Source organism: Ochotona curzoniae, unplaced genomic scaffold (genome assembly GCF_017591425.1).
Source record: "Ochotona curzoniae isolate NIBS_2020 unplaced genomic scaffold, NIBS_Ocur_1.0 contig_4148, whole genome shotgun sequence".
Taxonomy (NCBI): domain Eukaryota; kingdom Metazoa; phylum Chordata; class Mammalia; order Lagomorpha; family Ochotonidae; genus Ochotona; species Ochotona curzoniae.
The window spans coordinates 466,318-610,496 of record NW_024466146.1 but is presented as its reverse complement, the minus strand read 5'-3'; the positions used below and the strand labels follow the sequence as shown (position 1 = coordinate 610,496).

Below are 144,179 nucleotides of genomic sequence, written 5' to 3'. Positions count from 1 at the left end.
TTATATACATCTACATATATATATCAATATTTATGTTGCTAAAAGAATAGATTTTGGGAAAAATTGTTTTTATTTTATTTGAAAGAAATAGAGTGAGGGAAACAGAGACACACACACATAGAAAAAGAGAGAGAGATCTTTCGTCTACTGATTTACTTCAAAATACCCACAACAGCTAGAGTTGGGCTGAACCAAACCAGAAGTCAGGGGCTAACCTGGCCTCCATACTAGAACAAAATATCGTTGTACTCCACAAATATCTACACTTATTATTTGTTAATTACGATGCATTTTTAAAAAAATTTCATTCAAAACATTTAAAAAGGTAACTGAGTTGATTTAAGATATATATATATATCTTAAATATATATATATATATATATACACACACAGGTTTATTCTTTCTTCAAAAAGTGTTTATTAGAGGGATAAGAAGAGCAGCAAAGAGAGTTCCCATCCTCTGTTTTTACTCTTCAAATGCCCACAACAGTCAAAATCCTGAAGCCTGGAGAAATGCAGTCCAGATCTCCCATGGCAGTTGCAGGAACCCAATTACTTGAACCTTCACTTGCTGCCTCACTGGGTCTGCCTTGGCAGGAAGCCTGGAATCAGGAACTAGAGTCAGGCACTGAATCCAGCGCTCTGATTCGGGCTATGGATGTCTTTCACAACTTAAAATTGAGTGTTATTTGTTTATTTTTATTGAAAAAAAAAAGAGAGATTTACAGAGTAAAGGAGAGACACAGAGAGAAAGATCTTCCATCAGCTGGGTTACTCCCCAAATGGCTGCAGCTACCAGCACTGAACCAATCCAAAGTCAGGAGCTTCTTCTAGTTCTCTCATGCAGGTACATAATCCCCATGTTTTTTTCCCCATCTTTCACTACTTTCTCAGGCCATACAGGGATTTGGGTAAGAAGTGGAGGAGCCAGAGATGAACTGGCATGTATGTGAGATTCTAGCACTTATAGGCAGAAAACTAGCCAGTTGAATCATTGCCATCAGCCCACATATTATTATTACTTAAATTTATTTTGGCGGGCTGGTGCAGTAGCTTAGTGGCTAAGGTTCTCACCTTGAATGTGCCAGAATCCCATGTGGGCACCGGTTCTAATCCCAGCAGCCCCACTTTCCATCCAGCTTCCTGCTGTGGCCTTAGGAAAGCAGTTGAGGATGACCCAAAGCCTTGGGACCCTGCACCCACGTGAGAGACCTGGAAGAGACTCCTGGCTTTGGATTGGCTCAGCTCTGGCCATTGTGGCCGCTTGGAGAATGAATCAATGGATGGATGATCTTCCTTTTTGTCTCTCCTCCTCTCTGTATATCTGACTTTCCAATAGAAAAATTTTAATTAATTAATTTTGGGGCTGGTGTGGTAACTTATATCCCAATCTTCCATCTTTGTCAGCATCCCATGTGGGTGCTAATCTGTGTCCTGGCTGCTCCGCTTCTCTTCCAGCTCCCTACTTGTGGCCTGGAAAAGCAATAAAGGATGGCTTAAGTCCTTGGGTTCCTGTACCCACCTGGGTGATACAAAATAAGCTCCTAGTTCCTGGCTTCAGATCAAATCGGCACTGGATTATATCCCTTTACAGAGTGAGCCAGCAGATAGAAGATTCTCTCTCTTTCAAATGATAATCAATGAAATCTCTAAAAATTTATTTTGATACAGGAAAAGCATCTGCCTACAATAGATAGGGCTGGGTTAGTTGCAAGCCAGGAAACTAGAATTTATTTTTGACCTGTCTCATGGCTGTCAGGGACCCAAGTACTTGAGTCATCATCTGCTGCTTCCTAAGGTGTCTGTTAGCAAGAAGCTGTGCTGGAAGAGGATACAAGGACTCCACTATGGTGTATGGGCATCCTAAGTCATGTCTTAACTGCTGAACCCAAAGGCCTGCCACTTAACCAGTTTAGTAACTGCTGGGCTAAATGATCATTGCATGTTTATGCCTTTTACCCACATTCCCATTTTTTTTTTCTGTTATATCTCATTTGGAACTTTCTTCATAGACAAATCAGATTTTTGTTACTTAAAAGATATATGTTTATTGAGTTCTTCCACTGTATGAGGTAGTAAACAGATCAGAATGAATCACAAGAAATTTTTAGGTGTAGAAATGCTGCCTTTAAGATCTTAGTCAAATAACACCTGTCGGATGTAACTAAGCTCTCACTTAGAGCTAGTTGCTGGCAACGAAGCATGGTACTATGGCTTGGAGTCCTGCCTCCAACTGTACATCCTGGGGCAAGTGATGGTCCTTCTCTGTGCTGTGGGTTTCTGTAAAACAGGAGTGATGACTGTACCACCTCAGGGGCTACTGTTGGGATCAAAGCAGAGAGCTGGCATGGAATATTTAGTAGTCTCTACCCTTGGGAAGTGCACAGTACATGTGAAATAGTTATCATCTTGATAGAGATGGTCATTCTCCAAGTGTTTCCTTCCTCAGGCTCAGTGGTGCTAACTGGAGTGAAGGAGGACGACCCAGAGAAGAAGGCCTGGTACAGCCCAGAGCCATGCATGTGTGTGTGTGTGTGTACTGGCAGTGTAGACCCACCCAAGGGAGATATTAGGCTGTATGAGTTATCCAGAAATAAGAGGACAACAAAGAGATGGTTTAGCAAGTGCAAGAAAGTGAGATGTTGGCAAGTTAGTCAGAGGCTGAAGAGAGCTGGCCCTCAGGCTCGAGGTCTTGGAGGGGAGGCAGAACCATGTAATGTAGTCCAGCTGTGGTAACTCCTGCAGAACAAAGGTCACCACCTCAGAGGACAGCACAAAAGAGGGCAGTCAGCATACTGGCCAGGTCACTGACATGAAGGTTGAGGTCACCGAGAATGACAGTGAAGGAAAGAGGGGAAAATATGAACCAGAAATAGGTGGGGGCCTGGAGAAGGAGGCGTGGTCAGATCACAAGGACTTGATTGGCATGACCATGTGGCACCAACTTGACACCCTCTTTCTTCTCCCTTTGTGGTGAGAGCCCTGGGAGATGGCACAGCTGGCTCATGTAGGGGAGAAAGTAGTGTGAGGCAAGATGCTGACAAGTGTAGGGTTAGGTTAAGACATTGGGAAAATACAGACCGAATGCACAGGGAGGGAGCCTACACATGGCATGCTGTGCAAAGGTTAGGGGTCAAGAGGCCCTTATCAAGACAGGATGAGAGTAGGAATTCAGACCCAGCTGGTTGGGATGGGGATTTGAGTGGGGCAGGGAGGGGGTCCCTACACAGGTTGCTTCAGGTGGTGGAACTGAGACCTAGGGAAGGAAATGGTGGTTTGACAAGTTCTGTCCTTGGAGAGTCTGTGGCGCTGCCATGGCAAGCAAGTCTTCTGGACTTTTCCCTCCAAAGGGCAGTGGAGCATGTTGTTCCCTTGGGGTCCAAACAGCTGCTGCAGTAGCCATGAGCCAGTGCTAGCTGATCCATCAGTGCTGGTTTGGGAGGGTATGAGGCTGTTGGGCCCTCCCTAGGCACACCAAGACACCCTGTGGTTTCTGCTGCTGCTGAAGTGGGCTGCATGACTAAGTCTATCCTGGCACCTGTGGGGATCAAGGGCTCCTGGTGACACTGAAGGAGAAAGAATATACAGAAACAGGAGAGCTGCCTAGGAGTTGGGCAAACCCTAGGCCCTTTAGGCCTCTCCCACAAAGGAGTCAGAACAGCATGCATTTCCTGGCTGCCAGGCTGGAAGCCTTTTCTTCTCCACAGCTCACCAGGACTCCAGAGAACACTTCAACCAGTCTTTTGTAGGAATTAGGGATGCCACCTGCATCTCTAAACCTGTGAGGGCATCTGAGGCCCTCTTACACAAGAGGAAATCTTCCTTCCTGGTCTTGGATGTACACGCTTCACCATGCCTGGTCATTTTTTTCTAGCTCAATGTAACCCTTGCTCTTTAAAGATCCAACTAAGAAAATCTGTCCTTGGGCACTGCTCTGCTTTCTCTGACCTCTGAGTCATTTACTGTCTTGGTCCTTCTGTTTGGAGTGGCACCTTCCTTCTCTGCAGGGATGGCCAAGAATACAGCATCATTGGTTGGAAGACCTGTGTCTTGCCCCTTTGTTTGAGTCCTTTGGCTGTGGTCTTTCTAGAGGTGCCCTCTCCTCACCTGTGCTTGTAGAACCTGGCAGTGTCTCAGTGTTTCTGGGTCCTGAGTTCTGTAACATGCCAGACTCAGGCAACTATCTTAGTGAGGCATTGTACTTAGTGTATGAATCTTATTGAAAGTTTATTCATTTATTTTTTTTTATTGGAAACTCAGATATACAGAGAGGAGGAGAGAAAGAGGAAGATCTAGCCATTGATTAATTCCCCAAGTGGCCGCAACAGCTGGAGCTGCACTGATCTGAAGCCAGGAGCCCACCTATTTTTATTTGCTTGAAAGGCAGAGTGACAGAGGGAGAGAGATAGAGAGAGACAGCATATGAGAGAGTATGTTCAACTACTGTGGTCTTGTAAGCATTCCCCAAATGCTCACAAGAGCCAGGGCTAGACTAGGCTAAAGTCAGGAGCCAGGGACCCCATTAGAATCACCCACATGGGGGACCTGAGCACAAGTACTTGATTAATTACCTGCTGTCTGTGAGGGTATGCATCAGCAGAAAGCTGGATTGGAAGTAGAGGCAGGATTTGAATCAAGCACTAATTATGGATGTAGGTATCTCAGATAGCAGCTTAACGTACTGTGCTGAATTCATCCTGCACGAATACTTACATCCTTGTGCCTTTACTTTACTTTTTTCTCCTAGCATTTTGTTCTGACATTATGTAATATGCAATGGAGGCCTTGGATAGCACATCCCACAGTAACTTGAGCCAAGAGAATGTTTGGTGGATGATTGTTTCCTATACTCTGTAGCAGGTTCACCCCTGGCACTTCATCAGTCTCATTACAATCTGAATTGCCCATGGTTGAGTTTTGGATCCTACCATAGCGTTATTTTCTTTAAAGATTTATTTATTTTGGGCCCGGCGCGGTGGCACAAGTGGTTAAAGGTCCTCGCCATGCACGCCCGGGATCCCATATGGGCGCCGGTTCTAATCCCGGCAGCCCCGCTTCCCTTCCAGCTCCCTGCCTGTGGCCTGGGAAAGCAGTCGAGGACGGCCCAAGGCTTTGGGACCCTGCACCCGCGTGGGAGACCCGGAAGAGGCTCCTGGCTTCGGATCGGCATAGTATCGGCCCGTTGCGCTCACTTGGGGAGTGAATCATCGGACGGAAGATCTTCCCCTCTGTCTCTCCTCTCTGTATATCCGCCTTTCCAATGAAAAAAATAATAAAAATAAATCTTAAAAAAAAGAGATTTATTTATTTTTATTGCAAAGTCAGATATATAGGAAGGAGAAGAGACAGAGAGGAAGATCTTCCATCTGATGATTCACTCCCCAAGTGAGCGCAACGGCCAGTGCTGTGCTGATCTGAAGCCAGGAGCCAGGGACTTCTTCAGGTCTCCCACATGGGTGCAGGGTTCCAAGGCTCTGGGCCGTCCTCGACTGCTTTCTCAGGCTACAAGCAGGGAGTTGGATGGGAAGTGGAGCTGCTGGGATTAGAACTGGCGCCCATATGGGATCCAGGTGCATTCAAGGTGAGGACTTTAGCCACTAGACTACTGCGCTGGGTCCTGAATCCTACTATAGCATTATATTAAGTTTATTCCACCACAATTTTGACTTGTTTCATTGTCTTGTCCTCTGTTGGAATGTTGCTTCTATGAGGACAAAGATTTTGTCTATTTGATTCACTATGGTGTTGTCAGTGTCAGTACAGCTCCAGGCTCTGCTGGCTTTTCAGTGTATATTGGATGAATGGATAGATGGATGGATGGACCTCCTATCTCCTTGGAAGGAGGGGCCCTCACTCCTGATTTTTATGTCTTTGTTTATATGGCCTCCTCTGGAGGACAATACAGTTGGTGGGTTTGACTAGCTGACTAGCTGGCCAATTTTGATGTAGGAAGGGGGCTTAGGCCCCACTGAGAAATGAGGACAATTGACCTGGCATTACTTTAGTGTCATAGCTGCTCTGAGAAGGAAGCTCTATGCTGCTAGGATGAGGGGGAAAAAAAAAAGGTTTATTCTTTGGAGGCATGCCAATAGCACAGTGGTTATATGAGAAAATGTCCTTGCTCATTGCTCATGTTTTTGAGGTGATTTATATTAAAGTATACGATGTTCAGTGACACATTTTGGATTTGCTTTGAATGAAACATTTCAGGGGACAGCATATGCTGCTTTGATAAAGATGTGGCTTGGGATGTCTCCATTCCATAGTGAGGTTGCTCAGCTCTGGTCCCAGCTCAACTCCTGATACCAGCTTCCTGCTATTCCACACCTTAAAGGAGACAGTACCTGGGCTCCTGCCACCCATGAGGGAAACCAGGTTGGAATTCTTGGCTCCCAGCATCAGCCTGACTCCATCTCGGTTGTCGTGAACCTTTGGAGAATGAACATGAACTAGCAGATGAAATCTGTCTGTGTGCTTGACTTCTCCATATCTCTGCCTTTCAAATAAATGAAAAAAAAATTAACTAAAAAATTTTAAATATAAAGCATTTCAATGAAGATAAAAATGAGAAAGGGATTGATAGAACAAACATGACAAAATCATAATCATGGTTCAGGCTGGATGGAATGTATATGAACCTCATTGTATTATTCCCTTTTTTGCATGTTGGACATTTTTGGGTTAGGTTAAAAGCATTGGGAGTTGTGAGAATTTGACGTGGTGGTCAAAATTCAAGTTCAGATGTCGACATCCCACATTAAAGTGCTTGGGCTCATGCTATGCCTATGGTTCCTGACTCGGGGTCCCCTCTCACAAAGACCTGGGGGGCAGCAGACGATACCTCAGTCTCTTGGGTCTCTGCCCTGAGTTCCTGCCTCCTGGCTTTGGCCTGACCCAACTCCACTGTTGTGGGCCTTTGTGGGGACAGAGCAGCAGAGGGGAGTTCTTTAGGTCTATCTATCTCTCTCTACTTCTCAAGCAAATAAATGATTTTTTAAAAAAATGACATACATATGTAAGCTGAGCAATGAACAAATGCTAAATGTCCAACTGGGTATGAGCTCCTTGTACACTTGGCCAGGGCTTTGGGATGCCCTAAGGAGGGGATCCTCTCCTGGGGTGCAGCGAGTGGCATGCCCCTTCAGCATCCTATGACCAGAATGGTGGTACCCTGCCCACTGCAAGGTCCCCAGCTGAAGCCTTCACAGGAGCCAGAGTAGCTCCAACTGGCACACACCTGTGGGAACCAGAAACCTCTGGCCTCTTCTCCCTCTGAGGGGAAGGGAAGTTCTGCATCATTAAATAATACGGGCTCCAGACAGGGGGTCAAATGTCAGCTCAAGAGGAAGGGGCACCTGCTCCCCCACCTCCCTTGGGCCATTCCCTCCATTCCCTCATTCCATATTCCTGTTCCACTGCTGCCTCTCCAGGGAACCCTGGTCTGGCTCAGTCTCCAGTTTCTGGGGGCTTTCTTTGTGCTTTGTGGGGGTGGGGTGCGGGAAAGGAATTTCATGGTGGCCACATGGTTTCTCTGTTTTGAGTCCTGTGCAGAACTTTAAAAGCAGCAGGCTATGCCGCTGTTTGCTGTCCAGGGTGGCCAAAGTCATTGGCCTCAATCTTGGACCTTTTGCTTGGGGCAGTTTTGGTAGGAATTCATTCTTGTGCCACCTGAAAGAGTCCATTTTCACAGCCTTCGCTGTCAGGGTTCGTTTTCCTTGGTCATTTGCTTGCTATAGAAGGTTTCTTGTCATCATTCTATTCATGGTGACATTGAATCCCTTCCTTCACAGAGGTCAGAGAACCTAGACAGTGACCTGGGCTGTTTGTGCCTTCTTTAAGTATTTGTGTCCTGTGGCTAATTGTCCATGATGTTTTGGTAAATAGCCCCTACTAATTTATAAGCTCCCAGAGGAACCCCCCCCCCCACCTTGTTCAGTCACATCCTCCTCCTGAAAGACATCTCCAGCTCCTTCCAAATGAAGAACAAATGTGTCTCCTAAGCCTCTTAAATACAGTAAGGATAGTGGATGGTTAATGAGTACTTACTGAGCACCAAGTGCTTTCCTAAGTACTTTTCATGTGCTTATTTGACCTGCTTCTCTCCTCTTTGGTTGAAGAGCTTAAATTCCCAGCAGACACTGAAACTTTCTGAGAAAGAGGGCCGATGAAGAAGTACCTGAGGAAAGTTAAAGGATCACCTGTGGGGGCCCCCCTCCACACCCAGAGGCAGGCTCCATTATTCCTTTCCTATCCATTTGAATGTGGGGTTAATGCTGGAAGGAATTTGGCCTCAGTCGCCACTAGGCCCCAGGCCGGTTCAGATAAGAGACTGTAATTGTTAGGGAGCCAGCCCAAGCCCCAAGATCCAAAGGGAGATAATGCTTGGCTGTTTAGCACGAAGCTGGAGTCCTTTGGAAACAAATTGGGAAAAAAGGAGGAGAAGCAGCAGGGGAGAAGGGAGAGCAGTTTTAAATCTCTTTATTTTCATGAAAACAATCATTTTAATGATTTGCCTTTTAATTTATAAAACAAACACAGCTGTGGCTTGATGTGCTCTATCTGATTTCAAAGGCGCTAACCTTCCAGCATTAGGCTCCAGTCACGTCCTGGGCATGGAACCTTTGCCACCAGCATAACAGGCAGTCTGGGTGATGACCTGCCAAGGTGGACCAGAGCTGGCACTCCTGTGTGCAAATGGCCTGAAACCTAAACACACATGTCTGTGTGGCACAGAAGGGACATGCTGCTTTGTCCACCTGATTCATAAGTTTCTGGACTGTGGCTTCTAGGGCTGCCCCCAATGCCTGGCATTTTGTAGACCTCAGACAAGTCCTTCCAGTCAATCAAAAGGCATTTTATGTGAAGGGCAGTGTGGGATCTTGGATTGGATTCTGGAGTATGGAAGGCTGGTAAGAAGGAAATGGTTAAATGTAAGCCTGTAGTTAATAGTAATGGCTAGTGTTTACTTTATCATTTTTGACAGATGTGCCCAGGTTGGAGGGATGTTCACATGAGTGGAAACTCAGAAAGTCTTGGTACTAACTTTGCAATGTTTCTGAACATTCCAAACTGAAACAGTTTGTCATTTAAAAAAAAATTGCGTGGTTAGAGAAAAGCCAGTTATGGAAGATATTTAGAAACAAAGCTTGACATCAAAGATAACACTGTCCCCAGGAGGCTTTGATAAAAACCATGTATGTCAAAGAGCTGGGAGAATTCAATATGGGACTGAGTGACCAATGCTGCTCAAACTTCTTGGAACACAAGGTTACTCCAAGGATACATTTTAGGTACTCAATGTGCTTAAAAACTCTAAAAAAGCATAGCTATTTCATATATATTCATATATATATATATGACTCTTTACCAAAGATTTATTTTACTTGAAAAGCAAAGCTACAAAGAGAAGGAGAGAAAAAGTGTATGTGTGCTTCCACTCATTGTCTTGTTCCTCAAATGGCTACAATGACCACATCTGGACCAGTCTGAAGCCAGGAGCCAGGAGTTTCTTCTGGATCTCCTAAGTGGGTGCTGGGGACCAAGCACTTCAGCCATTCTTGGCTGCTTTTCCAGTCCATTAGCAGGGAGCTGGATTGGAAGTGGAGCAACTGGGATTGAAACTTGCATCCATATGGGATGCTGCTGTCACAAGTGGCAGCTTTATTCACTATGCCAGTGTTGGTCATGGGAACAGAAAATGGACTATGACAACTTCTCCGCCCTTCAAACTTTCTTTTTTCAAAGATTATTCTTTATTTTGAAGGCACAGAAATATCCATATCTATCTATCTATCTATCTATCTATCTATCTATCTATCTATCTATCTATCAATTATCTATCTATCTATCGCCTTTGAGCATTCTTTCATATGCTGGCTCACGCCCTTAAATGCTTGTAACAGCTAGGTCTGAAAAGAAGAGTCCAGAACTCAGTCTGGGTCTTCTACACAGGGGACAGGACTTGACCACTTGAGTGCACATTAGTAGGAAAATGGAATTCGAAGAACTGGACTCTCAAATCTAGGTATTGTCATATGGGATGTAATTGTCCCAAGTAGTAATTTTATCATGGCACCAAGCCCTGGACCCTGCCCTTGAATTTCCTGAGTGAATTTTCTGAGTCATGTGAATACTTCCACATGACTCCTGAGAGACTTGGGATGGCTTCCTTGTGTGCCTGCCTCTAGGGAATCCTAGTTCCCTTCCTTCTCTTCGGGCCTGAGAAGGAGCCCAAGAAAGATTGGTAGGAGAAAAGCAAGCAAATATATTGAGCTCAAGTTTTCCATTTCATAAGGAAATGAAGACTCAAATAAACTGCCACTCACTTACATGTTAAATTGGACAAAGAATAGTTAAGTTGCGAAAAAAAAAAAAACCCAATCAAATTATAAAGTAAAAAACAAGTAAATTATCCAAGATAAGTGTTACCTGAACAAGATCTGAGAATTCTCTCAGTCTAAACTACCCATTCTTAATGACCAGAATTGTGTTTTCCTTATGGTGTAGGAGGAAAATCTTTCCCAGGGCACTGTTGTCACCTGCTCTGTAGAAACAGAAGGAAGTGGGGGTCATTTGGGGGTAGAGTTAAGATGTCACTTGGAATAGCTATATCTCTTATAAGAGTTTCTGGGTTTGAAACCAGGATCCTTCCCTCTCTGCCCAGCTCTGACCCGTAGGGCAGCCCAGCTATAGGACCCAGTAATTTCACTGGCCTGTGGCAATCCACCTAAGTAATGAATGTGTTTGTGTGTGTTTAAGAATCTCTTTCTCTTTTTAAAGATTTATTTATTCTTCTTATTATTTACTTATTTATTTGAAAGGCAGAGTTAGAGAGGCGAGAGACAGAGAAAACTTTCATCTGCTGGTTCACTCTCCAGATGACCACGATAGCTAGGGCTGGGCAGATCCAAAGCCAGAAACCAGAAGCTTCTTTTGGGTCTTCTACTTAGGTATAAGGGTTCAAGCACTTGGGCCATCCTCCACTGATTTCCCAGGTGCATTGAAAGTAGAGTAGTTGGGACATGAATCAGTGTCCAGGCCAAGGATTAACCTACTATGCCCACATATTTGTGTGTGTGTGTGTGTGTGTGTGTGTGTGTGTTAATAAATGCATTACCTTTTATTTAAAAGAGACAGAGAGACCAGGTAAACAGGCACTTTCCATCCACTGATTTACACCACCAAATGATTACAATAGCGAAGTTGGGCCAGGCCTGAAGCCAGGAACCAGGAACTTCATCTTGGTCTCCCATGAATACCTTTCCAGGCATAGCATCAGGAAGCTGGACAGAAGTAGAGGAAACAGGATTCAGACTGACACTGACATGAGATACCAGTATCCTTACTGGCAGCTTATCCCACTGAACCACAATACTTACTCCAGAAATGTATTTTCAATGTGTATGCAATCTAAATTCTCATCTTCTTCATGTAAGCTTAAAGGGCAGTATATCTGAAATTGTTCAAAAGAGACTTACAAGCAGATTCTTAATCTACATTTTCTATTATTGTCTCTGGCCCATGGGTAAGAAACAAAGTTGATCATTCTAGTGAGCAAGGCTTCTCAGGAGCTTGAGATGAACACTGTGTATTTTGTGGGACTCATGTGGACTGTACCCTATGGCTCCTCTGGGATGGGGCCATCTTGAAGATGTTGTTTCCTGGGGTAGTATAGTGGTAGTATAGTAGAGTGGTTGGAAATATAGGCTTTGGAATACAGTGGACACACATATCTGTCATTCACTGTGTAACCTTGAGCAAGTGACTTGCTCTCTGTAAGCCTTGTCCTTCTGTAAAATGGCAATCATATTAGTACATCTATCTGATGGACAGATATACAACTGTGTGTGCATGTTCATAGGCTTGTGATACATGGAATAGTACCTGGTCTCTGGTGCCAGCAGCTGTTGTTATTATAATGACCAGTATTGTACGTAGCAGAAGCAGAACAGTATGGCCCTAGGTCTGTTGGTTAAGTTCTTGGGTCTCCCTTAGAAACAGGCAGAATGGGCCCAGTATGATAGCCTAGTGGCCATAGTCCTCACCTTTCATGTGCTGAGATCCCATATGGGCACTGGTTCATATCCTGGCTACTCCACATCCCCATCCAGCTCCCTGCTTGTGGTCTGGGAAAGCAGTTTAGGATGGCAGTTTAGGATAGCAGCCTTGGGACTGCACCAATGTGGGAGACCTAGAAGAAGCTCCTGGCTCCTAGCTTCAGATTGGTTCAGCTCCAGCCATTGCAGCTACTTGGGGAGTGAACCAGCGGATTTAAAGATCTGTCTCTCCTTCTCTCTGGAAATCTGACTTTCCAACAAAAATAAATAAATCTTAAAGAAAGAAAGAAAAAGAAATAGGCAGAACATCTGGAGAGTACAGCAATGCTCTTTGGAACAGGCGCAGGCTGGGCTCCAGAACCATCCATCAGAGAAAGCAGCCTCCTTGCCAGGAAATATTTTATCTTTCCTAGGGAAGGGGCTTGCAGGTTCCTCCCAGACCTGCTGGGGCTTTATTCTTGCTCCTGCTCTGTGCCAGTCACCAGTTAAGAACACACACGACTAAAGGAGAGGACTCCCCGGAGAGGCCTCTGCCCTCTGGCTTTCTCTCCTTTCCCTGGCCAACACCTGCCTCCTTATGGTCAGGTTTTCTCCCTTGCTCTATTTTCAAAGTCAGCGTGGCAGGGGGGGAAGTGGTCCCCTGGACAGCATTCCCCATGGTTTCCATCAGCATCAGCATTTCCCAGAAGAAGTGAAACAAATGCCAGGTCTGGAGACGTAATCCAGAGCTGTTTCTGTTTTGATGACTCGTCTGCCTCCTGTGCACAGGCCATTTATAGTGGTGATGGGGGCTCAGCATGCACAGCCCCAGCATGTGGCACCTGTGCACTTGGGAAAGCAACCGAAACAGGAAGCCTTCTTCACCTTCCCTCTATCTTTCTCCCCTGCAGCAGGCCCTATGCCCAGACACCAAGGCACAGAGAAGAATCTGCACAAATAGACCCCTGGTTTATTACTGTTAGATAATACCTTCTTTGTCTAATCGTAAGGCTCCCTGACTATCTACCCCTTCTTCAAAGCTAAGAGTACAAACAGACACTTTACCATTCTCTGAAGGCTCCTGGGCCATATAAAACTCATGTTCATTGAATATATTTTTTCTTGTTAATCTGTCTTTTGTTATAAGCATCTCAGCCAGGAGATGCCTATAATATCCAAAAAAAAAAAAAAAAAGGTAATTTCTGTTCTCTTATGGATGAGGAAAGGTAGTTAACAAGCAGGAAAGAAAATGCCCAGAATTTGCACTTATAGGTGGAATGGGAAGATTAAGAGGATAGAATAATGTAAGTGTCCTGTAAGGAACTTTTTAATAATGAGGCACTCACTCTCTTTGCTTTAAACAATGATTTTAAGAGGTTTAATATAAAGATGCCTGTACAATAAAACCATAAGCAGGTACATATACATATAGACACAGGAAGATAAAAATGAAAGAAAAATGAAATGGAAATCATTATTACTTCTTATAAAGATTTAAGAAAATATATGCTAATATATCAGTTGGGCTTGAATAGAAAATTTAGCTCTGAACTTCCTGATAGCCATGTAAGATAGAAAATATAATGGAATATAGAATTTTCATCTGGTTAAAACAAAAATATCAGTATGAGATGCTGGGAATGCCAAGCTCCAGAAAGACAAATGTTAAGGAGACAAAGCTTTCTTCCATGTTTCCAGATAGTCAATTTCAAGTGTTCTGGGAGTGGGCATGTGGTAGTCATTAAGGTGCATTTGCCATTCTTACATTCCATATTGGAGTGCCTGGGTGTGAGTCCCGGATGCTGCTCCTACTCTGGTTTCCTGCCGCTGTGCACCCTGGGAGGCAACAGGTGCTGACTCAGGTTCTGGGCTCCCTTCCCCCGCATGGGAGTCCAGCCTCCGTGCTGGGGCTGTTGTAGGAGTGAACCAGCAAATTAAAGATTTCTCTGTCTCTCTGCTACCAAACAAAATGAGAATAAATGAAAAATTTCAAATGTATGTAGAATCCTCCCTCTCCTAGTTTATGCCTCCTTTCAGGCTAATTTTTAAGTTTACAGACAATAAAGTATCAGACCTGTTTTGGCTTAGAGTTAAAAGTAGGAAAAAACGGACTCCAAAAGGATAAAAATTAAAATTTCTCCCTTCTGGTTCCATTGACACAGACACATTAACACAGGTTCAAATGCATCTTTGCCCTAAGACACTCCAGAAGGCCAATGGGATGCACTGTTGGCTTTGCTGAGTAAGACTCAGAAGAATGACAAGATGTTTCATTCCATCTGAAAAACTGCGAATGAAATGACTAGAAATTCTTCCACTAAACAAGCTTAGCAAACGCGAGATCAGCCTGATTTAGCCAGCCCTAATTCTGTTGTTGATCTTTAGCCACCTCCTAGGTAGAGCTATATCCGGCCCTTATTCTGGGGAACCAGCTGATAATGTGGCTAAGTGACTGCTAATGGAAGTGATTTCCCCTCTGCACTGGGATTCCCAACCAGGGCTCCTGCTGCTGACAACCCAAGAAGAATGGCCAGGACAGTGCTTCAGAGAGGGCTCAGGCCTCACAACCCCTAAATACGGTTCCTTAGCATTTGAGAAAGCCATGGAAGCAGAAAGGTTTCCCTGGCTTCTTCCCTAGAATTCCCTGGCCTTCCTCTGAAGTAGAGTGCAGGACCTTTACTTATAAGATGCCTACTCAGTGCCAGGAGGGAAGGAGACCCCTCATCTCAGAAGACACAGGACACCGAAGAACCTTGTTGAAGGAGCCTTGCTCGACTCCTCAGCTCAGCACCATTAGATCACAGCCCTTTGACCACGCTTCTCTACTTTTTCTACCTTGACATCATATGCAAAATTACCCTTCCCTTCCCTTCCCTTCCCTTCCCTTCCCTTCCCTTCCCTTCCCTTCCCTTCCCTTCCCTTCCCTTCCCTTCCCTTCCCTTCCCTTCCCTTCCCTTCCCTTCCCTATCCTTTCTCTCCTCTTCGCTTTTCCTCCCCTCCTTTCCTTCCCTTGCCTTCTCTCAGGAAGGCAGAATTACACACACACACACACACACACACACACACACAGATTCTCCATTGCTGCTTCACTCCCTGGGTGGTCACATAATTGGGGATGGCCCAAGTCAAAGCCACGTGCCTGGAACTCCATCTGGCTCTCCCATGGGTGTGGCAGAAACCTAAGCCCATGGACCATCTTCTGCTAGCCTTTCCTGGCATGTTAACAGGGAGCTGGATTAGATATGGAGTGTACAGGACTGAGACTGGCACCCATATGAGAGTTCAGCCTCACAAAAAGGGCTAAGCTAGTATGCTTACAACAGCAAATTAGGTCTTCATTTCTGAATGCTGCTGTATCACATAATGCTTACATAAATGTGCATGCTGTTCCCTAGATAACCTGTGTCTTACTATAGGTGTCTTAGTCGGGAACCTTGTAATGGGCGAGGAAGAGATGTTACATTGCTCCTCCAACAATGTAAAGGAAATTATTATCAATTTTTAAAGGAGTCTATCAATATTAAATTTAATGAAGTTGATAGTATATATTAGTTTATTAGTCATATAAGAGTATCCTTATTAGTAAGCACCACTGATTTTTTTTTTACATTTATCTTTCATCTATTTATTTATTTATGTGAGAGGCAGAGAGATGGAGAGAGAGAGTTCTCAATTGCTGGTTGACTCCTCAAATGCCTGCAAAGGCCAGGACTGATGAGAGAAGGTTCGGAAAGCTCAGCTGGTTGGAGATGCAGTGGTGGCTTGATGGAGCTCACCTGGAGCTTTGCCCTGTATGTGATGGCCTGGCCCTGGCGCTCCCTAAGCATAGTCACTGGCTGGGGTTTCCCCGGGAGCAGCCTGGCCTCAGTCCTCAGGCTAGGTCCTGAGGGCTGGAACAGCTGGCAGCCCATGTCTCCTATGCAGCTGACTGGTACCTTGTTCCAGCACCCCTCTGGGACTGCCACGTGGGCAAAAGGGAGGCAGCCAGACTGTGTGTCCCAGCTACTGATGGAGACCTTGTTGTCTCCCTCTCCATCCTAGTGCCCATCCCTGACTTCTCCAGACCCGTGAGTTTCTTCTGAGCATGGTGCCCTGCTCCCCAGGTTACTAATGGACCAAGTGTGGAAGGGACCAAAGGACTCCATGCACTCTATCAACTCAATGGTATGAACAGAGAGGAAAGAGAAGTTCCCCAGTCGTAAGTGAGTTCTGTGTACAACGTAGCCTCAGCTCCTGCCTCTAGCACAGTCTCCTCCACCCTGGGTCTGGGGCTTCTACAGGTTTGGAAATCTCAATCCACTGACAAGACCTTGTCTCTGCCACGCATCCCTACTTAGGCTTCTACCTGCCTGCTGCCCCAGAGGAAAGACAGCCAAGTTTTCCCTCAACCTGAATCCTCCAAGCTGCTGCCTGCCCCTAGAGAGAAGTAGTAGTCCCACATCCCTACCCAGAGGAGCCTCCATTTCCATCCCTCCCCCTATCTTTTCCTCCCTCCCTCCCTCCCCAACCCAGGCCAATGAGAAACTGCTGAGAAACAACATCCACAATTATGGACCAGGTCACATTTAGTTCAGCACCATTGGCTGCTTAATTGGCGGATTCTATTGCTGCTCTCCTCATCTGCCAACACAGACTCTAACAAGCTGTTCGCAGGGCAATTAATCCTTAGGTTCCTGAGCTCTGGCTGATGAAAGGTCTACACCCGCCTGTCCAGGCATCAGCTTATCTGTGAACCTTTTGGGGTTGGGGGGGGGGTAGGAGTGGATTCTCATGCAGGGGTCCTAAGCCAAATTTAGGATGTGCACCCTTGGAAGGAGGCTGCTCCAGGACCCAGGGAAGATGATCTAGCCTCTCTATGGGGGTCTAGAAAAGCAGGCCCTGATGGTCCTTCAAGGGCCTTTCAGACCAAGGACATGGAGGGGCAGCAAACCTTAGTAGTTAGACACAAGCAGGTCCTGGCTGTATCTCTTATTAGCAGGATGACCTTGGGAACCCACTGTTACTCATCTTTGCCCAACTCTACTTGCGACAACAATTACTGTTCTCCATTATCAAGTACAAACTAGGATTACAGTATACTGAGCATGCTTAGCACAGGGCCTGCTGCCAATGGTTAGGGCAGCAGTGAGATGGGATAAGCAAATGGAATCCTACAGCCAAAGGCAGGTGTTTTCAGTCCCCAGTGGGAAGGAGTGACCATGGCCTTGGGGAGGTAGCCCTCCTTTCTGCACAGATGGGAAGCAGCTGTGCAGACAGCCAAGCCTGCACAGACTTGAAATTTGGGTTTTACGGAATCCGCTACCCTCTTGAGAGAAGCCACCTGCGAGTGTTCAGTGTGGCGCTGTAAAGCTTACTCCCTGCCCGTCTGTGGCAGCCACAGGAAGGCAGAAACCACCAACATCATCGTTAGCATGATCCAGATTGGGAGCTTGGCTTACAGACACATCACATCCCCAAGTGCATTTTGTGGTCAGAACAACCCCGTGAGGTGCGAACCTCAGCGGGAGAAAACTGAGGCTTTGAGAGGTTGTCACTTACCTCGGTCAGCCAGAGGGCTGGGTGCCAAGGTAGGAGTGTGGAGCCACATTTTTCTGTTTGTGAGTCCAGCACTTTGTGGGGTCGGCTGCAAGAGCGGTAATCTTGAACATTGCCAAAGTGATGCAAGTGGTGTGTTGCTGTTGACTGCCCGAAGCGTTGCTGGGGGGCAGACAGTCATGCTTCACTCAATGGCCTGTGAATATGTAGGCCACCTGGACCAGGCCACACTAGTAGTCACAGGAAGTACCCACTCCAAAACCCCTGTTCTCTGCTAATAGAATGTGGGCCTAGTGGTTTTAGTTTGAAAGCCTCTCCATTAGTATCGTTACTGAACCAGGGTTCCAGTGAATCCAGTTGATTGGGGGTGGAAACAGTGATCCAATGCTGGGTAAGGATGATGTCAGCACCTAGGCTCGCTGGGATGGATGCCCAGTCCTCCCACCTGCCACCCTGCCCCCTTGTTTTGCTTACCTGATTTCATATGAGCTCTTTTATTTATCTGACTCCTGTTCACTGGGAAACTGAATTATGGGGATCTCAGTTCTCTGTGTGGGCAGTAGTCTGAACTATGGTGCTTTTCAACTGGACTCCAAAAATACTTGCCTTGATTTTAAGGGAATGTTTGTTTTTTAAAAAAGTGATTGGAGAGACTGGGAAACATGAGGACAAGAATGGAGCCATTGGAAATGTCTGAGTTTCTAAGGGATGACTCTTTCTGGATTCTGCTGTTTTCATATTTGTAAGGAAGATGGGGCAGGGGGTAGGAGCAGTCAATAATGCCATCAGAAATCATGGAAATATACGGTAATCTCAAGCTATCATTTTCTTTCAACTTTTGCTTCAATTCTTTTTTTTTTAAATTGGGGTGGATAAGGAGCAAACCTGGCAAATTGGAGTAGCGCTTTATTTATTTGTTTTACTCCAGCCTTTCAAGCAGGCTAGCTAATGAGCAGGAGATGACTTAAAGGCAGGCAGGATGGGGGTTAGGAAAAGGAGTCGTGATAATCCTCAAACTAGATAATTGGCTAGTAGTTCATCCAGGGCCACACTGCAGCTCTGCTTCTAGTCAAGGCAGCATAGAGCAGGGACACAAGGAAGAGCTGGCATCTCACTCTCCAGCCACTCTAATGAAGGAATCTGTTCATTGGAGTGTTAAGGAGTATGTGATATCATAAGTACCCAATTAAGGAGACCTTTGCCAGTTTATTCATTCCCAGGAAGTTTCAAGAAGGGCAAGACATTTGTTCCTTTAGGCTCAAAATACCACCACCACCACTACCACCCTTACCCCATCAGTTTTGTAGATTTTTCGTGGTTGGCTCATATTTACACATACACATTCTCCTCTTCCTAATACTCTCACTTTCCTGTGGGAAATCATCCATCCTCACCTTCTCACATTCCAGGTGATTCCAACTTCAGGGCCACGTAGGGAGCATGGGAACTGCTCTAATTCATTAGCACACTGCATTTCCCTGATCTGATTAGTTCCCAGCTGGGTACAGCACCCTGGTCTGTCTATCAGCGCCAACAAGACTTAGTTCTGGGTCCTGCTGGCCATCTTGGGGTTGTGAGAAGAGCGCCTCATGAAGAAATGAAGATGGGAAATGGACTGAGACAATCCTGCTAGGGTGTGGAGTTTGAGCTACCAGGAGAGTCCTGTCTAGAAGCCTAGAAGCAGTCCTACTTTTAGACTCTTCTTTTTTTTTTTTTTTTTTGATTGATTGATTTTTATTGGAAAGACAGATTTATAGAGAGAAGGAGAGAGAAAGATTTTCTAGCTGCTAGTTCACTCCCCAAGTGGCCATAATGGCCAGAACTGAGCTGATCCAAAACTAGGAGCTAGGAGCCCTGTTGGGGTCTCCCATAAAAGTGCAGGGTGCTGAGACTTTGGGCCATCCTCCACTACTTTCCAAGGCCATAGGCAGGCATCTGGATGAGAAGTGGAGCAGCTGGAACATAAGCCAATGTCTACATATGGGGTGTTGCTGCTTGCAGGTAGAATAGCCTATTGAACTGGCCCTTTAGTTTCTTTTTGAAAAACAATTTTTAAAAAAGATTTATTTATTTATTGGAAAGTCAGATATACAGAGAGGAGAGACAGAGAGGAAGATGTTCCGTCCAATGATTCACTCCCCAAGTGAGCGCAATGGCCGATGCTATGCCAATCCGAAGCCAGGATCTAGGAACTTCCTTCTGGGTATCCCACACGGGTGCAGGGTCCCAAAGCTTTGGGCCATCCTCGACTGCTTTCCCAGGCCACAAGCAGGGAGCTGGATGGGAAGTGGAGCTGCTGGGATTAGAACCGGCACCCATATGGGATTCCGGGCACGTTCAAGGTGAGGAGAAACAAGTTTTTGTTGCAAAGTTACATATATAGAGAGGAGGAGAGATAGAGAGGAAGATCTTCTGTCTGTTGATTCATTCCCCAAGTGACCACACTGGCTGGAGCTGTACTGATCTGAAGCCAGGAGCCCGGAGCCTCTTCTGGGTGTCCCATGTGGGTGCAGGGTCCCAAGGCTTTACATCATCCTTGACCGCTTTCCCAGGCCACAAGCAGGGAGCTGGCTGGAAAGTGGGGCTGTTGGGATTAGAACCAGCACCCATATGGGATTCTGGCATGTGCTGGCGAGCACTTTAGCCACTAGGCTATTGAACTGGGCCTGAAAAACAAATTTTAACTTTATAGGTTTTTACAAATCTATTTTATTTATTAGAAAGGCAGAGAGAAGAAGCGAGAAGGAAAGAGGGAGGGTTCATCTGCTGGTTCACTCCGCACATGCCTGCAAAAGTCAGGATAAGGCCCAACTGATGCCGGGAAACAGAAACTGCATCTGGGTTTCCCATATGGATGAGAGGAACCCAATGTCCTGGGTACCACCGCCCACATACAAGTCCTTAGGGACCTTCCAAAACAAGAGTTTGGGTGAGGCCACAATTCCAGGCAATTCATGTGTTCATTCACTCTGTCACTTATTCGCTAGACCCTTAGCACTACCCAAGCGTGACATCATGAGCTATGGGAGAAGGACCATTTCCCTCCAGGTTACTTCCAAACCAGGGAAGCTCCAGTCTCCACCTCCTGTGATACCATGGTGAGGCTGCACCATTGTCTGTACAAACTTTGTCCCACTTCCAGTTGGAGCAGGTCCCTAGATTAGGGATTACATCCGGTGATTAGGGAGACATCCAGTGTCCTATATAACTCGGTTGTTGGTGGTACTGATCTTGCTGGAACCTGTTGGCCATTAGGTCTGGGGGCCACATGGACCTATTTTGACCCATACAATGCCAAAGTCAGTATTATTTTCTGTGCTGGATTAGTGCAATGTACTGAGCTCAGTGAGTTTTCTCCCAGCTCAGCACATACACAGTTCACTGTTGTCCCTGCAGTCTTAAAGCCTTTGCCACACTGTACAAAATGGTGCCTGATAGAATTCTTGATCGGCTGGCCATCAGGTCTTAGGGCTACCTGGACCTATTTTGAGTGGAACCTGTATGATGCTACGTTGTTGCAGTTCACAGAGCCAGAAATTAGTTCACTCCCAGCTCAGTGCATGTGCAGTACTGTCCCATAGCCTTTCTCTCACTAGACAAAATGGCACCTGATTTGGCTCTGGGGGCAGGCTGGGCTGTGAAATCCACCTTGCTCCTGCACTACCTGCCTGGTACCTGCTGCTCTGACTCTGCTCCTGGTCAAATCGAACAGACCAGCAGGATGGGCAATTCCTTCTCTGGGTTCACCTCCTGAGCTCCCAGTGAATGTCCTTTTCCACCTTGTTGTTGGTGGAGTTCTGGCTGCAGGTGCAATTCAGATCTCCACTGGCTGAATGCCACTGGGGTATGGGTCACTGCAACACCACACCGTTGTGTCTGCTGCTTTCCTGTGTCTGTCAGTCTCCAGGTACCCCTCTGCTATTGTTCTGTCCTCTCCTATTTCCTGGAATATACCCTCTCTGCTTCACATTAGCTAATGTTTCTCCGTCTGTTTAAACATGTTCTTACCCTATTCTGCCATCTTGATTCTCTGGCATCTGAGTTTTCAGTGCTTGACTTTATTCTTTGCTTTGTAGCCTTGTCCTTCATTTTCAAACTGGATCCCTCCAAGCCCTGCTGTGGGCCTCATCTCCCTGCTGTCTCTGCTGTAGGCAATCTCCCTCTGACAAGCACTTGAGTGGTTCCATTTAGGGCCCATCCAGGTAAATTCAAAACCCTTTTTCTGTGTTTTGCTGAATCACACCTGCTAAGTCCTTTTTGCCATGTGAAATGAAGTTCTTAGGTTCCAGGACTCGGGCTTGAGTATGTTTGGGGCATGGTTAATCCACCACACGAACTGAGAAGCTTGGCTGGCTGAAATAGGCCACCCTCATGGCATGCTTCTCTCTTTTGGTATTGTCTATGCCACCGGGGAAGACTAAATGTACCTTCCATTCAAGCACTCCCTGCCTGCCCTGTAAGTTAGCTATGTTTTCTTGGCTGGTGAACTCATTCTGGTAACCACTGCCATTTGTCAAAGGCAGCATGCCATGAAAGTCCTGGCCATATTTATCCTGCTCTCCCTTTCCTATTTGAGGTTGCAGGTCTGTGAACACTACTGTGAACACTGTTGCCAGCCCTGAGGCTCCCGTGGTCCCACACACGAAGCCTGTGGGGGCGCCCCATTGTTGGGGCTGACTGTGCTGTGGGCTGGCAGCTGGTCCTCTTCCAGGGGGCAGGTCAGAACTGTTTCCAAGTTTTCACAAATACCACCTTGCTTGTTTGGGTGGGAGGCTAGGTCCTTAAATGCTGTGGGCAATGTCCAAACCCTGAAGGAGTCCTTCTCAGGTAGGCGACAGAGTGAATTCACAGGACCCTGAGGAGTGGTGCTTGGACCCAGGCCAGTTGGTGTCCAGGAGGGGCAGGAGGTGAGGGTGGGGGAGAAAGGAGAGAAAATTCTCCTCCGATGGTGAAAGTGGGTGATGGAATTTCTTAGGATCTGGATTGAATGGAAGCGTTGCCCTGACTGGCCTAGAGGAGTGGCTATTGGGGTAAAGTATTCGTTCTTTTTTTAATAGTATTTTATTATTATTATTATTATTATTATTATTATTATTGGAAAGACAGATATACAGAGAGGAGAGACAGAGAGGAAGATCTTCCATCCAATGATTCACTCCCCAAGTGAGCGCAATGGCCGATGCTAAGCCAATCCGAAGCCAGGAGCCTCTTCCGGGTCTCCTGCGCGGGTGCAGGGTCCCAAAGCCTTGGGCCATCCTCGATTGCTTTCCCAGGCCACAGGCAGGGAGCTGGATGGGAAGTGGGGCCCATATGGGATAGAACCGGGGCCCATATGGGATCCTGGGCGTGCAAGGTGAGGACCTTAACCACTGCGCCATCGTGCCGGGCCAGGTAAAGTATTCATTCTTAATAGCAAGAAAGATGCTGATGGTGTAATCACCGCCAAGCAAAACTGAACTTGGGGAGGGACCTTTTAACATGTGTTTTGTAGGAATGAATCCAAGTCTGCATGTATTTTATCCAATGTCCTAATGTGAGCAGAAATGGCCATACTACTAATTCAGGCTAATTCCCTGGGGGTCTAAGTGAAATCCTGAATTATTCACTATTTTTAAAGAAGCAAATGGTTTCATTCTGCCCTCCCCCCAGACTTATTTATTTTTATTTGAAAGGCAGAGCTACAACATAGAGAGGAGAGACAGAGAGATCTTCCATCGGTTGGTTTACCTTCCTCACCATCCTCCCCCACATGGCAGCTGTGGCCAGGAACTGGCCCCGTCCAAAGGCATAAGCCAGGAGCTTCATCCATGTCTTCCATAAGGGTGCAGATGCCTAAACGCTAAGCCATCCTTTGCTGCTTTCCCAGGTTTTAGCAGGGAGCTGGATGAGACACACTGAGCCACTGAAACTCCAGTGCCCCTATGGGATGCCTGTGCCACTGGCAGAGGCTTAACCTGATATACTTTGACCCTAGCCCAAATTTCATTATTTGGAAGAGCTCTGTGTAGCAGTTTTCTTAAGATGTTATCTAGGAGACATATTACAGATTTATTCTTGAGAAAGAAAAAGCTCCAATTTAGAATTGAGCTGTTAGAGGTAGCAATGGGTCAAAGGTGTGGTCTTAATGCAGGTAGGCACATGTTTGGGGGTTCTGATTCATATGGAGCATGAGCTTGTTTTGTATTGATGATGTTGGACAGCAGGCTCCAACCACCAAGTGTGCATGTACTTACATACACCTCAGAGCATGCACTTTCACAGCATACCACACTTATAGTACACCAAAACAGAGGCCTTGCATCCATCTAGTCAACCTCTCTCAGACTAGAAGCAGCTGAGAGATAGAGAGGCAAGGTGACCTCCCAAGCAGGGAACACTGAGGCCAGGAACTGGAGCTGGGATGTGAAGTTTCTGCTGCCAGGTCAACTTTCTTCCTTCTCTTCCTGCTACTTTTTATGTATACACAGCCACATTTGGGAAGGGGAGAAAGGAAAGAGCAAGAGAGAGAGAGCGGAAGATGTCTAGATTTGGAGAAGACAGTATATCCTCTGGAATCTGGAGCAAAACACTCATTCCCCTTTTCTTTCCATGCTGGGGACAGAGCTGGGTCTCTGGAGTGAAGGCAGTGGCAAGAACAGTGGCACTTACCATTGATCCAGTGCCAGCTCTGTGCCAGCCACTCTTCCAAGACCTTGGTAGGGATTCCCTCAGTCACTGCTCAGAACAGCCACTGGAAGTAGGTCCTATCATTAGCCTTATTACATTGGTGAGGAAACTGAGGGAAGGGGAGATTAAGCAACCAATCCAAGGTTGTAACTGAGCCAAGACTCACATCCATGCCATCTACTTTCAGAGATCTCTCCCAACCACTGCTTCTCTACTACAGAGACATTTGATAGCTGCCACAAGGCACTGGCTTTTCAACCATTGAGTCTGCAAGACCTGGAGTGGCAGGGAGCACTTGGCTGACTGCAAACAACCTTCTGTTGTCTTAGAGTATCTGATATTCTAGTAGCATCCTTTCAGAATGCTCCTAGATGAGCAGCATAGGGAGGTCCTGCTCTGTTATGTCACATGGTCTTGCTGGGTGATTCAATTCATTTTTGTGTAGTGTCCCTGCTGTCTGGTGAGCTCAGGCTAACCCAGCCACGAGTTCTGCCCCATGAACTAGAGAGATTTAGCTTCCTAGACTCAACATGCTCTTTCAGGATTTCTTTTATAAACATAAAAGCAAGGGAGACCAAGAGTCGTGGAGCATGTGCCTTTTGGGGACATGGCACCTGCCTCTACATATTTGAAGGCCAAGACCTTCAGATTTAAGCAGAAATCATTTAAGTTCAAAGTCACAGGAAGAACTTTGCTTTTCTATTCCTAAAGGTCAAGAGCATTGCATTTTTTTTTCTGTTTCTGCCTATCATCCAGGGCACCTGAGCTGACTTTTATACTAGTATTATAGTGATATGTTCTTTGAAGAACTACCTGTTTGGGGGATGTTGGGGTTAGAGGAGTCAGCAATTATGAGCTTAAGAGATAATGACATGTGTGTTTAGTGTGATGGCAAATTATACCATAGAAAAAGTTTTTTAAGAGTCACAGTGCACTGTTTCCCATATAAACTTATTGCCTCAGGAAAACTGTGGTTAAAATGATAAATTACCAAGAAACTGGAAATTTCCCCCCACCCCCGCCCCCAGAGAGCCAAAATAGAAATATAAGAAGTAGCATTGTTGAAGTCCTCCCAAATTGAAAGCAATGATTATTCAATTAGAAGTAAGCATAGTCACTCTATTTATAATGGTATCTTCTAGCAGTTCTTAGCTACGGGACACAAAGGGAGAGTGAGTTAATCATAGACTGCCATCTCCTATCTCCAGGATGGGTTATGCTGTCCCACTCAGCAGCTGAGTTTTCCTTATGGATCTCCAAGGGAATAACATCTTCATTTCCCTGTGAATCTGTGTCAGCTTTCTGCTGGCTTCATGGATAGAAAGATCCTAACATCCACCCTGAATCTTCCTATGATCCTTAAACCCGTTGTCTTTCACCTTGTCCCTGGGAAAATGGTAGCCACTGTTAATTTTTCATGTTCTTATAGAATATAACTAGGTCAGCCCTGGCCTCTGCCTGACCCCCTGAATGAAGACAGTAAGGGCTTGCTTCTCCTAGTTGCCATTTGAGAAGGTTCTCACTTCTGGGTCTTCTCCAAACTCACATTATAGTGAAGTTCAAGAGTCCACATCCAAGTGCAGTATGGAGGTAGAGGGATTGGTCTCCTTGAGTTCTGCAGGTCTCCATGATTCACTGTTCTATCTGCAGTCACAATTGACCAGTGCTAACCCTTCTGCTGTAAGCCGTGGTTTCTTCATTTTCTACCCAGGAAGTGCAGGTCTACAGGAAGAAATAGAAGAGGAACCGCTTGAAAAGGATTGGACCAGTCCCCAGTACATGTTGGCCTGGGATTTTGGGCAGCTCAGCAAAGCCTTCTGAACCTCAATGCCCTTCTCTCTGGCAGGGAAGATGATACCCTTCTCCCTGCCCCTCAGGGCACAGTTCAAAGCAAAGGGTCTATGGATGCTATGGCAGAGTAGCCCAAAGGTAATCTTTGACATGGCCTTTAATGTGTCACTTGAGTTACCCGCATGTCACCTCTGGGTTCAAATCCTGGGTCTTCTCCTGATTCCAGCTTCCTGTTAATTTGCACCCTGGGAGGCTTCAGGTGATGGCTCACATGGTTGGGCTCCTATTACTCGTGTGGGAGATTCATTTGAGTTCCCAATTCCTGGCTTCAGCCTGACACAACCCTAGCTATGGCAGGCATTTTGGTAGTGAACCAGCAAATGGGATATCTATGTTTTTCTGTCTCCCTTCTATGCCTTCCAAATTAAAAAAAAAAAAAAAGAAAGAAAGAAAGAAAAAAAGAAAAAATAGAGGTTACATTGGCCTTTCCTATGGCCAAGAATTAATGATTAAGCCCAGCTGGGTGGAAAGATGGGAGCCAATTCAGCATATAGTGGTCCAGTCACTGGGCTACACCCTTCTGAGTTAAAGGTTGCTCATAACATTACAATTTTGTGATGTCTCCTCTTTCTTTCCTTAGTTGGCAGCCTCAGAAACATGTGACAAGTCTTAGACATGGAAACACAAGGCCTCACCCATTTGGTTGATGCAATTCTCCACATGGGATGTGAGAATATTTGTTATAGCAAATCCTTTGAATTGAAGTTGCCAAGCACAAATATTTTACCTGGATGAGGAACGCTTTAGGTGCAGAGAAGTCTGTTGATTCCCTAGCAGAGAACAGGGCCCTGCTGGAAGTAAATTCTGTTGGAAAGCTGTCAACCTGTCTGCAAAGTCAGGGTGCTTGACATCAGGGAATTTGGAGCTGGACAAAGAGTGTGGGAATCAGTTCCAGATTTTCCACTGGTGAATTGTGTGACTTTGGGTATCTCACTCGATATCTCTGATGTTTCCCCTTATGGAAAAAAAAAATGAAATGATCAAATCACATGGGCACACATATACCCCACAGGGTCTGAAGAAGGCAGCGTAGGGTAGAGTGGTGTTACAGAGCAGGTAAGGAAATGCAAATCAGGGTTTTTTGTCACTACATTGATCTGCACTGGAGTTTTCCAGGGCCCAATGCTAGTGGGGAGAAGAGTAAACCATCAGCTGGTTTTAGGAGCCCCCTTGACTGTGGGGCATCCCACCAAATCAGCAGAGGCCTGACAATGAGGATATACTGTTTTATATTACATGTGTACATCCATGATAAACTCTGATTTATAAATTAGGCGTTGCAAGAGAGTGATGCAATGCCTAACAAGATAGAGCAATTATATTGCAGTAACAATGTTGTGAATGTGGCATGCCTCTCTAAAAGCATCTTATTAGGCTATAGATCTTAGTAACCTCAGGATTGAATTTTTTCTTGTTAAGAACTTTGACCTCTTCATTTAGAGGACAATTTAAGGCTTCTCTTTGGCATATCTGAATTTCCAGCATCACTACTCTTGAGCTGTTTGGGGCCATTAAGTAAAATAAGGGTTATTTGCATATAATAATTAAGACACTGTGATGGTTGATTAGATAACCAAGATGCCTCCTAACTGATTAATGGACAGGTAGTATACGCAGCTGGGCAAAGGGATGATCCGCAACCTGGGCAGCAGGGAGTGGGATGACGTATGATTTCATTATACCATTTAGGATAGTCATGATTTAAAACTTATGAACTGCTATCTTTCATGCAACTTTCCACTTAAAAGCTTCACATCACTGTTAGCTATAGGTAACTAAAACCATGGAAATGAGGGGCAGGGGTGGTATTGGGGAGCAGGGGGGACTACTTTACTGAGAGAAAGGGATAAGGATAGTGGGTATGTCTGTGCATGTGTGATGTGTGTGTGGGAGGGGGAGTATCCAGTCACAGCAATAGCAGCAGTCAGTCTGCAGCCCCTGCTGGGGACCAGCCCTGTGTCCCTTGACCTGGCCCTCCTAATGACACAACATCATTGGTAATAGTTTTTGTTTTGTTTTTAATGGGGAAAAGAGCTCAGAGAGGTGAGTTATGGTCCAAGAACACAGAACTAGGGATGTGGGAGCTGACTCATGATCAGGCTGAGTGACACTGGTACCCATATTCTTTGTGCTTTCCCACAAGTCTCTTTTAAATTCAGGTCCTTGGTCCTTGGTCTTGGGCCCAGTGTTCAACGGCTAAATCCTTGCTTTGCAAGCACCAATATCCCGTATGAGTACCACTTCATGTCCTAGCTACTCCCCATCCTGCTCCCTGCTTGTGGTCTGGGAAAGCAGTAGAGGATGGCCCAAATTCTTGGGACCCTGCTCCCACGTTGGAGACCCAGAGGATGCTCCTGGCTCCTGGCTTTGGATCAGCTCAGCTCTGGCTGTTGCGGCCATTTGGGGAGTGAACCAGCGGATGAAAGTTTTTTCTCTCTGGCTCCCCTTCTCTCAGTAAATCTGATTTGCCTTTCCAATAAAAACAAATATATATATATATATATTATTTTTTAAAGATTTATTTTTATTATTTTTTTATTGGAAAGGCAGATATACAGAGAGGAGAGACAGAGAGGAAGATCTTCCGTCCGATGATTCACTCCCCAAGTGCGCGCAACGGCCGATACTATGCCGATCCGAAGCCAGGAGCCTCTTCCAGGGCTCCCACGCGGGTGCAGGGTCCCAGAGCTTTGGGCTGTCCTCGACTGCTTTCCCGGGCCACAGGCAGGGAGCTGGAAGGGAAGCGGGGCTGCCGGGATTAGAACCGGCGCCCATATGGGATCCCGGGCGTGCAAGGCGAGGACCTTTAACCACTTGCGCCACCGCGCCAGGCCCTATATATATTATTTTAAAAAAAAACATTATTATTAAGTTATTATTAAGTTCTTCATCAGGGAAGCCCCAGTTTAAGCAAGAGACAGGTGGATCCCAGCACCCACTCCAGTCCAGCAAGAGAAGCAGCAAGCTAACTGGGCTTCCCAGCTTTCCCTAGGGATGCCTGGGAGACTCCAAATGAGAAGCGACTGTCCTCTACTGGATGTGACTCTGAAGTGCCTGTTCCTTATTTAGGGCATTCTTACTTGTAACAGAAGTGGTAATATTTCAGCAACAGTGGTGATTAGTGTCAGAAGGAGCCAAGTGACTGTTCATCTCCATATAAAAAGCCCTTGGGGCCGTCTAGGGCACCCTGGCCGCCTCTGCCCCATTCAAGGCAGTGCGTGCTCCCTGCCTGGCTCCCAGCTGGCAGCAGCCAAGCTGTTGTGACACAAACCCCTTCAAACTCAAAGAGCTTTTAATTAGCCTACAAGGGAGGAGAAGGAAGTGGAAGAAGGAGCAGGAATGGAAAGAGTAGGACCTGGAATGAGTGAGTGGACGTGTTGGGGGGAGGTTTGAAGAGGGAAGGTGATAGAATCCCCCTAAAGGGAATTTAACACTTTGTGTAAACCGGGAATGCCCATGTCTTTTTGAGAAAGGAGAGCAGAGGAGAGACGAGGCTTGGGGAGAGGGAGAGAGAGGGGAGGAGAAGAGGGGAGAGAAAGAGGAGAGGAAGAGAGAAGAAGCGAAGAGAGGAGAGGAGGAAAGAAGAGGAATATTTTTACAGTCCAAAGGAGACTGCCTTGATTTACAGTCACATGCTCACCGAACTCTCAGCGGCTGGTCCTGGGTGGGGAAGGATGAAGGGTGATTTGTTTCAATCACACAGTCCCTCATGTACAGGAAATGGAGGGCCTGGCGCTTTCCTCCTGGGGCCTCCTGAGCCAGAAGGCTAACTTTGGAGGTGTGTAGTTTCACACCATTGGTGTCTACCATAAGGGGACCCAGGGGGCAGACAGGAAGGAAAACATCCTGAGATGTGGCCAGAGTTGCCTTCTGCTCCATGGAAGTGTTGGGGGAACTGCCAGGGCTGAGCCCCAGGCCAGGGGAAGCAGGGTGCTACTGTGTGGCAGCAGCTAAGATCCAACATGGTTGCAGTGGCTGGAGTTTAGGTTAGAAGGGGCAGTCTCCTCACTGTCCTTTCAAGCAGCTACAAGGTACAGACTTTGGGAGAGATGACTGCATCACTTGTTTGCACATCAACACGCACCCACGGGTTTTGATGATGTAAACCAGACTTTCCCCTCTTCCTTCAGTACTAAGGTGTTTGGCCGCCACAGCCACTGCTCAGGTGGATTCATTATTGTTTCCTGAGCTACCCAGTTAAACTCGACAGTTTTGCACAACAGTAACATTGTGCCTTTATTCTCCTAATTTCTTATTTTATTTAAAGATTCATATATTTACTGGAAAGTTGGAGTTAGAGGACAAGAGAAAGAGATCTTCCATCTGCTAGTTTGCTGCTTAAATGGCCACAATGATGGGGGTGGGCCAAGTCAAAGCCAGGAACTAGAAGCCCAAAATTTCATCCAGGTCTCCCACATGTGTGCAGGGCCCCATCTTCCATTGCCTTCCCAGGCCTAACTGAGAACTGGGTTTGAAGTGAAGGAACTCAGATAGAAGCTGGCACCCAATTAGGATGTCAGTGTGTTAAGTTGTGGCTTAACTCACTGCCCCACAATGCCAGACCTATTTTCCCAATTTTTTTTTAAGATTTTTTTTTATTATTATTATTTTTTTCATTGGAAAAGGCGGATATACAGAGAGGAGAGACAGAGAGGAAGATCTCCCATCCTATGATTCACTCCCCAAGTGAGCGCAACGGCCAATGCTATGCCGGTCCGAAGCCAGGAGCCTCTTCCGGGTCTCCCACGCGGGTGCAGGGTCCCAAAGCTTTGGGCCATCCTCGACTGCTTTCCCAGGCGACAGGCAGGGAGCTGGAAGGGAAGCAGGGCTGCCGGGATTAGAACCGGTGCCCATATGGGATCCCGGGCGTGCAAGGTGAGGACCTTAACCACTTGCGCCACTGCGCCGGGCCCTATTTTCCCAATTTTTAAGCTCTCTTTTCCTTCCCCTAAGCCTTATATCACTTCCATTCTGTGATTTCTATACATTTCCTCTATGGAGTATGATCTGAATCAATCAATGGCCTTTATTGATCTGTGAGATAGGACTATCTATTACTGGTGACTACAGTAAAATTGGGGACAGTGTGTAGTGCTATGGAACATAGGTTACTCTGCTATCTGTGACACTGACATCCCATGTGTGTATCCATTGGGTCGCAGTTGCTCCAATTTTGATCTAGCTTCCTGTTAATGTGCCTGGGAACGCAGCAGAACATGGCCCTAGTGCTTGGGCCCTGCCACCCATGTGGGAGACCTGGATGAAGTTCAGGCTTCTGGCTTTGTCCTGGCTTGGTCCAAGTCAATGTTGTCATTTGGGGTGTGAACCAGCAGATAGAAGATTCTTTCTCATTCCTTCCCTCTCCCTCTCTATAACTCTGCTGTTCAAGAAAAACTAAATCTGAGAGTGAGTACAAAAGGCCAGGGCTGGGGATGAGGGCCTTCCAGACTTTGAACAGAAGATCTGAGCTTTCTGCTCTTAACTCCAGGTACTCTCTGCCATTCCTCATAACTCTGCAGTTCACCTTGCATGCGTCCTTGTGCATTGCATCCTGAATACTAAACACTGACGTTTACCTGGAGTGTGCTGTCTTCAGGCTCTGTCTTGCACTGATTACTATGTCTTTGCGTTAGATTGGTAATGCTCTTCCACCTTGGGCCTGGCGTGATAGCATAGTGGTTAAAGTCCTCGCCTTGCATGTGCTGGGATCCTATATGGGCACTGGTTCTAATCCCGGCGACTCCGCTTCCCATCCAGCTCCCTGCTTGTGGCCTGGGGAAGCAGTTGAGGACGGCCCAAGCCTTGGGATCCTGCACCCGTATGGGAGACCCGGAAGAGCTTCTAGCTCCGGCTTTGGATTGGCGCAGTATTGGCCATTGTGCTCACTTGGGGAGTGAAACATCAGATGGAAGATCTTCTTCTCTGTCTCTCCTTTTCTCTGTATATCTGATTCTGCAATAAAAATAAAATAAATCTTAAAAAAAAAAAAAGACCCATGTTCCCAGGAGGACTTTCTCGTGTCTGGCTGGGATCAGCTGACTGTTTTCACCTTCAGTTTCCTATTCTGGGTCTGCTTAGGATTCCCTGCTCCAACTCACTGAGAACTCCCCAACGCCCCTCTGTCCTTTAAGGACTCATGCTCATTTCCCACTCCTGCTGCTGTCACTGTCCCCCAGGAAAAGGTTTCAGGTGGTGCTGGAGTTCATGCCACCTAACCCCTCTGTGTGTGTACGCATGTGCATGCATGCATGCACACAAATGGAAGGGCTTGGTATAATCATAAACGTCTTTGTTGTCAGGGATGCTATTTATCTTTCTCTTCCCCTCTTGCCAATAAAATAATCTATTTAAACCAGATTTTTCTAGATTTTTCTTACAAGTTTCCACTAAATGGCTTCAGCCATCCTTGTTACTTTATAGGCTAAGAAAGCACTGTTAGGCCATGGCTGCCTGCTTTGGTGCAAGGGCCTGAGGAACACATTCTGCCTGCCCTGGGTTACACTGGGGGCAACAGAAGCTACTCCCTAAAGGGCTACTCCAATGGGAGTTTCTTCTTTTAAAATTCTAATCTTGGGAATTCCAGACCCATGGAATTGGAGAAAATGACCTTATAGACTGTCTTCCCTTATCTCCTCATCCATCTTGTTTGACCATCCTCTTGCTGCTTCCCAAACTGCCCCACCAGTTTGGTGATTTTAAGTTAGATCCAATACATCATATGATTTTACCCATGAATATTTTAGTACATTTCCAACGATAAAGACTACTTGGCTTTTATCATAATCATACTTCAACCACATCTAAAAATACTAGCAATAATTCTTTAGTACTATCTGACATTTATCTACTCATTATTCAGCTTTTTTTGATTGTCGCACAATTATCTTGTATGTTAGATTCATTTAAATCAGGGTCCAGTAAGTATTCCTGATTGCATTTGACTAGTATAACTTATGCTTTTTTTTTTTAAAACTATAATGGTTTCTTTTTTCTTTAGTTTTCTGCTTTTCCTCCCAGGAACATCATGAGGTAGACAACTTCCTAAAGCATACGTATTCTGTTCCTTCACCAGCAAAGAAATCCTGGAAGTGTGGGCCAGCAGCAGTGTTTTCCTACAGTCTGGGTCCAGTTATTCCTTTAGAATCAGTCCTAGGTCAAGTTCCTGGCCACTGTCCCATGGATGCTTTGAGAAGTCAAGATCATCTTATCCTCATACTAGTAGCAATCACTGGGTCCTCAAGGATTTAGAAGTTGCCAGTCCATTCTCCTAAAGTCATTCACATTAGGCTGGGCCTTTTACTGTCCCTGGTCACATGGAGGAATGCAGGAACCCAGTCTAGTCAAACTGAGCACTGGGCTGTGAAAGTAGCTGGTCTGATGGCTGCACCTGCTGGCTCAACAACAAAGAGCTCCGCCTCCTGGTGCAAGGTCTTTCCCTCTGCCTGGGGTTTTGTGGATCTTTCAGGTTTCTTTCAGAGGGCCACCAGAAAGGAAGCAGAAGCCTAAATGGCAGGCTGTGTTGGCACTGTTGGGAGAGAGGGAGGGTGAGAAGCAGCTGAGAAGCAGAGCCCATGAACCCACAGGAGCTGCAATGATCTGAGAATTCCCTTTGTCCGCACTGGGCCTGTGCCCATCCCTGTCCCCTTCTTTCTCTTTCACAAGTCCACACAGGCCATTATTACCACACACTCTCCAGCCCACACAAATACCACATCCACAAACCCGCAGATCCACACCGGGCACTCTTCGAAGCATTCAGCTTGCAGGCCTGCCCCCACAGCGTTCATTCCTGCAAGTGCGGACATGAGGACACACACACACACCTCCCAATGCTGAACAAACACAGACCCTGGGGGAGGGGGGACCCTGGGGAAGGAGAGAGGGAGGAACCAAGTGTTTTCCCGGTGGCAGCCAGAACTAAAGGTATCTAACTTTAATGAGAAGAGGAGCTATCTCTATCTCCGTCTCCCACCTGTCTTTAACAAGTCTCCTGTTAAAGTCTTGGGAAAAAGACAATAGTCTTGGAGCTCCTGTCTTTGTAGGCCCCAGGGAGTCTGAATGGGGCTATGGGGCTAGTGAGCCAGGAGGAGTTAAGGAGCTGGCAGGCTAAATAGATCAAAATTCAAGTCCCCCATCTGAAGGTGGAGAGCCCTCTGCTGTGGTTCTAAGAGATAGAAAAACACCAACTGCTAGCAAGATAATCCAATTTCCTTTCTCCTTTGCTTGGAAGGGATGGCCCTGGCCCTCCTGCTCCAGCTTCCTGCTGGGACTCAGTCTGCCTAGAGCTCTTCTCCCCCTCCAGCAGAACTCATATCAAAGCCTCAACCCCCCAGGGTTCATTAGGAGGCATTTATTTCTGCATATTCTTGGAGGGCAGGAGGGAGGATAGCTTGATTCGCAATGCAAATTGCTTGGCTGTAATTTTAACTCTTCCTTTCTTTCACACAGGGAGATTTTGCGGGTCATTAAAAATATATGATGGACTCCAAAAGAGCAGTGACAGCCACTGTGCTGGGCAGGGCCTGCCCGTGCAGCCTGTGCCAGCATCTGCTCTCCAGATTGCCAGCGATGGTGGCCTAGTTCTGGGGCCAATCTGGACACTCCATCTAGTCTGTCTACACCTCAGTCTGCCTTCTCCTGCTGTGGGGTGCCGGGTAACTGCATCTCCAAGTTCTTGGTTTCCTCCTTTGTAAAGTTGAGGATAAAAAGGAAGTTGCATACAGTTGCCCAGTCATTGCACCTGGGCAGAGGTGTGTAGTGGATGGGCCATTCGCTCTGAGGGCTGGGTGCTCACACATCACGGGCTCGCTGTCTTCTTCATCTCTCTGCCATCCTTATGCTAGCTTCTGGTTTCCAACCAGGTCAGGAAGTGTTGCCTGGGTGTTCTGGTCATGACAATGTCTCCCATTGTCTCCCCCTTAATTCTGTAGGTATTCAGAATTCCTAGAGCTAGCTACGGGACCCAAACAAAGTGAGCATTAATTAAAGCCAATAGTTCAGAAAAAAAAAAAAAACAAGAAAAATTCTAGGTTAGACAGGAAGACAATTCCTTTTCCATAAGTCTGAGGAAGTGACCTGGGACTCTTCTGGGAGGAAGCATGGAGGGCGCTTTAGGTCCAGGTCAGGGTTCCAGGATGCTCCAGACCTGGGTACACAAATGCTTTGTTTATGTCACAAACACAGCTCTGGGGCAGATTGCCTAATACACTGTTAGAGGAGGAGCCACACATTGTTCAGATTTAAAATGATCTTTTAATTCAGGTTTCAAACATAAGTGGGATAACAGGTCAGGAGTCTTTCAGCATGTCAAATGTGGAGCGTTAGAGGAGTCAGCATTTCTATTCCCACACTAATGCTCAGGAGAAATGAAGATGTGGGGCCATAAGAAAGCCTGTGCATACATGTTCCTAGCTAGACGATTCATAGCAGCCAAAAAGTAAGAATGATCCAAATGCCCAATGTGGTCTCTGGATGTGCTGGAATATTATTCAGTCACAACAAAGGGTGGAGCCCTGGTAGATACTCCAGCCTGGGTTAACCATGAAAGTGTCACATTAAAAGAGAAGAAGGCGGCCATAAGCAACTGTGTATTGTTGGCTGCCATTTTAAGAAGCCTCCAGATTAGGTGAAAGTACAAGGACATAAAATAGACTGTCTAGGGCTGGAGGCTGAACAGAGAGCTAATAGACAGGTGGCTTCTTTTGGGGTGACAAAAATGTTCTAAACTTGGCTGCGGGGATGGTGGCACAATTCTGAGGCCATAGTGAAAAAGAGCACTGGATGTTATACTCTTAAATGGAGGAATTTTGTTGTATGTGCTTTCTATCTCAAAAAACCAAAAATGTCCTGAGGAGGGGTGACGTGGGCAGTGTAAGAAATCTGAGCAGATCCCTTGTAAGTGTTAGGGACCTGTGGCCCGCTACCCAGCTCTGCCTTACCATTTGCTGCACCAGGGCCTTCCCAGACCCTGCCCACCAGGGCCAGGCGATGTACTCTGACAAACGAGGGGAGTGGGTTTGGGACAGACAGAGAGGTCAGTGATGGAGCACAGTCGGTGGGAAATTCATTCATCCTCCAGTTGTGAACCAGAAGATGACATTCACAAGAGGTTTAAACAAATCTCTGACAGAGGCAGTCCTCGCCTTTGAGGTTGATGTCACAAGCTTGTCACATTAAACAAATGATATCTTATGCAATGGGAGATCTGAAGGAACAGTTAGACATGAATTCCAATTTTTTAAAAAGATTTATTTTTTTGTTATTATTACAAAGTCAGATATACAGGGAGGAGGAGAAACAGAGAGGAAGATCTTCTATCTGATGATTCACTCCCCAAGTGAGCGCAATGGCCGGTGCTACGCCGATCTGAAGCCAGGATCCAGGAACTTCCTTCTGGGTCTCCCACACGGGTGCAAAGTCCCAAAGCTTTGGGCCATCCTCGACTGCTTTCCCAGGCCACAAGCAGGGAGCTGGATGGGAAGTGGAGCAGCCGGGATTAGAACCAGTGCCCATATGGGATTCAGGCGCATTCAAGGCGAGGACTTTAGCCGCTAGGCCATGCCGCTGGGCCCACGAATTCCAATTTTTAACAAATGTATTCGACACAAACTCCCCCACACTTTCTCTCCTTCTCATGCATCTGTACATGCATATCTCCCTACATTCATGTTTAGTTTCATGAAAAAACCAGGGAGTCTCCTCCATAGAAAGATCTGGAGCCAGGCTCACTCCAGGAGACTAGGAAGAGAGGACTTCTCCCCAATTCCTCATTCATATCCATATTTTCAGTTCTTTGCAGTTCTGGAAACTTCCATGCCTATGCTAACCTTGTGCTTGAATGTTTTTTCCTACTTCTTTGCCCACTAACCACGAGGTTGTCCTAGCAGAATCCTCTCTGACTTTCCCTGGGGGTAGCTGGTCTCTGTCTCCTCCTCTGAGCTTTGAATCAGCTTGTGGCTCTCCTCTGGTCTGTGAACTACTCAGAAAACCATGGCAAAGTCTTCTGAGGCATATGGTAACACAGGAGGAATATTCCGTAGGCACTCAGATGATGATGGGAAAGAAAAACAAAGAGGAAGAGAGAAAAAAAAAAAAAGAAGATCACATTTTGGTGTTATTTCTTATTTGTTCACAGTAACATTTAAAAAGAAATACTAAGAATTAATTCTAGGAGGTGGCTGAGTCCTATGTGGTTTGAAAGGTGGTGGTTGTTGGTATGTTGTCTCTTTGAGGAATAAAGTAGAAAAGGAGAAAATCAGGCATATTTTATACCACAATGTGATTTAAATGGGCTTCAAGATTTAAAGAGTGGTTTTCTTTCATTTCTTTTCTTGTAAAATATACATCAATTTGCTGTTTTCACCTTTTTTAACTGCATCACTCAGCATTTTGTGCATTAGTGTTGGGCAGACATCAAATACAGCTCTCTTTTATGGTTAATATTAATTTTTCTCCTGGAGAAAAATAATTCTCCCCCAGAATGCCCTTAGTTTTCACTATTTCTGGGAAAATGGGGCGTGATTGAACTGAGGGCTGAACATAGAGCACCCTTGCTATTTGTTCACATGGAGAACACACACAGCTGTTCCCTTTCAGATCATGAGGGGCTTCATGTCTTTGCTGTGGCCCAAACCCATCCCCCTTCGGCCTCCCTGTGTACAAATGCATCAAGTTTGTGGACTTCAAAGGGTGTTTCACCTACATGCCGGAGATATGGGGGTTCAGCAGGTGGGAATGGCCCCTCTCTATTAGTTAGCATTTACCGAGCCTCTACAATCATTAACTAGTTACCCTGGTGGAGTAAGTCCAACAGGCATCAATGAGAATTATCTGAACATAACAGGAGAGAAACTCACCTTCCTATCCCATCCCCAAGCAGGTCCCTCTATGAAGCCCTTTAAAGAACTGGGGGCAAGGTGGTACAAAGGGAGGGAAAACCATAGCATGGTTCTTATTCTAGGTCTGGTTTGAGCCAGCTGTGTGACCTTGGATGTTTCCTCACCTACGCCCTCAGAGGCACTGGTGACTGGCCACAGTCAGGGAGAGCAAATGGGTAGCATATGGCCACTTCTAATGTTCCCTGCCACTATGGCAGACATCACTAATCAATCACAGTTTTTTTTCCCTGAGCCTGGACAGAGCTCCATAATCGCAAGCACTTACAATTGAGCAGATGTCCTTGGGAGCCACTGCTGATTTCCCATGCCTGAACAAGATGGTTGCTTTGCTCTTCCTTCTGGCACTCATGCTCAGTCATCTTAGGTATTACAGGTATTCGTTTTATTGTGGCAACCGCTACCAACAGGCCCCATAAAATGGTGCTATTCTGTTCCAAGGATCCCAAACAATTTCTCTTCTCAAAACACTCCTATGAAACAGGAAAATAAGCATTGCATTCCAGTGTACTGGAGGTCCAGGCTGCCTGAAACAAAATTGAGTGGCCCAGATGCTCTACAGCTAGAGCCAGGCAGGGCTCCAAGCAAAGACGACCACCCTGCCTGCTACCTCGCCCTTCCCCTCAGAGCAATTGGCCAAGAAAGAATTCTATCCAAATAGAAATTCTTGCAGGAGTTGGTACAAATTTGGCATGGAAATGAACAAGTTCTTCTCCTAAACTGTTGATGGCACTATAAAAGAATGCCACTGTTTCAGAAAATAGTCAGGCAGTGCCTCAAATATTTAACATAAGTGCAACGTGTGATCCAGTGATGCCATTCCAGGTACGAGGGGACTTTAAACATTCGTGGAAAAACAGATACAAAAGATGTATATTTTGTTTTTTCATAATATATACTTGCCATGAACTTTTAGAATAGAAATAACAGTCATACACACAAAAACTTGTCTATGAATGTTCCTAACAGCATTGTTTATAATGATCAAAAATAGGGAAAGCTTGAATGGCAACCAACTGTTTAATGGATGATATAAGGCAACCTTCATGCAAAATATGAAACAAAATGATATATAGGTAAACAAATATATGCATATATTTTCATAAGCCAGTGGTGTAATGGAGACTAGAATACCAGGAGACAAAGAAGCATTGCAGTATGCCTTTCTACTCCCAAATAAAAGAAGGACCCCCCCCCCCAGTGAAACTCTTAAATAGACCTTGACAAAATACTAGACTCTGTACCATTGCCTATACCTACAGTGTCATGACAGATGTAAATAGCAGAATGTTGGAATTGCCACTATAGTGGAAGGACTATATTCTTGTAAAATATAGGGGGAAATGGGAGGGGAGGAGAATAGGGGAGGGAGGAAAGAGGGAAGAAGAAGAAATCCCTATTCACAAAATTATATAATGGAAAAATTTAAAAATAAACAACCCCCCCAAAAAAACCCCACAAAATTGTAAGCACACAGAAATTGTACAACCATCCAATGGAATATTATTCAGTCATGAAAAGGCGTGGTGTGCTGATCTATGCTACAACATGGAAAACATCCTGCTGATAAAGGCAGCCAGCTACCAGTGACCATGTGTCACATGGTCTCATCCACATGAAATATCCAGAAGCCACAAATGTATAAAGACATAGAGTAGATTGGTGGTTGCCTAGGACTGAAGGAGATGGAGACGTGGGGGGTGATGACTGTGGTTATGTGACTTGAGGGAGATGAAAATGGGCCAAAAATGACTGTGGTGGTGGCTGCACAGCTCTGTGTGTACTCACAACTGTTTCATTGTATAATTGAATGAGTTCTATGTGACTTATATCTCAAAAAAACTGCTCTTAAAAAGCGATTACATTAAAAAGTGTTAATAACATGCATAAGTTAAAGGTGTGTATGTGTGTGTTCCATGACGATGAAGTAGCATCCTACCAAGCTTCCTGTGATCCTCTGATGCTGAACTGGACTGAACATGTATCTGCTCCTTCAAGCTCGGACCAGGGTCTCAGCCCTTCCCTGGGGCTTTCCGCTGGCTACCCACGCCAGCTCTCTCCCTGTTAGCTATCATGGCAGTGGCCTATGATCATTTCAAATTGTTGAGGTCCTACTCCTTTTTCTTCCTGTGAGAAGCAGGGCCACCCCTTTCCAAGCACAACAGCCCAGTCCCCACCTGGTCTCTGTACCTCTTTCCCCCCCAGGGTCTCTGCCCTGCTCCTAGCCCTTCCAGGCATGCTGTCTGCAGGATCACCAGGGCCCCTGGTCTTCTGGCGGGGCAACTGCTCCAGGGGCGTTTGTCCAGTACATCTTAGGGATGTTGCAACAAACCTCCGACTACACGTGTGGGAAGACCCATGTGGTTCTTCTGAGGCATTTTTAGTTGATGCAACAGGGGAGGACATCTGTTCCTCTTTAGTGCTGCCTGAGTCCTGCTTTCTGGCCCCAACCTTCTCCTGGCTTGAGAGACCAAGTCCTGGGTTCCCTGAGCTGCATCCTTGCACATCCCCTAATGCTCTGTGTTTTCTCCAGTCATTCAGAATGCCAAGCCTCCGGGCCTTCCTGGGTAGGGTGCTGCTACTCTGGGCTTACTTCTATTTGCTCCACTCCTTCTTAACATGCACAATTCACCCCCTGCTCAGGCCCCCCGGACATCCTGTGTGTCCTCTGAGCCCCCAGTGGGTGACTTGAACGCACTCTGCCCATACTTCCCTGCCTCAGGAACATTTTGTGGCCTTGTTCATCTCTCCAAGGCCACTGTGGAGGCATTGAGGCCAGGGCTGCTGGGGTGGACATCTGTGAGCAGCAAGCCTGGCCCACGGTGGGCTCCTGGAACACACAGGATCGGAATTTGTGACAGGAGAACTGTACTGTGACACATCTTTTTTTCATTTAGGACTTGAGGACAGGTCACCAAGTTCATGTGTAAACAGAATCTTCAATAGTTGGCTTCTATTACAGTGGTAGCCTTTTCCACAAAGATCCTGTTGTTGTGTGCAACATGCACTCAACAGGGCACCTCACTGGGGAGACTTCCTCCTTCTGAGCTACGGTCATCCTCTCCCGCTGAGGAAAACTCCAGAGTGTCTAAATTTGGACAAGGCTGAGGAAGCAGAGAAGGCATGGTTTCTCTCTGGTAAGTTGTGACTGTGGAGCAGACAGTGGTTGAAGCAGTGGGAGTCTTGTGAGAAAGCCACCACTGGGCCATTGGCTCCCACCATGGTCTGCAGCATCCACCAGGAGCTGTACCATTGGCTGTCTGACAGCTCACCAAATAGATGAACCTCTCTACTTAGAAATTATGTGTGTACTCCTGCCCCAACTATCTGCCAACTTTATGAGCACTTGTACTATAGCCAACCTTGTATGCTTTTGCATTTACCTCTTCAATTAAATTATTTCTGAATTCATATATATTATTTCAGTATATCATCATGATGATATTAACAGTCATCTGCATGTTCTAATTACTTTCTAGCAGCTCAGTGGAGCTCTTCTGTTTTTTTTTTTAAAGATTTATTTTATGGGGCTGGTGCTGTGGTATATGAGGTAAAGCCACCTTCTGCCAATGGTAGCATCCCACATGTGTGATGGTTTTAAGTCCCAGTTGCTCCACTTCTAATATAGCTCACTGCTAATGTGCCTGGGCAGTCTGAAGCAGTTCTGGCTATTGTGGCCATTTGGGGAATGAACCAGCAGACGAAAGGTGGATCTCTTTCTGTAGCTCTACCTTTCAAATAAATAAAATAATGCCATATGTGTGTGTGTGTGTATATACATATACTTTGAGACAGAGAGAGATCAACCATCTGGTTCACTCCACAAATGGGTATTTCCTTGGTGATCTAGTGGCTAGGATTCAGCACTTTGCCTCCCCAAATGGTCACAACGACTAGTGTTGTGCCAGGCTGAAGCCAGGAGCTTCTTCTGGGTCTCCCATCTGGGTGCAGGACCCCAAGCACTTGGACCATCTTCTATTGCTTTCCTAGGCACATTAGTAGGGAGCTGAATCAGAGTGGAGTAAGCCATGACTTGAACTGATGCCCAATATAGAATGCTGGCATTGTAGGCTGTGGCTTAATCTACGTTGTGATGCCAGCCCCAAGCTCAACAGGTCTTACTCTGCACTCGTATTCTCTCTCCTCCTTGCCCCTTAACTTGGGGACTTCCAGTGTAGCTTGGCTCAAATTCCTGAAAGCAGAATCCATTGTCCCCACTTAGGGATGGAAAAATAAGGGTTCAGTGAGTTATGGAGCAACCTGAAGTCCCACAGCCCATGGATGATAGAACCAGGCCTTTGGGTAGAGCCATGTGCACATCCGTCTACAGGGAGAAGAGCAGGGGCCCATGGAGGAGTCTGTAGGAAGCCCGATGGGGCAGCTTCAAGTGGAAAAGAGCCCAGAATCCTGTGTAAATCATTCGGGAACACCTAGAAATTGACCCCATCCTCTTTGAACAATCTCAGAACATGCCAGAATAATAAGTGTTTTTGTGAAGCATCTCTGTTTCATACAATTCCCGGGCCTGAAACCTTAGATGCAGTCGACTTCGGGCTGATAGCAGAACAGCCTTCTGTGTATATACAGAATAAGTGATGGCCCCATAAAACATGGATTTCTTTAATCTGCTGGGGGAGCACCCCTGACAAGACACCACAAGGGCACAGCTGTGTTTACTCCAGGGTCACCTCGTGTTATTTGTAATAAATGCTTTTGCTTTTGCACTTTGGATATGAAGTATGTTACCACGGGACCAGACGCCGTTAATGGGCCCACATGGCTCTGAATGCACCAGCCACTCCGAGGTTTTATAGCATCCATCACGGGACACCAGGATCCTTATTAAAGAAGAGAGCTTTTCCAGAACACCAAATTTTCTGGACCCAACCCACCAAGAAAGGGCTGCTGTGAACACTGTTGTGCCAGGGGCTCTCGCACCATGAATGTGAAGGAGGAAAATCATCAGATGGTATTTATTATGTGCTGTCCTGTGTGGCCGCAGGGCTGGGGCCCTGCGAGGAAAGTCAGAACATTCTGACACTTTCCCCTGAGGAGCTTCCATTCAGATAGGGGAGTATAGATGACATTCTAGCTTGCATGTGCAACATGGAGTGAACATGTAATTAACTTTGATTTACAATGTGCGCCTCTGCAAACCCTGATCTGCTTAACCCTTCTGGGCCACCCAAAGTTCTCTCTCCTTTCAATGCTTGTTTAATATCTTATCGATTGTTCAGGGCCTCTTTCCCTATTTAGGCAGCAGGGTTTACTGAATATAATCTTATCTCTGAGGCCTGGGAGGATCTCCTGTGTCAGATGGCAGTTTGGGACTGTTTGTTCTCTTCCAACAATGTGCCCCATGTGTTCTGAGGTGAACTGAGGATCAAGTGGGCTCTGGCTTTGGTGTTGAAACCCGGGCCTGCCACTTCCTTCACTGGGTGGCCTGGGACCAGTTGCTTGGCCAGTTTGAACTTCTGAATCTTAGTGTCATCTGTAAAATGGTACAAATAATAGCTATTTTGCTGGACCTGGATGTGGTGTGTGCTAGGAGGGTGCTCATACAAAGCACTGCTGGTGGGGGGTGTCTGACACAGGGGTTCTGGTGCCTCTTGGAATGCTCACATGCCACATCGCAGTGCCTGGTTTGAGTCCCTGCTCCTCCACTTCTGATGCAGCTTCCCGCTAATGCGCACGCTGGCAGGCAGCAGAGCATTATTAACTGTTTGAGTCACTGCTAACTATATGGGAGACGTGCGTGTAGTTCCAGACTTCTGATTTTTGGTCTGATCCAGACCTGACAGTGGTGAACATTTGGAGAGTAAGCCAGCAGAGGGAAGATCTTTCTTGGTGTCTTTCTTGTTCTCAATTAAAATGAGAAACAATTAAAAAAAATTTAAGGTTTATGGAAAAATGGAATTAAAAGATATGTTAGCATAAAATTGTTTTTAATTCATACATAAGTTTTTCATAATAGGCATTTTCTAGGAACTTCTTTCTTCAAGTCCGTTGGGGCACGTTCATGTAGCAGACACAATCTTTATAGCAGGCAGTATGGAAAGAGTAATAGGGATTTAGTGCAATATCTGCTACAGATGGGTGTATGTGTCACCATCAAGACCACGTGCAATCCATATTGATCTCAGGAGTGCCCCATAAGTATTGATTTCTTGCAATACATACTCTGATGCCCATTTGGGGTATCACCTCTTGGTGTCTCACAGGGACTGCCTCACCTAAGGCTACTCTCCCTTCCCACACTGGTTGTGTATGCAAATATTCAGTCCCTTTGCCTCTGTGTAGAACAATGCTGAGGCCACTTCAGCTCCAGAGGTTGTCTGTGGGGCCCACCAGGACCCCAGGTGGCCTCTCTGCCGTGTTCAGTTCTCAGCCAAAGGCTCCCCTCAGGACACCTGTGGCTTTCAACTCTGTGTCAGCATCTGTTTCAGGAGAACCCATTCTAAGATCTTGCTGGAAAGATCTTACTAATTTAATTTTTTGCTTGAGATTTGAATGTATCTCCAAAATCCTATGCATGGAAACAAGTTAATGTATTATTTTTTCTGGTTGTTTAGGTCTTAAATAACTTAACTGGTTTCCTATGGCTGCTACAAGTTATCACAAGGTGAGTGGCTTAAAACAATGCAAATGTACTACTTTATGATTCTGTGGTTCAGATGCCTAAAATGCATCTCTCTAGGCTAATCATGAAGGTCCTGTCAGAACTTCACTTCGGGCGTCTTCATTCTGGAGAGCCCTGAAGACAGCCTGTTTCTTGCTTGTTCCAGCTTCAAGAGACCACCTTCCTTCCTTGGATCTTGGCTCTCCTCTTCCGCTCTCAAAGCCAGCAATGACAGATTCAGTTTTCTGAAGTCTTTAGACTCCATGTCCTCTTTTACCCCTCTTTCCTTTGATGGACCCTGCGATAACATTGTCACCCATCCCTGATAACCAAGAGTATTCCCCCAAGTCTCACCTCCCACAGTCTCCTGATGGGCGTCCTTCATTCCATCTACAGTGTCCGTTCCCCCTGGCTATGGAATGTGGTCATGGCTTCCTGGGATTAGGGTGCGGGCATCTTGGGAACCATTGTTCTACTTACCACAATAATCAAAGTTTTGCTATTTAACTGATAAGACAAATGAGAACCAGACCCCTGAAAGTAAAGGCGGACTTACTCGGACAATTACAACATGTATACATTTTGGCATATGGGATATTTCAGGGTTGTGAACATCTGGAAAGCACAGTACAGAGAGGAGGGTGCTTTGGGAGGAAATGAGCAGGGTAGGTAAAACTGAAAGTGATGAGGAAACCAAAGTTATGTTATTGTGAAAAGTAGGGTGCTGTGGTTTTAATTAGGACTAGGGTAACCACTAACCCCCGAAGCCTGTTTTTGGGCCTGGTTGGCCCTGGACCTGACTCACCAAGTGTTGGGACTGAAAAAAAGCTAGGGAAGGATGATCTTGTGTGTGAGACATGGAAGTGATTATCAAATGACAGGCCACATACAAACCACATGGGGCAATGGATGTTTTGGTTGAATGTCTGGCCCTGCAGGGGATGGAGGACAACACCCAGTTTCCAGTAACCAGCAGGTGTTGACATTAAGCTCAGGACCTTTGCATGAATGAAGGGAATTGCTGACTTGCTACCAAGAAGGCTGGACACAATAGTCATTTGCTTCTTTATAGCTTCCAACTCTCCCTCTAACCACCAACCACCATTCCTGGCTTTGTGCTCAGCACTGCAGGACAGATAGATGGGTATCTATAGCCAAGTTTGGGTGTCCCTGCCTCAGTGAGGCCCTTTTCCTGTATGAAGCCTTTGTCCACATTTATAATTCACTGAGTCAAAGTTCAGAAGTTCAGGCAAGACACAGCTCAAAAGGGCCTCATGTCTTCCTGGATTTCCCCTGCCGTCATGGAGTTGAGTGTTTGGGCTGTGCAGGAAGTGAGGTGTGAATATGTGTCAGGAAATTTAAGGTATGTTTTAGATAAACATACCAGAGCTTATGCATCCCACATGAGTCTCCCCTTCAAAGCACTCTCTTTGGAAGACAAATCACTAATTCCAAAGATGGTGTTAAAAACACTCTGGATCGTTTCCTCTAAGACACAGAAGTGAATTCTTGGGAGTATCTTGACGAGGACAAATATTTATCCTTGGAGGTGGAGTTGATTTGTAACAGCCCAAACCCATTCAGATGAAAGGAGAATAAGATGCATAATCGAGTTCAGCAAGACCATTTTAGATTAAAAGGTGAAGATGCTCAAATAGAGCAAGACTGGTTTTCTCGTGAGGCTTCAATCTGGCTCTGCAGGCCTAAGAGACAGGACAATGGCAGGCTTCTAAAAACAAGTGGCTTAGCCTCCCTGAGTTTCATTTTCTTCAGCTGAGAGGGAGAGAACTGTAGTCTTCCCTGGCAATCAGAAAAAAGCAAGACCATCTGGGGCCTAGTGCCATGGTTCAACTGGCTAATCCTCCACTTCCAAGTGCCAAGATCACATGAGTGCCAGTTTAAGTCCCACCTGCTCCACTTCCCATCCAGCTCCCTGCTTATGGTCTAGGAAAGCAGTCAAGAATGGTCCCTGTACCCACTTGAGAGACCAGGAAGAAAAGCTCCTGGCTCTTGGCTTCAGATCAGCTTTACTTCAATGAATGGAAGATATTTCTGTCTTTTTCTGTAAATTTGCCATATATATTATACTGTATTATATCATATCATATTATATTTAATTGCCATTTACATAGTTATTTATTTTAAAGATTTATTTTTATTGGAAAGGTGGATATACAGAGAGGAGAGACAGAGAGGAAGATCTTCCGTCCGATGATTCACTCCCCAAGTGAGCACAACGGCCGGTGCTATGCTGATCCAAAGCCAGGAGCCTCTTCTGGGTCTCCCACACGGGTGCAGGGTCCCAAAGCTTTGGGCCGTCCTCAACTGCTTTCCCAGGCCACAGGCAGGGAGCTGGAAGGGAAGAGGGGCTGCCGGGATTAGAACCAGTGCCCATATGGGATCCCGGGCGTGCAAGGCGAGGACCTTAACCACTACGCCATCGCGCCGGGCCCTATTTATTTATTTTAAAGCCAGGGCATCTGCATAAAGCACAGAATCATGTCAATAACACCTGTTCCACCAAGGACACATAGTAGGTGTGCAGTAACAGTAGCCATTACTTTTCTCTTTCTCGCTTTCTTTTTTCTGCACTCTCTCTTCTCTGCACAGATGCCTCTGCACACCAAGCAAAGCAAGTTCACAGTACTGATTGAATTTGTGGTTTTCTCTGACACTAGTCACTGCCATGTGCTCAACATCCATGATGGGTCATACCCTTTCAAATCTCACCTTAACTCTCCTGGAGGTAGCTATGATTATTGGACAAGTCTTTAAAATGTTATCTATTTATTTTTGTTTGGAAGACAGCCATAGACACAGGCAAGAAAGATCTTCCAATAGCTAGTTTATTCCGCCAGATGTCCAAAGAACCAGGGCTGGACCAGGCCAAAACCAGGAGCTCAGAACTCAGTTTGGGTCTCCCGTGTGGGTGGCAGTATCCCAGGTACCTGAGCCACCATCTGCTGCTCCCAGGAAGCTGGATCAGAAGTGAAGTAGCTAGGACGGGAAACAGGCACTCCGGTGTGGGATGCCTTGGCCCAAGCAGAAGGTTAATCACTGCACCAAATGTTCACCCTTAATGGACCCAATTTTGCAGATGAAGACATTGAAGCCCTAATGAGGTGAAGTCAATTGCTCAGTGGCACTGAGCTACAAAGCCGTGGAGTCATGATTGGAACCCAGTACTTTGGAAAGCTGGTGCCCTTAACCCTGTCCCACAAGCCTTGCTACTTTTTTTCACAGTGACAAGAGGGCAGCATGAGCAGTGGTTCAGTTGTGGATGTTGAAACTCTGGCTGGATTTGACTCTCACCTAACCCACCATAGATCTTGATGCCCATGGAAGCAGAGTCCAGCACAGTGTTTTTTCAGAAAACACGTGGTCATAGAATTGGAATGCAAATCTCCAGGAACCAAATGCTGTATGCTCAGAGTGGCTTTGTCTAGGCACCTCACCTTTGAGCTACACATGTTCCCCCTGGGTGATAGCGGTATGGTTGAGCTTAAAGTCTTTGGTGATAGCCTAAGTATGAGAAACAGCCCTGCTGATAGTAGGAAATTCTCCTGAAAGTGGGCAAAGTGTTTCCATCAGATTATGGCTAAATTCCATCGGGGGGTGAAGGAGGTGACAGACAAAACCACTTAGTGCTTCTGCTAGCCTATGAGTTGACACTCTGATCACACACTTTTCCTAACACATGTTCCAGCAGCTTGTTATGGGGACTGGGGACTGCCTGCTGACCCCCAAGCCAGCAAAGGACTCCTCCTTCCCCCTCCCCAAATATTTCTTTCTTGAATGGTCCTATAAAGTCTGAATGGTCAGAAGAAAACTTAATGTTGTTGGCAGTGTGTCTGCGGCTGGTATGGAACATTCATTCATTTTTCTTTCTCTGTGCATTCATTTATCTTCCTCCTGCACCTGGGAGACTGCACACTTGGTTGACCTCAAAGTGGCTTGCAGCCCTCCTGAGAGTGACCTCAGATCTCAGGGACATGTCTATTGAGGTGATTCATTTTTTAAAAGAGGCTTATTTACATCTGCTATGCTTTTATCTGTTCTTTGTTGTTGCTTGAATAACACCTGTTAAATGACCCAAGTTGTGCCTTCTTCCTCACCTTTTGAAAGGACAGAGCAACATACATTTAAAAGCATGCTGAATGTGAGAAATTTAGGCAAGGAATAATCTGAAATTGACAATACTCAAAAATGCCTCCAGAGATTTATTTTTTTCCTAAAAAATCTTAAGCTCCCAGTTTCTCTTAAATCAATAAACCAGGCGCTTCCTAGCTAAGTCTCACCCAGCCAACAAGTCACTGGGAGGGCCGGTCTTCACAAAGGCAGATGTGTTTTCTGACTTGGTCAGCATCAGTTTCTAGCCAGAAATTCCCCATTCAATATTGAAAACCTCTCTCATTATGTATGTCTGTTTCTTCTCCTGTATGTGAGAATCTAAGGCACCTTTCAGATGCCAAGTTTGTGATTCTGTGTTTGGAAAGATGAGCAAATGTGTGAGTCTCCCTTGCCCCAAACAGCAAGCCATCATTCTAACCCAAATGTTCTTTGTTTCATTCATTAGCTCAGTAAATGCTTATTGAATGAACGACTGGATTAATTAATGAATACCGACTGTGTTCCCAGCTCCAGGGAATGCACAGATAAATAAGACAGTTTCTGCCTTTGAGGAGCGTGTGCTCTGAAAGGAGAGACAGATTGCATAAACACGAGTGCTGCTCAGTTTCTTTATTTCCAATGGGTTCTACTTGTGATCATCAGATGCATTTGTTTATTTAGTGCCTAGTCTATGTCAGGCACATTCTTGGAGATTTGCAATGAATCCTCACATCACTATAAAAAAAAATAAGTTATTATTGACTCTAAAGATTAGCAAATGAAGACCAGCAGGTGTGAGAATTTTCTATGTGATTGGCTCCTTGTCACAAACATATGATTTGTAAGTCACATACACCCAGCTTGAGTATGCAGCTTTCCTGATCCAGGAAGAGAGGCAAAAATGACCCTGTGGCTTGACCTCATGGAAGGGTAGCAAGTATTGATGTGTTTTCAGTCCATTCACGTCACCAATTGAACACCTTTTGTTCCAGCCTCTACTAGACGCTGGGAATAACATGAAACAGCTAAGAATTCTTCTGATCTCCTGATATAAAGAATTTTGAGGAAACAGAAGTATCAACTAATAATTGCAAATAAATGAGGCCGATATCATGATGTACATGGCAACAGGGAACTCTGGTGATCCCAGAGGTGGGAACACCCAACTGGGGTCTGATTGACCTTGGAGCTGAGTCTTGAGGGGTGACCATGAGCTCCTGAGATGGACAGGAAGGAGAAGGGCAGTCGAAGCAGAGGAAGGAGGAAGTACAAAAGGCTAGGGATATGGACACAACCTGGATTAGGGTGTTGATGAGGAATTCTGTGTTGCTGAACATAGAGGTAGCAAGCGAGACTCCAGCAGCTGGAGACTCTGCCAGGGCCAGACTGAAGAGTTCTGCTCAGAGTGTTTGCTAGCACCAATGGAGCTTCTTTTAAAGCATAGGTAGTGACAGCCTCAGACCTGCCTGAGGAGGATTTTCCGCAGGAGAATTGTGCCTTTTGGAAGAGCAGCTGATGATCAGCGCTGGCTACACATTGTAAGAACAAGAGCCTGGGGAACTTTGGAAATCCCTGATGCCCATGCAGCATGCCAGATCAGTTAGGCAAGAACACTCCAGTGGGAGCCCAGGTATTGGCATTTTGCACAAACATCTTCAGGTGATTTCCTTGCTCAGCCAAGATTGAGAATGCTGCTGTGGAGCATACTCTGGAGAGGAAAGAGGAGGAAGGCTGCAAGGCTAAGCAAGGAAGACTGTTGCAGGGTGTGAGCAACATCATGTCAGACACATATGAGACTTATTAAGGAATCTTTATTAACCAAGCTTGGTGATAACAGGTCCCATTAGAAATATCAAATCACAAGTCCATATGGCAATCTAGTCAATCATAACCCAAAGAGGAACAAATGGTCAGTACCCTGAATTCCCTTCTTTAAACTGAAAACCTATGGCCCAGATTCCTCAACAATATAAGTTACCCTAAGAGACATGCAACGAATAACCTGGAAACACTTACAAAGCTGCAGACATTCACCTTTCCCTGGATTCTCTGCCCACATTGCATTACCAGTAGGCCTCACCTCTCCTGGATCTCTTGAGAGTACACACATTAGAAATATAAAGCATTTTAGCATTAACATCTTTATTGTCCTGTCCAAGTGGTGAACAAAGGGTGAGGAATACAGACACACAGGGATCATGCTGAGGTGATACCTGTCCTCAGAGTTTGTCTGTGGGAAGCCAGAGAGCAAGTAGGTATTGAGGCCAAGAGTCAAGAGTGCCAGAGTGACAATGGAAGCACACGATCAAGAGAGAGCCTCTCCCTCTCATGGACCTTTATAGAGGCTTGCAAGGTGAGTGATTACACAGCAATACAATACTGCCCCCTCTGAGGTTCCAGGTGATGATAAGTAAGCATCACAGGTGGGAAGGAGGGAACACCTAGGTGGTGGGGTGGCGAGAGTGGCTTCCAAACTCTGACCCTGAACTAGCTGCCTACGTCATTGCAAGACTGCAAGGCAGTACAGGGATTTCCAAACGTATGGGTGTCAGGAGCATCGGGAAGACTTGTTACAAGGCAGGTTTGCTGGAGCAGGTTTGCCCCATTTCCCAGGTTCAGATTTGCCATATCTGAGGTGAGAGCTGAGAACTACCTTTCCAGCTAGGCTACGCTGATGTCCCTGATATAGGGGCCTTGTCTGGTGGAGGGGGTGGAGAAGAGAAATGGCCTGGACGGATTCAGAAGAAGGGAGAAAGGGACCAGGCAGCTAACTGCCTGGGTTAATGAGGCCATTAACCCAGCTGGACATGGAGAAGGCACTTTTGCTTTGTTTTGAATAGGGAGGAGAAGAAGTTTGGCAATACAGGATTTGATTGGTGTATTTTTTTATTGCATTTAATTTTATAACAACGTTTCATAGGCTCTGATGTTCCCCCTTCCCGTCCCTTTGCCCTCCCCCCCATTGTGGATTGCTCCACCTTATTGCAGTATTACAGTTCAAATCTAGTCATGTTAGGCCAAGGCACTGGGTCAGTAGCAGACAAAAATGGCAGCATACTTTTCCACTTAGCAGGAAGAAGCAAGGCAAACCCAGGGACACCCAGAAGTTTGGATTTGCCTGAGTTCCAGATAGGTATAGGCTGACAACTCCATATAGCTTGAAAATGCATTTTACTTCCACTAGAAAGTAGAAAATACTCTGATGATATTTTTTAAAATCAAGTCCTATATATGTTTTTAAATGTAGCACTTAAGTATCTTTATTTTCTTGAAAGGCATATCAAGAGAGAGGAGAGAGATCATTCATTCACTGGTTCATTCTTCAAATGCTCACATCTCCAAGGGCTGGGCCAGGCCAAAGCCCAGAGCCATGAATTCCATCTGGGTCTCCTGTTCTTAAGCATGCTCAAAGATATATACACTGTCTCAATCAGTTTTTTCCATTTAAATTCATTCATGAAAACTGTTTTTAAAGATTTACTTACTTTACTTGAAAATCAGGGTCTCAGAGAGAGAGAGAGAGAGAGAGAGAGAGAGAGAGAGAGAGAGAAAGAGAGATCTTTCTTCTGCTGATTCATTCCCAAAATGGCCACAAGTGTCAGAGCTGGACCAGTCTGAAACTGGGAGTCTGAAGCTTTTTCTGGGTTCTCCCATGTGGGTTCAGGGGTCCAAGGCCTCAGACAATTCTCTGCTGCTTTCCTAGAATATCAGCAGAGAGCTGGATTGAAAATGGAGCAGCTGAGACTCAAATTGGTGCCCATATGGAATGCTGGTGCTGCAGGTAAAAGATTAGACTGCTACACCACTGCTCTGGCCCCCATGCATGCTTTGAAAGACCTTGAAACAATTATTTCTTTGTCATATTGGTAGTTATGTTTCTTCCTTATTTGTGGGATGAGTCTAACACATTAGTCTAAGCCTCCATTTCCTTCATGGTAAAACAAGAGTGTGACTGCCAAGGACCCCAAGGGCTCCAACATCATTAACCTTTGACTCTGCATCCATTTTGCTACAAGGCTCTACAGGAGCAGATAACACTGGAAAAAGTTTCTCTGCCTGTTTTAATTTAACTTTTTCTGAGTACATTTCTATCAGGAAAAAAAAATAGCAGGGACCCTCTTGTCAGAGCTGTGTCTTAAAGGTATTTCCAAACTGGTTTCTTATTCTTCACTTGACAAGTGCTGTCACAGGGCTCCATCACTCCTAGACTAACAGCTACCAATAAATAGAAAATTATTTCCAACCAGCTAACATGCTGTTTACTTTCCAGAAAAATTGCACTTTCCAATCTGACAGTTGATCAAGGAGCATCCCGCTGCTGTCAGCAGGGAGAAATGTTTAAACACAGAGATGGGAGTTTAAACATTTTCTCATTATCACAGAATAAGGGGGAAAAACACAAATAAATAAATAAGTAAAAATGGCATCCAGACTCTCTAACCCCCTGCTGGGAGTGTAATGAAGCCATGTCATGTGACCAGAAGGAGAGGGCTTTCATCTCTGGCCCCAGCATCTTACTCAAGTGACACCTGTCACATGACCCAACTTGGGTCTTTTATCTGCCTCCACCAGCCACCCTTTTGGGGAATTGTCTTTCTCAGAGATGTGTGGCCCATCACAGCCATTGTGGTCGGCGCTGTGGGGCTGGCCTGTATGTTTTCAACCTCAAATCCTCACTGCTTTCCCTGAGCATCATTTAAACATAATAAATTGCCAGCCACCTGCAAAACCAAACAGAAAACCATAACATCTTGGAAAAGACAAAAGATCAGTGCCGTTGTTAGAGTTCTATAGGTTTACAGAAATTGGAGTTTGTGGAGAACAATATATTTAAAAACCTGATCCTCAGTTTTGAGGATTTTGGTCTCAAAACTTTTCATTATCCATTCCCTCTTTCTTTCACTGCCTTGCAATCAGCAGCAGCCACTGTAGCAGCAGCACTGCCAGCTAATTTTTTATAGAGCTTACCATGGCTTGGGCACTGTTTAAATGTACTAATTCATGTAATTTTCACAAGCAACTCAAAGGGACAGGTACTGCTGTTATTCTTATTTCACAAAGGAGGAAGTAAAGGCCCACGTTCATACAGTTGGTACGTGGCAAAGCAAGACCAGGCTCCTGATTCTGCACTTCTAATGGCTTTAAAATTTTTTTTATGTATTCTATTTGAAAGGCAGAGTTAGAGAGGGAGAGGTGAAATATCTTCCAGCTATGGAAGAGATCTTTACCAAATGGCTGCATGGTCCAGTGCTGGGTCAGCCTGAAGCCAGGAGACAGGAGCTTTATTTGGCTCTTTAATATGGGGGCAGGGCCCAAACACTTGTGCCATCTTCTGCTGTTTTCCCTGGCACATTAACAAGGAACTGAGTTAGAAGTGGAGCAGCTGGGGCTTGAACTGGTGTCCATACAGGATGCTAACCTTGTAGGTGGTGGTTAAATTTGTTGTGCCACAATGCTGGCCTCCTAAAGGCTTTTTAGTGTTTTTACCTGTGTATTTTTTCTTTGCTTTCTCTTATCCTCTCTCAGGCAAAGGCAGGCTCTTAATCTCATTGTTTCAATCCCTGAATTACTGATTCAAATTCTACAGTCATTTACTAAGCCCCAGTGATGTATCATGTACAGTCCAAGTGCTAGTATACGTCATGAACAGTATACATCAGAATACATCAAAATTCTTACTTCAGTGGGGTTTCTATTCTACTGGGAGAGAGAGAGAAAATCTATAGTAAGCATAAGACGCTGGAATATTTTAAAAACTAGAGAGACCAGAATAGGGCAAAGGAGTCCTGGGTTCCAGTTAGAAACACGATAGAGATACACGCCCTGGGAGGCAGTAGGTGAGGCCAGGTGCTTGGGTCCCTGTTACCTACAAGGGAGAACTGGGTGGAGTTCAGGCTTCTGGCTTTTGTATGACCCAGAGCTTGTTTTTCAGGCATTTGGGGGAGTGAACCAACAGACTATCTGTCATTGTCTCACTGTCCTTCAAATAAAATGAAAAAAAAAAAAAGTAGAAAATGGTAGAGGAATTCATATGAAAGATATTTGCTATGCGTGAGAGACCAATCAGGGGACTTGTGAGACATTACTGAACATAGACAAGATTCCTATCCTCATGAGCTTACAAGAGAGCAGGGGAAAAGCCAACTGCAATAGGTGAACTGTAAGCAACAAGCAGGAGCGCAAGTGAATACGTGTCTAGAAAAACAAGGCAGGTTACTGGGGGCTGGCGTGTGGGGGACCTGCTCACTGAGTCAGGCATGATGACAGGTGCCATGTGAGGAAGATGTGGCTGTGCTGATATTTGGGAGAATGAAGAAAAACCCAGACAAAAGCTGGAGAAGGGAGTACACCTGATGCTTTTACATTATCTGCTGGTTCTCCCTAACTTCTTTTGTCTTCATAATGTCTCTCCTGTGCTCATCACTGCAAGAGACTGATCAGTCCTGCCCTACCTCCAGCAGGGAGCCCATCTTGCCCCGTTTCATGGCTGATTATCTGGGCAATGTTACTGCTGACTCACCACTTGTTCTATCCATCCACTGTCTCCCTTGTGGCTTAACCCTGCCCAGGAGGTACCAAGTTCCAGGGCCTCTACTAGCTCCCAGCTTTCTCCTGGGCTTCTCTGCAGGCTGCTCAGCGTGGGGGCACTTGCTTAGCCTCAGGTTCACAGAATAACTGTAGTTTTCTTCCCCATCACTTTCCAGCTGGTCTTATTCTCTGTTCTTTGTTGATGTTTCTTTTGCCCATCTTGGAGCTGTGAGCTTCCCCTCATGCTACTGTTCCTCCTTGTTCTTCTTTGTTCATGTGGGCAATTACCCCTGGGAACAAGGCCATTGATAAGTAGGTGATGCCCACTTCAGCCAGTCTCTATTTCCCACCCCCAGGCCAGTAATTCTAATGTTGCACCAAACACCACTTTCTCAAACTCAGGGCATCCAGACATGAGCTCATAACCTTGTCTCCCAAGTGAATGGCCTGACTAGGTGACATGTCAGGCTGCCCAGGCCCCTATATGGGAAATTTATACCAATTTGTCACCATTCCCACCTCAACCCATGCTCCCTGCAGCCCAGGGGCCACAGTCCGTGAGCTGCGGTAACAGATTCTATTGGCTTTCTACCCAATAGTCATTCCCCACTCTTTTCTCAAAGGGGCCATGTCCTCTGGGAGAGGACAGGATAACATTTGTCATGATTATTCTCAGGAAAAGTAGTCATAGTCTTGGATGAGGAGGAATTCCTGAGCATCCAGAAGCAGTCCCTGAATGGTCATTTCAGGAGTGGCTATGTGACAGGCTAGTTGGTAGGCTGTGAAGGGTGTATGCTTTCTTTTCAGAAGGAACACAGAGGATGAGATATCCTGTTTTTCAACTAGACAGTTCAGTATCTGTCTGTGAGGCCTGGAATTATGGCAGCATCTTATAACAGTGATAACATCCAGTTGGAGGACTAAGGCAAGGAAGGTCGCTGGGGATGGAGACAAAAAAATGTGGGTCATTATGGTGTCACTGATCCATGAATGGATCAATCAATCCTAGGACAACCTGCCATTGGCTTTTTTCTAATGTGAAAGGGGAGGGAGATAGGGATGGAGAGAGGGAGAGAGGGCAGAAGAAAGGGAGTGAGGGAGGGAGAAAAAGGAAAGGAGGGAGGATGAAAAACGGAGAAAGGGAGAGAAAAAGAGAGAGGGAGAGAGGGAAGGAGAGGGAGAGAGAGAGAAAGAGAGAAAGATGAATGGAATGAATAGATCTTTGCTCTGCTGCTTTATTCCCTAAATACCAGCAATAGCTATGATTTGGCCAGGCCAAGGCCTAGAGTCTTAAACCCCACTCAGATCTCCCATGTGATTGACAGGGACAGCGGTTTAGGTTATCCCCTACTGCCTCCCAGCACTCATATTTACAGGAACCTAGACTTGGAAGCAGAGCTAGGATTTAAACTGAAATACTCTGGTAAAGGACGTTGGCCTGCCGAGTGACTTATTAGCCAATGTGCCCCAATACTTGACTCCATTTTAGACTTCTTTTTTAAAATTTTATTTTCCAGTCACTGGTATACTCTCCAAATGCCTGCAACATCCAGAAACAGGCCAATTTGCAGCCAGGAATGTGGGACTCAATTTGTGTCCCTCATGGGGACAGCAAGGACCTAAATACTTGTGCCATGTCTGCTGCCTCCCAGAGTATTCCAGTTAGAAACTGGAAATACAAATAGATCTGGGACTTATGTACTGCCATATGAATTGTGGACTTCCTATGTGAAATACCTTCACAGGTTAAGACATTGAGGTGGAGGTTTCTGTTCCCTACAGTCAAAAACATCCTACCCCTCTTACCTTTTCCAGACATATTTTCTTATCTCTTCAACCATCTGCCTGGAAAATTCCCATTTCAAGACAAACTTACCATCATCATTTCTTCTGTGATAGGCTGAATGACATGTTGTCATTGAATCTTGTGCTTCTTTCCATATAACTCCCCATTAGATCCTAAGATTCTTGTAGAAACTCTTAATCTTCCTATTTCTAATGCCTGGATGTTTGTTGAATGAATTAATAAAGAGACAGAAAGGATGATTTTTTTTATCTTGGCCCAGGGTTGAGCTCCCAGAAGATTTTCTTGTAATATCCAACAACAGTTTTTACCATAGAAACAATTGCTTACAACTTGGATGAATTCATTACTAAACACATCAGATCTTATATCAAGTGCACACAGACCCACTAAGGGATAGAGAGGAGTTAGAAGTAGGAAATGTGAAGAGGTTCAGAGGATGGACTAAAATAAAACTACCTTGGGAATTCATTTATGAAAAGTGTCAAGAGTAACAAAAAGATGTTAATTTTCTCTGTCAATGTGACCTTCAGGAAAAGACCTTCTGAGCTCTTTGTTTCTAAGAAATGTGACTCCTCAGAGTGATTTATTTTCTTCCGAACAATGACCTCTGCTAGATACTCCCAAAGGTTTCATTCAAAAAACGCAAACTTTTAAAGAAAACTCCAAGGTACTATTAGACATATGCACTTAAAATATCAAGGATTATTCGAAGATGTCATTTCTGACTCATAAAAATCCTAGTACTTTGTGTCAGTTCTGTTCAATAAATACTTTTTCTATAGCAGCGGAAATGTTCTCTGCTTGCACTGGGCAGTTTATGTGGTTACTGAGCCCTTGAAATACGGCCAGTGTGTAATGGAGGAGCTGGTTTTTAATGTTAATTCAATCACTGATGCAGGTGTAAATGGTCAAGTAGTTACTGGGAGAGTAACTAGTTTAGATAGTTAGTGTAGTCGTAGTCCAACTATATCGTGTTGGATCACACAGGAAAGTGTTTTACATGCCCTGGTACTACTCAGGATGGACTAGATTATGTAGTAGTAACAATAAATTACTATTAAGTAAGTAGTGACAAATAAGTCCAAAATATTTGTAGCTTAAAGCAATAAAGTTTGGGGCTGGTGCTTTGGCTCAACTGGCTGATCTTTCACCTCCAAGTGCCAACATCCCATGTGGATACTAGTTTGTGTCCTGCTGCTCCACTTTCAATCCAGCTCCCTGCTTATGGCTTGGGAAAGCAAATCTTAAAAAAGAAAGAAAGAGAAAGAAAAAGCAAGCAAGTAAGCAATAGGGTCCAGTACAATGGCCCAATGACTAAATCCTCTTGCAAGTGCCAGGATACCCTGTGGGCATCAGTTCATGTCCTGGTTGCTCTACTTCCTAGCTCTCTGCCTGTGGCCTGGAAAAGCAACAGAGGTACCTTGGTACCTTGCACCCACATCTAGCTCCTGGCTTCAAGTTGGCTCTGCTCCAGCCGTTGTGACCATTTGGGGAGTAAACCAGCAGATGGAAGATCTTTCTCTCTGTATCTCCTTCTTTCTTTAAATCTGATCTGTCTTTCCAATAAAAATTAATAAATTAATAGAGTTTTATTTCTATTTGTCACCCCATATTCATGAAGTGCCATCTGGGAACTCTGTTTTGTATCTCATCATTCTTGGACCTTTTTGAATGCTGCTATACAAGGAAAAATCAAAGATCCGAAATGTCTTGCACTGGCAATCAAATGGAATGTTTGGCCCAGAAGTGACACCTATTGTTTCCTTTCACAGTTCATGGCGAGAATTAATCATATGAATGCATCTCTGTCCACTCAACATACAGCCAAGAAGCGCCATTGATTCTGGATGGCTTGAAGCCGGAAATACTAGGTAAGTAGCACTTATGATAAAATAAGTTAGCATCACTAAAATAACTAATATGTTGAATTGAATATATATAAACTGTGCCTTAAAAAGTCAAGTGTGTATCTATACAAAGAGATCAACAAAAATGGTGGCTGGAAGGACAGAATATCCACAGGGAACAAGTGTTTAGCCTAGAGTACCTGGGTTTGATTCCTGGCTCCAGCTTCTGAGTGCCACCTCCTGCTAATGCAGACCCTCAGAAGCAGTGGTAAAGGCACAAGTCATTGGATCATGCCACCCATGTAGGAGATTTGAACTGTATTCATAGCTTCTGGCTCCAGCCCAGGCCACTGGGAACTTTTGGGAAGTGAACCAGTGAATGTGAGCTGTTTGTCCACCTGTCTGACTGTCTCTAAAACAAATTTTAAGAAAGAAAGAAAACGCACAAACACCCGGAATACTTGTTTTATGAAATCAAGGAATGAAGGAAGATTTGAATGAGGTTTTCAAGCTGTATGTTTAACTTTATTAGGCTTTTCAACAGCCAAATTCATTAATTAGAAGAGAAAATAAAAGATGAAAGGACAAGAACAATTTATTTTTGTTTATTTAAAAAAATTATTTTTAGGAACCACACACACACACACACACACACACACACACACACACACAAAATCTTCCATCTGCTGGTTTAATCCCTACATGTCTGCAATAGTCAGAACTGGCTCATACTTGTAGCCAGGAGCTGGAAACTCCTTTGGGGTCTCCCATATGAGTGACAGGAACCCAAGTACTTGGGCCATCATCTGCTGTCTTTCCGCACATGATTACCAGTGGACAAGCTGGAACTCAAGCCTGGCACTTCAATATGAAATGTGGTAGCCTATCCTGCTGCACCACAGGAAGGAGCCTATCCTGCTGCACCACAGTGCCTGCCTATATTTATCTTCTCTTATAGCTACAAAGGACATTGCCAACTTCCACTTTAGGAAAAAAAAACCTGTTCTCATGAAGAATTTGAGCTACATCATTCTTGCAACATGTTTATCATGATTCTAGGTGCATGGGTGCTCACAGTCATGAGAAAATCAGGCAAGGAGATGGAGCCTTTGAACTCAGCCATTCCTATCTCCAGTGTCAGAAGCCCTCCCATAGCTTGCCTCACCCACAGGCAGGTGGAGGGATTCCAGGCTGGTGGAAACTTATTCCACTAGTAGCTGGGTGAAAGTGTCAGGAAGCACCTTCTGCTGAACCAAAGTAGCATTCCTGGGCTTTCTTTTCAAGAGTTCTTACCTCTCTGGATGGGGTTTGTCTGCTCCTCCCTGCTCTTTGAGTGTCCTTTGTTCTCTTGTAGCTCTTCTAGGAGCATATGGTGCAAATGGAGAGCTGGGATAATGGAAGCACAGATGCTGAAGACAGACAGGATGGCATCAAATCCTAGCTACTTAGAATTAAGTCTTAATGCTCCTTGTAAAATGAAGATTAACCATACCAATGTCTTAACCTTATCAAAAGGACTAAACAGGGGCCAGAGCAGTGGCAAAGCAAACTGATTCTCCACCTGCAGCACTGGCATCCCATAAGGGTGCTGCTATGAGTCCTGGCTACTCTACTACTTCTTCTTCTTGTTCTTTTTAAAGATTTATTTGTTTTTATTGGAGAGGCAGATATACAGAGAGGAGGAGAGACAGAGAAGAAAATCTTCCGTCCAATGATTCACTCCCCAAGTGACTGTAACGTCTGGAGCTGAGCCAATCTGAAGCCAGGATACCAGAGCTTCCTCCTCCAGGTCTCCCATGCGGGTGCAGGGTCCCAAAGCCTTGGGCTGTCCTTGACTGCATTCCCAGACCACAAGCAGGGAGCTGCTATAGGAAGCAGGGCTGCTGGGATTAGAACCGGTGCCAATAAAGTCCTCACACGTTCAAGGTGAGGACTTTAACCTTACGTTATGGTACCAGGCCCTGCTCTACTTCTGATCACACTCCCTGCTAATGGCCTGGAAAAGCAATGGAAGATGGCCCAAGGCATGGGGTTCCTGTATCCACTCTGAAGACGCCAAAGAAGCTCCTGACAGCTTCAGACTGGCCCAGCTTTGGTCATTGTGACCATTTAGAGAGTAAACAAGTGAGTGGAAGAACTCTGTCTCTCCCTCTCTCTTTCTATAACTTTTACTTTCAAGAAAAATAAATTTTTAAAAAAGGGACTAAACAGAATTAGACTTGTAAATGAATAGATGTATTGATAAGAAATACTTACTTTAATATGTGCCTTTTAAAATACAGTATATGCAACTGAATATAATAATAATTGAAATGTGATTCAATCATGAGACAGTAAACAAACTTCCTTGTTAGATACAAGATGATTTTTCACTTATGTAGCCTGAAAGGATTAGCCTTGCCTTTGGGGGATGGTCAGATTATACTTTTCCACAAAGTCATAGTCTTATGAAGTTATAAATGTCTTAAGCTCAAATGTAAGAATTTAAGTCAGATATATCCCGATAGGAATATATGGTGCTTTGGCTTGTTGCTCCTTAGCTTCTAGAGAGGGCTGTCTTTTGAATCATGGTCCAATGCTAACTATTGGCTACCTCTCCCGAATTCTTACAAGACACAAATCTACTAGGAATATGCTTGCTTCAAAAGAACTCACACATACTGGAGATGAGCAGATCTGAGATCTACCTCCAGACCCCAGGATGCCACCACAGAAAAGTTATTTCACTTTGCTGGGCCTCTGGCTCCTCTTCTGTAACACAGAATAAACTAATAATAGACCTTAGTAAAATGAGTTGTTTGAATAGGCTATGTACTTTGTCTGGTTTTCTCCAAGGGATTAGTAACACTATTTACCTCGGGTAGGTAGGACCCTAAGATTGGATGTGTACGGCACCACAATCAGTCTTTGTGAGTGACCGTAGTGCTTGGAGCATGCCCATCTTTCTCAATGCCCAGGGCACACTGTCTCATCTCTCAGATCTATCTGGATGGGCTTTCCAAAGGCCTGTCTATAATCAGATATTTATTAAGGCAGATTTCTTTGCACTATCAGGATATGCTTCTTCTTTGCATACAATGGGAGGATAGTTACTATTTTTAAGTTCTCTGTTAATTAGTTCCTCATTTTTCTTCTAAAGGATATACATGTTCAGTGGTCTCTGCTTTCTAGGCTACTTACTATATTTCCTGAAATGATCACTCTACAGAAGTAATTTGAGCTGCCCTGGCTTCTTTCATAAGGAGTCATTGTAAAAACAAAAACAGAAAAACAAAAATACCACATGTTTGCTGTGTCAAATTTTTCCTTTTACTTGTGTGTTAATGCGTGTGCAGGTGTGGCCAATGGCGCAACAGGGGGCTTGGATCACATCTCTGAAACTTTGTTCTCCACCAGTTCAGGCTCTTCACCACCAAATGACCATGTTCTGCCCTCAGCCCTTCTGCCATCACCACAGTTCCCATCCAGTGGTAGGGGACAGCTCAATCCCATCTCCTGATGTCTGGGTTCTGATAATCCAGTTAGTAACGGAAGAAGCGCCCCCTAGGAAGTCACAACAAATAGTCTTGAGCAAATTCTTTTGTTGACAACTTTATCCAAGAAGCCATCTTCCCTGGAGACTTTTCTGACCTTTGGCCTAATCCCTTCCTTGCCACAGCAGTCCTTTTGTTGGGGGAATTCTAAGTGAATGCAGGAATGACAGGCTCTGGAAGGCCACTCCAGCTCTAGATTCTCTCAATGGTTAGTCTCCCATCTGCCTCTTGGGAAATGGACCTTCTGGCCCAGCATTCTCTCAAATGACAAAAATGGGTGAAATTATTCAGAAGTCCTCCTTTCAACACTGTCTGTGCTTCTGGGTCAATCACTTGGTAAATTCTAGGCACATGACAATAACGGTAACTTTCCGCTATTTTTTCTTCAAGTATGATTTATCATGGCCTTGAAGTCCTGTTAAAATCTTCCTAATCACAGGTGATGTAGAAAACCTTTGGCCCAGATTGGAGTTAGAGTTGAAAGCCTCTTAGTAAGCAGAAGTGAAGGAAAATGGAAATAGCAGGAATGTAGCCCTGCAAGGGAATGGAGAATAAGCAAGTTCAAAGTCATGAACAGCAGAGTACATTTCTAGTAAGAAAAATCTGTGGGACATTTGGCATTTGGTGATGGAACTATGTTGATAGAAAATGGAATGATAAAATACAAGGGAGGCAGCATCTTGTCCCTAGTAAGAAGAATTAAGGAGTTAATCATCACAATCTATCTCCTGATGGACAAACTGCAGTTGGAACTCACCATACTCCACTGTTCCAAGTATGGCAAACTTGGAAACCCTAGGTGCCAACTGGTGGGTTGGGCACATGGCAACTTCATTTCCCCTTGACTTCTCTGTTATAGACATCAATTACACGTTTTTTATTTCCCCATGTCTAAAATTGACATTTTGAAGATCCTTCAAAAGTCTAATTTTCAAGAATTGCTGCCAGTTATCAAGTCTTAATACCTCCATTTACATTTTGAGCCTCCTGAAAAGTGAATATTTTAACACAAATTCAATCCAATGGAAAAGATTTACAGGCCCCCAGTGTCCATGTGATTACGGCTTTTAGTCTCTAACTCTGGCACGCTCAGATTTTGCGTGTTTCAAGCCATTTATTAAACCATTTAATTGCTCTAGCTTTCCCCTGTTGTGGTTCATCCCCTGCTGGTTTTTATCTCCTTATTTGAGTTTCAAGGCCTAGGGACATGAGGAGATTACACCAAGAGGGGCTCAATCTGTCTCCTCCCTTCTTCATGGCACAGGCACTGAGCCTGTCAGGCTGCCTAGAGCAGATTTTCTATTGTGACCAATTTATGTCTACAGGTAACAATTGTTTGTGTAAGGCCCCTGTAGATCAGAGAGACTGGGTGAGATGCTTCTCTCCTGACTGCTGAGGAAAACAAAAGCCCTAACAAAGATAGGAATAATAATAATGCTTAGGGGCACCATCACCTGAGACCGTTCCCATCAGTGTCTTTGATCATTATATGAGGGGCAAACACTTCACTTTATAGATTCAAGTGGAAGTTCATCCTGTTCTCATGACCAGTGTGTTTGAAATGGCACAATTACCCATAGTAAAAAGTGTTCCAGAGAATATTTAGCTTTGGAAATCCCCTATCATTGCCCTGCTGATTCTAAGTCCAATGGCATGTTGTCAGAATACAAAGTTAAGTATTCCATAGAAGGCTTCAAGGGGGACGGTAATAATTTTAAACTCTCTTGTTCTTTAAAACAAGATCATTGTTGAAGAACCAGAGCCAGACAGCCTTGATGTGTATGTCTTTAAATAGTGACAGCTAACGGTAGAGCTCAAAGAGAAAGTGGCCAAGAGTTGAATTCTGCCATGTGAGTGACACTAGGGTGAGGGGCCTAGTGGTTAAGGTCCTCGCCTTGAACCTGCCAGGATCCCACATGGGGTCCGGTTCTAATCCTGGCAGCTCCACTTCCCATCCAGCTCCCTGCTTATGACCTGGGAAAGCAGTCAAGGAGGGCCCAAAGCCTTGAGACCATGCACCTGCGTGGGAGACCTGGAAGAAGTTCCTGGCTCCTGGTTTTGGATTGGCACAGCACTGGCCGTTACAGTCACCTAGGGAGTGAATCATTGGACGGAAGATCTTCTCTCTGTCTCTCTTCCTCTCTGTATATCTGCCTTTCCAATAAAAATAAAAATTAAATAAATAAAAAATAAAGCTTTTTTTAAAAAATGACCTTGGAAACTCGTTTGCACCAGTAAAATGACCAACTGTCATGATTTACTTAGGCCTGTGCCAATTTCAGCATCCAACATCCTGCATCCAGGGACATCCTGGGTCTGGGACTCACTGGGTAGCTGACTACCCTTGCATCTGATTTTGTCTTGTCAGTGAGCAGAGAGAACTACCAGGTGAAGGAAAACAGTGCCAGCTGCAATTCTTCACTGCAATGAGTCTGGGGAGGGTCTAGCCAAAATCTGGGAGCTTTACCTTTGGAGTCCTCTGGCTGCTCCAGATGTGGGAGAGAGAAGTAAGGCTTATTGTCATCCTTTGTTTTCCCAGGTCAGGACAGGGAAGCCTGAAGGGCTAGGCCATCTATCCCTAAAACTGCAGCTGGAGGGCTACACACAGAATAGAGGTTCCCTGGGTCAGTGACAATGTCCCTCCATCTGTCAGCAATTGTGTTTCAGTTTTGTCCATAGCAACCTCATGCTTGGGACAGCACAGTTGGGACCACTTACCTGGGATGGTCTTCAGGACCTCGTCCTGTCTTTTCACCAGCATTTGCTAAACCCGGCTGGGTGGTGACCTTTCTGGTAGGAGACCAAGAGGTCACACATTTCTGGCTTTAGTCTCACTCCTGAAACTGTAAACAAAGACTCCTCTGTAGGGATGAAAAGAGAACAACATCAACACATTAGTTCCTGGGATCTATCACAGTGTATTTATTTAAGTCTGTTGTAATATTTGTCACTAGAGATGTCAAAAAAATGAGCCACATATATTTACCAATCATTTATATTGACTCGTGTGACTCGTTTTATTGAATCTATTGAGAGTTGTCAAATGCTTTCTATTTAATTTGGTTCAATGTGTATTTGCCAGCTGAATACCTGGGCAAGGCATCATGCTAGGTGTGAAAATGACAAAGCTAGGGATAGGACTGACTGGGACACACACATCCACATCCCCCTACCCACACACATGCAAGCACCAAAGTGAGGTGCAAGCAAAGAATCAGGTTAACTCCTCTACCAGAATCTACTACAGAGCACTGGAAATCATAGGCTTGGAGCCTTGAAGGGCTTGAAGGCTTGGGCCTTGAAGGACTTCCAGGGAGAGTAATCCTGGCTGAGGGATTGGCATGAGTGAAGGTGTGGAAGAAGAGGAGCATTGGAGAGGACACCAGATCATTTTGCGTGGCCACAGCAAGACAAAGCAGAAGATAAAGTGGAGAAGAGGTTTGAACCAGATAAGGAAGGGAGTACATGGCTCGCCTAGACGTCCAGACTGTGGCTCTGATGATGACAAAGAACATCATATTGGTTTGATACTTATGGAAACTTTCAAATCCCATTATATGCTTTAGGCAATTTATTTAATTTCTGTAAATTAGAAACAATCCTGGTTGCCATTGTGTATAGGAACCTTCCCTCTTTTTTTAAAAAAAAATTATTTTATTTTTATTGGAAAGGCATATTTACAAAGAGAAGAGAGAAGGAGATACAGAGAGGAAGATCATCTGTCTGTTAATTCACTTCCCAAGTGGCCGCAGTGGCCAGAGTTGCACAAATCTGAAGCCAGGAGCCGTGAGCCTCTTTTGGGTCTCCCACGTGAGTGCAGAGTCCCAAGACTTTGGGCTGCACTCCTTGACTGCTTTCTCAGGCCACAAACAGGGAGCTGGATGGGAAGTGGGGCTGCCGGGATTAGAACTGGCACCCATATGAGATCCTGGCATGTTTAAGGCGAAGACCTTAGCCACTAGGCCACCGTGTGGCGTCCTGGAACCTTACCTCTCGATTTAGGTACAGATGCTGCTTGATGCACAGTGAGGTTACATTTTCATAAACTCGACACAAGTGGAAAATGCCTTTGATATGCTTCACCCCAGTTCAGCAGCTCAGTATCCTGAGGGATATGGATTATCTACCCTCGCATCAACCTGACTTCAGATTGCCCAATGTTGAGTCTACTATCAGCTTAGGAAAAGGTCAAAATGTGAAATGGTCATCTCTCAATCTCTGAGGTCTCCTGAGGATGCCAATGTCTGTGTGTGCTCAAGTTCTTCACATTCTAGAGCCCATATACACCCTCCTGTGTCTTTAAATCATCTCTAGATGACTTGGGAAAGCTTACCACATAATGCTATGTACATAGTTGTGATATGGTAATGTCTAGGAAATAGCAGCATGACAGGTATGTTCTATGTTTAGCATGGATGCAAGTTGTTTTCCAGAAACACCTGGTGAGTGAAATCCAGTTAGTAGACTGTGAGTGATGGACCCCAAGCTTGGTGACACCCCCCTGAGTCAGAACTGGTAGATATCGAGGGCTGACTGCAGTTACTACTCCATGCCTATGGCCTCCATACCTTCCCAGCATCAAGAAAATCCTAAACTAAACCCCAGTGTGACCCAGCACCACCGAGAGAGGTCCTTCTTTCACTTGGACATTTCTTCACAGTCCACTCAAATACGGGTTACTCAAAACCTCTCACAATTTACCAGAAATTTATGTTTCCATCTTTTGACCCTCCAAAAGCAGTAAGTGCTTTCATAATCTTGTTGGCTGGAAACCTCTCACATCCTGAAGCATGAAATAAACCTGCTTTGCTGGGCCTATACATCTGCCGTGAGTGCTGTGGGCGACCTATGTCCGTGGCTTCTCCTCTGCCTAAGGACACAGGTCCACTAGGCTGGGATGTGGAGATGTCAGATCTTGCTGAGGTGTGCAACTGTGTTGGGACAAGCTGCACATCTGGGTGCTCCTTTCTTCTGGTTCATGTCGTGGCCTGAAAGTTGCGCAGCTAAAATAAACGGTGTGCACATGTCACAAGAGGACTCTCAAATCCAAACTGTCTGGGGTCTTCTCTCAGCACAGAGTGCCCTCTGGCCTGTGGGACAGTGGCAGGCAAGGCTGGGACTTCCCCCAGGCTTTCCTGCCCCTCCAAATAGCAGACTCTGTAAAACAGGAAGTGTGTGTGTGTGTGTATGTGTGTGTGTGTGTGTGTGTCTGAGAGAGAGAGAAAGAGAGAGAGAGAGAGAGAGAGAGAGAAGGAATCATTTGGCAGAATAACGCTGGGAAGGCAACTAGTTAATCAAAAGGATTTCGATTTGGCGGTGGTCTGCCAGACTCTTTCCCAACTCATAGAAAAAGCAAAAGAGAAGGAAAGGGGGGAGGTGAAGAAAAACAGTGAAAGAATGAAAGAAGAAAGAAGAGCGTGGCTCTCCTTCGGCAATCTCACAAATGCAAAATCTTCCACTCTGGTGACTCCTCATTAGTTACTGAATCTGACAGCATAATTATCGCAGCTGCTACCCTGCTTAGAATAAATAAATACGAAAGTGGGTGTTTAAAATTTTTTTTGAGAAGGGAAATTCAGTCATCTAGACAGTCAGTAGGACAAGTTTATTTAAAACTTTTAGATTCTTATGTATTTAGATCATTGCCGAATGAGATAATGAGATAGTTGTCTTTCGGTCTAATTGAGTCCCTAAGCTCCTGGCTGTTGGCTGTCACCCCTTTCAAACTTTGCTTCAACTTTCCTTCCTTTGGAAATCTGATCCTGCTCTCCATTTACTCTTCCTGGGCTGATAACCTGGGCAAGGCTCAGTGCACTGGAGTGCAGAAAAGTGACTTTAATAGGATTGAGGAGCTAAATAGCCTTTCACAGGAAACGAGATAATCAGATCTCCTTTCCTTGCCTGTAATGGTGACAAGAGAAAGCACAGTGGATGAGCAAGCCAGAGAGCTAGAACTCTCAACGCAAAATGTCTCCTCACATCGCGCGTCACGTGGTTTCAAACGCCTCCATGGCTTCCTCGGTCCATCAGCAGGAGCTGCTCGGCGCATTTAATTATTCAGGGTGCATGGATCCTGCGACCACGAGGTAGTTTGAGCTCCTGTGTATGTATACAGGCCTTCCATCTTCAAAGCCCAGAGGATCACACAGCGCTTTAAATTGAAGTTGCTAACTAACACGGAGTGCATCTACAGCTCTGACTAGGGGCACGGTACACATGCATATCCGATTAAAGCAGATGATCTTTCCTTTTAAAATTAATTAGTGCCTATTTATCTTTTCCTCTCCCCCTGCCTTCCATTCTCCTAGGACCGCATTTGGAGGAACCCTTGCATCCAGTGAGTTAAAAGCTTTATAAAATAAACATCTCTTCCATCTGGGATACAGGAAATTGGGTTAACCCATTATGCAGATGGGGAAATGAAGGCTTATGGAGGCCAATAATGCATATTACTTTGGGGGAAAAAAAAAGACCCCGCAGATTCTTTTAACCTCAGTTCAGAGATCAGACTCCATGTACCATTTTGTTTTAACTCACTCTTACACAATGAACATAACCTATTACCAACTTTATTTAAAAACTTTATCTTTTCTAATACCAACTTTAAAGAAAAAAATTGGAAAGGGAAAAATGTGGCCTGAAATTACCCTAAATTAGAAGAGAATTTTTCTATGCTACCTTTCAGACTTGTTCACAGGCATAATAATTTTCACAAATACATTATAATATATAATTTTATTAAGGCTTTAAAAAAAAAGATTTTAGGGGCCTGGCACAGTAGCCTAGCAGCTAAAATCCTCACCTTGAACACGCAAGGATCTCTTACGGGTTTCAATTTTAATCCTGGTGGCCCCGCTTCCCTTCCAGCTCCCTGCTGGTGGCCTGGGAAAGCAGTGGAGGACGGCCCAAAGCCTTGGAACCCTACACCCATGTGGGAGACCCAGAAGAGGCTCCTGGTTTTGGATCAGTTCAGCTCTGGCCGTTGCAACCATTAAGGGAGTGGATCATTGGACGGAAGATCTTCCTCTCTGTCTCTCCTCCTCTCTATAAATCTGACTTTCCAATAAATATAAAATAAATCTTTAAAAAAAAGATTTTATTTGTTTTACTTGAAAGAGTTTCAGAGACAAGGACAGAGAGGAAAAGATCATCCATCCTCTGGTTCACTCCCCAAATGGCTGCAATGACCAGAGCGTGGCCTGTCCAAAGCCGGGAGTCAGGAGCTTCTTCCAGGTCTCCCACATAAGTGCAGGTGCCTGGGCTCTGGAGCATCCTCCTTGCTTTCCCAGGCCATCAGCTGGATCAGAAATGGAGTAGCCAGCTCATGAATGGCATATGGAATGCCAGTGTCGCAGGCAAAGCATTGGTGTGCTATGCCACTGTACCAGCCCCATAATATATAATTTTGTATTTGTGTTTCATATAGCATATGTCATAGTACAAACACCTAACACTTCTGTTAATTATAATTTTAAAAATATTTGCTTACATGAGAGAGGAAGAGAGAGGTGGTCAAAGAGAAATCTCTCAAATACTGGTTCACTCACTAAATATCCATAGCAACTGGGGCTGGGTCAGATGGGAGCTGAACTCAATCTGAATCTACCCTGTGGGTGGCAGTGACTCAGCAACTTGAGCCATCCGTTGCTGCCTCACAGGAGGAGCATCACAAGAAGACGGACTTGGGAGCAGAGCTGAGTCTCAAAGCCGGGTACTCAGAAGGAGGATGTACTTCTAGAGGAGCGAAGTAGCCTGCTATCCACTTCACTGAACACTCACCCCAGCTGTCACTGCAAATGGTCACATGGTGCTGAGTCAACAGGCCGGCATTGGTCCACTTTGCTTTCTAATGTGCAAATTGTTCCTTTTATACTATTTTAAAAAGATTTATTTATTTTTATTGGAAAGTCAGACATACAGAGAGGAGGAGGAGAGATAAAGATCTTTCATTTGCTGATTCTCTCCACAAGTGGTGCTGATCTGAAGCCAGGAGCCAGAAGCCTCCTCCAGGTCTCCCACATGGGTGCAGGATCCCAAGGCTTTGGGCTGTCCTCTACTGCTTTCCCAGGCCGCAAGCAGGGAGATGGAGGGTCAGTGAGACTGCCAGGATACAAACTGGCACCTACTTGTGATCCCCATGCTTGCAAGGTGAGGACTTTAGCAACTAGGCACCATCGAAATAACTGCTTTCATAAATGTGTATTTTAGATTCTCCGCCCCACCCCATTCAATTGTTTCTTTTAATAACTTCTAGAACTAAAAGTACAGGGTTGAAGAGTCTGACCATTTTTATGGCTCCTGCACTGTGTGCTACAGTGACCTGTAAAGGTCTCCCCAGTTTACACCACCATCATTATCAACAGAGAACCACTGGGCTACAACCTCACCAGCATCAAGAGTCACTGGGTTAAGGGAAAACAGAACCAGTTGAACAGTTCTTTGTATTTATTTGATGCCTAGTTAAGATATTTTTTTTTCTAAGCATCACATGCTCTTTTTGTTTCCTCTTGTGTAAATTGCTACTTTATGCATTTGCCTCATTTTCCATTCAGTTCCTGGTGTTTTTCTTATTATTTTAAATGAGTTGAAGGGCAAAAGAAAACTATAACTGCCATTGGTTTTAAGACATCTGAAAACTCAAGGGTGGCTGTGTATGTTATTATAAATTTTTTTAAAAAAAAGGAGCAGGGACTAAGACAGGATTGAGGGAGGAGGGGTTCAGTGGTTTTGAGGCATTCAACACGTGACCTGGGAACCTATGGAATCCTTCCTGGAAGGTTTAAAAATAAACAGAGCACAGGTCTGGGAATCCAGATTTCAGATTTAATCCTGGCTTTTCTAGCAAGTTCCTATGAGATTTTTCCAAGAACAATGAGCAGCTCCTTTCTGAAACCTGGCCTCACAAATATTCTGGTTCAACCTGAAGCAGGTTGGAGAATAAAAGCAGCACACAGAATGGGTTTGAAGGCATGGGGAAGTACACAAAGGGCTAAATCAAGCTTCAGGAGTACATGGTAATGAATTTTTACATCAAGGTGTCCCGGCTGTTCTGCTTGCCATCTAGCTCCCTGCTGCTATTCTTTGAAAGGCAGCAGAAGATGGCCTCAGTGTTTGGGCCCTTGCACCTGTATGAGAGACCTGGATGAAGCTTCAGCCTGGCCCAGCTCTTGCTGTTGTAGCCATTTAGGAAATGAACCAGCAAATGGAAGATCTATGTCTCTCTTCCCATCTCTCCTTCTCTCTAACTGCCTTTTAAATCTTTTTTTTTTTTTTTTTAGTTTAAATGGTTGCACTTTTGTAATAAGCACTAAAAAAATTAAAAAGACAATTTCAGCCAATGTTAGGTAGTTATAAGAGAAACACGGCTGGAACTGATTGGGCCTCCTCTGGACCTCTTAATTCCAGTATTCCATGGGATTGCATGGTCCTACAGCTGCTGATAGAATCCTCCTGTTTTCTTGAGGAGGAGAAGTTCCTGGGGGACAGGGCCCCGTTTCCTTAGCGCTTGTGCTATCAATCTCATACCTAATAGACATTCAGTAAACCATTAATGAATGGATGGGGGCATGATTTCCTGACCACAGTAGAAATATAAGTGCATACCAGTTCCTGGGAATCAACGATAGGCAAAATAATAGGGAGAGATGTGGCACAGAGCAGGGAAACAATGACTAAGATGTGGGAGAAGCAGAACCTGTATTTGGGAAAAATGAGTTTGGAGGCATTTAGGATGGAAGTGACTGCTAGGAAGAGGTATTACATGGATCATCCAATTACAGAAAGAATACCAGAAGAAAGCCTGGAGATGTTTTATCAGACTGAAGCCAAGTATCACTCAAATGTTAATGGGCTGATGTGAATGGGGCCTGCTGAAACTGAGAGACTAGAATTTGGGGTGTCCCTAATGCAAGGGAACAGTGTGCTGTGTGCCTGGTGGCATTATGGCCTGCTGGCTGTAAGTTTTTGCAAACTGACTTGTGGAACAATTGCAAGCTTTTAAGTTTTAAGGTCCATTCCCTCCCTCATTCCCCACCCCCCACCAAGATGCTGAAACCTGTTTGCAAAGAGAAGAGGGATTTAGTCCAGGAAGAAAGGGTAGAGCCTAGGATTTGGATAGCAAAATGGGACCAACCCAGAAAGAAAGGGAGACAGCCTTTGAAGTCTTGACGATCAAGCACTGTGGCTTAAGCACCAGACTCTTAAATCACGTGGCATTTACTGCCCCCGATTTAAGAAAAAAAAAAAAAAAAAAAACTTTTCTGGATCAGTGTCTGAAGCTCAAAATGGCTGGGTTCCAAAATCTGCCTTAACTTTCCAATGGCAACATTTGGACAGCTTCCTGGAAGAACCAAGTGCAGCCAGTTTCTAGAAGGGGCAGCCTAATGATTTTCTGGTCCCCTGGTGCCCTGCCCCCACCCCAGTCATTAAGCAGTATTCCTTCCCCAGAGCCCAAGTTCATGCTGAGGGCAGAGGGAATTAAATGAAGAGGCTGGACCTGCCGTTAAGATTAGAGTGCTGCCAAGGGCCTAATTTTAGGCCATAGCTGTCCCAGCTGCTGCCCTGCCCGGCTGGCTCAGCCATGAGGACCACAAGTGCGGCTGGACTGTGGTGCTGGAGTGGGAAGAGTGGCTCCCCTGGCCATCTGTGAAAGCAATCAGCCTGCCATTGGGTGTGTTTTCAGAGGGACTATCAATAATTTCTCCTCCGACAAATGTTTCTTCAGGTGTTCAAGAGTCAATAAGGGAAAATGTCAGAACTTGGCGGAAGTTCCCACATGGCTTGCCATGCTAATATTCACGCTTTTTCGCTGGAGAGTGCTCCCCCAAAAGGGAAGGGGTCCTGGAATTCCTAGTTTTTCATGGCCAATAACCCGGTGATGAATTCTCCCTGGCCCTAACGCTCGCTGCCACAACCTACAGAAAGTGCTGTTTGGAATTCTCAGCTTGATGAGAATGGATGCGCATGGATGGGTCAGTTCCTTCACTTGGGGAGGAGGGCTATGTAACCCTGCTTGCAGCAGAATTCAAGCTGTCCTTCCACTCTCTGCAGATTTCCCAGTCACAGGTTTCATGCTTTAATTGTCTTCTTCAGAGGGCAGACAATAAGAGCTGGCATCTTTCAGATCAAAGGGGGAAACAGAATATATTTTAAAGTGACAACTCTGTTATCCCGCAGCCAGAATAATAAAACGATGTAAATATAAGCCCCTAAATGAGTCCATGCTGAAATGCTACCTGGGAGTGAAACCTCCTGCACAGTTACGACAAGGTCACACCCCCTGAAATCACTCACAGAACACGCCTCTGTTTGGACAGTTCTTATGCCTGGGATGGGCCACGCAACCATGGAGACGCTATACCCTTGCAGGTTGGCAACTGTGATCATGGCAGGTGCTCTCTGTAGGCAAAGTAGGTGCTTGAGGAAATGCTCCCTGGGGCTGGCAGAGCAGGGAATGCCTCAACCTGCAACACTGGAATCCCCTGTGGGTGCTGGTTCAACTCCCGGCTGCTCCACTTCTGATCCAGCTCCCTGGGGATGTGCCTCAGAAAGCTGTGGAGGATGGCTCAAGTGCTTGACCCCCTGCACCTACATGGGAGACCCAGATGAGACTCCTTGCTCCTGGCTCTAGCCTGGCCCAGCACTAGTCCTTGCTGCCATGTGGGGAGTAAACCAGCAAATGGTTTATTTTCTCTCAGTCTCTTTCTCTCTCTCTCCTTTATTTCTGCACCTCTGCCATTCAAATAAATCAATCAGTCATTTCAAAACATGCCCATTGTCAGGGGCAATGAAAAAGCAGGATGGCACTGCCAAGCCACGGTGATGTGTCCCAGGAGAGAGTGCAGGCTCATAGTGAGGGTCCCTGCCATGAGGGTACACACACTGGCCCTGGCAGCATCTCTGTCTCTCTTCTCATTTTCTTTGCAATTTTGCTGGTAGCTTTGCTTTTCCTATCGCTTGTTCTGTGTCCTGTGAACCTATTTCTCTCCATACTTCTGCAGCCCTCCCCATACACATGCACACACGTGTGTGCGCGCACGCAGACACACTCACATCCACATTGCATCCGCCCGCCCCTGTCTCTTGGCACCAGCTCTTTCATCTTCTCCCTCAGGGACTGGAGATGTCGCTGCAGGAAGTGCTTGTCCGCCGAGGCAGCAGCAGCGGAGCCCTGTGGCTTTGACAAACCTCATTTAATTGGGAGGAAGCCAGGAGAATTTGAAAGAACTGAAACATCCACGAAACTCCTTTTATCAGGCATAATTTAAACTCTGCATGGAAAAACCCCTATATGTATAAAGAAAAGTCAACTTCCCTCCTGCTGTGAGCACTCCTCAGCTCCCCCCCTCCAGCACAGGCAGGCTGCTGTAAGATTCCATCTTTTCATTTTTCTAAAAGTGTCAAAGTAGATTTGGGCTCTGGGGCTGTGAGAACAGGGAAAGAATACAGATGTTTCTGGCTCTCACCCATGCGTGTGAGCTTGCACACACAGACACAGACACACATATGGGTATACACACACACACACACACACACACACTGGAGTCTCTCAGTAGTCTTGTTTGCCGGCCACTTGGAGGAATCCGACCCATTGCTCAGCACACATCAGCCTGGACAGTTGATCGCTTCTCCCTAATTACCCTTCGTTAGGCAAAGCTGGAACCCAGAACACTCTGCAGCTTGCCAACCCTCTCAGTCTGCAGAATAATAGAGCCTGGAGGAGAGCTGGTAGAAGTTTACTTAAGTGGCAAAAAGGATGTGTGTGTGTGTGTGTGTGTGTGTGTGTGTGTGTGTGTGTGTGTGTGTACCAACCAAATGTGAACACTTGTGTGAAGTGGCAGTGCCAGAAGTCTCAAGCCCAGGAGAAGAAAGCTAAGAAGGCTCTGCTCCATCTGGGAAAGGACAGTTGGGAGGGGAGGGGAAAAGGGAGGGGGAGGTGCAAGCAGGGGCCTGGGCATCAGGAGGGGAGAGAGACTCTGCCAGCCACGCCTTTTATTCCTCCCTCCCTTTCACCTTGTAAGGCCCACTTGGGAGTCCCCTGCAGTCTGATCTGGCTCTCTGGCTCTCTGGAAGGGACTGGATTCCCTGCAAAGTGCTGGGCATGCATCACGCTCTCTGGACAGCTGCAGCCCACGACACCCAGCCTTGGACTGCTGAGACATGATTTGTGCTAAAGTGTGTGCATGGGTACCATGGCTCCTCTCTCTCGCCCTCTTTTCCGCCCACCCCATGAGATCCTGGGGGCCCAAGACAAGTCTCTTGTTTTCCTCAACGTTTTATGGCACTTTATGTGTTCTTGACACTTCATGGCAACTTAATAAATTCTAACGACTGGCTCTTCATACCAGGTTAAGTAAGACATTAACCTCTGTTATATGATTATGGTTATTTTTGGAGATCTGAAATGACTCACTCAAATAATAATAAAATACCTCCACGAAGCCCAAACAATGGGCTTTGGACTAGTGCAGGCGAGCGTACTAGACAGGGTGCAGCTGCTCTGCAGGGGCTCCTTGTCCTACCCCCTTCCCCCACCATCTTCCATCCTCCCTCCACCAACCATATTGAACCCCCTCTTCCCTGCCTCTTTGCCTCCCATCCCAGCTCCTCTTCCCTCCTATGAATCCTACAAACTGTTTTCCATTGAATGCTAGATGTTCTCAAAGAAACCCCACCAAAGGCTAGGGTTCCCCCTGCCTCCCCCTAAACACAGCCTTGCCTGCATTGCACCGCCCACATCCTCCACACAGCCCTTCCTGCCCACATTCTCAGAATACAAGGAGAGCTCCGAATCACGGGATCTCTCAGACTGCAGATTTAGAGGATGACTTTAGGCCTCGGGCAGCCCAGCTCCCCAGGGCTGGGTAACTTGGGCTTCCCAGTGGGCGGCCAGCCTGGGAGGATGCCGCCCCTCCCCCAGCACCCCGCCTCAGCGGGCACTTCCTTCTGCAGCGTCGTGTTACCAATCAAGAAGGCCCAGTTCTCCTCTCGTGACATATCCGTGTCACCTATCAGCTTACTCTTGATGGAAAGGGAGAAGGGGCTTGTGAGAGGCTTTGGTTTGGCTTCCCCTGGCAGCTGCTGGCTAAAGTAAACAACAGGGAGGCAGCTTCCAGTCTCATGTGCCCTGCTTGCATTGTAGCCCCAAGGGTCCTTGTCCCCTTCCCCCAACCCGTGCTCAGGAGTTTTCAGTAACTCTTCCATAAAACTCAGGCAAGATCGGGTTCTGTCTTCCTTCTCCCAAGAAATTCCACCTCCAACTTTATTTCCAGGTGCAGATTTTAGGATTTTTTTCTGGTGTTGAGGAAAAAAAAAAACACCCACTTGGGTTGCCAAGACATTGCACATAGTTGCCAGTCCACATATGCATGTCCGTGTGCACACATGCGCCTCCACTCACCATCAGGAAGCTGGTACAGCTGGGAGGGCAGCACCCTGAAATAATCGTGTGCAAGTGCTTCCTGGGCTGAGACACGGTCTCGGGGAAATCCCTTGAGCATTTGGGAGGCCAGGTCTTCCGCTTCTGGCGCCTTGCCCAGCCTGGAAAAGAGGGATAGAAAAGGAGGGTTTCTCCAGGGGTCGCTCTTCTGAGAAATCTAGGTGGGAGAAAGGGAGACCCAGAAAGAGATAGAAACTTAGAAAGGTGTTCCAAGGAGAATTTTCCCTGGCATGACTAAAGTGGAGAGGGGACTGCATAGTGGGAAAAGAATTCCCACTCTGAATGTCTTACCTGCCCTGTGATTAAAAGGAAGGCACAAAAATCTCAGTGCTCAATGCCTGGCTTCCAGCCCTCTGTGCTGTCTCTCAGCACAGAGCGCATGGGAAAGGCATAACAGGAGCATTACAGATGCACACACGTGCTATCATGGTTTCTCCTTGCAGGGATGCAGCAGCTCCAAACAAGGAAAAGACTGATGGACTGCATGTTCCAGGCTAGGGACCTAAGGACAGTACAGAGTTCCGGAAAGGGAAAAGGAGAGAGACGAGCTTCCAGAGGGTGATGCCTGGGTGGGAAATAACCTCCCCAGCAGCATTTCTGGAGTTTACTTCCCACCACTGTTAACATTTCCTCCCCCCGACCTTGTGGGAGCTCCTCCTGAGATGGAGCAGAGGAGAGAGATCATGAATTCTCCCAATTCCAGGAAGGACTACTCCTCAAGTTGATTTGGAAGGTGGTTGGCTCTGGAGGATGCAAGGCAAGACTGTGCCCTGGTGGCCTGAGCCAGTGGAGGGGTGAGGAGCCCTTTGTACATGACCACAGCCAAGTCCAGTCACTAAGGCTCTCTAAATGCACCCCACCTAATCAGCAATGTGATTAGGATTAGGGGTGGTCCCTTCAGAGCTGATTAGCGCAGGAGGTGGAGGTCTCATGAATCAGATTAGTGTCTTTTACAAAAGCCACTCGTGGCACCCTCCCCTTCAACCACATGAAGACACGGCAAGACAGCATCTGTGATGCCAACACAGCCTAGCCAGACACTATGCTCACTGATCACGGACTTAGGAAGAAAACAATTCCCTGGCTGAGGAATTTTGTTGTAGCTACCAGAACAACACAGCCTTGGGATGCAAGTTCAGGGATAGCTCTCTGGAGGAAACAGCATTTGAGCTGGGAGCTGCAGTTCTAGGGGCAAGCATTGCCTGTAGAATTCTTCAATATTCAGAGGGGAGTGATGGAGTAGAAAAGAGAATTAACAGAGAATGAAGGCTCCTGGATTGGCCTTGGATTAAGAGGTGGAGCAGAGGTGGAGGTGGTTGGGGAGGGTGGCAGGAGCTTATCCTTCAGGCCTGTGGGTCTTCATGGTCTCTACTTACAGGTATTTGAAAGCCTTGCCAGTCACTCCAGGTCATCCATTTGCACCACCCATAGAGAAGATTACAAGTGCGAACCACAAGAGTTGCAATGAGGCAGATCCTGGAAGGGCCCCACGGGACATGTTTGCCATTCCAAATTAAGGTGCACAGTCATGAAGCACCTTAGCACATCCTCAGTCAAGCAAAATAGATGGGTTGACTTAACGTCAAATATCCCAGAGGAGAGCAGGGAACAGCAGATAGTGCTTACCTTTCCAGGTACCAAAGTGCAGGGATGTTGGGAGAGCTGGCCTAGAGTTGTGATTTGGTAAGATTTACATACGATTTACATAATAAACTTTTCAATGTTTGAGTCCCAGCACATAAAACTATTTCTGCAGGCAAACCTTCAAATTCAGGAGTAATTGCTTCCTAGACAATTTGGAGAAGAAAGCCCCAATCCTTAACCTTATTTCCAGGCCAGTTAGGAGGGCAAGGAAGCTGGGTGGAGGGATGCTCATGAACAGAAGAAAAGTCTAGCAGGTGTATTCTCCCTGTCCAGTATTTTCAGGTGCAAGAGGTAAGGGGTTGGAGGGGGAAAGTTAGTACAAATCACTAGAATCCAATGTTTGTGTGGCAAGAGACTCAGGGAAAAGCCCCTGAAACAAAACTGTAGCTGGCCCACCCATGTGATTGGGTGTGTGCCAAAACTGGAGCCCAAACCCACTTTCTGCAGCCTTACAGGCTTTCTGGTTAAATATAAATTTCTGGGATTTGGGGAAAGTGGTAGGTGGTGAGTGGGGGCAAGGTGTCTGCCAGCAATTGCCATGACTTCCCTTTACCACAGTAATAATGGCTTAGAACTGCTCCTGAGACAAGGTTTGGGACTGCAATCTGAACTTATTTTCATTTGGATCTTATTTACACAGGAATCTGGGGAAGCCAGGAGAGACTGATGGAGATATTGCAGGGACTCCCTTTCTTATAAGAAGTGCAAGCAAATGAGAGCGAAAAGAGGGTCAGAGCAGGAATAGGAGAATCTCTCTTTAGGATTTTTCACCTAAAACTGAGCCTCCCCCAACACTTCCACAAAGCTTCTAGCAGCTTCAGGATTTGCTTCAGTTTCCAAACGCTCCTTTATACCACTTCTCCTGCTCCATGGCTGGCAGAGGTGATGACGAGGGCAAAGTGTGTGGAGGAGGTGCTTCCTCTGGGAGTCAAGTTTATGTAGAAGCTAAATCCATATCCTCTGGCACCTGGGGTTCCCGGTAGGATCTGCAGCAGGCCCACAAATCCTGACCCTTGGCAGGTGTCCTTGGACTTTTGTTCTTACTTTTAGTATGGTGCCATCCTCTCTGGGGGTTAAGAGCCCCAGGGACACCAGTGCATTTCTGAGCACACGTGTTGATTTATGGACACCTTCCACACTGAGTTCTTTCTCCTTCTGCTATCTATGGTCTTGCTTGCTAACCACTACCTTTAATCTCATATTCCCACCCTTTGCCACTACATCAAATCTTTCTAGCACAATTCTGCATTGGTTAGCATCCCTACTTGGGAAAGGAGAGTTGGCATGAAAAAAATTAATATGGTACATGTTAATTTGCCTCCTAGGGTTGTTCCATTTAGATAACATGACAACAATGCAAACCTGGTGAAACTTACTGAACATGCCAGCAGTATCTTATAGTTAGGAGAATCCTCCCATCCAATCAGTGTGTGTGTGTGTGTGTGTGCGTGTGTGTGTGTGTGTGTGAAAGCAAAGAATCCTGGGATGCTTGTGATAGCATTTCGAGGAGAGATATTCCATGGCCAATATAACATGTGTATATTGTAGAACATTTAGAAAAATATCCAGAAAGAAATATATATCCCACCACATGAAGATGACCTCCTTCATGCAAAAATAATCACTACTATTTTGGAAGTTCAAGTTACATGTTGTTTTAGGCTGCTTTTTCCACATCTTCCACATCATCAACATCTTCCAGTGACTAGGATGCGGTTTTAGTGACTACATCACACTCAGTTATGTGAGCACACCCAAATCCGCACAGCCAGGGCCTTTTTATGAGCTGTTTCCTTTTTGTTGGGGTTAGGTTAGAAAAGTACTATTCAAATCACACTGCACCAACTATCCTCAAAGAAAAATATTTGTGTGATTATGCGATTGTTTCTTTAGGACAAATTCTTAGAACTGAAACTTCTTGGATTCACACTATTCTCTAGAAAACTTGCAGCAATCTCCTTTTCTGTGCTCTGTCTCTACAAGTTATCCAGGATAACAAGTTCAATCCACTTCAGCCAATGTGAATTGCCATGGGCCACATGGTTTATGAAAGTCATAAGAAGGATTAAAATTGTGCAGTGAGCCTAAAAGATGTGTTAGATGCTATCTGTGATTTAAAAATTTCAGGATCCAGACACAAGCAGGAAGGAAGAAGGAAAGCCAGGCTTTGTGATTGCATGAAACACTATCTACTAATCCAACACTACACATCTGCTCTCTGGTGGTTCTCAGGAGTCCAAGGCAATCGAGCCAACCATTCTAATTTCTTCACACAATCTGGCTCTTCCATTCCCATGTTGCTCTTGGCCTGTGTGGTGCAGACTGAGGCTGCCACCTTGGAAAACAGAGTTCTGCATTTTTCCTCTAGAAAGAGAAGAGCAGATGTAGAGTCTGCACTTCCTAATGCCCTCAGGTGAGGATGAGATAGACACCATGACAAGAAATGCAGTACAGTCAGCTTTCTGGATTTGTTGATTTTGCATCTGGAAACTCAACCGTGGATCGAAAATCTTAAAATAAAAATGTATCTATGCTAAAATGTATAGGCTTTTCCTCCTTGTCATTGTGCCCCAAACAACAGAGTTTAGCAATTATCTGCATAGCAATTACATGATATGGGTTAGATTAGTAATCCAGAGTTGACTTAAGGAATATGGAAGGATTTGTGCAAATGTGAGCTCATTTGTATCAGGGACTTGAGCATCTGTAAGCATTGGGTTTTCTGTGGGAGGTGGCAGTGCGACTGCCTACACATCCAACACCAAGAAGAAACAACCCAGAGAAGGTGTTCTACAAGGTGCCTATTTAAATGTTGAGTGTGCACCTCTTAGGGCCATGGTAAAGAGGTCACCATGGAACCTGCAGCGTGACCCTGAGATCCATTCACAGGGCTTGACTCTATTGCACCCCTGAAGGAATGGTGGAGAAAAGCCAGCATTACTCCCCCACTTGCCATCTGAATCAACTGGCAATCCACCAACAATCCTGCCCCCACCACTAACAGTTGGACAATCCTGACATGTTACTTAACTTCTTTGGGCCTTAGCTTCCTCCTCTTTGTCACAGGAATGCCTTCTATAAGGGTGGAATGTGACCATACTCACATATGCAGTGCTCTGCTGAGCACATGGTGCACCTAATACTAGCCTCCCCAACCCCCCCAGGGCCCTTTGCCGAGCTCAGCACTTTCTGCTGTGCTAACCTAGGCCAACACTCGCACATCACTTCAAATCTTGGAACTATTCTGTTTGTGCCCTGTCCAATGCAATAGCCACTACTTGCATGTGGCCATTGAGCCCTTGGAAGGTGACTAATGCAAATGAATGACTGGATTTTAAATTTAATATGAAATGATTTAAATGGCGACTGGAGTGATTCATTGCTTTGAAGACCTGAACTGAGAGAAGCCACAAGTCTGAGCCTAAGTAAATTGAAATTGCCAGAAGCAAAGGAACATATAGAGGAGGTGGGGGTCACCGGGCCAGAAAGACCAGAGGGATATTCAGAGGAGTTCAAGTCCTGCTCAGGCCTAGAAGGAAGGGCTTGGGGGAGCAGAGCAGGAGGCTGGAGGCTCTGTCTTCTGCTGCTGGGCAGTGGCAGCAGGAGCAGCATAAGGTGGAACTGTGATTTGCAGGTTTGGGATGATCTAATTTGGAAGCCAAGAGTAAAATGATGCACTGACATCCAAATCTCTCCAACTCAGTATCAAGGAGTAAGAGTTGGCACATCTTGCCTGAAATGATGAACAGCAGTTCCCTGGTACCTGTCTCCAAATTAGGGGGGAGAAGGGTTCAAGTTACCCAAGTATAGTGCATGTGTAATAAGGGCGGGGCACACTGACACCCTGGAGGACTTGTCCCTCTGGGTTAGAGGCTTTAGGTTGCCCATAGATCCCCAAGTCCCACTTATTTCCTTGTTTGTGTCCTGGTAGCCACACCACAGTGTGAAGGCCTTGCCAAGCATGTCAGTAGTGGGATGGAGAATGCGAACGAGTCTGGGTGAGGTTGCCTCCACCACATTTCCTGGCCAGGATGGCTCCCGTCACATGCTCACTTGGGATCCTGGCCCGGGAAGTCCCTCCCCTCCCCACCTGCGCAAGTGTGTTTTTCTTTGACATTTGAGCTCATTTCTCCTGTCTCTGATGTTTTTCCCCCACTGCCCTGTTTGCCTCCTCACTGAAGCAAAAAGAACAGAGCCTTGGCTAATTACGCTTAGATCAAATAATGCTGGTTATTGTAATTGGTCACTGTCCGAAAACACTGGAGTTCTTCTGCACCCCGAGGTTGCCTGGAATGGCTTAGTTAGCTAACTATTCCCGGAATGTCTCTATTATCTGTTTTACTTTGCAAAAAGAAACTAGGGATTTGTTGAAAGCTGGTAATAAAAGTCTGCCCTGGTCTGAGGGGAGACAGCGTAGAGAGGGCCTGGGAAAGCATGACCTCCATGAATCAAGTCCCCCCTCCAATGGCCACTCAATGAGGTTATTGGGTTTCTCTGTGTCAGAGAATAATAAACCCACTAGGTTTTCTTGCAGGCCAACTCAATCTCATTCTCAGAGCCTGGGGCATGGCTGGGGGGCTCAAAATGATTTTAATGACCAAACTCATTGCAAGTAAAATGGTTCCTAGAAGAAAACGAACAGACTCCCTCCATCCCAGGGAAATGACTCTGGGATCCAGAGCCTCATGCCCAGGCACTTAAACACTGCTGTTCAGGGAGATGTCCCTCCAGCTTGCTTAACTGTATCCTTCCAAAGCAATGCTCACCTGTCGCAGATGGTCTGTAGGCTTTGAGGTTTCGGTGCTGGAAACCATTCTGGAAAGCACACAAAGAAACCATTCATTAACAAACAAAAACCAAAAAACAACCCTAAAGTCTTGTTGTCAGAAATGTGATTAAAATCCCAAATGCTCCTCTTGGCTCGGGGTAAAGAAGGAGCAGGGGTCCGCTAGTGTCCTCTAAGGCCTTGTCTCCTTAGCTTTGGCATTTGGTGAAAGGTTGCTACTGTGAGATGAACCATGTGTTCCCCCCAAATCCTGGCCCCACAAACTTCAAACGCTTCTTTGGAAACAGCATGCCACAGCAGATACAATTACTTTAGATGAAATCCTGAGGTTGACCCAATTCGATGGGCAAGATCATGAGAAAGGAAGAGGCCATGAATGCACAGAGCATGGGGTATCTAAAGCCAAGCGAAGGCCCAGAACAGACACTCCCTCACGGCCCTTGGAAAGACCCCGTTCTGCAGACACCTCCGTTTTACACCCCCCAGCTTCTAGAACTATGAGTCAAAAAATGTTCAGGTTGTTTATGCCACCCTCCCCTTAAACTTAAAAAGTGGAACTTTGTGAGGACAACCCTAGCAAACCAGTAATAAAGACAGGTCTAAATGTTTGTGGGAAAAGCCAAATTCAAAAGATAAATTTATGCTGATGCAAAAAAAAAAAGAAACCATACACAGGTTTTCATGATATGCATTTTCCCATGAACTTTTGAAGACTCCCCCTACTACAGCTGAAAGTTTCAGAGAAATCAACCTTTAGCTAACGCCTACAATGGAGAGCAGGAACCAAGTGCTGGGGAGAATATAAAAGAAATCTGCCCCCTCACCCCCCCGCCAGAGTTTGCAATTCCTTTGGGAGAACAAAGTAGACACACTTGCATGATGCGTCATACTACCACGTCTCAAAGGCTCAGACAGGGGACAAGGAGACGGGGCTAATTTTAGGTCACTGGAAGTAAAAATGGGAATGAATTCTGGTTTGACTAATCCAAAGAGAATGATGATAAAAATTAGAACTGTCATGGGAACACTCTACAACACTGTCATTTGAGTACATCTATTTCTATCGTTTGTGATGTTGACATTACTAACCCACTATCTAACCCAAACTGAACTCATTCTGAAAGGGAATAGACTTACTAAAAAATACGGGTCGGATGGCTTTCTCTGTGTAAGGCTGCCAGAGGGGCTATGGAAGAAGTGGGTGATGCCACCCCTTCCCCAAACTCCTCTTCTTCCCACCCTGCACCCAGCTCTTGTACAAACAGAACAAACCAAGACTTTATCACATCCAAAAGTGTATTTCATAGTTGTGGGCAAAAACCTGTTTTGGTAATATAGACATGTTAGTTTTGGTTTGTACGGAGAAAGATTTCTCAGTGGTTGGTGATGATGCCAACAGGTAGTCAGTCTTCCTACTTCTATGCTTATCCTCACATGATTTCATTATTTGAGGGAAAGCATATGTAACCAGTCTTTCCTATCAGTCCCTAATTCCTAGGTTCTGTGTTCAAAGATTTAACCAATTGGCTGGGGGGAATGAATCTGGGCTAAGCAGGTGTAAAGTTTTTCTTGCCGTCAATCCTGAAAACAATACACAATGGCAATTTACATAGTATCCACATCCTGATAGGTTTTATAAGTAGCCTGGTGATCATTTAAATGACCCAGGAAGATCACTCAGATCCATAGATTATGTGCAAAGTCTACACCATTTATCTAAGGGACTTGGGCATTTATGGACTTTGGTAACCCTGGAACCAACCCTCTGTGGACAGCAGGGGACAAGACCATATTACTTTGAAATTTCAAAAGTAAGTTCAATTAAGAGTTGAATTTATAGTACTAAGAGTTGTAGGGTGAAAGGAGTGATCAAAGAAAGCGATTTAAGTTGTTTCCAAGGTCAGATGCAATCAAATGTGAACCATTTTGTAGTCCCAGGTGGGTATTAAGAAAAGCACTTATGTATACCAAGTTATTTACTTTCTGTTAAGTTTGATTTTGTCTAAATTTAAAATAGTTTGTAAAGATAAGAATAGTGGGCATTTGTTTTGTATGTTTACTTCCAAGCCTCTTTCTGCTGCTTGTTTACAGTTCTGCCCTGACCAAGCAAAATTAGGATATCTCCTCATTCTGTCATTTTCCAATTTCCAATCAGCATAATGAAATCCATTTCAATCCTCTTCTGTTTTCTTTCTTTCCCTTCTTAGAGCTCTACATGCTATGGGTTCTTTGTTCCTTTCTTTTTGACGTTTAGTATTTTTAAGAATTAACTTATTATTAGAGAGAAAGAAGGGAAGGGAGTGGGGTGAAGAGAGACCACTCCTATCCACTCTGCTTCTCCCCAGATGCCTAAAACAGCTGGAGCTGGTCCGGACTGATGCCTTTAGCTAGGAGCCACTTTAGGTCTCTCATGTGGGTGGCAGGAACCGAATCATCTGAGCCATCACTGCTGCTTCCCACAGTCTGCATAAACAGGAAGCTGGAGTCAGGTGCCAGAGTCAGGAAGCAAACTTGGGTACCCTGATTCAGGATGTGGGCATCTTAACCAATGTCTTCATCGCTAGGCTAAATGCCCACCCAGGCTTTCCAATACTACTTCTAACTTTGTTGTTGTTCTTGTGAAATCTGGGTTATAACTGAATTAGCTACTGATGGATTTGAGGTTCAGTTGAGGCCTGAATGACATCAGCCCCCAGGTTCCTTCACCCAAATTGCAGGTTGGAGTCACCCCACAAGGATGCCACCGAAACAGTTCAGTGACTTAAGGAATCAAATGTGCCTGCTTCAGCATATTCAACAAAATAAAGCCAATTAGCATTTCCCTCCTCCGTTCCTTCCCTTAGGAAGCAGTGGGCAGTCTAATCGGCCTGGTAATACACTTGAACCCTGGATCCAGGTTTTGAATCCCTGCTGTGCCACCTACCTGTTGTGTGACCTGCAAGTGGTGCTGCACCTTACTGGGCATCACTTTTCCCCTCTGCACAAAGTGGCTAATTGCAGTTCCTGTCGCACAGGGTTGTGAGAACCAGCCTCAAAGTGATGGGCCAAGCATTTGCTCATTGACTGTCATTTTCCTGCCTCGTTCCTTCGCCAAGTGTCACAGTTCTCTCTGCTCTGAGAGGATTGCTGCTTCCTTGACATCTTTAGAAACCTTCTGTAGCTGTTTCCTTCTCCTTAACTTCTAACTGCTCCAAGCTCCTGTTCTTAGAAATCTGGTTTAATTTGTTCTGTATGTTCTGTGTGTGGGTGAGAGGTGTGTTTCCTAGCGGAGCGATATAGTAACATAAACACATGCCCAGGCTCTGATTTCCCTTCTGCTTCTTATGAACTCTGGGATTTGGAGAACATCGCTTAACCTCTCTGGTTGAGTAACAGAGAAAGTTTCCAAGTCTGTAAAATGGGACTCATTTTCCTAGCCGTTAGGAGGATTAGGGAAGATGGAGCAGCTGGCACATGGGGCTGGCACTCCATGGATGTTAGTCTCAGGCTTCTCCTCCCTTCCTGCTCATACTTCTCATTTTTGCAAAAGTAGCATGATCTAACAGTGGCTTTCAACCAGAGCTGCCTAAGAGCCTCACCTGGGGAACTTGCACAAGCAGGGCAGGCCTGGCTCCACCCCTGTGTGCCTGATTTTAATGGACCTGGGGAGGGTCCAGGCATTGGTTAGCTGCTGTGCTGTTACTTTGTCCTTAATGGTCTCCAGATGTTTTCAGGCAGGAGCTAAGACAGAGAAACGGCTGGCCCAGAGCAAGGGCAGGGCCAGACCTCGCAAGCAACCACACATCTTGGGGGCTCTTTTCCTCCAGTGAGGTTGTTGTGAGAATTCTGTTCTTCAATAAAATGAAAATTAAGGAACACAGGGTCTGACACGTGCTGCACAGGTCGCTCAAGGATGTGAATGAGGAAGTAACATCAGGGAGAGGAAATCTGTTTTCATATTTTCGCCCGGGACCCAGGAGGATCTGCATTTGGGACTCGGGATTGCATGCTTGCGATCTGCAGATTTGTGCTGTCCTTGCCCTCCACTATCTGTTTTGTAGCTACATGAGCGGAGATAACGGGGGTTTGATGTGTGCAGGATCCACCAGGGAGCTGCTGGGAGGCTGAGCCTAAGCCCAGGGCTTGTTTGTGGCCACCCTCCCACTCCGATGCAGATAGCCTGCTGCTGAATGACCTTGACTCTCTCCCATTGATTTTTCCCAGTAGTTAAGCTGCAAGCGATCAATGGGAGAATGATCCACAAACAGATAGGCATTTTACACAGCGCCATTTCAAGAGGAGGCTGCTCCTCTGGCTTTAATAGCTCTAAAAATAATAGGGCTGGAGGTAGTTTGTTTCCCTTCTCCTTCCAAAGATGATAGTAAATCATTACACCAGACTTTTCTCCCTCTCCTCCCTTGGCAGTTCTCTTTAAAAGAGCTTTCATTTGAGTGCAGTTGGAATTCAAGGCAGGAAAAACTATGGACGAGGCGAGGAAATCTAAAAAGGCAGAACATCTTAATTTCCAAATGAAGCAGAATGAAATAAAGACAAGGGTGGAATGGGTACTAGCATTGTAAAAATAGTGCATTTTTCATAAATGTTTAATAAAGCTCATTTCACAAATGACTCATATGGTAACAGTCAATAGAGATTTGTTGATGGATTGATAAAACATCCCAGGACAATTTTGAGTCTTAGCTTAAGGTAAAACATTTTCTAGTTGCTATAGTCTTGCCACGATCACCATCACCCCAAGGTTATCTTGTAGTGTAGTCTACTGAATTCCATCTCTGGAATTTCCTGAATACAATGCATTCTTGAGATACCATATATTTAAATAGTTGATAATGTTGTTAGGCTCATTTTGCTATCTCAAGTAGTAACTTTAAAATGGCACTGCAAAAACTCTGTAGCTCTGTCTCTTCCACCTGCAGCTCACCCTACTGGGAACACACACACACTCATCCCCTCCCTGCAGCTGGCATCACTTTCTCAAGGAACTGACACAGAAGCTCCCTCAGTCTCTGGCCAAGTGGCCTCTGCCAGGCTATAGATCGTTCTTGGCTTCTGAAGGGCAGTGCTCTCACGGAAGATGCTCTTTGGCATATGAGTTTGGTGCTGCAACTCATAGTTTCTGAGAAAAATGTCTCATCCACTGACTAAAGTCTCTGTAAGGAAGGAGAGGTGGAGCTGTGGATGGGCACAGTCAGGGGTCTCCTTTCCAAGGCCAGCGTCACAGTGTATATGTGTCCACTGCAACAGATGATTTTTTGAGCTATTGCCGGAGTATGCTTTTCAGTGTGTTTATCATAGTTAACGGTGCGTTATTTGACATCTCCCCTGTCATGCCAACTCGACATATACCATGGGTCATGAAAGCATGCACAAAAATGCATATCACAAAAAAATCTACTTGCATTTAAAAAATATTTTGTATCAAAAATGAGCACATTTTAGAACTCCACTTTTCCATGAACTTTTTAAAGTGTCCACTTATGTAAAGGCTACCATATGTAGTTCCTGGCCTTTTTCCAGTGAGTCTATGGTGCTATGATTTCCCCAACATTATTATTGATTATTATATCCTGGCCTTTCTTAGTCCCTTTGACTGTTTCTTTGCAGTTTCCTAAGATTTCTTTTCTTCTGCTTGGCTCATCAATACTTATTCCCCAGGGTTCCATCCAGGCTTTCTCCCCTTTCTCTAAGCACTCTCCCCTGGGCATCTAAATTCACACTTGTGGCTTCAAATACCTCTTTAAGCAGACATCTGATTGCGTATTTGTACACTGACCTCTTGTAGTGGCTTTTGAGGTATCTCCATGTGGTGGTCCTAAAGATAATCAATTTCTCTGTTGAAATCTTACAGAGTACTCACTACCTGCCCTGTGAATCAGTTCCTTCTCCTTTTCTTTTCTATCACAATAAATGGTGCTGTCAAGTTCTCACCCATCAAAGATGGTTCCTCTTCACACCTCAGATGCAACTGGTCACAACTGCCCACTGAGCGTCTCCTACTCGCTTTTTAGATTCATCCCCTTCTCTCCCCACTTACTGTCACTGTGCTAGTGGTGGCTCTCTGTCTTTTAAAGTATTACCACATGGCTTCTGATCTCAACTATTATCAATTCAATTCCACACAGAATCTTCCAGCAACTTTTTCTAAGGTTAAACTGTCATTTTATAACCTGTAACAAGCCACACTGTGCCTCCTCTATGCTTATATGTGGAAGTCCAAATCATTAGGATGATTACCAAAAGCTTTCCAATCTGGTTCCTGTCTACCTCTCTGGGTTCATCTCCAGAAATGGCCTAGTACAAAGCCAACATGGCAGTTGACCTGAGCAATTCATTTGCTTTGTATATTATCAAATATATGGCCATGTGTTCAATGATGCTTTAGTCAATGATACATTAAGTATATAACAGCAACCCAACAAAATGGAAATGGAGCTGTGGACTAATGACATCATAGTGGTCTAAACATCACAGCACATTACATTGTCCTGCTTGTGGTGGTCCTGGTGTTTAAAAAAAAACCAAAAACCTCATTGTGTTGCCAGTCATACAAAAAACAGCACACACAATACCTAATACTTGATAATGAAACTAAATGACTGTGTAACTGGTTTGTGTATTTACTCTGTATCACTGATTTTAGAATGTATGCCTTCTATTTGAAAGACAAAGTTATCCATAAGAGAAAGTGCCATGGCAAGCCAGCAGCAGCCTTGTCCCTCATTTCTCTCACGTCTCTTCATGGCATCATGAATCCACGCAGAGCAAGTGGCCTACATCATCACGCTAAGTTCAATCTATGATATCCACATAACAGTGAGAGTTACCTAATGATGCCTTTCTTAGCGTGTACCCCTGGGGCCGGATGGCAAGTAATGAGATCCTTGCTTTCCTGCTCTTCTGGATCTACTCTTTCGTCTGGGGAGTCCTTCTTCTGCTTATTTGGAGAAATCCATTTTATTCCAGTCATCTTCCTCTAAAAGTGTGGAGTCCCAGCTCACATCTTCTCCTCTCAAAACCATCCCCACATTCCTCAAATTAAGGGGCCTCCCCTCTGAGCCCTGACCCCCTGTTCCTAAGAGTCTCTGGGGTTGTCTTCTTTAAAGCCAGGAATCCATGCTGTGTTTTGCTTGCCTACCCTACTCTTTAGCACCTACCAGTCACTAAATATTGCTGAGAGAATAACAGGTTGATGGGTGGGTGATAAATACAAATGAAGGAAGTTCATGGAATCTTACTCTTACAATGTAAAAGCAGGGGCAGGCACTTGGCACAATACAAGTACCTAGGTACTTGGCATTCTACATCAGCGTGTCTGACTTGAATTCCAGCTCCAATTCCAGTTTCCTGTCAATGTGTACCCTAGGAGGCAGCAGATGATGGCTCAAATACCTGGGTTCCTACCACCCATTTGGGAGAACCAGATTAAGTTTTGGGTTCTTAGTTTTGGTCCGACTCAGGGCTGACTACTGTGGGCATTTCGGGAGCAATATGGTACATGAGCGATCTCTGTCTCTGTCTCACTGCTTTCTCAATGAAATGTGGGAGAAATATCAAAGTTACTCCAGATGTCTCACTCATGTGCCCTGCTCAACCTCTTCCAGAGGCAGATCATGCAAGGCATTGGCTGTGAAGACAGGGCAGGAGCCCCTGACTTAGGCCTGTGGCATGACCCTCAATACCACTGGGCTTCTTCTCAAACTTTTACTTTATTTTTGTTTAGCAGTTTATTTTTCAAATGGATACATAAAATATCACATAAGTTAGCAGGGTCATACTTTAGGAAAAAAAAAATGCTTGCTCCCTGTTTTCACTCACTTGCAATTTTCCCCAATCTTCAGAACGCTCATTGGCTCCTCCTCATTTAAAAAAATTATAATTGGGGCCCGGCGCAGTGGCGCAAGTGGTTAAGGTCCTCGCCTTGCATGCCCAGGATCCCATACGGGGCCGGTTCTAATCCCGGCAGCCCCGCTTCCCTTCCAGCTCCCTGCCTGTGGCCCGGGAAAGCAGTCGAGGACGGCCCAAAGCTTTGGGACCCTGCACCCATGTGGGAGACCCGGAAGAGGCTCCTGGCTTCGGATTGGCATAGCATCGGCCATTGCGCTCACTTAGGGAGTGAATCATTGGATGGAAGATCTTCCTCTCTGTCTCTCCTCTCTGTATATCCGCCTTTCCAATTTAAAAAAAATATAAAAAATATAAAAAAAATTTATAATTGTCACCAAAAAAATTAAAGATGGGGAAACTAAAAATTAATGTTGAAACTGGAAGAAACAATCAGTGAAGATGAGAGTGGGTTGTGTATCTTAGTTAATTTCACTGACTGATAGGGAGTGGGGAGAGAAGGTTTAATAAACAGGAACTTTCAGCAGCATTCCAGAAGCAAGAGAGTAATAAGCCCAATCCAGCTGCTAAGACCCAGTAGCTCCTTAGCTGTGGGAAGGGAGGGCTGCTGGAGTCCCAGGAGGGCACTGCACTCACTCAGTCTTCCAGAAGCATGCCACCCAGCTCACAGATGGCAAAGCACAGTCATTGAGGCCCAAGATGGGAAAATGTGTGCTCTTAGCAAGGCTCCAGTCTAGGGCTTGATTTTAACAACCAGGTCATTATGGTTGTCCTTTGATTGTCTAGGCAGTGTGGAATACCGCCACACACTTCACCTTGGAGTCTAACAGGCCTATATGTTTTCTGGGTGGCCACTTCCTGGCTGGGTGACCAGAGATATGACACAGACTGCTCAAAGTCTTCAACTTTCTCACCAGTGATTTGGGATGATGATATTGTCTCTTTCTGACAAGGTTTTGGGACTCAAAGTAACAATGTATGTAGAGTGACTAATGCATAGTTGGTTAATACATAGTAACTATTATCACCCAGTGACAGTGAATAACTTACATGTTCTTCCTTGGTAAAGTTGTCTGAACCAGAATTTTTAGGCTTAGAGGGTACATCTGGAACCAGAATTCCTAGTTATTGGTTCATTGGGCAAACATCTACTGAGTACCCATTAATGTGCCAGTCAGGGGAGCATGTACAGAATGCTAGAGGCACTAGAAGTGGCCAGGTTTGCTCTGTGGAAATCTCCAGCCTTCCTCCTACCTTCCCCTGTTTGGTGAAATAAACAATGGTAACATGCTGAGCCTTTGGAGCCCTTACTGGATACCCACTAGGTGGCACATGGAGAGCGCAGGTGGGCAGCCGTCTGGCAGTAGTGCAGGTGCTGGGAGCATGGCCCTTTACCAGACAAGGGGCAGCTCTAATAGGCATTCCGTTGTCATGGGTCAGTGTCAGGAGGCTGGGGTTGGCTGCCGTGATATGGGAGTCCAGTCCCATGCAAGCCACAATGAAAGTCAAATGCTGGCAGCAAGAGGTGAGCCTGATGGCCAGAGGGTGGCCAAGATTGCCAAAGGCACAAAATACAAAGAAAGCAAAAGAGCCTCAGTGTTACCCTATGTGCATCGCCTGAGCAATAGAATGTTCAGAGTGGATACAAGACAGAGCAGGGAGCCACCTGAGTGCGGGACTCTGCAGCGGCAAATGCAGCTACACCGATTTGCTTCTTTCTCAGGATTGCTCTGCAAGGTAAGAAAGAGGGATGTGGCCCGAATGGAAGGGGAGTGTTGGGGTTTGCCAGTGGGAACTGCCTTGGCCTGAGCCTGTTCGAAAAGCATTAATGGCCTCATCTGGGGATTGGCATAACACCTGCTAGCAAGGCATGAAACAGCAGATCAGCCCTGTTGTATATCGTGGGCTAGGCCCATAGGGAGATGTTTCTGAAATGATAGCATCTTCCTTGTCCTGAAGATTGGGGAGCTGTGAACTAAGTAACTGCCCCAAACCTTTCCCTCTTCCACAGCACCCCCTCACTCCCCGAACCTTTGCCTGGACCTCAAAGCAATGCTTGCACCTGCCATTACATATAGAAGTTACCCGCGCTGTCAAAGGCAAGATTCTCAGTCTCTTTTCCCTAACTTCACCCCATGGAGCTGTCACCCTCATCCAAGCTAAGAGTCCTTACTCAGATCGCAGACAGGTTTCATAGCAAACACATGGAGACATGATTCTGGATCCTGCCACTCCAAAACATCATAGTCCCTTCAGGAAGATGATCATGTTAGATTTTAATCATCACCTGTCTCATAGCAGATTAGACAGGAAACTTTTCACACTGATTTTAAAGTCAAAACAAGACCTTTCCTGGGTGAGGATGCATGGCTGTGAGTAGAATGCTAATGCCCATGTTCCATCCCTGTTATTTCTTGCTTCCACCTGGTGGCAAGAAGCTGGGAAAGCAGGCATGCTGAAAAAGCCTGCAGGGCCAGGATCTGCGGGCCAGCCACTTGGAGTACTGCTGGTGAGATCCCCACAGGGCTTTTCCATGGCTTTTCTGCCTTCTGATTTCCACTAAGTTCTTCCCGCGCAAAATTTGCAGTGTGCAGCATTTTTCCCTGGGACTGAAAGAACGAGGATTATCCCGGATGCCTCCCTGCAGCTGAGCTCATGTCACCAATCAGGCATGATTTTCAGCAGATATTTCTTTAAAAGTTGGAAGGCCTCAGTGGATCCTGCACCCTCCTCTATGGGAACAAGCATCAAAGAGCAGGAATAAAATGCTTTGCACGCACATTGGGAACTAATTGCCAATTTGGCAAACGCATTGACTAATGTCATGCCCTGTTATTTCTAAATCCTCTCCTGTCCTTGACCCCCAGTATCTAGATGTAAACTTGGAACCATTAGTGGGGAAGGATAAAGTCTTCTGGTGCCTCGAATGGAATTGAGAGGGATTTAAACTCAGCGCTTTTGAGTGTGGTGAAATGAACTCAGCAGTACATTAATGCTAGGATTTGAGCACACAGCGTGAGCGCTTTCAAAAAACCGTGTTTAAGGAAGCAAACAGAGCCACGACAGGCCCTTTCAGGGGAGCCAGAGGAGTCAGATGAAACAATCAATGACACATTACAAACCACAACTGGGCTGTGATCGTGGGGGCAGAAGAAAAGTCTGTCTTTATCACAGGAGCTTGGAGTCTAATGAGCCAGGGACGGGGCGGCCTTCCGAGGGGTGAGGCCGCTCTGCGTTTTAGCCGGGAAATGTCTAAATATTTAGCTGATGCCCTTCAAAGCTCTGCACAGTTCTGTAGCGAACTGGTCTCCAAGGCCCCATCTGATTGCCACTGGGGAAAATTTGTGCAAACAGTATTCATTGGAGAAGTCAAAAAGCATGCTGATGAAAACACCCACATTGACATATTTTTTTCCCTCTTGTAATGAAGTGTTGCTAATGTCTTTCAAATGCTGAATTCAAGAGCAACACCTTGCCAGTAAGCACCTTCTTGTCAATGACTGCAATGGGTGCTCTGCTTTGGGTCTTGCCTGTTTGCATCATGGGAAAATAAAGCATGCATGTGCTGTATTCCTGCCTGCCTACCTGGAGAATCCCACACCGCATGGCCAGTGGTGCTTGAGCCTCAAAAAGGGGAGTGATTACCTTGTGCATTTTCTTGGGTGTGGACAGGAGAGCCAAAAAGACTGAAGGAATTTTGGAAAAGTGTCAATAGGGACCTGTCATTAAAATTCACACCATGGGCTGGTCCTAGTCTTGGTACCTGTTAGCCTAAAAGGAACATTCCATGTGCTCTAAGCTTCGAGAGTCTTCTGGGCCACAAAGCCAGGACATCACAGGATATGGGAGCAGCTGGGACTCGAACCTTTGCAGGCTTCCTGATGGTGGATTTCCCTCTGACTTCCTGTGGTCTCTCTCGAGTATCACTAGCACTATTTCCCTTCCCCCCACAGAAATGGCCAGGGCAGCCCCAGTTCCCCGCCAGTTTGATAAATGTGTCTTGGCTAATTGTGTGAAAGATGGCAGCCCTTTAGCAAGTGTGACCAGTTTATTGTTGAACCAATCAGGGGCGCCTTGGTTCGCGTGTGAAAAGGGGGTGTGTTGCCAGGGAGGGTGAGTGTTTTGGCGGCTGAGTCAAAGGAGGAGCGTTTTGGGGGGTCACAGAGCAACACCCACTTCTTTGAGGGGATGTTACTATGCTCTACTAAACCTGTAAACCTCTAACTCAAAGCACTTTCTCTCTCCTCCCTCTTTTTTCAAGATCTTTTTTTTTCCCATGGTGCGAACAGGCAAGAAGACACTGGCTACTCTGCAGATGGAGTTCACGTTCCAGGGTTTTTAATATTTCACTTTTATATTTCTGTTAGAGAATGATCCTGCTGAGAGTCTGGGAATCTGTGCTCGTCAGAACCCCCTCACTGACACTTGGATATATTGCTCTGAAAGTTATCCCAGGAGAAAAGATTAAACAAAAAAAAAAAAAGCTTACTTTTCAAAGCCTACTTCTCAATCTGCCCACATCAAAATAAGACAACTGGCCCTTTGAAGTGGAGGACACAGAGTTCTCAGCTGGCTGGTTTAGAATGGGGAGTGGGGAAGAAGAAAAGAGAGCAAGGGAGAAAAGAAGGGGGCAGTGGAGAGGGAAGGAAGGACAGAAGGAAGCTAGGCAGGATGGAAGGAAGGGGGAGCCTCTAAAGTTATACCTCAGTCACCTTACCCAGATTGCATCAGGCACCTGCATCTGAGTTGAGGGCTAGAAAACCTGCTTCTCAGAGCTCCCAAGGAAATAAGTAACTCATCAGAAAAACTTGTGCAGCTAGATTAGCATCAGGTGATTTAAAAAACCCTGTATCAACAGATGCGATACTGTTCTCCTGGATCGAGTCCCAACAATGCTAGAGATGACGGAGGGGATGAATCTCTGAATTTCTAAGTCCTAAAGGTTCCCTCAAAATTGTATCAGCCGAATTCCAAGTTTGACGGGCGGAGGACTCCACTACTTAGTCCGGAAAAGCTAGGCAAAGAAAGCTTGTCCAGAATGGTGTTAACACAAGTGGCACCTGTGACCTTTGCTCTGACTCCCATCTCCTCTCTGGTTCTCCTTAATTATTGAAATCTAAATGTATGGCAGCATCAGCCACAGCACAGGGATGGGAGTGGATGGGGCAGCATCCGCACAAAGAATCATGATTGACACAGGGGATGCTCTTGGAACACAGATATTACTGGCCCTTTTGAACCACAGACTTATGAGTGACTTACCAATGGTGCTGACCCTGTGGCCAAAGCATGCTGGACTTCTAAGATTCATAATTATGGTTAGATTTTTTTTTGGTGGTGGCTCAGGTTACAACTCCCTTTCTTTTATGAACTCAACCTGGCTCATACCACAAGCTTCCTGAGTCCCACAGAAGCAGGGGTTACAACTGAGCACCTCAGAAACAGAAAAACTGGTTTATAAGTATGGATGAATGAATCCCAAACCCTAGTTTGTGAGATACCAGAATTCCTCCACATCCATCCCTGTAGTCCCAGTGTCATTGCATAGCATCTAGCAGAGAGTTAGTGCTCCAAAATGTCAACTTACATGAGTTGAGTAAATCTTTACTATAAAAATAATACAGAATTTTTAAATAAATGGAAATGTGCACATTACATGGAAATAAGAGTAAAATGAAAAACAGAATCTATTTATTTTATTGGAATCCAATTCTATCCAGGTTTCTACCACTATTTTTCTCACCAGAACATTCTGTATTAAGAATCATTTATTGCCTGGACCAACCTGGAACCCAAATATTTGAAACTTGGAAAACAGCATATGCTCCCAATGATAGCTTTGCTTTGACACTATCCACATGGCTTTTTCCAGCCCAATCTGTCACCCTAACCTTCTGCCTGCATTCCTGTTAGGAAGCCCATGGATGAAAAGCTTGCCATTTCACCCAGATGGAGAGTGGAGTAGATGGGAAGAAGTACTGGCAGGCAGGAACCAGGTTGTTCTACAAACCAGGGTATTTGGAGACAGGAGCTATTGTAGGCTGGACCACAGTTTCTACCAGAACATGACTTTTGTTTTAGCTCAGAGCAAATAAAAAATGTGTAATTCAAGTCTTTTGAAATGAGGAATTTTTTTTTCTGACTTTTAAATTCAAGCAAAATAGCTAGGGATGGTAAACCATTCGTAACTGACCCCACTGTTAAAGGCCATTGAACAGTGGGTACAACCATTTGCAAAGAGGCTCAAAGAACTTTACAGTTAGTTGCTAGATCTCAGAAGAGTTTTCCTTAACTTCGACTAGTTCAAGATACAGGATCCCAATGTATGGCTGCTTTAGCAAAAATGTTAGAGGCAGGAGAAAAGAAGAAAAATGTTTCAGCTCCCTATGTCTTTTATTTTCTTCTTCAATCAATGCTTTCATCTTTAAATTTCTTGCTCACTTGGAAACTTGCTAGGAAACCCTCATACCAAAGTTAGTAAAGACAACAGTTTTGGAGGATTCTATTTGAAGTGTTGTGACAATACAATCATTTACAGACTAGTAAATATGGCTTGGGGCTCATGCATCCTAATCTGGTTCTTATCAGGACCCTTCTATCTCTCCTTTTATCCTGCCAACTGAGAGTCCAGCTTGGGCATGGCCTTCACTTACTGCTCCAGCTTCTGATATGGTCTTTCACCCTGTGGCTTATTTGATTGTCTTCTTCCTTCTGCCTCACTATCGTCAATGTGACCACTGGGGAATCTGACTCTTGGGACAAATTCTCAAAGACTTCCCCATGAGTAGCACTTCCAAAACTTACAAATCTGCTTCCCACGATTGGTCTCAGAGAATCTAATGTGTGGCAGACCAAGTCTAGAGGAAACTGATGAACTCTTGGAAAGAAAATTCTAGAGACATCAACCCTGGCTTGTCCTAGGGAATGGGGAGCTCTACCCACCCTCTATTGCACTAGGTTTTCTTTCATACTTTATGAGGCTCAATAATCTAGAAAATAAACCCAGTGATAATTTTGGGGCTCAAAAGTGAGATCATCTTGTGAGTTGTTCTTTGGAGCCAATGGGTATTTGGAAATGGATGTGGATTTCACAGTAGAGTCATTGCAGATTCATTTTTAGCTTGTTACTTGTGTTTCACAGAACTGGGGAACCAATCTAACCTCAACTACTACTTCAGAATGCTTCACATAAAAGGGAATGTCAGAATCTGGAAACCCAGTTGGATCTCGCTTTGCTATTGGGTCCTCATTGCAAGAACCATCTGTGTGGTCAATGCCCTCTTTCCATTGCTAATTCTTGGAGCATGCAGAAGCTTGCATTAGTATTACCTGGGTTGTAGTTAGGTAGCTTGGAGACTCCAGGCCAGGTATCTTCTGTAGGGACTCCCAACACCTATCAAAAACCAAAGAAAGACAAAGACAAGTGAGGGGCAGATATGGTGACATATAGGAAAGGTAAGGGAGGGAGTGAGAAGGAAACAGGTATGTGTCCCATGACATCAGCTCATGTAAATGAGGAGAAAGCTTTACCATTTCCAACATTTGTAGTTGGTTGGCAAACCTCCAGTGTATGCCTCTACCTGTGTCTCCACTAATGTACTTGTAATCCTGAGAAAGACTGAACATCTCTGCCTAAAGTAATTTCCCTAAATCTTGTGCAGTCACCATGCATTAGGATATCATGTTGGGAATTAGGGATCTGAGGAAGCAGGAATGACTGTCCCTTTGCCTGACATAAGACGACCAGATCTGTATTGACAGAAGACACTTGACAGCTTAAATTATGCCTCAGCATGGGCACTCAGCTGTTCCCTGATGTGCTCACATTAAAAGGGATTCAGATTACTGACCTTTAGGCAGTGGAATGTCAGCTAAAAATGACCCTAAAGCTAACTTGAGTCCTTCCCACCAAATTCACCTCTTCTGCTTGTTCTCCCTGTGGGCAGCAACTTGGAATATGGTATTGGTTTTTCACTAGTGTATTATCATGTTCACATCACTTGAAAAAGAGTTGGCCTACATTCTGGTTTACCAAACTGAAGCTCTAGTTTTTAATTAAGATGTTGTGTGAACCATCGCTTAGAATAGAAAGCCAGGCAGCTCAGATTCTAGATGGAGTTGCCACCATGCATTTCCCTGTAGGCATCATCTTACCATTCTTTAAGACAATTATAAGAGCTCATGGACACTGCTATCTGGGAGCCACCTCATTTGAGGGAATACCAGTAAAACACCAGTAGTTTTCATTACACCTCTATAACAAAGCTCTTCTTTGAAACATTATCTCCATATAACTCTTTGGAGACATGTCTCAGAAAGTGCACTGGATCCGCACATAGAACACAGACTGTGGAGGCTGGCCCAGTTTCTAAGGCAGAAAGTCAATGGCCTGACAGGGCCTGCGAATACAATCAATAAGGAATCCAGGATGGGAATGTAGCAGCCTGCCTCTGACTGAGAGGCATAATAATTTTCGGTTCCTGTTGAGCTTCTCCTTAAATGAAAGACATTGAAGTACTATCTTATATAATAAAAACCATGACACCCAGTAAAACCTTGCTTCTTTGATCCCCTCTCTAAACAAACTGAAAAGGCAGTGTGTGGTTTAGATGCTTGGGAAAGGAAGGTTATTTCTGTTTTTGAATGGGAACAGCTGATGTGTTTGTACAGATGCACATGTCAACAAGGAGGTGTGACTCATGTGTACCTGTATAAAAGAAAAGAGGAAACAACATAGGAAAGCAATAACCACATCTTTGTTTTCTCTAAGGTGAAGGCTCTAGGAATTGTTGGCTACTTTGCAATGTGTTTTATTAATGTCGACACAATGGGTTCCAGAATTATTTACTTACAACATCATATGCTAAAAGCATAAGAGAATTTTAAAAGTTCAAATGAAATTCAAAATACCTTATTTGGAAATTCGAGTTGCAGTTTCGATTTGAAAGTTACTGAATTATTCTTCACTTGAGAAAAGGACTAAATCTCCTGTTCACTGTCTGGGAAACTGGAAACCAAAAATCATTGATTTATTCCCTCCCTGAAGGCTTTTAAAAAGCAGCCGGTGAGTGCTGTGTTTGCAACCACAGCAGGTTAGAGGGGCTGTTTATTTGCCTTTATTAGAATGGAAACTAAAGGCATTTTGATTAATGGATTTAAAGTTTGCATAGCTTATCGTGATTTGGGAACTGAATCCAGGAATAATTACCAAAAAAACACAATTGGTTATTGAAAGAATTAGATTGAACAGGTATTTATTTGCTTTGATGTTACATGGAAGACATAGAAACAGAAAGAGGAGTTCCATTGGCTGGCTCACTTTCCTAAATGCCCACACCAGTTAGGGCTCTCCTAGGAATTCCATACTGGTCTCCCACAGTGATAGAAGGGACCCAAGTAGAGGAGGTCTGAAAATGGTAAGATGTTGGCGCGCATGCACACGTGTACACACACACACACACACACACACACACACACACACAGAGGCATTTGAGAGGAGGGTGAAGAAAAAAGATTCATGGCTCCTAATTACAAGTTGATTCCTGAACATGGGATCTCAGGATAAATGTTGAGGACACTGGACTAAGAGGCTGGGAGATTCGGAATGGATTTAATGCTTTCTAAGAAGCAACTCCTCCATAAAAACCCCTTGAGTCTGCAATAACTTTCCATTTTCATCTGTGATGACTGCATTTAGTAAAACACAAACTTGGAAGCTATTTGAGAGTTACTCGTTTACTCTTCCAACTTGACTCACAGGCAACAAAAGCAAAAATGGACCAATGGGATCAATAAAAATCTGTACAAGAGAAATAACAGAACAAAGAGACAAGCTCTAGGCCAGGAGAGAATATTTGCCAACCATACATCTAGAAATACAGGGAACTCAATGCAACAGCAAGAAAACAATTAACTCCATTTTTAAAAGAGCAAAGTAGCATGATGGACCCCTAAATTCAGGAAATGCTCCTCACTAATCATCAGAGAAATGCAGAATAGGACCACCATGAAATCACGTCACTGGCAGCTGCTGCTGGGCTTTAACAGAGATGAGGATGACAGGAATCCCATTGTGTTACTGATGCAAATGGAAATGAGTGCAGTCTCAGGGTGGGTGTGTGGTGCCATAGCACAGACACTCTTCGTGATGGCTGCATTCCATGTCAGATAGGTTGGTTCCTGAGCATTTAATCCAACTCCTTTCTAATGCTCACCTTGAAAAGCGTATTTGGGTCCCTGCCATCCAGGTGGGAGAATCTGATGAAGTTTGGAGCTCCTGGATTCAACCTGGCCCAGCCTGACTGTTGTGGGAACTGAAAGAGTGATTCAGAAGATAGAAGATTTCTCTCTCCTCCCTCTCTTTCTCTCTTCATTTCAAATAAAAAAAAATACATTCGTATGATTTTGCACTTTCCACATACCAGGCATGGGGTGCTAGGAAATAAATTAAGTATGTTGAAGAGATATCTACACTCCCATGTTTGCTGCAGCATTATTCACAATCATCAAGCAATGGAATTGACCTAAATGTCCATCAAAGATCTTGAATGGATAAAGCAAATGTGGTGCACATAGAAGGAAATCTGTTTTTTGTGAGGACGTGGATGAACCTGGAAGACACTATCAAGTGAAATAAGGCAAGTGACAGGAAGACAAATACTTTGTGACCTCACTTGTATTTGGAAGCTAACGAGACTGGATCCCAGGTATAGAGAACAGAATGGCGGTGACTAGAGGCTGGTATTTTGGGAGATGCTAATTGGAGGAAATGGAGGAGTAAGTTAAAACACCTGTTGTTCAACATGGTGACTGTAGCTAATGACAAGAGATTGTATTCTTGGAGATGACTAATACAGTTGATTTGAATTGTTACCATAGAAAACTGTCAAGTATGTAATGTGATGCCTATGCTAATTTCTTTGATTTGGCCACTGCACAGTGCATATTCATTTCAGAGCATCATGTTGCATTTAATACATATAGCTTTTATTTGTCCATCACAAAGAAAAAAAAATCAGCCTGGATCCAAAGCTTAACTGTTAGGCAGATGCAAAACTCAGCAACGTGGATAGAGCTTCTAGACATCTGATGCTATTAAATACGTCAGTAAATGTGACAGATGAGGTCATTAACTATGGTTAAATATATTAGTGATGCCATTCCTCCCACAATGCTTTTCTCCTCTGTTGCATTTCTATCATAACCTTGTGTGAGCTTGGGTTTGGTAAAACTACTCAGGGATGTTATTGCCACATTGGGAAAAGCAAACGACATGAGTCTGAAGTTATAGAGTCCCTCCTTGACAGTTCTCTTCTCACAGGCACTCAAAAGATTTTGTCCTGGTTGGAGTTTTGGTAAGGTGTGCCAGTGACAACCATGCTGTACTTCTACAGGTAAACAAAACACAAGTACTGTTATTGTTTAGCACTTGCCATTCACCAGGCTGTGGACTAGAAAAGAATTATTCTGACATGCTTGAGATGCAGTGGGGTCGGGTATGCTTATCTCACCTTGTCTTCAGATTGTGGCATTACAGACAGAAAACAAAACAGGGGTCTCTACCAGCTTGAATGGAATCATGCAAAAATGAGATGTAATAAAGCCAACCTCCTGATGTCTGTAAACACAGAGTCGGCTGCAGCTGGTTCTGTGGCTCAGAGAGCTACTCATCATTTACCATACACACATCCCATATCAGAGTAGTGGTTCCCATCCAGCTTCCTGTTAGTGAAACTGGGACGGCAGTAGATGACATAGTCTGGATACTTGGGCTTCTGCTACCTACATGGCAGACCTGAATGGAATCTCTGGCTGTTGGTTTTGACCTGGCCCAGTCCTGGCTGTTGTGGCCATTTTGGGATTGAGTGAGCAGATGGAAAATGCCTCTCTTTTACTTGGTCTTCTCAGTTAAATAGCTAAGTAATATAGAAGTAGTTCTTTGCGGTACTTTAAAGTAAAAAATGAGCTATATGAGTTTTGTCAACTTGAAAAATAATTTTAGGGGAAAAGTAATGAACAGCATAGAATATGACAGATCTCCCAAAAGTTCCTGGTAAATGTGTGATAAGGGAGAACTACATGGATTTAAAAATATTTTACCCTCACTCTGGCACTCCAACCCTCAGCCTCCCCATGGACAGACTCCGAGGAAAGGTGGCCCTTGAGCATGGTCCCTGTGTGTCTGTATTACTCACCCTCTGTTCACTGTTTGGGCAGGACAATAAAGATAGCAATGTTAAGAAAAAAATATATATTTTACCCTCGAATAAAATTCTCTTTTAATTCCACCTTTCATAAGCTTTTGGAAATGCCCTTTCATCATGATGGAAAATGACAGCAGCTACAATATTTCCTTACATTTTACTCAAAGAAATCACAATGTCCTGTTGGTGAGGTGGGTTACGAGGCTTGCTCTACCTCAGAGCTGCGTTCAGAACTCATAAATCCAGCCTTCAGGCCTGTGCTACTTCCTACATGTTTACATATTTCACATTTGTAATGTGCTTTCATGAACAACAAAATTAAGTTCCTTTGATTTACTGCAGCGTGATGAAGATAACAATCAAGGGGAACGTAGGGGCAGGGAAGGACTTGTCAGACACGTATGCTTTTGTTTGTTGGCCCTTTAGGTCCAGATTCAAGCTCAATCCTTTCACTTAACTGAATTCTTTATGTTATCTTTGAGGTCAGTGTCAGTTATCAAGACCAATTCTGGAAACTCTTAAACTAAGAACAGGAAAGGCATCAGATCACTCAGCCTGTGCTTTCAGTCCTGTGATTTCTACAGCTATGCTAAATGCAGAGCGCTGTAATATGACTGCTTTTCTAAGCCCACAGCATTCAAAAAATAAGTTCACATACAACTCTTCACACACAGATACATTCTTTTCAAATATGCTACCTTCTGAATAGCCTAGGCACAATTTTTTTTTAAGATTTACTTATTTTTACTGCAAAGTCAGATATACAGAGAAGAAGAGAGACAGAGATGAAGATCTTCCATCTACTGATTCACTCACTAAGTGACCCCAACAGCCAGAGCTGAACCAATCCAAAGCCAGGAGCCAGGAGATTCTTCTGGGTCTCCCACATGGGTGTAGGGTCCCAAGGCTTTGGGCCATCCTCAACTGCTTCCCCAGGACACAAACAGGGAAGTGGATGGGAAGCGGGATCGGCAGAAATAGAACTGGCATCCATATGGGATCCTGGTATGTGCAAGATGAGGACTTCAGCCGTTAAGCTACTGTGCTAGGCCTGCCTCAGGCACATCTTCAACATTATGATTTATATTAACCATCTATACATGCATCCTTTTACATAGTGAGTGGATTGCATTTGTTTCACATGCATTTTCTCATGCTTTAGCCATCTTGTTTTTATACTGAACACTTGAAAGTACAGATCATAATTTTTCTTTTTCTTGCTTTTCTCTGTGCCTTGTGGTCACTCATAAGAACATGTAAGGTACTTGTAAATGTTGAATGCCTTGTTGAATATTGTTCCCTGATTAAATCGCTTAAGAAAAATTCTTCCCTTGAGTCAAAGGCCATTGGAGGGTGACTCTAGACAGTGTTAATTGTGCTTGCTGTATTGTGAGGAAGAAATAACGCTGCCACATGCAGAACAGAACAACTGAGTGTTTAATATCAGATAATACTTGTGAGCATTTAGGTTCCTGAGTCACCCCTGCACCAATTTACATGAGAGAGGAACAAAGCCAACATTCATGAAGCACTTACGGAATGTGCAGCTGGTGATGCATTTGTTCTCACAGCAAGCTCAGAAGGCCAGGACCACCAATCCCATTTTACAGAAGGGAAAATTGAAGCCCAAGGAGACCACATCACTTGAGCAATTTAATGAGAAAGTGGCTTGTCCGCTTGTCTATAAAATCTTAACATTAGGATAACAGGTGGTGTCATGGCATCTGTCCATATGATATGAGAACATTTCTCTATCTTGCAGGGATTCTAAGAAAAAGCCTTGAAATTTGAAAGGCATCTTTTGAGTTGGTGATTGTTTCCCAGTGTGGCCCATGTTCCCTCATTGTACCCCCATGTTTCCAAAAGGAAACGCAACATCAGTGATTGGTTTTTCTAAAATATCTTGCTTGCACACAATGCATTTCATTTGAGGCAGAGGACAAGGATCACGATCCAAGGTAGGAAGAGATTATCCTTGCACACTTTAAGCACCTTGACACATCCTTCAGCCTGTGTGATGCTGTGTGAGGCAAGTCAGATGCAGAAAGACCAGTGTGGTATAATTCTTACATGGAGGCACAAGCAACAGGCAAGTTCACAGCAATGGGAAGTGGTGGAGAGGTCTGTAGAGGGGGCTGGGCTAGAGGACAAGGGGAATTATGGCTTGCTGAGAGACAACAACTCTTTGGGAGGAGCTCAAGGTTTTGGAAATGCTGGCAGGGATGGGGGCACAACACTGTGAATCTTTTAATGCCAGTGCACTGTGTACTTAACAGTTATTAAAGTGCTAAAGTTTACATTATGTATGTTTTATCATAATACAAATCTCCAAGAAAAGGAAATATGTAATGTGACTATAGTTTTACTTAAGGAACATAAAAGCAAAGCATGTCATAGTGCAGATGAAGTAGGGATAAACAGTAAAGAAAGGAGACCACACACACACACACACACACACACACACACACACCATGACAGCTTCACAATTTGGTTGTAGATGAGCATGATAAACAGAATAGGTCTCTCATCCCTAAGGTGCTTATACCTGTGGCAAACATCAGTGTCCATCCACGAACACATATTGGATGTGGTTCAATATCCCAAAGCAGATGGACCACTGTACTCCACCCTGAGACAAATTTAATTCAACATTCAAAATGTAGATATTTCCTTTTCTGAAGAGACATTCTTCTCTTACCTCCCAGATCTTTTCCAGTTGTTCAAGGATGTTGGAAACCCCAGGGAACAGAGGTTCACCCTGGAACATTTCAATGAAGATGCATCCTGCACCCCTGCCACAGGAAACAAGAGTCAATGTAATGCTTTCAAGGAGATCAGGTATGCAAAACTTAGCCAGCAGCATTCCCCAGTCTGAGAAATATCTGAAGGATTGTTAAATAGGGGCCACATGCTACTAGAATCTTGGGTGAAAATAATTGAGTGGCTTGTACCTTTGGTTTAAATGGAACACAATATGAGGACTCTTGAGAAAGAAAAAGAAACAAATAGAATTAGAAATTTATTTTGGTGAAAGCAAAGAAATCCATGAAAACTTTCTGATGATACTCATTTTCTATGAGCTTTTTAAAGACCTCTTGTGTAGTTAGTATACATTTTACACCATTAAAGCTCATGAACTCTCTATTTTATAAGAGGGGAAGATACTGAATCCCTAAACTATATACCACTTCTCACTTAGTCAAAGATGCTATTACTACAAGAGGCATCATTATTTTGTGTATCATCAAGAAAATTTCTAAAAACCTGTAAATCATTCCATAAGTATGTCCTATGATTTTGTGTCAATTAAATTTTTTAATGTTTGGAATAGGCATATGGCGCGGTAAGATGTTACTTGAGATTTCTGTATCTATATCAGGATGCCCAAGTTCAAATCCTGACTTTGCTTCTGATTCAACCTTCTGTTCATGTACGCCCTGCAAGGTAGCATGTGATGGCTCATATTCTTGGGTTCCTGCCACCTACATGAGTGTCCAGATGGAGTTCTGGTTTCCTAGCCTTGACTGGGCCCAGCCCTGCTTGATGTGCGCATATGTGGAGTGAGCCAACATATGGAAGATCTTTCTCTCTTCCTCTGTATTTCTCTTAAAAAATAAAAGATTATCATCTCTAAATTTACACATACAAATCCAGCAAATAGAAATTGCCAGAGTATTTATTTTACATTTATTGAATACATTATAAATTTAACTAGAGGTCATTTTATCGTGTATCATCATGGACGTACAAAATACAACATGGAACACTGAGGGAAATGAGCTAGTTGAGATAGTTCTGAAGCCTTTTCGTGTTTAGGATTTGACTCAGACTCATTGATATCGTGTTTACCCACAGTATCCTTCTCAATACTCAGAGTCTGGCAGTGCAGCATTTCTTAAAATCATCTGTAAAAGAACCCAGTCATCAGTGCTAGGCTCCTCAGCTGGCACTGCAGGAACGTAGCTGTACATGTCTGACTCACTCCTTCTCCCCCGCCATTTGGTTCCGAGTCACTGACACCATTCTGCAAGTTGTGGTGCTGCCGCCTTTGATGTTCACACTTGTGCTGCAGCAGCTCTGTTCACAACTTCAGCCTGACTGACTCCTGATGCATCAGACTTCACAGAAAGCATCCATTTGAAGCTGAATGTCACGGTGTGCCCTACGCATCTTCCTTCCTACATGGTCAGGCTGAAGGAGCTTTCTCAAGGGATGGATAGGAGTGGGATTTAGATTTGTAATAATGCACATTTTGAAAACTGTTGAAAATGTTTTGAGTATTAAAGATGGTTCAGGTGATCCCATGGTCCAATACTTTCCAAAAGATTTTTTTTTTAATACCAAATGCCTTTCACCATAATACAGAATTCCACTAACTCTCTAACTCAGCTCACCACTCTTACATGACAGAAACAAGAAGAAAATCTAGGTAAGACATTTTGGTGTAGATGACCAAACTACTAAATATTTATTATCAGTTTCATTTGGAATATGATTTTCCACATTATTCATGTTTGTTTATGATACATGATGAATTTTTACTCTTTCAATCTGATTATAGATACATGCTATTTAATTGGCTTTTCATTGATTAAATAGGGGAAAGAAGACTTCCTGACAATTAAGTTTAAAAATAATTTGTATATCTTGTTTCTGGTTTGGAGACAGAATATACATCAAAAGAAGATTTAAATCTATATTTTATTGTGCTGAAATAGACAAAATTTATTTTCATGACCTACTGTTAGGTTTGAACATAATCAACTGGCTTATTCTTAGACTTGTGTCAACAAAGATACCAGACAGCTTTACAAGCCAATTTGGATACGATGGTTATATATATTTTTAAAATTATTAACTCTGCTGTACAAGAGACATCTTGATGTGATAAAAGAATTTTAGTGTTTATTTACTTTCATCTCCATGGATAGCAGAGCAGCAGAGAGAACGAGAAGAGGGTGACTATCTCCTACGAACTGGTTCACCTCCACTGAATGCAAGAGCCAGGGCTGGGTCCTGCCAAAGCCAGGGTCCTGGAATTCAGTCCAAGTCTTCCACCCAGGCAGCAGGGAACTAAGTATTTGTTTGACCCATGATCTGATGCCTCTTAGAATGAGTACCAGCAGAAGGAGGGACCAGAAGTGCTATGGGTATCATTCTATAAAGGTGCTCCCACTCAGGGTGTGCCATTTCAAGTGTGGCTCAACCTGCTGTGCCACAACACCTCTCCCAGGTATCAGAATTTTGTGCAGACAAACGTTAACTTACAAACTTGGCAAAGAGTCTCTTGGGATGAATTATTAGAATATTGACATTATTTACAATGATTGGCATTTTAATCAGCAACTTGTATGCAAACATCTGAGTTCCTTCTGATTCCTGTCTTTAAAGCAGCAACCATCCATGAAAGGTATAAATGAAACAATATGTGGAAAATAGAAGTTCAGAACCATTGTGGTTCCCTGCAGTAGTCAGGGAGAAACTGGGAGCCCTCTCTGTGGTGACAATACTCATGCTGTCTCCATGTACACTTGAAAAACCCTCAGATCCTCTCATTTTGCAGCGCGTGTGTTGCTGTTTTGTGCCTTGTTTATGAAGTAGAGCTGGAAGTATACTGGTTTTTAAAAACCTAAACCAAACTCTCCATCTAGTTCCCCAACCCCTTCCAGAAACCCCAGAGGCTTACAAACTACTAGAACCATTCAAACTGCTACTTTAAATGCTTCAAGGCATTCAAAGTCAACGCCAAAGAGCCTGTGGGCCACTTGCCCTGCTCCCCAAGCTTTTGTAATCTAGAGAAGGTCTGCTGCCTTCTCACAGTGCCTTGTTGGCCGGGTGAGCCAAGAAGGAAAGCTTTCACTGTGCAGTTTCACAGTGTCTTCTGTCTTCTGTGCCACTAGAACACTGTACAAAATCATGTGAAATACATTGGTGAGCACTGCAATACTTAGGCCATCACACAGATACCGTAAAATATCACAAAATGTTTGTTCTTAAAGAGATGAAGTGTTATTTGGTTGAAATTCTCTATTTGCATTTTGGAGCAGGTTGAAATGTTCCTTATCTTACTGAGTCTGTGTATTTGAGGAGAGGGTGGTGTGCCTTCCAATCCCAAGACATACAAAATTCTCAAGCCAGCTGTATTTCAGAACTAGACTACCCATAAGTACCATAAAAATCGGTGCACTGGTAACAAAACAAATCTGCACAATGTACATTTGAAAAATAAAAGAACATTTTCCTGATGTATGCATGGTGCTTTATAAGCTATCCAATTCATCTCCCTGTTTTTAAAGTTTGTTTTCAGGAACTGTCTTTCCTGTTGTTGTTGTTTCTTTAGAAGTCATGTGTCTACCATTTATTTTGCCCACCCCAGCTAGCAAACATTTTAAATATTCTTAACATCTACGTTCAGATAGGGAGCTAACTCCTATTTCCTTTTATTCTTGTCTTTTGTTCTTGAATCTTCATTCCTATGGCTCTCCTCACCCTTCATGTCTTCGGGCTTCTTGGTGGATTTCTGTTCGGTGGTGACACCCGGGGGCACCCCAGAGAGATGCAGAGGAACTTCACACACATGGGAAAAACACAGATGGCATCAAACACCGAATGCTTCCAGAAAGGAGGGATGTGCTGGGTCAATTTATTCTCTAACTGTGGTTCTTCAGTCAAGCTAGAGAAAACAGTTTACGTGTTTGCTGCTTGTTCTGGCTCTATTCCTAACTTTTTCTCTATTCTAAGTATGAATAAATCCTTCCGGAGGAGAGAAGATTCCTCAGATTCCTTAGGCAATCCCTGGTGGGGAGAAAATAAACTCCCAGTCTCAGGAGCTTGAGGCTTCTCAGAGGTGCAAAGAGCATAGAAAAATGTTGGGAAAACTGGAAGTGTCTCTTGTTTTTCACTGCTGAAATGACTTCAGAACAACATAATCTATGACAGGGCCAAAGCATTTCCATTTGCTCTTCCCTGGGTCATTTTTTCTATCTGGAAGTTTGCAGCAAGAAACCTGATGGTGAAGTATTTCAAAGACGGGGTTAGGTTTCTGTCAGTCCTAAATCTAGCAGCTGTCTGAAGTCCATGCTGAACAGAGGACCTTGTGTACCAAAATAAATCCATCTGAAGAATCCAGTGTTAAAACATGCATGAGCCCTTGAAAACATTATGCTAAGCAAAATAAGCCTGGCATGAAAGGATAAGCAAGGGATGATTCTACTTAGAGGACGTACCTAGAATAGTCAAGTTCAAAGAGATAGAAAGCAGAATGGTGGTTACTAGGAGCTGAGAAGAGGGTGCAATGAGTTCTGGTTTTGGTTTGGGACGGTGAAAAGTTCTGGAGGTGATGGAGGTGATGGTTAAACAACACCAGAAAAAGTTCTGTTGATCGCAAGATGCCCTACTTGTACCTTTTTCACGATGAACAAAAGCTCTGCTCTTTCCTCTGGGCCCCCTTCCCACACTTGCCACCATTAGGCCTCAAGATGAATCTTAAAGGGGTTCTTGCACTGTTATTTCTTTAAGACAAAGGCACTAAACACTCTCCTATTATCATTATCTCCTACGAAAACAGTGAGTCTGTACCCTGTGGGGTTGCAGGGACCAATAGCATAGAATTTTTTCCTTTTTCCTTCTTTGTCAATTAGAATGCTCCCTGTTTACTTCCCTTTTTCTCACTCTGAGAAGAAAAAGAAAAATGAGAGGCAGTGGACTTTTAATAAAAGCACTCGAGATCTAGCAATTAGTTTGAGAGTGAACCAAAAAAATACCATAAGTTTGATGGAAGATACCTACTGCTTTTTTTCCTCACTTTGTTTTTTTAGTTTTACTAGGCAAACAGCAGTAATCATGAAATGAATGACAGTAATGACAAGAATTAAAACCTATAGTCGAACTTTTATTGTGTGTCATCATTATGCAAAAAAATCATGAAATGGTAAGCAATGGGTTAATTTTTCATAAGTGCAACAAACATGCAAGTAATGCTAAGTTTAATAGAAACCTCAACTGACAGATAAGCTGAAGAAATTATCTAGAATACAGCATAGAAATTAAGGAAGTAGAAAGTGTGAACGAGAGAATAAGAGATGGATAAAATAAGAATGTGGTCTGATAGTCTTTAACTGGCATTCTGAAAATAGAGAATAAAGAGAAGAGAATAGAGGCAATGTGCAGGAAGAAAACTGCTGATGAAAGGTATGGATTCTTAAATGACAGAAGCACAGTGTTCCCTGAGCAGGATCAGTAAAAAGAAGCCTGCACCAGACCCCTGCTAGTGAAAACTGTGTAGTGACAGAGGCAAAGAAAAACCCATAGAAAATGTGAGGTCACCTACACGAGGAAGACAGTAAGGCCAACTCTCCAACAGCAAATTTGGAAGACAAAGAAGGGAAAATAGAGCTTCAGACTCTTGAGAGGAAAGAAAAGTTAATCTAGAACTGCATCCCCAGCAAAGATAATTTTTGCAATGAGTGTTTACCTTCAGAAAACACAAACAAGAGAGATCCCCAACCACCAGTTTTACACTGAAGAGAAAGGATCAAAGATGCACCTCAGGGAACAAGACAGTTATTCCGCAGATAAGATCTAACATGCATGAAGAAATAATGAAGAGTATTGAATTTATTTGTACTCAGGCCTGGTGCCTGAGGTCCTTGCCTTGCATGTGCCAGGATTCCATATGGGCGCCAGTTCATATCCCAGCTGATCCACTTCCCATCCAGCTCCCTGCTTGTGGCCTGGGAAAGCAGTATAGGATGGGTCCAAAGCCTTGGGACCCTGCACCTGCATGGGAGACCAGGAAGAAGTTCCTGGCTAATTCTGATTTCAGAGAAGGAAGGATTGTTTTAAAACATTAAAGAAAAAAAAAAAGGCTAACCATAAAAGAAAAGATTGGTAAGTTCAATGATATTAAAGTTAAGGTTGATGAAAAAGATAACGTCAAGATGTGAAAACCTAAGGCCTGACACATAGTAAAAGATTAGTATGTAGAATGAAGAGCTGCTATAAGTCAATGAAGACAGAGATGGAGGGAAGAGGGGCAGGAGACATAGAGAAGTCAACAGAAAACAACAAAGATACAAGTATTTAAAAGAAGAGATATACAGTTGGGAAATAGTCTACAGAAAGATGCCCAACTTCATTAATGACTGGGGAAATGTATACTTAGGTACCATACTACACACCTGATCAGCAGAAATTAAGAAATCTGGTATGACTAAGGTGGTATAGAGGTAAAGAAAGAAAAACTCTTCTTTACACTGTAATACGGTGCTGGTGTAGACACTGCTACTGTTACTTTGGAAACCAGTTTGATGCTGTCTTATGAAGTTAACATTTATATACCTTGTGACATAGGAAATACATTCCAAGGCACTTTAGAGATGTTTAGAGAAAGAGATTTATTTGTTGATTTGAAAGGCAGAGTCAAAAAGAGAGGAAATATTCTATTCACCTGTTCACTTTCCAAAGGACCTCAGCAGGCATGTCTGGGCCAGGCTGAAGCCAGGAGCGAGGAACTCAATCCTGGTCTTCCTCAAGGGTGGCAGGGGCCCAGGTACTTGAGCCATTACCAGGAAGTTGCATTAGAGACAGAACAGCTCTGGCACTCCAATATAGATGAAAAGGTTGCAAGCAATAGCTTCTCACTGTGTCAAATGTGTATTCCCCCCGCCCTAGAAACTCCTTTATCTTTTTTTAAAATTGATACCTTTCTTAGTTAAGTTTTTTTAACTTTTTTTTTAAAATTTATTTTATTTGGAAGGCAGAGGAGAGACAGAGAGATCTTCTACCCTCGCGTTCACTCCCCCAGCGGCTGCAACAGCCAGGGCTGGGTCAGACCAAAGCCAGCAGCCAAGAGCTTCTTCTGAGTCATGTGAGTTGCAGCGGTACAGGCACTTGGACCAACTTCTGCTGTTTTCCCAAGTGTGTTAACAGGAGGGTGGATCAAAAAGTGGGGACAGATGGGACTCAAACTGGTGCCCATGTGGGATGCCGGCCTCACAGGCAGCACTTAATCTGTTACACCACAGTCAGCCCCCAAAGAAAAAAAAAATTTTTTTAAAGATTAATTTATTTATTGGAAAGTCAGATATACAGAGAAAAGGAGAGAAAGAGGAAAATCTTCTGTCTGATGACTCACTCCCCAAGCGGCCACAACGGCTGGAGCTGCGCCGATCTGAAACCAGGAGACAGGAGCCTCCTCCAAGTCTCCCATGTGGACACAGGGTGTCAAGGCGTTGGGCCATCCTCTTCTGTTTTCCCTATCCACAAGCAGGGAGCTGGATGGGAAGCAAGGCTGCCAGGATTAGAACCTGGTGCCCATGTGGGATCCCGGCGCATGCAAGGCAAGGATTTTAGCCACTAGGCTACTGAGCCGGGCCCTCCCAGAGAAATTCTTAAGCATACATTTTGAATTTGTTCAAAATACCAGAAACAAACAGAAAAAAAACAAAAATCAAACTGGATAACTGAAATTTTCATCAAAAGGAGAGAAAGCATAGCTACACAGACCAGCAAAGATGAATTTTAGAAATCAATTTAGTGAAAAAACGTCACAGAAGACAACATACAGTTTAATATCACTTTTTGCAAAAGTCTGAAAACAGGCAAAACAGAATGATATTTTTTTACAATGAAAATAAAATGTAAAAATACTACTTTAATGGGCTAAGGTGATGATGACACCAAAATATCAAGAAGATCGAGAAGCCCCTGGCCATGGGGAAGGGACAGTTTGATAGAAAGGGGACCCAGGGATGCATGACAGTGCTCCTGGCTGCTGCTCTGGTGTGAGTTTATGGGATTCACTGTTTTGTGCTCCGTAATCTACATGAGCTTTCTCAACCCTGACATTAATGACGTTTGCGGCTAGATACATCCTCTTTGTGGGGAGCTGTGCTTTGCACTGTTGGAGATTCAGCAGATCCCTAGTCTGTACCCATTAATGTCCATGGTTGTGACCAGCACATACAAACAAAAACAACCACAGCCACACAACAACAACAAACTTTCCAGACCTTGCTAAACATCCCCTGGGAAGCAAAACTGCCCCAAGTTGAGAATCATTGATCTATTGAATATATATTTGAGGGCTTTAAATAATCCACAATGAAGCAAAGTTTAAAGTTAATGGGTAGAAGTTTCACTCTGTGGAAAACTGCCAGAAAGACATCATTAAGAGCCGAGGGAGCCAGAGCCTGCTGCAGGGCTTTGAACTGACAGTGCAAAGTGTGTGAGCTGACAGGAGCAGGAAAGCTCTGACTAGCAGGGGATACTTCTAGAAATGGTACTAGGTATCAGAAATCAATGATTCCAGATCCACTAGAGGAAAATATCTGCAACCTTTTTCACTCTTTGGGAAAACCTAAAGGTTTGCACTAACTCTGTAGAACAAAGTTCTCTTTCCTTTTTCAATCTATTATTGGTCTTTAAAAATAGGACCTGTTGTTTATATAAACCCTTTCTTCCAAGGCACTGAAAAAGACCCATGTATTCTATTATCTTTGAGCTAGAGAGATGGCTCTGCATGAAATCAGCATACATCTAACTGTGGTCCTCCAATGGCTAAGATGTTTGCAGGAATCAGATCCAGATCTCCTAATCTCACTGTTCTCGGACAGCCCACACCCACGATTGTGTCCTGCTCATCTGAGAGTCTCCCCAGTGAAGTGGTACCACTTGACAGCGTCTCTTTGCTTTTTACACCTGCACTGCGGTCCTGTGGAATGCTAATGGGGAGAATTTACTACTCTAATTTAAAAAATAAAGAAACATATAGAAAGAAAATGCCGTTTTCTAAGATACTGGAAGACAGAGTGAGTGATTAGAAATTAAATTGGTATGACAATCAAGTCTCCCAAATCTTGATTTTTTTTTTCCACCAAGCTCTGATCTATTTGGACACATGTGAGTGTGTCAGCATAGTTGTGTCTGAGTGAGAGAGAGTATATAGATATGTGCCTCTGTCTGTGGTCTGGAGGTGTAGATGTGTTTCTCTGTGGACAAGCAATAAAAGGGGAGAAAAGGCCAAGGACAGAAGAGAGGAGCTGGGATGAGGGATGTAGCTGAACCAGCATCTAACAGAGAAAGGGCTTTGACCAAGAATGCTCTAGGACTCAGGTTCTGTAACTGTTAACAAAATCATCAAATGATTGTAAATATCCAATTAGATGTATTTGAAAGTCTCTGATGTTTTTGTCTAATTTTAGCGATTATCATCATTAGAACTGTTAGTAGCACAACATATGAAAGAAAAAGCCACCCTCATGGGCAGGGAGACTCACATTCTCTGAAGGCCTTGGCATAGCTCTTACCATATGTCCAGCTCAGAGGAATACTCGGTGGCACCCAGCAGAGCATCTGGAGGTCGGTACCAAAGAGTCACCACTTCGGAAGAGTATGTCTGGCTGGGAATGGACTTGGCGCGAGCGAGACCTGCTCCGAGGGAAAAGCACAGACCCCCAGAGGGCTCAGTGTGTCTGGGGAAATACAGTTGCCAGGGACAGGTTAACTGGCAGGTTAATGCCATGTAAAACGTAATACACACAGAACGACTTGGCTAGCTTGACTATTGTGTGCTACTGAGTCATGGAGACATCTCCATTTTGGCCCTGGCCTTGCTGGCAGCCAGGCGACACGAATGAAGGTGCTATGTGCTATGTGATGCCCTTCGTGGAGAGGTTAGCCAGTCTGCTTCCTTCTCTCCTCAGTCCAGATTGTGGGAGGAATGGCCCAGGGCGATGGCACCGGTGGTGGGAGGAATCTGTGCCAAGACATCGCTAGCCCATGCCACACGCTCTGGCTTGCTAGGTCAGTGTTGTTACTAAGCATGACAAAGTGAAGCTGCTAGCCTGTTACCCCCTGTCACTCTGGGTCTGTGTGACATTAACTAGACGCAGCTCCTGACTGACAAAACAATGCTGCTTTCTTGCAGTTTAGGAACTCCTAGTAAAGGACAGGATGCTGTTCCACATCAGTTTGGGAGAGGCCAAGGTGAATTTCTCTTGGGTGCTTCTCAACAAACTCAGAGTACTTTGGTCAGGAAGCTGCACATCTCCCCGAGCCACATGATCTATGACTAGGGAAATCTTTGCAGACAAGGACAAGTGACCCATGTGCATTAACTGTTTTTGCACTGTAACTTTTTTTAAAAAAGAATTACTTACTTTTATTGTAAAGTCAGATATATAGAGGAGGAGAGACAGAGAGGAAAATCTTCCATCCATTGATTCACTCCCCAGGTGGCCGCAATGGCTGGAGCTGAGCTGATCCCAAGCCAGGAGCCAGAAACCTCATCTAGGTCTCCCAAATGGGTGCAGGGTCCCAAGGCTTTGGACCAACCTTGACTACTTTCCCAGGCCACAGGCAGGGAGCTGGATGGGAAGTGGGGCTGCTGGGATTAGAACTGGCACCCATATGGGATCCCAACGCATTCAGGGTGAGGACTTAAGCTAGGCTACCATGCCAGGCCTATGTGTTTACTGTTGACATGCTAGAATGAAGGCTACTGTCTCAGAATAAAGTACTCCAGCTGTGACACTGCCATTGGATGTCTGCCAAACTTAGCATGGTGCTTCCTCAGCCCACATGGAATCAATGTGGCAACAGATATGAGCACCTATTATGGTGCCAGACATCGGGGATGCCAAGTTAAAGGAAAGCAGACCCAGGTTGCCTTCACAGTGCTCACAGTTTAGTGGAGACAAAGTCATCACACACACACACAGAAACGCACATAGGTACTTTGATAAGTTCATGAAGAATGGAATGAAAAAATAAGCTTATTTTGGCACACCCCAAAAATGTGAAGGTGACTGTTTGGCTGAAGAGTTAAGTTGCCGTTTGGGATGCCTGAATCCCCCATCAAAATGTCTGTTTTGAGTTCTGCCTAAACTACTTCCAATCCAGCTTCCTATTTTTGGAGTCGGGGAGGGAATTAATTGTTTTTACTGGAAAAGCAGATTTCAGAGGAGAGAGAGAGAAAGATCTTCCATCTGCTGGTTCACTCCCTAAATGGCCGCAACAACCAGAGCTGAGCTGATCTGAAAGCAGGAGCCAGGAGCTTCTTCCAGGTCTCCCAAGCAGGCCCCAAGGCTTTGTTTTATTTTCAGCTGCTTTCTCAGGCACAACAAGGAACTGGATAGGAAATGAAGCAGCCAGGACATGAACCAATGCCCATATATGTTGCTGGCACTTATAAGGTGCAGGACTAGCAAACTAAGCCATTGTGCTGGGCCCCAGCTTCCTCTTAATGCACAGCCTTGCAAACAGCAAGTGATGGATCAATACTTGGGTTCCTGCCACCCATGTGGGAGGCCTGGATGGAGTCCTGGGGTCCTACCTTCAGCCTGATCCAGCCCCGTGGCTGTTGCACGAATTTGAGGAATTTAGGGAATGAAAGAGTAGATGGGGACTCTTTCTCTTGCTTTCTCTCTCTCTCTCCCTCCCTCTGCATTTCAAATGAAATGAAAATAAGTAAAAATGAAAAGCATTTGTAATCTGTATATAGTTTTTTAAATAATATGTACTTCTCAAAAAGCTCCTGAAGACTCCTTATATTCATTGATTTCAAAATATTTTTGCACCAAAATAAATCTCTTTTATTTCATTCCATTTTCCAAGAGCTTTTTTTTTTTTGCAGAACAGATATCTATGTATGTATGAATAAGAATACATTTGCGTGCATTTACACGTATCCACATATGAGTTTGAGATTATAATTATAAACTAGTAAGTGCTGGGCCTGACCCAGTGGCCTAGTGGCTAGAGTCCTCGCTTTGAACGCGCCAGGATCCCATATGGGCACCGGTACCCGGCAGCCCTGCTTCCCATCCAGCTTCCTGCTTGTGGCCTGGGAAAGCAGTTGAAAACGACGCAAAGCCTTGGGACCCTGAACCCACATGGGAGACCTGGAAGTCATTTTTGGCTCCTGGCTTTGGATTGGCACAGCCTCGGCTGTTGTGGTCACTTGGGGAGTGAATCATTGGATGGAAGATCTTTCTCTCTGTCTCTCCTCCTCTCTGTATATCTGACTTTGCGATAAAAATAAAATAAATCGGGCCCGGCGCGATGGCACATTGGTTAAGGTCCTTGCCTTGCACGCCCGGGATCCCATATGGGTGTCGGTTCTAATCCCGGCAGCCCCACTTCCCATCCAGCTCCCTGCCTGTGGCCCGGGAAGGCAGTCGAGGACAGCCCAAAGCTTTGGGAACCTGCACCCATGTGGGAGACCCGGAAGAGGCTCCTGGCTTGGGATCAGCTCAGCTCCAGCCATTGCGGCCGCCTGGGGAGTGAATCATCTGATGGACGATCTTCCTCTCTGTCTCTGCTCTTTGTATATCCGTCTTTCCAATAAAAATAAAATAAATTAAAAAAAAAACTAGTAAGTGCTAAAATGGAAAGACACAATGATGCTGAGAGGGAAGTGCTTTAATGGGGATAGAAGCTTCAGGTTCCCACACAGTCATGTTTGCATACAGATTTGCAAGCACATGGGAACAGGTGTCCTGGAGTTGCCTTTCCTGCAGGAGTCCACACTATCATCTGGAGTTAGCCTCTTTATCTTGCTACTCTGGGATAACCTTGATGTATTCTGATAGAATGTGTGTATCCACTCAGATTTAGGAAAGCTACCAAGCACAAGTAACTCTAGAAATGTCTCTGTATTGGCAATGGCAAGAGGGCAGCAAGGGTGTACTGGTTTGGGACATCTGTGTAGGCTGAGCCCTGGTGGAATTCCTAGAAGCACCTACCCTGCCTTGCTTCTTGCCTTCTGTTTCCTGTATGGTAGTCCGATACCCACACGAAGTTTCATGTTCCCAGGCCCGCCAGTGTTCAAAGGCCAGACCCAGCCAAGGCTTTAAACAAGAGCACACAAAAGCATCATTGTTTCCAGCCCAGAAGGAGACCGAGGGGCGACTTACCAAAATCAGCTAGTTTGAGCTCTCCCAGGTGACTGATGAGCAAGTTCTGAGGTTTCAGGTCTCTGTGCAGAACGTGTTGCTGGTGGATATATGCCAGGCCCCGCAGAAGCTGAAACATGAAAAGCTGGAAGGAATGAACACCATACCTAAGGAGATTTGAGCCACTATGTGTCGATTTCTCTCTAAATCAAAAACAGTCATTTGAAACACTATAGTGAAAGTATCTCCTGAGAAACACACACACACACACACACACACACACTCACACACACACATGCATTTTTTACATTCAGAGGGGGAGAAAAGAGACAAGAAAAAAATCAAGCAACTTGGCTATGTCTTAAACAAAGACAGTCTGGCTTTTCCTGCTATCTCATTTCTTTGATACTGAAGGAATTACCCTTCCTTAAAAAAATCTGAAGTGTAACTTTGAAGTCCTCTTTGGAACACTAGCTATTGATTTAGAAGTGAAAGATTTAATTCCACCTCCCCCCACACACACTGATGGACTTGGCGTGTAAGATCAAAGTTGACCTGGAAATGAGATTCTAAAGTTTACAACTGTTTAAGTTTTCCAGGCTCTGATATGAAGCCCTTTTAAATACACAACACAAGGAGACCAGGCTGGGAAATACATCCTTAGGTGGTTTTGGGAAATAAAGGAATCATTATCTTGGTAAACCTGTTTTTAAAGTCTTAAATTCAAAGTTGAAAACAAGAGAAATATACATACAGATTCCAAGGAAAGAGAGCCCAAAAGAGATGAGGAGCCTCTCTTCCTCCAAAAAGAAAAAAAGAAAAAAAATCAAAGGAGAATAAGGGATCAACAGAAGGGAAAGGAGTAGAGAAAAAAAGGCGGTGGTTGGGAAGGGGACACAGGAAGGCTGCATTCTAGAAAATGTTTCATGTGGTTGTGAAGCTCTGAAGCTGAAGGCGTGACCAGGTCCCTACCAATACGGAAGCTTGAGAGAAAACAGGAAGCCCCGTGTTCTCAGGATCTCCTGCTAGTTTTCGGTGCCACTGGCAAATGAGAATTCAGACGCCACATTAGTGTTTACAGAGACCTGTGCCAACAAAGAACATGTTCTGGCGGTTCTGAAAAGAGGGAGCCAGGCCTAGGCATTCGGAGGACTCAGGCACGATGGGCAGAGGCAGGGCTGTGTGGATAAATCCACTTGTTTTCCATGGCCTCTTGGAGACAAGCGCCTCAGAGATGCTGCAGCAGATACTGACTGAACAAAGACCTGGAGACACTGGGGCGAAGTTAATGAGCGGCAGGGGCCAAGCAGCCAAGGAGTTTGCTTTGCACAGCACACCTGTGGCTGTGTGGGTTCCACGTGGCTCCCACCTCCGGTTCAAAGGCTGCTTTTGGATCTAGAAATGTCTGTGTGTCCTGCTGCAGTTGCTCATTGGTTCCACGACACTTCCTAGCTCTTTCTCTTCCTGGTGCTTCAAATACCACACACTGTTCATTTGATCAGTCCTCAAACCGCTAAGCTACTAAAGCACAAAATGCCGTTATGACCTTTAAATCTTCCAATTAGCTAGAAATATAAATGTTCATGGAAAAGGCACTGGAGAGCCAGCTAAACTGTAGGTAAAAAAATAAAAGATGCTATACTATATGCCTAAATGTGTTTTTCAATGCAAAACGATATAGGCATGGCGGCAGCGACCAAGGAGAGCCAGGTCCCCAGCTAACCCTGCAGGCCCATCTGCACTGTAGTGCTGGCTGAACCACCCGGGCTCAAACCTTCCCTGCTTTCTGTATCATGGGGAAACTAAAGTTTTTGAAGTTTTGCTGGGAACCAGCAGTGGCTAAAAATAACCAACATGGCTACTGGCTGCCTTCCTACCACGATCTTTAGTTATAAGAATGCTATAATAACATTGCCATGGCCGACACTCTGCTCCCATCATGCACCTGATGTCATGACACTTCAGAGATTTAAAAAAAACAGAGAGAGAGAGAGAGAGAGAGAGAGAGAGAACATGAGGAAATGGGAGGCCTTCAAGCTCTACCTCAAAATCCCTGCCCTGTGAATATTCTGTAAATCCTGCCTCAGACACCACCCCGTATGAACTCTTTCTTATAGACAGATACCTCTGGACCTCACTGAAGCATCCCTACCCCACTTGAGTGTGTCCTTGGACTTTATGCAAGTAAGGCTTGCTTCTCTGCTGACCTCTGCCTACATCTCGGCTTGGAATTCCTCTTCCTATTAGAGACAAGAACACAGACTTGGACAGCCCAAGAGTCAAAGAGACTAAGGAAAGAGGCCCATGAGGACAGATGAGGGATGGCAGAGAGGAAGCTGGTGGCAAGCAAGGACTAAACAGTCATTGCAGAAGACATGCTTGTCCTTAGGTTATAGATGACAAAACAGTGCCGGAGCCTGTGTTGTGGTGCTATGGGTTAAGTCACTGCTGGCAATGTCGGCATCCCATATCAAACCCTGGTTCAAGTGTCAGCCACCCTGCTTCTAATGCAGCTTCTTGCCAAGGCACCTGGGGAATGCTTGGGCATCTGCCATATCACATGGCAGAAACTCCTGGATGGAGTTTCTGGATCCCGGCTTCTGCCTGGCTCAGCCTTGTCTGTTGCAGGCTTTTAGGGAGAGAACCAGTGGATGGAAGATCTCTCTGTGTTTCTCCATCTCTCTCACTCTGCCTTTCAAATAAAATAAATCTTTAAAAGAAACAAAAAAAGGCCTAGAAAGAGTCATGGCTAAGACTCAAATTCAGACCTGCATGATTTCTTCGACAACATCCTGAGACAATGGAGAAAACTGGAAAATGAAGACACTCTGAGAGGGAAAGTGGACTGGCTGAGTCAGATAGGAGTTTTTTAACCGATCAGTCTGAAATGCCTTTCCTGTTGTCGGTTCTCACTAATGAATCCCGACTACCTCCTGGCCTGTGCTCAGTGGCTCAGTGGCTTGCATTCTGCCCAGTTTGGAACTGGCGCATCACCAGTTGGGCCTTGGGGTGTGGTGCTTCATGGCGGCAACTCGCACAATTGCTTTGCAGGCTGCATAAACTCCCTGCCTAGGCATGCTTCCTTCCCTCGTCCCCTGAATTCTTCCCTCAGCATGCCAGAAGCTTCCCCTGTTACCGTGTCATGACATGGCCCGATCTGCTGATGTTTTCCCAGTCAGCCTCCAGCCCCACCGTGGGTGACCCTTTCCAGAGAGATTTGTCGTACGCTAGGGCTTAGACCTGCTTCCCCACTTGATAAAGTTTTCAGTCACCAGATAATTCCACTAGGCCAATGCCATCTGGGCTAGGAAGGCCTGGAAGACACAATAAGGTCAGCCAGCCAACTTATGGAAACCCCAGTCTTTCAGCCCACCAGAAGTCTCTGGGACAGTACTACTGAAAGCAGGCTGCACTCGCTGGGATTCCCAGCCTGGCATCCGGATCTCTACTCTAAACACAGGCCTCTCACACTTCCCCCTCTGCCTCCATAAGCCCATCCCCTTCCGACTCTGGGCTTCCTGTCATTTAATTCAATACCTCTTGCTCTAGTCTCCCAAACTTCGGTATCCTTCACTCTGCACTTCCCAGTCCTTGCTTTAAATACTCCAAGAATTCCCTGCAGAGTCCCTTCCTTCAATGAAACCTTTAAAACCATTACTTCTCTCTCCTTATGGAAGAACCCCAGTCCCCGGGCTACTATGTTATCTGGCCACATCTTCTTTGGCAACTCTTTTCACGTTCATCTACTGAGTTCCTCACTGATCTCCACCATTCACTGAAGACATGCCCCTCCTCCCCTCCTCCTGTCGTTCCCACATCTAGCCAATGTCTACAACCCTTCTGTTTAATCAGCACCTCTGGTTTCCGGATCTTCCACTCTTTCTTTTGCTCTCAGCAAACTATTTGTCTTTACCTTCTTCCCCCACTTTAGACTCAGTCTGGAAGCCACTGATCATTTCTCTCTCTCTCTCTCTCTCTCTCCAGTCTCTTCAACTCTCTTGCCCAAATGTCTCTTCCTCTCACATGTCTGGCAAAACCCCAATTCTAAATCAAGCCAAATGTACTTTCTCTGCTCCTCTATTCAATTGCCTTTAAAACAATTGTGATCAGCTAACTTAATGGTGTGCTTCCTCCCCAGGCCCTTTATCAGACTGCTAGATATTCCTGCTTGGCTGCCCTGCTTGGCTTCTCTGTCCCATTCTCTGCCAGCTATTTAAGATGTTTTTCACTTTCTACCTCTTGTTTTCAAGTCTCCTTTTTAAACTCCTTTCCTGTATTCCCATATTTAACTCCCTATCCTATATTAGATCCTGTATTCCATAATTTTCGTAGCTAACCTGGCCTTAGCACTGTGCTTCTCACTGCCTAGAGAAGACCATATATCTTATTGGACTTCAAGTTCATTGAAAATAAGAAACACAACTTACTCATTATTGAAACTCCAGAAATTAATATAGCACTAAGCACTCCATAAATAATTCTTGAATGAGTACATAAATATTATTTATTATTCAAAGAATAAATACATCATCTACAAGTGTCATATGGTTATTTTTAAGAGCCAATCAATTAATTAATGCCAACAAAAGCTTAGGGAATGAAAAATATGAAATATAAGTGGTTTCTAAAATTTGTAACAGATGTAGAAGTATGGCTAAATAAGGGTACATTATTTTTATTCTTACTTTAATGACTGAAAAAGGGAAAATGGGCCCATGTGCATAATAGGCTCTATTGACCAGGCAATGCAAACTTTATCATAGAGCAATGGTCTGCTATGAAGAAGCTGTTTATTATATGATGGCCTGACTTCATTTACTTCCTCTTAACATGATTTTCTTTTTATGGTTTATACTTCTAAAGACACATTTGCATGATTCAATGACTAGCAAGCTTAGGCTGTGCAGAAAACAGCTAGACATTGCTCTGTAGCTTGAGGGCCCACACTTTGGCTCTGTTCTGGGCTGTGTATGGCATCTGTCTGCATGGGGACTTTACTCTGAAATAGCAGTCAGTTCCAAAATCCCCTGTTGCAGATGAGCTGGACGACCGTCCTGACCCTGAAATACTCACCCTGACATTGTGAGGATGAAGCCCTCCTGGGTGCTGACACATGTACTGGGCCAGGTCTGTGTGCTGAGCCATGGAGGGTAGAAGGAGAAGAGAGAACAGAGTTAGTGATGTTTGGAGGGTGTCCTTACGTGAACCACAGACTTGACTTAGGAAACTATGATGATGTTCAGAATTTCTGAAAATAAGGTGCAAAAGAAACACAACCAGGTTTTTCTGAGTCTCCACTTTGTGAAAGCCAAACAATGTGTCTTTCTAACTGGTTGCTCTTAGAAGGAAGCCTGTTTGTCAGCAGAGATGTTCATTTTAAACAACTGGCATTGAACATGACACAAGAATTTTTGCTCACCCAGTGACCTTGGAGTACAGTCAAGTACACATGCCTTATGGATCTTTTTTTCTTTTTTCTGCTTATTCGAATATATCTTTTTCCTTTTAACAATGCAAAATGAATAATTCTTTAGTAGGCAGGTATGCAGTCTTAAATTATGTTGTGGCACATCTTTATTGTCAATGAAAATGTTGGATTCTGCTCAGACAGTGATGAAAATAGATTTCAAAAAGATGTGGAAAAGTTTTATTGGGAGGGAAAACTCTAAATCCCTACTGACCATTGTTGATGAGGGGAAGGTGGGCAGCAAAATCACTGAATACAGCAGCAGAAGAGCTCCAATAATCACAATCATAAAAACTTCCCTGATACCTCCCACACCATAATGAAAGTTTTATCAAGCCATGAAATATTAACAGGTTCATTATGCAAGCACTAGACTTTTCTTCATGCACACTAAGATTCTGGAGCGACTCACCATGTACTCAAAAACAAATGTCAGGCTCTCTTTGGTGTGAATGATGTCATGCAGAAGCACAATATTGGCATGTTTCAAACCCTTCAAGAGAGAAGCTAGAAAAATTAAACAAAATGGTATATGAAGCATTGATAAGGAAAGTACAGTTTCATTTCAAATTAGGTGTTCTGGTAGATTTATTTTGTTTTGTTTTGGTTTGGTTTGGATTTTTTTTTTACTGCTGGGGGGGAAAAAAAGTCTCTTACTATGAAAGAATTATTTAGAATTTCCAAGGACTTCAGGATTTCAAAAATGGGAGGTCACTCTGTTTACACAAACTGACCAGGCTTACAGGCAGGTGCAAAAACTACTGCTGTGTTTCCATTTACAAAACTTTGTGAGGCACAGGGAGCACTCTGTGAATGTTCCTCCCACTCCCACCCCAGGGGATCTCTTCCTCCTGGACTTAGAGGAGGCCTGGAGAGATAACAGCCATTGGAAGAGGAAAAGGGGTGTTCTGTTTTCTGGACCAGGACTCTACAAATATCAATGTCCCACAAGAGCTCAGCTGGGCTGGCTGATGGGCATGATGGGTGGGAGGCAGAGATAACAGCTTGGGGTGAAGAACTGTTGAAACGCAGCAGAGAATGCAGAGGATTTCTTGCAGCAAATGTTGCAAATCTTTGTGGGAAGAAGAAAAAGCAAATTTAAAAGGAAAGCCCCTCTCCCTCGCCACCTCCTTGACTTGGGAGCCCAGGGGATCGGGTGTGTGTGTGTGTGCTAAGGTGTCTTCAACAGCAGGTTATTAATATGTGACTAAAGGGAGTCCTAATGGAGGAAAGTCATCACAAAAGACTGGAAGTGGCTGGCAATGGTTATCAAGCTGACTGGATGTTACAGAGAGAGGAAGACTCCTGGCTTGAGTAGCATGGTGGCTACAAAAGGCCCAGGAGATAGAGGGCAAATCTCAGCTAGGTAGGTAGCCCTGCCTGGAGAGACAGTATCTTTAAGACTCCAAGGAAAGGAAAAGTTAAGCATAAAAACTCAGATCAGTCATCTGCAAGGTCTGTCTAATTGTTGTGAATTTCCTGTACCCATTACCAGTAGAACAATTCATAAGATTAAAAACAAACTCAAATGCTAGGTTAAGTCTGGAGACAAAGTTCATTTTTTTTTCAGATTAATTTATTTTTATTGCAAAGTCTGACATAAAGAGAGGAGGAGAGACAGAGAGAAAGATCTTTCATCCGCTGATTCACTCCCCAAGTGTCTGCAATGACTGGAGCGAAGCCAGGAGCCAGGAACTTCTTCCAGGTCTCCCACATGGGTATAGGGTCCCAAGGCTTTGGGCATCCTTGGCTGCTTTCCCAGGCCACAGGCAAGGAGCTAGTTGGGAAGTGGAGCTGCCGGGATTAGAACTGGCACCCATGTGGGATCCTGGACTGTTCAAGGCAAAGTTTTTAGCCGCTAGGCCACCACACCAGGCCCAGGTTTGTCCTCTTAACAGCCAACCTCCCATCTAATGGGGGCACCGCTCCTTATCTGCTCCATGCTGTTCTGGGGCTGGGGTTTCGGGGGAGAAGACTGACTCTGCCTCTATCCAAGAGGAGGCATGAGACTCAAGACTGCCCAATCAGATCACAGCATCTCCCTCGCCATGGTGATGGGTTCAGAGATAGCTATAAACTTCACCTGGCAGGTGTGCTTAGGAACAGGTACTTTCTTTTTACTGTGAGGGCTGTACTTGTGGGATTTGAGGCAGAAGTTGCTGCAGGCAGATGACCGATGGATTGTGACAGTGTGTCTAGGAATCAGACTAGGATGGAGACACTAGTTAGAGGGATGGAGAAACTTGATTTCTGGTGATGCTACTGTGGTCTCTAGTCACCAGCCCTGTGAGCTGGTGACTTTCTTTATTGAGTTTATTGTGCTTTTAGAAGTACATTGCTTTGTAAATGTAAACACATACACACAAAAAAACAAAAATCCACAACAGTTTCACAGACATCTGCTTGACCTTCCCAGTTGAAGGTCAATTGGGAATGGAGGGAGTAATTTGGTCTTGTGGAGTCTGCCACAACACCTAGTGTGATGCTCAGTCAGCAATTAGCACACAATTTGCCATAGGTATTTATTGCATGTTTCCAAGAAGAACTAGTTGAGGAGCCAGAAGCCCTAGTATGAATCCTACTTCTATCATTTTCTGAATAAGCTCTAGAGAGTATCACAATTCAAGTCCCCACCAGTTTTTTTAAGAGAGTGCAAAGGCTTAAAATGAGGATAGAATGGGTCTACTCATAGAAGTCTCGGTTAACGTAAAGCATGACACAGATGCAAGTTAATGCTGACAGATTCTTGCTTCTCTCTTTCACTTTGGACTTCATGAAACCCCTACTCTCATCCAGTCTTCAAATCTTCCTTGTGGTATGTTTTTGCAAGAGTACTCATTATTTATAACAATGACCTCTGTCTGTCACTTGCAAATGCTTATATACTGTATGTATTTTCATTTGCAGATTATTTCCTGAATTTTCTCTCTCTCTCTATATATATATACACTACAAGATATACACTAAAATTAGATTGGAAAGAATACAGCAAAGCTGAAGTTGGTAAGAATCAGGATATTTTGGTTTTACTAGATGAAGCTATCTCCTTTCCAGCCAGAGGCCGCCAAGAACTCATTGACATGAATGATGAAGGTAATATTTGTACGAGAAGCATATGACCACACAAGTTGCTGCTGACACTCTGGGTGAAGAGTGGAAGAACTGCATGATTCATATCAGTGGTGGAAATGACAAACAGGGCTTTCCCACAAACAGGGCTTTATGAATCTTGACCCATGGCTGGGCTCACCTGCTGCTGAGCAAGGGGCATTCCTGTTACAGAGCAAGAACTGGAGCCTGCATTGTCAATGCTAACTTGAGTTATTGTAAAAAAGGGAAAGCTATTCCTGTTTTGACTGATACCCTGGGGCCTGCTCACCTGGGTCCTGAAAGAGCTACCAGAATCTGCAAACGTTTCAATCTCTCTAAAGAAGATGATATTTGGGAGGGGTGGGGGGAATCCCCAGTGCCTATAAAACTGTACTACATAATACAATGTAAGCAACAATAAAAAAAAAAAAAAGAAGATGATATTTGCCAGTATGTCGCAAAAAAGCCCTTTAACAAAGAGGGTAAGAAGCCTAGGACCGAAGCACCTCAACAATGCCAGCACACTGCTTGGAAGGGACAGCCTGCTAAACAAGAAAAGCAAGAGTTTGCAGAGTATGTTAACTTTTGGCCAAGCAAATGAAGGAGGTCAAAGAAAAATACCAGGAACAGATTGCCAAGAGATGTAGGCTGTCTCCCCTGAGAGTGTCTACTTCTAATCAGAGTCCAGTCAAAAATAAGATTTAAGAATAACAAATAAATAAGGTTGGATATCAAGAAAGGGGTAGTATGGTAAAGCCAAAGTTGCTAAAACTCAGGCTATTTTAGTTCAATTTTTATTGTCACTTTGGAATTGCTTAAATATATGACTAGAACTGCCAAGACTTTCCTTAGCCATTGTCATTGCCTCAAGCGATCACTTCCTTGAAAGTTCAAAGAGTAGCAGGTACTGGGAAGAGATTGCTGCTCATAGCAACAGTGAGTTTAAGTCCTTATTTCCTGAAATGTTCTTGATAACTTTACTCTTGTAGGAGTAGGGAAAACGTGTATTCTGCTATTTCTCTGACATTCTTTGACATATTTGTACCACTTATCTTCAGTGCAGAATCCGTCCCTGCTAGGAAGGCTCACCATTGTAGTAAATGGGGACTCATCTCAACTCCTTCTTTTATGTCCTCACCCAGTCCATCAGCAAATCCACCCGCAGTGTCTTCAAAACATGTCCAGAAGCCTTCACTTTCTGTCATATCCTCTGCTGCTGCCTGAAGCGGAGTCCCCCGCGTGTCTTGGATGATTTATCACAGATGCTGCCTAACCAGTCTCTGCGTTTCCTACCTTCTCCCCTGCAGGGTCTCCTCCCCAGAGAAGGTCAGATCATTGATCCTTCAGGTTCCAAATTCCCCAGGGGCCTCACATTCCATTCAGATAAAACCAAAATGGCTTGCCATGTGCCCACTTCCATGCCATGTGTTCCTGCCTGTCAATGCCCCCTCCTTTTTGTTGTTCCTGTCATCTCCCTGCTCACCTGGCTGTAACCACATTGGTCTGCTAGAAGTTCTTTGGACACTTCTAAACACAGTTCTGTCCCCCAGTTCTGTCCTTCAGTTCTTGGTCAGCTTCCTCCCTCACTTCCTATGACTCTCTACTCAAAGGATACAGAGGAGGGCATTAAAAGGTAAATTCTCTTTGTCGCAAACATCTTTTGAAATCTATACTTTTTTTCATAATATGTATTTCCATGAATTTGTTTTGAAGAGCCCATACATGCGTGGATTTCAAAACATTTTGCAATCAAAGATAAACATCTTTTAATTCCATTTTGTGGCCTTTTTGAGGTACGCTCATATGAAATATTGGTTTCGTTGATTGCTGTTGATAGTAGCCCTCACCCTATCCCTGCACCCTATCCCTGCACCTGATAAACACACATATTACATATACTATATTGTATACATATTACTTGTCTTGAGAAGTCAAAAAATGTTTGCAACAAAGAGATACTTTCACCTCTTTCTTTGCTTATTTCAGTGTTTTCAATACCTAGTACTCAATAGATACTTACTACTGAATAGCTGCCCACGGGCTGCTTAATATTATTTATATATCTATCATTGGTTGCTCACACTGAAGGTGCTTATATTCCTTTATTTTTTAAATTTCAGTTGTCTCCCCCGTAAGACTGAATGCTGTGTGTTTTATAGCTGTGTCTACCATTGCTTTACAAATGCTCCTACCCTGCTGGAGTGTTTGTTATACACATGCTGCATCTTGTTGAGTAATGGATAGGGAATTCAGAGGTTTGGAGTGTTGATCTCATGGGATTGTTGGCATGCTGTCTACAGCAATCTAAGATGTCTATTGTCTCAGATGCGTGGATCTTAATCTAAGAAGGAAAGATCTTTCTCTCTTTTAATTGCAAAAACTCTGGTAAATTTCCTAGCAGAATGTGGTGTTTATTCTGCAGACTTACCAGGTTGGGATACAAAGTCAGCTGAGAAGAGAAAAGATCCTAAGATCAGAGCTCTCTGGTAAAATTGTTGTCTTTATATAAGACCTGCTCTACATACACCGAGCCCTCTGTGTCTTTTGGTCTTGCCTCTGTTGATTCAGCCAAGTACAGATTGAGAATATTTTTTTTTTTAGAAAACTGTATCAGTATTGAATATATGGAGACTTTTTTCCTTGCCATTATTCCCTAGACAATGTGCTGTAAGAACTAATTCCATAGCACTTACATTTTTATTAGGTATTGTAAGTAATCTCGTAATGACTTAAGTATATCGAAGATGCATGTAGATTATATGCAAATACTACACCATTTAAGTATCTGCAGAGATCAGCGTTTATAGGAAGTCCTGGAACCAGTCACCCACAGGTACCAAGACATGATTGCATACTTATTTTTGTTTCTCATCAAAAAAAAGACACAACGATATCTTGTGGGTCTTTAAAATTGTTTTTCATCTCATAGTGGTATAAGGACTTTCAGTTTCTTCATTTTGTTAATTTCATTGCAGCTTGTGGTTTCATGAAGTTTTTGGAAAATTAATGCTTTGCCAACTGCAATGGTTCATGTTATTTTGATGTTCCTCTACCCTGTTCTGCTGTAATTTAGAAGAAAATGCAAAAAATGAAGATGATAAGGAAGAGCAAGACTGGCTCTGAAAGCCCAAAGGAGGTGGCTGTGTGTAAGGTGCCTGGTGTCAAGGCCACCTGTAGGCCATGGACTCCTCAAGAACGCAGGTGCCTGACCCTGGCTTTGTACCCGCAGTGCTAGCATGGGCCTGGCACTCAACATGTGCTTGTGGACTAGTGAAAACCAGGCCAGTGAAAAGGAATTTATATAGGAATCAATAGTGGCCTTCACTCTCAGTTCTCATTAGATATTAAGACTAGAATTTATAGTCCCTGATCTTATATTTTCTCTGACTTGCCAGTCACAAATCAATGAGTCAAGAAAACAAAATATCCGTAAGAATTTAAGTAAACAGGGCCCGGCACGGTGGCACAAGTGGTTAAAGGTCCTCGCCTTGCACGCCCGGGATCCCATATGGGCACCGGTTCTAATCCCGGCAGCCCCGCTTCCCTTCCAGCTCCCTGCCTGTGGCCTGGGAAAGCAGTGGAGGACGGCCCAAAGCTTTGGGAACCTGCACCCGCATGGGAGACCCGGAAGAGGCTCCTGGCTTCGGATCGGCATAGCATTGGCCGTTGCGCTCACTTGGGGAGTGAATCATCGGACAGAAGATCTTCCTCTCTGTCTCTCCTCTCTGTATATCCGCCTTTCCAATAAAAAAAATAATAACAATAAAAATAAATCTTTAAAAAAAAAAAGAAGAATTTAAGTAAACATTGAGATCAGTGATAGATTTCTTTGGAATTGTAGTCCTGATTTCATTCCAGTGTTCTGGCTTCACTTTGTTTAGGCTGTGAATGGGCTCTATGATGTGATGTGATTACACCAGAGGAAGGACTCCTTGTCTGCCAAGCTGGCACTCATCAATTTCTGGTCATCGGTGGTTTAGGAGTTCTGATTAGACTCCCCCCGACTGCTGTACCATATGACTTTGGGATAGTCCTCAGGCCAGTGTTGGCTCAGTTTTCTCTTTCATGGATCAGAAATAACTACCTTGCAATGTTTTCTTCTAGAGAAGGAGCTTAAAAGGCTTTAAGTGGAAATCATCTCTGATTTAAATGCTGTAATTACTAATGTGGTAGAATCAATGATAGAATTGATGAATATGCAGCATTCTATTATTTGCTTTAAAATGTTTCTTCTGCATTTTCCTTAATGTTCATAAAAGCAGATTCTTTTTTTATTTTTGTTGTTACTTGAAGAAGCAATACTTGAGTTGAGAATTCCAAATTCATCATAATAAAGTAGAGAAAATTTTCAGTAGAAAACATATAGATTTTAATATCTGACACAACTCTGATTTACCAGATCTCTGTGACCCAGAAAAGTGACCCAACCTTTCTGAGGCTCAGGTCCTTTCATCACCATAAAAACAACATATTCATGCGCAGCAAGAGGTTACTTCAATGCCTGACCCCTAAAGCAGTTGTTAAAGGCATTTAGCCTACCAGTGAGTTTAGAGTCCTTAGGTTCAATGCCCAGCTCTGGCTCCTGACTCCAGATTCCTGATACTGTGGCCCCTGGGAGGCTGTGGTGCTGACTTAAGTCCTGAGGTTAGTGCCACCTGTATGGCAGACCTGAACTGCATTTTCAGCTCCTAGGTTCAGCCCAACCCAGGCCTGGCTCTTGTGGGCATAGTAGTTGGGAGCTCTGTCTGCCTCTCAACTATTCTGAAGGTTACATGAGTGCTTGGGAATATGCTTCTAACAGATTGAAAGTCCTAAATTTTAAAAAAATGTATGCCATTAAGATATTGATAGTTTAATAGAACTAAGAAGTGTCCTAATATAAAAGCATAAAATATCAGCCTATGCAAATGAAAATATGGCTTCCTAGTTGTGAAGAATAAAGTTATTAAAATATAATGTTAGAGACAGTTACGAAATATTTTCTAAGCTGCCATGAAGTTCTCTGATCTTTTTAAGTGACAAAGGAAGGAGGGCAGTAAGGGACACATCTACACGGTGCATTACAACAAAGTGTGAGCTATAGCAGGCACCCAATAAATGCTTGCAGAATAAATTCAGAGAATGTATGGACTTTTAAACCAGAGAGAGTTGCATGGACTTCCAACTTTTTATTGGAATGATGGATTTTACCTCTAAAAGTTGTTAGAGGATTGAAAGAGATAGGAAAAGTGCCTGATATATTCAGATGTGTTCATAGTGCTGTTCATATTTTTGTGAAGTTAGGTTCAATAGAAAACAAATAGTACCACAGGTGATTGGACTAGTAAACTGCTATATGTCTGTCAGTAGAGAGAGGGAAAGAGAGAGAAAGAGAGAGAGAGAAAGTGAAACTTTCACAAACCGCTGGCTGCCATTCTAGCAGAGTGGCCAAACTGGTCAGCAAGAGTCACCCTCGCTTCCAGGCTTTGTCAGGAAAGCTGCATTGCTTGTTCAGTTATCCTGCACATGGCTTTTCCAGCTCATGACCCTGGGTTGTAACTAATGAACTCCAGCTGTTCTGATTTTGCCTTCCAGCCCTTTCCGTTTAACCTCCCGTCTCCCCAGCTTCACATCCTTGGAGCTCTTACAGGGAAAATGGGACAGAGCCAAAGGTTGCAAATGAGGCCGCCTATCTTCTTAAGGGGAGAGGGCTCCAAGTTTCTACCTCTGGTGGAAAAAGAAACATTTCATTGTTGGAAACTGGATGCCTAACAACCTTCAATGTGTCAAAAATCCTTTTGTGGTTTTTAATATTACACAAGCAAAGCATTCGGCGAGGTAAGTCCATAAAACAAACCCTGAGAGGCCATAGTCGTGCATGAACGTAATTGTAAACACCTGTGATGGGCAGGCAGTTCCTGGGTAAATACGCAGTGAGTGCACAGCACAGCACAGCTCCAGCTTTCCTGACCCATGCTGGGAGCCATCTGTCAGGAACCTTTTGCCTGTTTTGCAAAACTGGCAAAAGGCTTCACTGTTACAGTCAAATGCTGATTGTGGGCAAAATCTGAATCAGGCCAGTTCAGCTAAGCAAACTGGGAGAATAAGGTGAAGCTGGACATGCAGACCCTCTCCTTTTGTGGGTGACCTGGGCTTCTCTATCACGTTCAGAAATACAATCCAGCTTAAACACACATCTCTTCCCAAATCTGATCATCCTTTCCAAGGGACCACTAATCAGTCCATTAGTAAATGTAACTTCCATTATGTGAAACACAGCCATGCCTTCCCCAAGAATGCACCTGCTCCTACCGGGATGAATCCTCTAGCTACATGCTCTGCTAGCCATGTGGTCCTTCTATTTAAATTACAAATGATGCATTTCCCAAGGGCTCTCAAAGACTTTTGAAAATGGCACCAAATTCAGTTATAAACTCGTTTTCGGAATTGCTTTTTCCATGTCTGTTTGTACAACCCATCCTTTTAAGCTCAGTCGAAAATCCACTGTCTCCATTAGCCACAATGAGACGAGCTCATTCTCATTTAGGGTCACAAGGTCTTTTATACACTTGAAACTTGAATCATCTTTTCTGCTAAGACTAAAAACAACACAGAACCAAAAATTTGAGTTTTTTCTCCCCAAATTTAACAACATACGGGAATGTCCTTGGTTCAGACTATGTGCTCAGTAAAGGAAGAAAAGTAAGGACATGGTCAAAAGAAGTAGAGAATAAGTTCAGGGAAATGTCATTTCTTTGTTTTGCTGGGCATAGTAGCAATTTTCTCATTCCAAATGGCCTATGTAAGGAAAAATTGATAAACTGAACTTTTTAAAAATATACATTTATTTTCATGTAATGCCCCCCAACAGCCAGAGCTGGACCAGGCTGAAGCCAGGAACCAGAAACTCCATCTGAGACTGCCACCTGGGTGGGAGAGACTTGAGCACTAGAGCCATCATTTGCCACCTCACAGGGTGTACTTCACCAGGAAACTGGAATTGAATGCAGAGCCAAGATCCACAGCAGGTCACTCCGATGTAGTATACAGGGTCCCCAAAACAGCATCTTAACTGCTAAGCCACATTCCTACACCAACTGTGTTTTTGGTGATTTATTTTTTGCTATTTTGGCTTCTTGATTTTTATAATAGTATGGAATATTCTAAGTTACTAGAAATAATGATAGTGATTGTCCTCAAGAGGGGAAAGAATGGAATAATTGCTAACATTTATTGAACTCTGATAATGGACTATGTGTAATTGCTTTAAATGTAGTCTCAATCCTCATAACAGCTCTATGAAATAGATACCAATATTATCCTCTTTCTGAAATAAACCATATTTCAGATAGGAAAAGTGCCCAACATCACACATGAGCCAGATATCCCTACGTCACGAACCTAAGCCCATCTGACACAGGATCGTCACCCACTTTCTCTTCTGTCCTGGGTATAGCAAGGACAGAGCCCAGCGCTAAAATTCCCATGGCACTACTGCCTGAGGAGTCGTTTGAGTTTTGCTGAAACAATCTTCAGGCAAACAGGCCACTAACAACTATGATTTTTTTCCCCCCTCTTCTCTAAGTATTTTCCGGGTTATAAAGATATAACACTAGCATTAAACACATGGAAAGTATTTAGTAAATGCTCACTGAGTTCCTAGTTTTGGTTAAATGATATAACAGTTTTCAAAATGAGTTTCCTTATGAATACTGAAATTATAATGTAAGTTCTCTTGGGAAACTGGTATGGGCGATAAAATTGTAATTATTCACTTACTTGTAGAGCTGTCAAAAACTAGACTCTGAGTACATAGATGTGATGCAAAACAGATCTCTGGGGTTCATTTCTGCTGGTCTTACCTTCCCTGATGGCAGTGAAAGGGACTCCTTCCTCGGTGTTCATGCTGATGACTTTCAAAGCCACCAGGTGTCCATTGATCCTAGAAGACAGGGAGGTGGTCACACACAGAGATGGCTCAAGCAGGGATTTATACCAAGAATGATTTAACAAAAGGCATTTTCCTTCCAAATATATTCCATTTTGTGAATATATATATATTTCAAAAACTTTTTTTCTCTTTATGAAAGTCATGTGTTCATTACAGAAATGTCAAGAACATAGAGAAGCACAGAGTGATTCCCCCACCAAAACCACCCCTGGATCCTGGTGTGCACTGATCCTTTTTGACTCTTATCCACACATCCTTGTCATGCAAATGACTTACTGTAAATATTTCCCAATAGTCTTCCTGCTTGTACACTTGAACTCCTACTGTATACTCCCAACAGAGAAACTAGGACACTCTTTAAATATATACATGCACATAAATAGGATATGCATATACATATACATTTATAACAAAAAGAAAAGGAGAGAGACAGAGGCAGGGAGAAAGATCCCATCTGCTGGTTCTCTCATCAAAACCTTCAATGGCTGGGACTAGGTCAGGGCTGATGGAGGGAGCCAAGAATATAGTTCACCTACAAGGGTGGCAGGAATCTAGTCACTTGAACCATGATGTTTGCTGTCCAGGGTACACATTAGCAGAAAACTGGAGTCAGGAGCTGGAGCTGGGTATTGAACATAGATATTCCAGCACAGCATGCAAGCATCATAATGATCAGGCCAAATGCCCATCCAGGCCTCCATTTAAATGAAAGTCAACACAAACCAATTCTCTGTTCACAACTCACCATTCCTCTCCTTCTCACTTAGAATTAAAGTCAGATTCCCCCACTGGCCTCATCGGTGCTAGCTGACCTGTTCAGACCACGCTCTCTTCGCCTCTTCTCTCCTCTTATTTAGCATTTTATTTATGATGTAACCAAAGTTCTAAAAATAGAGAAGACTTTAATGCAAGTCCAAATCTGTCTTTAGGAGAGTGAAATTCATATTACATTTTTAGTAACCCATTTTCCTCGTAGCATTCATCTTTATACAGATTGATATTTAATAATGATACCATATTTCATATCATAAATGTACTACAATGTGTTTAGGCATTCCAAACTGTCCTGACCTCTACTGGGAGCCTGACACCGGACTGACATAGTGCTCGTCATCTTTCTCTACTGTCATGCTTCCCCTTCCATTTTATACCTTTAGAGGAGTAACACAGGTATATCTACCTCCGGCTGGGTATATCATATACATTTAATCTTTAGACTTCTTTTCCATCCTTCCCATTAACTAATTTCTTGAACTGCTTATTTATATCAGTGTGTAAAAAAGGTTATGTTGGGGCCGGTGCGATGGTGTAGTGGTTAAGGTCCTTGCCTTGCATGCACCGGGATCCCATATGGGTGTGGGTTCTAATCCCAGTGGCCCCACTTTCCATCCAGCTCCCTTCCTGTGGCCTGGGAAAGCAGTGGAGGACGGCCCAAAGCCTTGGGACCCTGCACCCACGTGGGAGACCCAGAAGAGTTCCTGGCTCCTGGCTTCGGGTTCGCTCAGCTCCAGCCACTGCAGCCGCTTTGGGAGTGAACCATTGGACGGAAGATCTTCCTCTCTCTCTCCTCCTCTCTGTATATCCGCCTTCCCAATAAAAATAAATAAATCTTAAAAAAAAAAAGATTTACAGAGAGAGGGAGGAACAAAGAGGAAGCTCTTCCATCCACTAGTTCATTCCCTAAATGGCTGCAATGGTCAGAGCTGAGCTGATCCAAAGCCAGAAGCCAGGAGCCAGGAGCTTCTCTGAGTCTCCCACATGGATGCAGGACCGCAAGGCTTGGGCCCACCCACTACTGCTTTCCAAGGCCACAAGTGGGAAGCTAGATGGGAAGAGGAGCAGCCAGAACACAAACCAGTGACCATGCCAGATCCTGGCACATGCAAGGTAAGGATTTAGCCACTGGGCTATTGTGCTGGGCCCCAAAAACTTTTTTGTTTTCATTTAATTGAAGGGTAGCATTAGAGACATGGGAAGAAGAGAGAGGGAGAGAAAGAGAGAGATAAAGAGAAAAAGAGATCAATCTTCCATCCACTGGCTCACTCCTTAAGTGGCTAGGACTGGAAGCAGCCAAAGCCAGGAAACTGGAGTCTTCTCTGGGTCTCTCATGTGGCTACAGGGCCCAAGCACTTGGGCTGCTCTTCTGCTCTTTTTCCCAGGTGCATTAGCAGAGCTGAATCAGAAGTGAAGTAGCCTAGTCTTGAACTGCTGCCCACATAGCCTGCTGGGGTGTGATGTGACCTGGGTTTATTCTGTTTCTGCAGGTTCACCCTTTGGAAGCTCTTGAGGTTGGCTCCTGTGTCCCTGTGGTAACCAATCAGTGTGGCTGTGTTTTTTGCTTTATTCTCCATTGTGCATGTTTGCATGTGTGTGTGTGTGTGCATGTCTTGATCTATTAATAGAGAAAAACAATGCTCATTTTAAAATTTGTTTTATTTGTAGAGCTGAATTTCTGTGAGTTTCTCAGTCTTTCATATTTTATTTATGATTTGCTTATTTGCCTACTTTGCTCTTGAAATATTTGCATATGCTTTTCACTAATTGCTTTTGTTGTCTTATGTTCTGAAATTTTGAGCTTCAATTTTTTTGAGATTTTTTCATTGAAAAGGCATATTTACTGAGAGAAGGAGAGACAGAGAGAAAGATATTCCATTCACTGGCTTACTCCCCAAATGGCTGCAATGGTCAGAGCTGACTGATCCAAGGCCAGAAGCCAGGAGCTTCCTCTGGGTCTCCCATGTGGATGCAGACTCTCAAGGCTTTGTGTTGTCCTCGACTGCCTTCCCAGGCCACACGCAGGGAGCTGGATGGGAAGTGAAACAGCCGGGACACAAACCAGTGCTCATATGGGATCCTGGCGCTCACAAAGTGAGGATTTTAGCCACTGAGCCATCACACCAGGCCTGAGCTTCAACGTTTTTAATGTTCAGTGTTTTCCAAAGTGTTGCTTGTGTGTTTCCTTTTTCATTTAATTATTTAACCCACTGGGACTTCATCCTTTATATTCACTTTTTTCACTCATCCCAGATCCATTTATTGGACTGACTTCTCTTTGCTGCTCATTGGAAATGCTGCCGTGACTATAGAGTAGAACCAGGATCCATTACTACTTGGATTTGTAATGATTATGAATTTTTAAAAATCATTTTTCTTTGATCTACCTTTCCTTTTGCTTGTGCTACACAATTTCAATTATTGTAGCCTTAGACTATACAGTGTGTCCTCCATGTCCATGGACTTGGTATCTGTGGATTTAACCAACTGCGGATCGAAAACTGAAAAAAAAAATTTTTCATCTGTATGAAAAATATACAGATTTTTTCCTTGTCATTATTCCTTGAACAGTGCAGCATAACAACCATCTGCATTGCATTCACACTGCATCAGGTATTAAAAGCAATCTAGAAATGATTTGAAGTGTAGAAAGGATGTCTGTAGGTTATATGCAAATATTGTGGCATTTGATGTAAAGGACTTGAGAATTCATAGATTCTGGAGTCTCGGGACAAATCCTCCACAGACACCAAGGGATAACTGTATTTAGAATACATCAGCATTCTACATGAGGTGATAATCTGACATTTTTGCATCAAGATTTCCTAATTCAAATATTCTACATTTAACAATCCCTAGAGTGGTCACTGTACAAGACTCAGTGCCTTCTGCTCATCTCCTATGTGTATGCATGCCTGCACGCGCGCGCGCACACACACACACACACACACACACACACACACACACAGCCTCCCTGCCCTCATTCCCTGCTCCGCTCCAATACCAGGGCTGCTCCAGCCTTGGGGACTTTTTCCCTTGCTCCTCCTTCTGCCCCGAGCTGTCTGCCACTGCCACTGTCCAAGCACTCGGCTTGCTCCTCACTTCCATCAGTCTCCGTCCAAGGCTCACCTTCTCGTCACCTGTCAGTCAGCCTTGCCCTTGGCCTTCGCTTCACCCTGTTTTATTCTTTTCCACTTTGCATGCTTCAGCAAACTCAGGGTTGTACAGATTTATTTATTGCCTACCTCACTCCTTCTAGAATGTGTACTAATTTAGAGCCAGAACATTTGTCTCATTTGTTCTTACACGTGAAATAGTGCCTGGCAGATAATTAATACATAAATCAGAAAAGAAATATTAACAAATATTAGTAGAATGTATAAATGCATTCTAACTCTATGTCCATAGCAAATCTTTGTATCAATTCTGCCTACTTTTGATACTACTGGCAATTTGAAAAAGAGCGACAGAGAAAGAGACCTTTTGGTTCGTTGGTTTTTTTCCCCAGATGATTACAGTGGCCTTTGCTGGCCCAGGTTAAAGCCAGGAGTCTGGAATTCTGTCTGGGTCTCCCACAGTGTGTGGCAGGGACTCAAGTACTTAGTCCATCCTCCACTGCTTCATCACATGCATTAGCAGGGAGCTGGATAGAAAGCAGACAAGCAGAGATCCAACACTCCATTCTATGGGATGTTAGCACAGTAGATAGTGTCTTAACCTACTGCACCACAACACCAGCCTCACTTATGGTGATATTCTTGTTGTTGAATTGTAACCTTCCCCTACTATATTTTCTAAGTGATTATCGTTGATTCATAGGACAGCTTTTGATTAATATACTTGCACATTTATTTTTAACCGATCCCCTATTGCTCTTACTATTTCTGATAGGTTCTTAGATTATTCTCTTGGGATTAGACAATCTTCTAACTACAAAAATGACATTCAGTCTTTTTTTTTTTTCTTATTGCATTGACTAGGACCTTTATGATATTTTAGCAATAGTAAATAATGGACATTCTTTCCCTATTTCTAAGTTTACATTAAAGCTTCAATATTTAAAGGAAAAGAATGTGAGGCATTGATTTGAAATTAATATTGATTTGAACATAATATTGGAGAATTATTTGGTTCCTCTTCAGCTTAGAGCTTTACAAACAAACAAAATGATGCTGTGGACATCGTCATGTGCCTTCCTGGTACCTATCTTTGTTTTTACATAAAAATTCATTGTTTTGGTGGTAGGGAATAAAGCAGTTCCCTGCTCCACTTTCAACCACCTGAGGTTATTCGTCTCTTGTGTGTTTTCCAGAATTTTCCACATATGTACAAGTGTATACATGTATGGCATGCCCCAGCGCTTTTTCCTTAAGTGGAATACAGAGTAAACATTTTTCTAGAATTTGCCTGTTTTTTCTCTTAAAATATTGGATATCTTTCCATACTAGCATGAAGGTATTTCAAAATTTCATGGAAAATGGAATTCAAGCAGAAGTTTATTTTAGTGTAAAAAGTTTTAAAATCCACACATGTTTTCCTCATCCACATTTTCTGTGGACGTCCGGCACACCCCCTCATATCCCTACTGCATACTTTCAATGAGTTCATACTGTTTCATGGTGGGTAATTATTTACTCAAACCTTCATTAATGGGTATTTGTGACCAGGTTTTTATTTTTCCCTTAAAAATCTTGCTGCAAGGAAAATACTTCTATTTGTGTCTCTGTGCACTTGGATAAATATTTCTAATGATTTGTTTCTAAAGTTATAATTTGTTTGAAAAGCAGAAGGACAGGGACAGACAAAAGGCCTTTCATAAGCTAGCTTACTCTCTTCAAATGTCCCACAATAGCTAGGGCTGGGCCAGGCTGAAGCCAGGAACCCAGAACCCAACCTGAGTATGTTCAGATGGAGGCAGAGACCCAAGCACTTGAGCTATCGCTTGCTGCCTTCCAGGCTGCATGTTAGCAGAAAGTTGGGATTGAGAACAGAGCCAGGTCTTAAAACCAGGTATTCTGATGTGGCATTAGAGTGTTATAACCACTTTGCTGAATACCTGACACTCTAATGCACTTCTCTATCCTATTCTTCACTTGACTTCCATGAAGGAAATCTTTTATATTGCCAATTCCTAGAATAAGCACAGAAGTCAACTAAAACTTACTTCTATGTCTTAACAAGTAAAAGCAACACTAACACAAAGGTGATACTTAATCCTGTGGCATCTATATTGTAGTTTTAAAGTCACATTCAACCAATATTGATTCACTATTTTCCTCTATTAAAGCAACCTCAGTTAAAGAATCAAGAGCTTTCAAGTCTCCCACCTTAAGGAAAAGGCAGTGAGATTCATGGATTTTCCAGTCATATTTAACAAATGTTGATGTTTTCCAAAATCGGTACTTTGCTTTAGGGCAAGCAGTATGCTTTAGGGCAAGCAGTATTTGCATCCTCTAGCTAATATGTATGTTTTGCAGCTAAAGACAACTGAGGATTTGTCATTCTTTGAACACAACCATACTTTGCAGAAATCAGCTTCAGTTTCTCCTACGAAGGTGACAAAATGAAGCAGTAAATTCAAGAAGCTGCCATTGCAAACCTCTGTCCTTGTGACCGAGGAAGGGACATGAGCAACCCTTTGTAACCACCTTACCAACCCTGCTTCCCACCAGGCCAAGGAGCAGTCATTGTCTTTTGGGTCAATAGCACATATGTATACTTTCTTTAAATCGAATACAAGAACAGTAAGGCTGATAAGCACTTTAGTGGGCTGATTTTGATTATAGGCAGGGCATGACTGTTTCCCATTCAAAGTTGTTTTAATCTCTGCTTAATGACCAGGGCATCTTGCACAAATCCCAGATGCTATGAACTCCTGGGATGCCTCTCACCTGATTTTATAATGCAAAACTGAATGAGTAGGACCCTCAGGGGGAAGATCTCTCCCAGTTATGAGTCACTTACCTGCTAATCCCCTTGTAAACTGTAGCGTAAGAGCCTTCACCCAGCTTCTCCAAGTTCAAGTAGGATGAGGCTGCCCCAAAAGGGAGGCTTTTTCTCTGCTTTAGGATAAATGGGAGAGGTGAGGGATGGGGAAGAGAGAATACATTTTTCTTTAGCATTGACTTTTTTTTTTAATCCCCAGGGAAAGTAGAAATCGTTGAGAGAGTGCATTTGAGAAGCCAGCTCAGCACTTGCCCCAGGAGTGACAGCCCAACTCCCTAGGCAAGTACACTTTGAATTCTTGATCAACATCAGCTGCTCACTCACCCACAGAAAACTCTGCCTCAGATCCTCTTCCTGAAAAGAATCACTGTTACTGCGTGGCCTTTTACTCTTGAACTTCCGGGCCTGGGCGGTAGGCAGTCCCCTGGGGTGAAATGAAGTCATGGAGCGCGACTCTTCTTTTAGGTCTGTTAGCTAGCGCAAAAGGAAAGAGCAGGAATAAAGTATATGCAAAAATCAAGATTCAGAGGTTTGCACACCATTTTTTCTTCATTTGCCTGACTTTCACTCCTCATATATTTTCTAACTTCCCTGCGTCCCCACAAAAGGCACCTTTTAGGAAAGTCAGATTTTTTTAAAAAGATCGTTAACAGCATCAACTGCTAAAACACTGCATTCTTGCGTCTGCTAAAAATATGTCCTAACACAGGTTAACCTAGATCTCTTTGATAGGTATTTTCTGATTTCTCTCAACTCTTATTTTTTTATGTCCACTTAATTTATCGCTTTAGGGGAATGATCTTCTAAGCATGGCATTGCTGATAATCATGAACTAATTATCCAGAGTTTGAATCTGTAGCACACCAACCAGCTCTTGCCTTTTGGCGTTCAGCTTAGAGACTACAGGGGAAAAACTACTTTTTCAGCTTCATCTCGAGTGAATTTCATGCAGCCCAAAACCAGGGAATATTTTCCCCTTTTGGTTTACAAGCAAATCCCCACATTTGATAACTACAGCCATAAATTCTCTACAACTTTAATAGAATCTGCTTTTTATGGGTTTAGGCCCACCACAGCAGAAGCAGACCTCACTCCAGACCATCTGAACTGGCTTTGTCAATAGATAAAGATGCTCCTCTTGGATACAAATACCTCCAGCGCAGTCTCCATCGTCACGGGCTGCTGAGTCCTCCGGCAGCCGAGTGCCTTGCCTCCCTCGGAACAGCAGTAGCAGCTGCATCCTGGCTGCAGGGTCTTTGCACACAGCTCTTGACCCATAATCTTCTGGGTTCAAGGAGAAAACTCGTGCTTGAACTTCTCTCCCTCTGCCTCTCCTGTCCTTGCTTGCTCCCTTTTTGCTAGAGGTCAGCACTGTGGAGCTTTCATATGACTCACACAAGGGCTCTGTCTGGAGCAGCCCTCATGACTTCAGCAGTTTTTCCTTATCGGTGCAAGAAACTCTCCATCAGAAAGGCAGCTGCTTGAGATCGCATGTGCACAGCTGAAAACACGGCAGCCAAGACGGGACAGAGCAGAACTTGGCCGGCTAAGGGCCCCCTTCCACCCCGAGCCAGTGCCGTTGGTATACAGCGCTGGGAATTTACATTGCTCTTCCATGCAATGACATTTACTGGCTATCATTGATAATGATATTGGTACTTATTAGGCTTCCCTGGTACTGAAGTGGACACTTTGGGGGCTATTTTCTCCCTGCCTTTCATCTGAAAGCATTTTGGTTC

General features: G+C 44.4%; 1 protein-coding gene and 1 pseudogene across 2 annotated transcripts; one reads left to right on the top strand and one right to left on the bottom strand.

The window, feature by feature from the left end:
- Positions 1-65,176: 65,176 nt before the first annotated feature.
- Positions 65,177-143,718, bottom strand: CDK15 (cyclin dependent kinase 15). Of its 2 annotated transcripts, none has more exons than XM_040984401.1 (13): positions 143,593-143,718; positions 142,765-142,914; positions 142,459-142,553; positions 135,632-135,711; positions 125,113-125,207; positions 124,307-124,369; positions 119,255-119,378; positions 115,646-115,766; positions 106,036-106,129; positions 98,464-98,527; positions 83,273-83,321; positions 76,824-76,963; positions 65,177-65,286 (listed from the first exon to the last, which is right to left on the bottom strand). In XM_040984401.1, exons 1-13 carry the CDS (start codon positions 143,716-143,718, stop codon positions 65,177-65,179), a joined length of 1,311 nt encoding a protein of 436 aa, XP_040840335.1. The 2 variants fall into 2 exon arrangements, with proteins under 2 accessions (XP_040840335.1, XP_040840336.1); XM_040984402.1 differs by having other exon boundaries at positions 65,177-65,268.
- LOC121159450 lies at positions 126,749-128,495 on the top strand (annotated as a pseudogene).
- Positions 143,719-144,179: the final 461 nt, after the last annotated feature.

Excerpts from the sequence above, each read along its gene's own strand:
- CDK15 (XM_040984401.1), bottom strand. The coding sequence starts at position 143,718 with ATGGGTCAAGAGCTGTGTGCAAAGACCCTGCAGCCAGGATGCAGCTGC. Across the intron at positions 135,712-142,458 it reads GTTTACAAGGGGATTAGCAG|GATCAATGGACACCTGGTGG; the intron begins GTAAGTGACTCA and ends CCTGTCTTCTAG. Across the intron at positions 83,322-98,463 it reads GCTACCTAACTACAACCCAG|AATGGTTTCCAGCACCGAAA; the intron begins GTAATACTAATG and ends TGTGCTTTCCAG.